Genomic DNA, 144,179 nt, shown 5'->3' with positions numbered 1-144,179 from the left:
AGTAGCTGTTTAGGTCAAGATGGTAGGATGATCATGTGAGTTCATATTCTCTCTTTTCTGAGAGTCCCTCTAATAATAAAATATAAAAACAAATGAATAGAAGGGAGAATAACAACAAATTAATATTTCAATAAAGAGCTCTAAAACTGGAAGCAAATGAAAGTGTATTGATCAATGAAGTATTATAGAAAGGGGAAAAAAAGGTGATTTGCGCAATAGGGTATCCCCCCAAGACTGAATGGGCTAGCTGGAGAACACCAAGCCTCCCTGTGTGTGTGCTGGTTTCTCAGGCATGAGATAAACGGTGGGGAGAGGTTAGAACAGAATAGCAGAGGAATCAAAAACACAGCTTTATGGCCAGAGCACATGGGTGCGAATCCAAGTTCTGCTACTTGTTAGTTGTGAGGTTTTGGACAAGTTATTTAACTTCTTTGGGACTCAGTTGTTCTTACTTGTGTAAACTAAAAATAAAATCATAAGCCTTCTGCTAACCACATGGACCCCTCTCGGCCAAGAGAACCCCAGAAACACCTTAAAACTGAGTTCCCAGCCATGACAAGATGGGAGAGATAAAGCACAATTACATGCATATGATTTCTCTTCATAAATATTCATGCCTCCTCTTATAACTTGTTGAATATGTATATTTGATCACCCTACTCAGTATAAAATCTTCTTGCCTTTTGTCTCTTCTTTGAAGCACGTGTGCCTGGCTTCTTGCCAGGGCTCTACTTCCCAACCTGTTGGAATGGCTGCCCAGCAGGTTGCTACCCTTAACGAGAAATAAAGCTCTCCTTTTTCCAAAGCACAAAACTCATTAGTTTTTCTTTTATTTAATACTTGCAAAATGGGCTGATGATAACAGTAGTACCTTCTCAAAGAGCTGTCATGAGGATTGAGGCCATACATGCAAAGCACTTAGAATGGTGCCTGGTGTGCTGTTAGTGATCAAATAGTGCTGGCTGTTATGGTTTTTATTATAATTCCATAAAAATTTGATTGAAAAAACCTTTACATGTCTCCTTTCCCTATCTCCCCCAGCCCACCAGCCTCTGGTAACCATTACTGTGTTCTCTACTTCCAAATAAAAATAAAACAAAACATTTACAGGTATTACAGTCATGATTTATTATTTCAATCTATTTTTAAAATTGAAAGTCCATTACAGTAGGATAGGCGAGAAAAAAGGAGGGTCTGAGCAAAGCCAACAGCAGAGAACACACAGAAAGCCAGAAAAGCTAACACTCTGGTCATCTCTGTCCCTCTCTCCAGAAGGCACCCACTTGGAATATCCAGGTTCTGGGGTCACTCAGATCTCCCGGGACCTACCAGCCCCTGCAGCTCCTACAGTCTGGGCCAGTGTTGGGAAATGTTGCTGTGGGACTAAGCAAGATGAAAACTGAGAGGGTGAAGCCCCCTGGGGTGGACAAAGACACATGGTGGGTGGAGAAGCAATATGGCATCCGCTGTCTTGGCTCAGGTCTGCAATGATGGGAATTTACCCACCACCTTGGGCATTTGACTGCTTCTCCTGAGGGCAGCCTGGTGCTTTGTCCTCCAGAAGCTCCCAGTTCATTGGTGGTAGCCACTTTGGGGCTTGTGAAGGTAAACAGGCTGTTCAGCAACTCAGGAGCCTGCTGATTGCCAGAGGTATGAGGGAGGGAGAAACAAACCTCTCCACCTACCCTTTTCGCTGGACTCCAAGCCTCCTGGGAGTTGACGTCTGCCAGTATCTTGTGCCTTCTTGTTCTGCTCTGCAACTACTTCCCATGGAATCTCTTGTAGGTTCTGGTACTTTTCCCTGGGAATTACACCCATCTATGTTTGTTTATTCTTTTTCATCTAAAACTTTTCCTTCTTTCTGAGATGATCCAGCAGCTGGTGTCTCTGGGCCACCATCTTTCTCCTCTATCACAAATCTGTTTTGTTTAGCATCAGCATTTGAATAAATGTCTGTTATCACCGCTCAAAATGGGTGTTTTAAATGTATAAATTCTAGGGTATTTCAGAAACCTCAGAGCATTACTTTATAGTCATACCATGATACAGTCGCTAGGTTTGACGATAGGAAATGGTGTTTGCTGTATGTTTAAAAGATTACAGATTTAGGCCAGGTGCGGTGGCTCACGCCTGTAATCCTAGCACTCTGGGAGGCCAAGGCGAGTGGATCGCTTGGGGTCAGGAGTTCGAGACCAGCCTCAGCAAGAGCGAGACCCCGTCTCTACTATAAAAATAGAAAGAAATTATCTGGCCAACTAAAATATATATATATATAGAAAAAATTAGCCGGGCATGGTGGCACATGCCTGTAGTTCCAGCTACTCGGGAGGCTGAGGCAGGAGAATCACTTGAGCCCAGGAGTTTGAGGTTGCTGTGAGCTAGGCTGATGCCACGGCACTCACTCTAGCCTGGGCAACAGAGTGAGACTCTGTCTCAAAAAAAAAAAAAAAAGATTACGGATTTACATTGGGTTCTACATTAAGAGTTCATTGTGTATTTGTGTGCCTGTGAGAGAGAGAGAGAGAGAGAGAGAGAGAGAGAGGAGAGGCCAAGAGAGAGTAGAAAGAGTAGAAAGGGTAAAAGAGATGTCAAGATATTTGCAGAACTTAATTTTAGTTGGTAGGATTATAACTAATCTTGGTCTTTTCCTTTACAATTTTTTCCAGCTTATTAATTTTCTAAAATATGCCTGTATTATATTTTTAAGAGAAAACCACAACAAAAGCCATTAACTTTTTCAAAATTAAAAAAGTACATATTATGACACTTGCTAAAACACATTCCCCTGATGGATAGACTCACATTAGTTTACACACGGTTTTACCTTTAATTGACAAAAACTGTCATGCAAATCTATGAGTTCTTTGACTACGTTGCATGTCTAACATGTCCCAGTGACTCTTCCATTGCAAGCTTACCGAGGACTGTGACTGTTAGCTCAAGTTAGAGGTAAGAATTTCAGTCCTGCAGGGGGCATCCAAACAATTCTTCAGTACAGACAGGTTTGGGAATAGAAACTTGAGATGATAAAGATATGCTGAGGTGTGGTTCCCATTTTTATGAGCTTGGCCCTGAACTTATCTGCCCCTTAGAGTTATTCTTGGAATTGATTTCATGCTCAGGTCAATCATTTCACGATGAAGAATATACAATTTCTCAAACCTCCCTCTTTCCAAGTTTTATGACGAGAGTTCAGCCTGAGTTCACATTATCGGCTGGTGAACATCACTCAATGGAGCATAGTAACCAGGATTGCTGTCTCAGTTTGGTTCTCTTCCAAATGGCTTTTGCCAAATGCTACCAGTGCATCATATATTAGGGAATATTCTATTTCAGCCTCTACTTAAATTACTAATAGAGTGTCTTTGACCCTTCTCAAGGCTCTTTTCTCTTGTGGGTGGTGTTATTTGCAACAGGATACGCTCTGAGGAAAGCTAATAAAGTAAATTTTAGACCTTTGTTAATTCAACTGAATAACACCAAAATTGAGTAATGATTTAAAATATTGCCAACCGTGTGAAAATTATTTCCATTCTCAGCTGAAAGATCTTACCTTTAAATCGAAAGTAATCAGTTTAATGTAAGTCTTACTTAACCTAAGTCAATTAAATTCTTTCTAGGCCTACCAAAGCAGAAAAGTGCTGGCTATTTTAATTTCCTCAGATCAAAATATCTTCATCCCTGGGTATTCTGAAATTAAGAAAACGGAGCACTAAACATTAACCAAAATCATTTATTCTTGCTAAAAAGAATAGAGACTGCATGGAAGACAGTCACAGCCCCATGGCTTCTCTCCCTGTTTCTATTCTTGTCTTGTATGCTCCCTCCATTACAGAGCAATCGGATTCATTTTCCTAATCTATAAATTGGATCAGGCACTTCCCCTATTTAAACTCTCCAATGGGTTTCCTATTGCACCAGAGTAAAATCACTCCTTAGCATACTCTTCAAGGATCTGACCTGTCTACATGCCCCACCTCACCTGGCCCACCTATCTCAACCCTCTCAAACTCCCTCCTGTTCACTAGGCTTCAGTCACTGAGCTTTTCCCCCAAAACTCCAGCATACTAAGCTTGCTTCTTTCTCAGGAACTTTGTTCTAATTTTTTCTCTTTTTTGCTTTAGATCTTTGCTCGACTGACTCCTTCAAATCATTCCTGTCTTGTATCTTCAAATAAGATTTTTGGTGATTATATTTTTAGTCTGCTTTTTGTACTGTTTCTCCCCAGAGTCCAGAATAATGAATGGAATACAGGGAAACTTGGCAAAATTTCGTTGAATGAAATTGGTCTTCCCTGCCTACTCAAGGCAAAGAAGCTTCCCTTCTCTTTCCCATTAATTTCCACCTCATTTCTTTATTTTCTTCATAGCACTCAGCTCCTACGACTGTCTTTTTTATTTGTATGACTGGTTATCAACAAGTTTCAATTCAGTAGGGTAAAAAGCATTAAATTTATTATTCATTAATGCTATATGGAATATACCTTTTCTTTTTTTTTTTTCTTTTCCGCCCCAGTCAAACTCCCCACCTGGCACTGTCCTGGAATATACCTTTTCTATGCCTCATTCCTATTCCTTAGAGACATCTTGATGAGATATTAAACTTTCCAGCCCTTTTTGTTACTAAAATTTTTCCAATTTCAAAATGCTAATCTCATATCCAATTGAAAGTTCTACTGCTACCTTCCTCTTTTTTCCTAGGCTTTAGCTCCTTTGAGATTGGGTTCAGAGGGAAAAAAAAAAAAAAAAAAAAAAAAAAACAGAAAAGACTATCTTTCTACTTCACTGCTCATGGTGTAGTCCTCTGCTTGGTGGCTGCAGCTGCTGAGCTGGCTCACCCAGACTGGCCACTAACAAACTCTGGGAGTCAGAGTCTAAATGCTGGATCTCTCAAAGGCATAGAGAGAATTTCAGAGGGCCCTACTAGGACATGGGAATTCAACTCCAGCTCTGCCTCTTCCATTCTTGCCCAATTCCTATGACCGAGTCCTTATCCCAAGGCACATACTCTTTGGTGTTCCCTTGCCTAGGGGTCAGCCCCCTTAAGTAAGATACCAACAAGATAACTCTTCAGCCACTTTCCATTAGATCTTTTAAAATCTCTGGCATCCTTACACATCCAGTGGATGGAGTTCAGCTGCTCATTGCCTGCCTTTCTCTGAGCCCAGTTGTCCAATCAGAACTCTATCCACCCTACTCATACAGAAATAGGGCATATTGGCATAATGTTGCCTGAATAGCCTGCCAAAAGTAAAAAAAAAAAAAAAAAAAAGAAAAGTCTCTGTCACCTTTTTGAAAGTATCCCCAATCTTTATACACTTTTCTCCCAGATTGTCCCTTTCCCTCTTCCCACACAGATTCTAAGAATAAAGAGCACCTTCTCTTTTCCTCTATTGGGTGAAGTGGAATGGCCCCTTACCATACTGTCCCTACCAGCACTGACAAGAACCCCTGGTGAATCTCTTTCCCTCTGCATTCTTCTCCTTGAACAGACTGGACAAGGAGAAGGTCACGTTCTATAAAACCTAAGCAAGCCCTGCAAGGAGATCTAGCCCCAGCAGTGAGCAAGGACTCAGCGGTTCTCTTTAGAATGAGGTGGTGTCCAGTCCCTCTTGTTTTCAGCTGTGCTGCTAGTGGCCAGTTATGGAAGACTGGGAATAGTCTCACAACTTCCTACCACATTGGCTTACCTGTTTATTATTTGCCACCCACATCCCCAAAGACACCAGGATATAAGTTCCTTGAGGGCAATGACTGTGGGTCTCTCTGTGCGCTGAAATGGTGAGTAGAAGAGAGAAATCATTCAATTAATATTTGTGGAATGACTGTCAGACTGACTGGAAAGGTTCAAACACTTCTTAGGACCTATAAAATCTGCTAGAGCAATTAGCTGAACATCTCTTATAAAAATATCCAGTGCATTCAACAGTGTTTTTCAAAACATTTAACTTGTTCAAAACTCATCCCACCTTCTGACCAATAAATTTCTATTCAACTTTTTATGCATATGCATTTCAAAATTGTATCAATTTATTTTCATCCTCACTAATGTTTTAAAATGTAAATTAAAACAAAAGGAAATTTTTTGGTTATCTATGAAACGTACCAGGCATTATTTTTAATATAATAAGCAATGTGCTGAGGCTGAAGTGCATTCTCTTTGTTATGGTAGTGTAACTTGAAGTGATCTTTTAGATGGAAATTTGGATATATCTCCTAGAACCTCCAAGATACTCATACATTTCCCCCCAAAAAACTCAATAATATTAAATGCTTAGAGGACAGGCATATATTGTTATATAGTGGTTGCTTCTTCCTACATGACACACCCACACACATTCATCTGAACTTCCTTTTTACGTAAGACTGATATATCTTCCCCCGTTACTTACACTCACCGCTACAAGGAAATTGGATCTGCAGATAAGCTGTAAGTAGAGTTACTTTCACAAAATCAAGGAAAACATTTGGACGGGTCAAATGGAGTGGGATGCAATAAATGACTGCTACTGAATTATTTTTAAAAATGGCAAAAATCAAAATGACATTGAAAGATAGCTTCTATAGACAAAAGCAAGACCAGAGCTTTTGCCTGTATCATCCTGACATGTTAAAATTGATTAAACTAATGCATGGGAGATGAAATTTTATGGCAGATGGAAAGTTTCTTAATGGTGCATATATTGGTCCCAGGCAAGAAAACATCATCCCAAGAGATCCATCTTCCTTAGATACCATGAAATGTTTAGTGGTTTTTTCTACAATCTTCAAGTGTAAAAACAAAAAGGGCAATAAGTGTATTTATATATCAAGTACTTGGGACTGCTTGCTAGAGGCAACCATGGTTCTTAAGGAAAAAAGAATTTTTTACATTTTAACCACAAGGAGAGGAATGGCAGTTATTACATTATTCTAGTTGTTTGTTGTAAATACTAAGGAAATTGGTGTGAGGTTGTAAGAGGTCAAAACAATTGCATAAAAGATGAAAAAAATTGCAATGCATCTTGCACCAGTTCCTCATTTATTTCCAACAAAACAGCCCCTTCTAATTTCAAGCTCGCTATTAATATCTCCCACCTAATAAAAAGGATAAAATAATAAATCATTTGGAAACATGAAACAATAGCAGAGCATTTAAAAACAGGTAAATAAAAATAATAATTTGTAGTATTTCTTAATATAGAGTTGAAAATGTCTAGAGAACTTGGCAGTTTAAGAAAACATTTACAAATTCCATCTATTTGAAATCTGCTTAAATGAATAAAAAGAATGAAACTAAGAATAGCATGAAAATTTACCTGCTCTGAAATTAGGAAACAGCCTCAACCTCATGTAAGAAACTCTGTAGAATATGTACTTTGGACCAAATAGAAAGAAGGTTCCGGAGCTGGTGTAACAGCCCCTACATGAGGGCACCAGGAGGAAATATAAGAAGTAAGTAGAGGAAATTGGAAGGATCCCACTACTAGTTTTCATTTATCCAGCCCAAAACATCAATAGTGCCAAGATTGAAAAACCCTGATCTAGAAGAATGAATGTGTATAAATAGGCAGGAAAATTCCAAAAATGAAAAATAATCAATGGGAACCTCTCTAGTCAGGTATTATAATATAAATTAAATATTAATTAAAAGGACACAGAATGGGTAAAGAAATATCCAGATAAATGAAATATAACAGAGAATTCATTTACAAACCCATATATAATAGTTTAGTTGATAAAGACAGTGCCTTTTCAAATCAATAAAAAATACAGATTGTTCACCATATTCAGAAAACTTGTTAAGAAGAAAAAATTAGATCTGTGCTACTCATTCTTTATATCATAGAACATTTCACATGATTAAGGTTAAGGTGTGAAAATAAAAGTGGAAAAGTACTAACTGAAAATATGGATTGAGACTTTTAGTATCGGCAATTAAAGACACCCTCTGCAGGCAAATAAATTCTAAATAAATATAGCAATTCTACTTTTATTAGGGTGAGAATAGGGATGGAGGATGTTACTGATACCCAACGGCTTAGGTTTTAACATAGCAATCAATCAATCAATCAACGTACTGTAACTTTTTTTTTTTTTTTTTGAGACAGAGTCTCACTCTGTTGCCCAGGCTAGAGTGAGTGCCGTGGCGTCAGCCTAGCTCACAGCAACCTCAAACTCCTGAGCTCAAGGGATCCTCCTGTCTCAGCCTCCCGAGTAGCTGGGACTACAGGCATGCACCACCATGCCCGGCTAATTTTTTTTCTATATATATTTTTAGCTGTCCATATAATTTCTTTCTATTTTTAGTAGAGATGGGGTCTCGCTCTTGCTCAGGCTGGTCTCGAACTCCTGAGCTCAAACGATCCGCCCACCTTGGCCTCCCAGAGTGCTAGGATTACAGGCGTGAGCCACCGCGCCCGGCCAACGTACTGTAACTTTACTAAAAGTCACATACTGTTTAAAAGAAAAATCTTGCAAACATAAAAACGCAGAGAAGTTGAAAGTAAGAGGTGGAAAAAGACGTATGAGGAAAACTCGAACTGAAATAAAGCTGGTGACTTCCTAAAAACATTCCCTATCTTGACCTAGGTGGTGGGTATGTGGCTGTGTACATAAGAAAAAAATTCATCAAGCTCTACCCTTAAGATTAGCGTCCTCCATGCTCTCTGTTGTATGTGTATTATACTCAATAAATAGGTAAAGAGGCTGTAAAAAAGGTAGAAAGCTAGTGCAGCTATATTCATATCACACAAAATAAATTTATGGATAAAGCACTTTCAAAGATAAAGAGGACCAATACATGATAAAAAAAATTTTCTAGGAAGCAATCACAATTCAAAAATTGGATGAATTTAATGAATAGCCTACAAAAATATAAAGCAACACAAAGAGAAAACTTTAAAACATTCAATACATGAATTAGAAAGTCTAAAAGGTAATTGACTAAGTACGCACTCAAGAAGTTAGAAAAAGAACAACAGAATCATCAAAAAAGAAGTAGAAGTAAGGAAATAATAAACAGCGGAAATCAATAAAATAGACGGCGAAGCTGGGCTGCCCCGACGAAAACAGCCAGAGAGCAGATGCAGCAACAGAGACCGGATTTTCCCTCCTGCGTGAGACAACGCCAAGCTAGCAAAGTACATGAAGCAATGATTTCCAGACACTGGACATTGGCAGCACGAACAGCGATTGCCAAGAAAGGGGAAACTACCAAAAAGGATGTGAACTAAAAATAAAATCCTAAACCCTCTGCTAACTGAAGGGACCCGTCTTGCCAACAGGGCCCCAGAAACACCTTAAAACTGAGTTCCCAGGCCAGGCGGGGTGGCTCATGCCTGTAATCCTGGCACTTTGGGAGGCCGAGGCAGGAGGATCACTTGAGCCCAGGAGTCTGAGGTTGCAGTGAACTACGATGACGCCACTGCACTCTAGCCTGGGGTGCCAAGAACAAGACCCTGTCTCCAAAAAAAAAGAAAACAACAACTGAATTCCCAGCCATGACTGGATGGGACAGAAAAAGAAAATTGCATGCATACGATTTCCCTTCATAAATATTCATGACCCCTCCTGTAGCTTGTTAAATATGTATATTTGACCAACCTGCTCAGTAAAAAATCCTGTTGCCTTTTGTCTCTTCTGTGAAGCAACTGTGCCTGGCTTCTGGCCTGGGCTCTGCTTCCCAACTTCTTGGAGTGGCCGCCCAGCAGTTTGCTATCCTTAATGAGAAATAAAGCTCTCCTTTTTCCAAAGTATAAACCTTGCTAATTTTTTTTTTCAGTTAACAGGGAGGTGAGCTTCATTGGCCAGTTTACAGCCTGGAAGTTTCCACGCCCGCTGGAGACTCTCCCCGAGAGGGGGCGCCAGCACTGTGTCTAGGCAAAGCCCTGGGAGAATAGAGTCTGCAGGGCTGAGGACCTAAGAGGAAAAGCCTGCACAGAAAGCTCTAGAAATTTGCACAGAATCGCCCTGAAGTCGTCAGCTGAGGACTGATCAGCTCACGTATGTGAAGAAACTATCCATATGTTTCAAAACTTTTCTAACATCATAATGACCGGTGTAAAATCCTGATCTCATTCTGAATCTTAATTTTCTTATTTATATTGTAATATAAGGGCGGGGGAGTGACATTCAGTATCATTTTGCACTAAAATGCTACGTATGACCTTTCTGCAAGCTATTTCTTTCACTGGATCCCTTTTTGTCCTTTTAGGGGCATACAAATGAATATTTTTTGCTCCTAATTCAGACTGAAAAAAAAGGGAACTCAAGATGTCTGGCTCTGGCAAGACATCTTTCACTGTAATGTTGTAGCTCTTCCGCCCTCCATAAACAATTCTGGGTGCCATCAAACGCTTCCAATCATGAGAGAAAAGTAAGCCTCAGCAGAGCATCAGCAAAGATTTTTTTTCCTCCTGGAATCAAAAGTATGTAAAGTTTAGAGCAGAAAGTATAAAGGAAAAGGCGTGGTATATACAGACATCATTTTCAATAACTTAACTTTGTTTTTACCCTAGTTTTCACTTTACAATACTCCCTGAGGTCTCAATGCATACTTTTTTCTAATTAATATTTTTTGGAAATGAAAGAAGATGTAGGAGAAGGGAGAAATTTTAAATAAGATACTAATTCATTTTGTCTTTATTTCATCATTGTCATTAGTGACAGGTGTGAGGATCTCAGGTACGCATGAGAATATAGATGAACCACAACTCAGAGTTTTATTTAATTTACCTCACTCTGATTTTCAGCCTGTTTTAGAAGTGACTATCAAAAAAGAAAAGTTGCAGATATAGATATAATATTTTTATAGACATTTAAAAAATTGCTATGAACATGGAAAACAAAATTTTAGAGGGATCTATATAGCAAGTTGACTTTTAAAAATACACTATAATATTTTCATATTTTAGAAGTCACCCCTGAGTCAAGGGATGTTAAAGGAAATAGGGAAGCCAGTGGTTTTTCCACTTTTCTGATGTCATTTTTTACATGCTGATGTCACTGTTTACATCTGAGTGTTCTTGGAACACTGTTGCAAAAAAGAGTAGAATTGTATTTAAAGATGATGCTTTACAGGCCATCTTGTTTTAGTGAATGGTCCTGTGACATCTTTGCAGCATGAACGGAGCAGGAGAGGGTGAGAGAGATGGATTTCGAGAACTGAAGCGGCTCCTCAGCTCAGGATCTGGGGTGATGGAGGAGGAGTTGTTCTCTCCCCAGCATTGGGTGTCGAGAGCTGGCTGTTTCAGAGATTTCCTTGTCTCCACTCACACCTGCAGCCAGCTCTCATCAGAGACGCCAGCTTCCTCCTTGGGGCAAGCTTTTCCCTTTCTCTCTTTATGCTGTGAGCCCGTCTTTAACAAAGAGAACCTCTCCCATAACTGAGTTACCATAGAACTGTGTTTTCTATGCTGGAGGCTGATTTTTGTAGATCCTCATGGATTGAACTCCACCTGATAACATACGAGGTTACTGAACAAAACTTGGCTTTCCTTTGCAGAGCCAATGACCAAACCTATTTTGCTCACCTCTGTTCTACACACTCCATCCTGCCCCAGTCCAACAAAGCTCCATTTTGACTTTGCTTCACTAATCTGCCCTTGCCCATTTACTCATGCGTCTGGTTTCCTCATTGTTCTGTTCAGTGTTTTCCTTCGGTACCTTCCTTCTCCGGCTCCACAACACCAGATCTCTTTACACTGTCTTTTTAATTGCCTGCTTTGTCTGTCAGTCTCCCCAGTTGAACAGTTTCGAATTCCTCCTTCTCACCATTGTACCCATCGAATCTCGCATTGTAACTGGCATATGGTGGGCACTTATAAATATTCACTGTGTGACTGAATGAATAAATTAATTGACTCATTAGCTAAGTAATGCTCTAGTAAGATCTTATAAAAGATATTTGTATCAGTTTCTAAAACTAAACCTTGCAATTACATGATAAAAATGATATTGTTATTACTATTATTACTAACTATGATAAACATGAGTGGAAAAGCAATAGATGAGCTATTTGGTTTCTCCTTCATGTCCTTCACATGTACTCTCAAAAAAGTTTTGAGAGGTGCTCCCTTGATTACCTTTTAAAAAAGGAATCCCATTTCCCTCCCACACTGAATATACATGCGCACACTCCTGTAAGGAACACAGGGCTACTGGCTGGAAGCTTACAGCCCTTGGCAGAAGAAAGCCACCTTGACAAGGTCACAGCCCCCTCCCCAGGGCACGACTTGCATCCAATTTCTGGTTTTTGCAGTAGTATAAATGCCTGGCCCCCTGAAGGCCCATCCCAGCTTTCCACCTTCCCGGGGTTGGCAGAGGCCCGTTGTGTCTGCTTTGTAGCCCAACTTCTTCCTCTATCCAATCCTGCTTCTGTCCTAACAGCACTTTCAATAAACTTCCTGCACTTTAATCTCCATCTCAGACTCTGCTGCCTGGACATCTGACCTACAGCACCCCTCCCTTATTCTGCTTTATTTTTCTCTATAGCACTTATTACATTTATCGCTCTATCACATATTCATTACTGACCTAGTATATATTTTCTATTGTATTATTGGCCATCTTCCTCCCTCCGTTAGATTATAAGCTTTGTTTTATTTACTGCTGTAACCACAGGACTTGGACTTGGAACACCTTAGGCACTAGATAGGTTTTTATAACAAATACCAAGAGAAAGAAAGTTGGAACTTGCAAAACTATATCCTGTTTAGACTGCTGTTCTTGAACCCCTTGTCTGCCCCAAATCCAAAGTACCTACACTGGTATCCGTTAATTAAGATGAGAGCAGAAATTATTAATAAGAATATGCAAAGAGATGTGCCCTAGCATAATCAGGACTATGGCAGTAAGAGTGAACATTGTCAGAGCAACAACTTCTGTGACATTTCTATAATTTATATAGCTTCAATTATAATAGTCATCTTCAGGATAATGACAGCTAGCATTTGCATAGACGGCTCCGGGTCACAAAGCTTTGCACAAATTATTTCATTTGACTTGATGCTGATGAAAACCATGTAAAGAACATAGAATTGTTATCCCAGTTTTACTAATGAGACGACTAAAGCTCTGAGAGCTTAGGTGACTTTTTCAATGACACAGCTGGTAACTGAGTTGAATGCAGGTCTGCTGACTCCCAATCCCACTGCTTTTTCTCTTAACACATCATTTTAAGAATTCCCTGGAGATGATTCCACAAAATTAAAGTTGTGCTATAATACCTGTCAAAATAGCAAAAAGGGGGCACACCTCAGTCCCCCACCTCAAAGATAACATGTATGCAGCTTATTTAGATTTATTCCAAATGGCATATTTACCAATGCAGCATTTCATGTTATGGAAATTCTGAGTTTTTTTTTGGGGGGGGGGCTTGATATATATATAGAGAGAGAGAGAAAGAGAGAGAGAGAAAGAGAGAATTAATACCATAGGTCATCTGGATAAAGAATACACCCTATCTGTTACTTCTTATATCTCTAAACATTTATTGACAACTGTTTGCTTTTCATTAAAGAAGATATATATTTTCACCTATCTATAATAATATACTGGCTTTAGATTTTGTTAGTGACTTTTATTATCTCTTTTATATATTTCAAAAGTAAAAATATAAAAAAAATTCATATAAGCAAAACTAAAATTATGTATAGCATTCCCCAAAAGAGATCACATTGTATTTGTATATATTCTTCCAATGTTTTCTCTCTATATGTATACATATCATATAATGTATGTTTTATAAATTCTTTCCAAATTATTTTTTAATCCACTGATATAGAAACATTGTCTTGTCATTTGAACATAGAGAAATCAATTAGTATTTAAAAAGCATTTTAAATTTGTGATAAATTCTTATCAACATTAATATATATAATTAATGTGATTGCCCACAGCAAATAAGTAAATAACTACACATTAAAAATGAAAAGAAAGAACACTATATGTTTACTTTTGTTGCACACCTGATTTCTGTTTACCAATGTACCCGAGAATGTCCAAACATCCACACCTTGTGGTGGCTGTCTGTTGTGGATGCCCCGGCTGTGTTGCTTAAACAACAGAAATTTATTTTATCACAGTTCTGGAAACCAGAAAGCCCCACATCAAGGTCTAGAAGGTTTGGTTCTGGTGCGGGTTCTCTTCCTGGTTTGCAGACAGCTGCCTTCTCACTTTGTCCCCACACAATGGAGAAAGAAGGAGTGAGCACTCCGGTTTCCCTTCTTATAAGGACTAATCCTATTGGCTCAGAGCACTACCCTTATCACCTCATTTAACCTAAATGTTTCCTCAGAGGCCCCTTCTCCAAATACAGCCACACTGTGGGGGGTGGGGAGGGCGGTTAGGGATTTCACATATAAATTTGGGGGGAACACAAACATTTAGTTCATAACATGAGCCAAGCCATAAACATATAAACTGATGTTCAACCCTCTGATTATAAGAGGAACACAAATTAAAATAACAATGAGATAACATTTTGCATGCATTTGCTTTGTAAAACTTACAAAGTCTAAAGATATCAAATGTTGGTGAGATTATGGAAAATTAGTTCCCCTCAAGGACTGATGATGGATGAAACAATTATAAATTAAGAAAGTCACTTCAGCAGTATTTAGTAAAGTTGAAAATATGCATATCCTGTGAACCAAAAGTATCAGTTCTAGGTATCAATGCTTAAAAAAAAAGGAAAAAGCCTCACCTGGACTCAGGGTTTAATACACAAAAAACTTCACTTCAAGTTTTTTTGTAACTTCAAAACTTGGGAATGTCTGACAACAGAGGAATAGATAAATATAATGTGGTACACTTATATAATAGAGTACTATGTGCAATTAAGAGAAATAAATTCTATTTTATACATAAATGTATCATATGAATAATATCATATGCATATTGTATACATAACTGAACCACTGGTTGGACAAAACCAATAATGAAGTGATTTACACATATAAAGTATTCCATTAAACTAAGAAATACATAGGATTGCATTGAAATCAGAAGCAGCTGCTATTATATTTGCATTTTAGTGGGGGCCTCAGGTAAGTACGATCTAAAGTTTCAGGTAGGTGGTTACCTACTGAGCAGTATAAGTACAGTACCTGGGCACCCAACATGTTTCATGACATGCTCTAATTGCTATAAGACAAGAACATTTCATTTTTAAAACTGTGGTAGGAGAGAGCTTGAGCTCCCATCTTTCTGGCAATCTCAATACGATGCCTCTACTTCTGAGCAGTAGTACGAGCACTCGGTACGATGCCTCTATTCTGAAAAGTACCACCCGCCTTCTTCCTGCTCTTCTTGCCCCCCAGCTCGACCTTTCCCAGCTGCTTCATCCTTCCCTCTCCCTCAAACACCCAATTTCAGGTGAAGTAGGAAAGGGAAATTGTGTAAGGGATTTGGTGATAAGAAAGCAATTCTTTTTTTGCCCCTCTTCCCATCATAGAATATGTAATGTAAATTATCAACATTTCACAAAGTAACAGAGCATCAAAGCACAGAGTTTTACAAAGTAAGGCCCCTTGCTGCGTTCAAAGCTACATTGAGTGACACTTGCCAATTTTTAGGACCCCACCCCTTCGAGTAAGAGTCCTTTCCCCATTTCCACCTTCTGCCCCAACTAGAATTCCGGAGGACGTCTGAGACACTAAACAGATCTCAAGGTCTTATCCAAATCTAACATTGGCTTGCCCTTCCTAAAGAGTGGATGCATTTCTAGAATTTGGTTTTTGTTTTTACTTGGCATAATTTTGATTTGTCAGATGCAGTTTTTGTTTCCTTTCTTCTCAGGTGAAGTAAAAGAGCCATGATCATATTTCTTACCTAAGTACTAGTTTAAGAGGAAATGAAGAAACAATACACCAAAGATTTCTTAGGAGCGATAAGGAAAAGGTAGGGAGGTTACGTAGAAATGCGATAATATGCAATCACATTTTGACACAAGCTTATGAATCCAGAATCAATACATTTAAAGAAAGCCAGATCGTTAGTTTCATTTGGAGGCTTGAGTTTAACTACGTGATCTGGATGAAATTCAATATCAAATTTGGCTCTGAAACCCCATACTATAAACAACATTTCACAAAGCAACAGAACATCAAAACAGATAATTAAACAAAGCCAGGCCTTTTTCTGTGCTCCAGATGTCTTTGCATTAGTCTCAACATTTCCCACATTCCCACAGAGAAATTAAAATTTGGAAAGGGCATAAAATTCTTCAGTATTACTTGAAATCAAGCCCCATTTTTTCAGTAATTGAAAATTGGATGTGTGGCTATTTGGGAAGATGAGTTCCATTTATGCTGGTGTTTTTGTTATGCAGACCACATGCTGAGTTTTGTCTAATGGTCCAGTTGCTTGTTCTTTGTCAATGTACTTAATCTATTTATACTTTTTTCCTGTCTAAAACTTTATACATATATATAATAACTCCTGTTTACTCAACTGGCTGTGGGGCTGACTCATATCATATATTTGGCAGGCAACCAGCCCTTCTCCCTTTCCTGAGGTCCCTCTATGCTTTCTCCAAAGAGTTGAAACAACTTGAGTTTCCTAGGAACTGGAAGGTAAGAGGGTATCAGAATTACATCTCTAGCAAGGAAATGTTTCTCAATTTATAGGACCCTCCCCCTTCGAGGCAGAGTCCTTCCCCCATTTTTACCTTCTCCGCCTTCCAGAATTGCAGAGAGTCTCTGAGATACTAGACAGTAGGTATGACCCACAGTGAGCACTCAGATTCACATCAGGACTCGGGCTAAGCCAGTCATCCAAGGTTGTTCTAGTTTCATATTCTTTTAGAGTCGTTTTGATTTGATTAAATATATTGTGTAATGCTTAAAAGAAAATGTGATGCTGTTTTTGGAATGTCCCCTGTGAGTAACTTGATCACTGCGTATGATTTTCTCATTGATTATAAGTAACAGCAACTACTAGGAACGGGAAAGCAGAATGATACATGGGGAAAGCAATGGACCAGGCAGTGTGGGTTCTCTCACCATGCCTGCCAGTCATTTGCTCTGTTTCCTAGTTAATCATCTTAACCTCTCTGTGCCTCAATCCCCTCATTGGTAAATGGGGAACGGTGACAATGATCCCACTCACTGCACAGTTCTTGGAAGGGTTAAATGAGGGATTCCAGAGTGATTTGAAAACTATAAAGCACTCTGCAAATTCAGCAAATTACTTTTCATAACCTCAGAGACATAACCTATCAAAAATTTTTACCTAAGAGTAACTAAAGGAAAAACCATGCTATTGAGAAGCTGCCACACATTTCTAGTTTACATTCTTATAGTCTATTTTAAATGTTTTTATATGTGGATTGTATATGTAAAAGAAAGGGCTGTTTCTTCATCAGTCATTCATTTCCTTTGGTTAAAAGCATCACAAACTATTTAAGTAACCTCAAATTTATCTTTGTCTCTTCCTTCTCCCATAGGCTGCATATCTAGCCAAACAAGTCACCAAGTTCTCTTGACTATTCCTGAGATGTCACTTCTTCTGTCTCCTCTCCCTCACACCCACTGGTACTCTACACGTAGTCAGGCCAATTTTAGCTAAGTGGCTTGGGAAGACAAAGAATTTATTTATTTATGTATTTAAAAATTTCAGAAGTCACTCTAGCTTCAAGCATGTTTATCTTCTAAAGATAAAACAATGTTGTCCTGATTGTCGTTCCCATCGGAGGGCCCTGCTTTCTCTGCTCTCTTTCACAGGTCCTACACGTGCAAGGGCAAAAAGGCCATCAGCAGCTCTCAACTTACATCTACCAGCTGAGCACCCTCAGTGGAAATGTACCTCTTTCCCATGCACTTTGGTAAAAGTCCAGTACTGACTTTTGAGGGGCTGACGTGGGTCCCCCATCTTTCCCACCACCAAGCCCTTGATGGGAGAGATGGAACAGACTCCAGAGCCAGTCTGGATCACATGCCTGCCACAGCTGCCCACCCACCTCCAACTATCAGGCCCCCAGGTCTGGGTCAGTCCCACACTAAAGCATATTAACTGAGAGTGTAGCCAGGCCCCTTGAGATTTTAGTACCCCAGCATTTCTAGTGACTGAAACAATGTAAAATTGGACTAGGCCATTCAATGTCGGCACAAGTTAACTGTTTGCTTCCTGCCCCTGCACCCCTTGTTCTCCAAGCAATTATTAGCTGCTGATGCACTGTTTCTCTGTTAAGCAGGAAGAGAAAACTCCAGGGTCACAAGGAGTTTGCAGAAGAAATGAATGCACCTGAAAAAGTTGCAACTAGCTGCTGATGCCTGGAAGTCTGGTTCCTCAAAGTGTTATCCTTGAGACTAAAAGCAACACAGACTGCCCCCATTTTATCCCTCACCCTGCATAAAATCTTGCTGCCACATCTCTGTGATAAGGCAGAGCTGAGAGATCTTCTCTCCTGTCTTCTTGCTTTGGCCAAATCAAATAAACCTTTCTTTATCCCCAAGCACCGGTATCACAGTGTTTGGTTTTAGCTTCACCTCAGGTACACGAGCCTGAATTTGGGGTTTTACAAGAGTATAGAGCAGGTGGCATTCCAGATAATAGTAATAACAAAATAATCAGAGGGAGGAGAGATAGAAGCTGCTCAAGAAAAGCACATGTCCACTATAGTCCTCTAGCCCAGGCTCTCATCATCTACCATCTCCCTCCGAATTTAATAACACTGACCTAAGGCTAAGAAGAAGCCACATGTTATTTTTGCAAGACCCCCCTTACAGCAAGTAGTTACATTTCTGACCCAGGATAGTAAAAAACACTTAATAATAATGATATTTAATATAAAACGGAAAAAATCACAGTGGCAAAAGAAAGCAGGCCGTGTCTTCCGACTCTCAGTCCAGTGCTCCTCCCACTGCTGCCTCATTTGACTGGATGTGCTGAATACTATAATTTCTATTCTAAATAATTTCAAAGTCATCTTTTCCAATATTGAGATCCTATAAATTGTTATTCAAAATATTTTTTTAAATGCATGTTACAAGCAGTATGCAATATGATCTCATATTTGGAGCACATTTTTTTCAAAGTCTAATATAATTGACAATTAAATCCATCATATTCATATTAAGCTGAAGACACTTCATCAATTAGTTGATCAAAAACAAGACCTACACAGAAGGAAAGCCAATATTCCATGATTATCTTTGAAGAATATAGATGAAGGAAAACAATTACTTTTTCACCAAATGTTCTCCACCACCCCATGTCAGACTGGAAACTAAAAAGGGACTGCTGAGTAGAAGTCATCAAATAATATCCCCAAACTGAATGAGTGGGAATATAGTGTAACAAATTGTTATTTAAAATAATATAATCTTTAAGGTAGCCCTATAAGGAACTGAGAAATCCTACAATGCTTGGAATAAATAGATTTTGAAGGGACTTCCAATGTCAGGCAAAACTATACCTAAACCAAGCTAGTAATAAATATTGCTTACTAACATGGGGCAGGACTAAGATTCAAAATATTTAACCACTTTGACCACATAATACTGATCAATTAAAATCAATACTGGCTAACACAACATAGCAGTGCAAGGCAGTTAAATATCAGCCCTGATTCTAGGCAGAATCAGTAAAATGAGTTAAGAATAAGGGACCATATCGTACCTTTTTCCCCCAAACCCTTAATGTAAGTGCTTGAAAGGGTAACAGGGCATAACCGACAACTGAGCATACTGAGAGATGTTCCCATGTTGATGCTGTAAACTTTTAGGGCATTTCTGGTCTGAGGGCTAATTTTACTTGGCCTGCACAGCATTTGTTTAATGTCAATTAAATTGACAATACATTGTAATCAGTAGTCATCATGTAAAATATTTTGGCATCTCTTGAAATATCAAAAGATCTATGAATAATGATCCCGTGATCCCTCATGACAACAATGTCTAGCAGCTGTTTTCTTCAGAAAGGACATTTCTCCTCGTGTTGCTGTAGTTGCCTCCCAACCTTGTTTTACACATTTAAGTAATCTGCCTTGCACCCACGGATGCTGAGTCTGGAACCTGGGTAGGGTTTAACCAGTCAAACGAGAGAGAACCGCATCAAGCTTGCCAGCAGCTGAAGTCATCTACTAAAGCTCCTTTACCCCATGTGCCTGTCGACAAACCGATCGAACTAGCAGCAAAAGTAGGAACAAAACTCACAGGTGAATAAGTCACTTGGAAATGAATATAAACAGTATGTATGGGCTGTCTACAAAAAGCAGGGTAGAGAATATTTTATGATTGCACTAGCAGGAGAGTGTTTTCTGTGTAATTTCCTTACAATTTGTCACAATGCTCCTTTACAAAGAGTCATTATTTCAAACACAGTGCCCCTGAATTGCAGTAGGAATTGGATTTCAGATGAACAATAGCTCCTAAAATTTCAATAAAAATTTCAGACATTTTACTTCTGCTAATTAAGACTTTTAGTTTAGCTGTAGTTAAGTAAAGAAAGACTCAAAGCTATGAATTTGCTGTGAATTTTTTTGTGACTCAGAAACACACATTTGTAAAATCTGCATACTAAAATCTAACCCATTTCATTAGACAATAACAGTATAAAACACTTCCAACTGCAAGTGCTTAATAATAGTTGATTGTTATTGATCAAGGAATGTACAGAAGAGGGATGCAAGGCCCAGCCAATACCCACCCATGTCAAATAAAACTCATTTCCTTTTTCCAATAGGATTGCTATGTTAGTAGATCAGGAGAATGTGGCCACATAGTGTATCTATCAATAATAGGTCTTGACATAACCTTTCCCAGGATATTCTTGTAGACCAAAAGGAGGAATATGGGCTAAATGAAATCTCAGATAGAAGGATTTTATCTTTTTCTTAAAACTGGCTCTTTCTCCGGGATTTTCTTTCTTAGATTATAGTACCATCTTTCTTACCCCGATATCCAAGCTGGAAACCTGGGAGCCTTCCTGATTCTTCTTTTTCTTCACCACCTGCATTCAGTCCTGTACTGTTTCTATAATCCAGTCTCCTTTCCCCATGCCCATTGCTGCCACTCTGATGCAAGTCCTCCTACCACAACAGCTTTCCAACTGTTCTTGGCCTCTGAAATGTCTTCTTTAAATCCATCCCCACAAGCCTACCAAATTGGCTGGGCGCGGTGGCTCACACCTGTAATCCTAGCACTCTGGGAGGCCGAGGCAGGAGGATCGCTCGAGGTCAGGAGTTTGACACCAGCCTGAGCAAGAGCAAGACCCCGTCTCTACTAAAAATAGAAAGAAATGATCTGGACAGCTAAAATATATAGATTAAAAAAATTAGCCAGGCATGGTGGAACATGCCTGTAGTCCCAGCTACTCGGGAGGCTGAGGCAGGAGGATTGCTTAAGCCCAGGAGTTTGAGGTTGCTGTGAGGCAGGTTGATGCCACGGCACTCTAGCCCGGACAACAAAGCGAGACTCTGTCTCACAAAAAAAAAAAAAAAGAAAAGAAAAGAAAAATACAAAGGCCACCAAATCGATCATTTAAAATAAAAGTCTCTCAAAGGCACTACTTTACATAAAGCCTATCAATGATTCCTCATCCAAAGCCCTCCCCTTAGGTTATAATAATAAAACTCTAGCATGTAGGCAGTGGAGGTCCCACCCTGTTCTACATGGACAGGCTGCCCCCGATAGGGGCAAACTGAAAAGAAACCAGAATCACAAAAGAACCATACAACTCTGTCATATGAATCTGGGAATGCTTTGCATGGAAGTAAAAAATTTCAGATGTATAGAGCGATCTGGAAATAATAGTAGGACTGTAGTTAGATTTGTTCTGCAAGGGCCAAGAAATGGAGCTAGAATCTATGTATTTATAGAATCAAATTTTGACTATGACAAGAAAAAACTTTTAATGCTTAGAATTAAACAAGATTATGCAAAGATATGAGTTTCATATCACTAAAGATATTCAAACATAGACTGACAGTTTGTCCAATCATAGTATTATAGAAACAATTCAAATCTTTAATGATTCAATTATATGAATTCTAAAGTCCTTCCAATCTCCATACACTATGATTAATTTTGCAAAATTAAAGATACTCAATACTATTAGCCTTCCTATGATAAGATTTAATGAATCAAAGTACTGGTTTATAATGACACAATTTCTATCTAATCTCTTTTGACCAACTATATCCACCTCCCAATTACCCAGGCCATTAGTTTTAATAATCTTAACTAGAGTAAATGAAACCTTAGTTTTTGTTTGTTTTTTTTTAAAAAAAAAAAAAAAAACTCAGTGATATTCACAATTACTACCATCAATTTCTCACAGCAGTCAGCGGGCAGCTCTACCACCCAGAAAATGTCAATCTCAAAGCCTTTACCACTCAAAGTCCTTTAGAGACATGACTAGGTAGTACCATTTTTAGAAGGTTCTAATTTTAAACTCAAGTCTAACGATCCTGGTGAAATATAGAATACCTGTGTAGATTCTTAACTCTACCATCCAGACTTTATGATACTCAGAGCCAGGGGAAGGAGAAAAAGGCCCTGAGTGTGTGTGTGTGGGGGGGGGGGGGGGGGGTGGACCTAAAAGAGTACTGCAAAGTAACTTAGGTAGTATTATTTTCAGATTATTTTCATTATTTTGAGTGATCAGTTTCATTATTTTTACAGTATGCAACAAGTTTTCAGAACTAGAACTCCCTTCCGGGAAGGAATTATGTCATAAATCACTCATATTCCTCCTTTGAAGGAAAAGTTGGAAAGAATAAATATAACATAAATATGGCAAAAGGGAGTTGCCATATCATTTTTCTGCTCCTACTCAAGCCTCTTCCACCTGCCAAGTACAGAGGGACTGAATGTATATAAAGATGTATCAAACTTTGCAGCACCCTGGCCTCTGCATAGAAAAGATGTTACCAAGCACCGTCTTGAAATTCATAAGTGGGGGCGGGAGAGGGTTAACTGGGAGTCAGGATCCTTCTCTGAGGATCCTCCAAGCATCTAAAGCAGCAGTCCCCAACCTCTTTGGCACCAGAGACCAATTTCATGGAAGACAATTTTTGTACAGATGGAGGCAGGGGAGGATGGGGGGGCAGGATGTGGGGGGTTGGCGGAGCTCAGGCGGTGATGCGAGTGATGGGGGAGCCACTGTAAATACCACTGAAGCTTTGCTGGCTCCCACTGTTCACCTCCTGCTATGTGGCCGGGTTCCTAACAGGCCACAGACTGGTACAGGTCCCAGCCCAAGGGTTGGGGACTGCAGATCAAAAGGAAATAAGTTTGTGGCCAAGTCTTTGTCAAGTTGAGGTTTCTGAAGCCCACAGGGAAGATGACAAGATGGTGGCCAGCCTGCATGCCGGAGATGCAGGAGCCCTGGTGCTCTCTCTGGTACACACATATGGCATTCCAGCTCCTGTTCTGATGTGGCAACTATTAGAGGAAAATTCCAGAAACAGAAGTGCAGGAAGATGAACAGATCTGGGAAGCATGCAGCAAAAGAGACAAAGAGACACTGTAATAGAATGATGTGCCTTCTGAAGGCTTCACTTTAGAAATTGAGATTTCTGAAAAAGAAAGTCTCTTCTCACTACACCTGGGGGTGAAATATCAACAACTCACCTTTAATGTCTTTCCCAAAACACCCAGTGATGTATGGGCTTCAATGGAATATTAATATCAGGTAAAATCAGAAAGGAAAGTTTACTGATTGTCACATGGCATAAAGACATGTAGCCATTAAACTATTCTCCACCCTCTTAGTTCTCTTAATCAGCTTCCCTTGAATCTTTGAAGGATAATAACTCTCATTTGCAGCTCTTCTGAAAATGGCTAAGTATGTTTTGAAATTGTAAGGCTCATTTCATAGTCATTCTAACAGCAATTACAATATTCTGTGGTTAGTACAGCATAATGGTCACTGGAGCTCTGTAATAATTACGCCGGCCAGCCACAAGTGAATCACTCTGGTATAAAAAATACCACCAGCTAACCTTCCCCAGCTAAGACAGCTTCCGCTCTCAGAGCGGAGAATATGCCCAAGTATCTCTCTCAGGGCCTCTGGCAGAGACTGTACATAGCAATCTGAAGAAACAACTTTTGATTGTACCATTTGTTTTTAAATACTGATAACCTGAAGAAGTCTCCAAGCCACAGTTTTCCCTGCAGTAGATCATACCTAGTGTCCTGCAGAGTTTTTTTCTTGCTAATGAATCATTCATTCTCCCCCAGCTCAGCTTGTTGCTGCCATGCCTTTAAGCTGTCTGTGTTTCCATTATAGATGAACTCTTGCGATGATTTAAAATTAAATAGTTTAAATTATGATATGTTTTAAATAGGTTTGTACACACACAGGATTTGATGAATTCTATTTCTGTCTTGTTCCTCTTGACAGAATTGTTCATCCTGAATACGTGCAGGGAAGAAAGAGGCAGAAAGTAGAAGTAGAATCCCAGGTCTTGGGAGCCAAGGCGGCCACAGGTACAAAGAGCATCTGGCTTTGATTCTCCACTAGCACAGGCTGCCTGACCTCATCATTCCTGTTCCTGTTTTCTGCCTGATGACTCTATCCCGTAGTTTCTGTTCTCTCTAGGAAAAACACCACACAAAAGAAATTCCACCGAGCTTTGTGCCCTTTCAACATTCATGGACTTCTGTTTACAAGCTGCAGTTCTGTGCTTAAGGCACCACTGAAGGTTTTCTTTCAGAAGCTCTGTCAGTCCCTCCAAGGACAGGGACTGCACCTGTCCCATTCGTCACCATCTCCCACTTCTTACTTTATTGTGGACACAAATATTTCCAAAATTATAATTGCAATTTCACATATTTTTAACTTTAATTTTCAACGTTTTGATTCTATTCTAATAGAATGGGAACCCAGTGGCCAAAAAAATAAAATAACATACATTTTTTTTAAAATGGAAAGTCCAGGAAAAGAAAGAAAAGAATAAACAATTAACATCAAGTAAAGTTTCTTAAGCACCTCTTTGTGCCAGAATCCTAAAAAGATCATGTGTAAGCAAATGCCTGCCTCGCTAACAAGAAGTCACAAGGGTAAAAAAACCAAGAAAATGACCAGTAAGTGAAATGGTGAGCAGTGGTTGCCTGTTCTGGTCCCATTCACTGAGATTTTTAAGAACTACACTGGGTCCTCTCTCACCCACATGACATACGTCTGTCCTGAAAAGATGGCTACAGCACCAGAAATCTGGCTAAATCTTTCTGAATTCTGAGAACTCTGACATAATGGTGACCAGATAACATTTTGGAGATTCAACCTATGTTTCTTTTTCTCCCTCCTATTCAAACAGGAACTCAGTCTTGCATTTCTTGCTTGCTGCCTCTGAGAAATAACCTAACAGAAAAAAAGCAAAACTTGGGCTCTAAGTCTCTAGAGCCTAGGGATTCTCAATGCTCAAGTTCCAGAGAAGGAGAGAAAGAACATGACATTAACAAAATATTTGTAAGAAGCAAGAGGGAGAGAGCTAAAAGCCCCACCAGAATAATTCTCCACGGTTACAGGAACTGACAAGGTGGGAGGCTGCTGCTTGCTTTCTGTCCCATGCAAACCAGGAAGTGGCAAGATCCCAGAGGAGAAATGGCCCTGTGTGCCACTCAGAAATCAAGACCACAGCACGGTGCAGCAGAGAGCCACTGGCCCTCCAGGGCTGTACTAAATTATAGAATGGGTGTCTCACTGCTAACCTGTACGTGACTCGATGGCCAGGTAAAAGCAACATCCTGAATTCTTAACACTGGACAAATTTTTACTACTATGATAAAAATTCCAGAGAGAAAGGAAAACACTTCAAAAGACTAGAGGTAAAGTTTCCTGGCCTTTCTGAAGGTACAGGGACTCAAAGTACGACTTAGGATGAATTGTAAAAAAAATAAAGAGAGGAGGTACTTCCTCCCCACCTGTGGGGTTCCCCCAAGCAGGGAAGAAGGGGATAATGATTTCATTTTAATCAGCACGTAGCCAGGTAAGGCTGCACCATTGTTCCCGAAGTTTTCAAGAACCACTTTGCTCCCCGTCTGCAAATCCATTCTAGCAGCCAATGTTTCTCCCCCACCTCAGCAAGGAATGCAGGCAATTCTACATTTCTCAGCTATTTAATAGCTCAGGACTTAATAGCTAATGGCACCTATTGCAATCAGGATTTGCAAACACTTACTCTGTTTTAATGAGATCTTTTGGACCCCAGTCCCCTTCTCAGCTACAGAATCTTGATTCTTTCTCAGGATGTGATTCCTGCTAAACAAAGGCAAGCTTCCTTATATTACCCTCTAATTTGTACCCTTCACACTCCTACACACCTCACAAATCAGCCAGAACTGCCTCTGCATCCTTGAATAGGCGAGAAGCAGCCTTCCAGAGCAGCTTCCCCATAGACGTGCCTGTGCAGCAATCAGAGATTAGATCCTGCTCGTGACTCAGCCCCTGCGCGATCGACTTCAACACGGGGGAAATTCATCTCAGTCTGTTTCCGTTGTTTGAGAGCAACGATGGGTCGATAGCAGCTGCGTGGTTTCATACTGTGGGTTCGATCAATGCCTCCCCTTTTTTTTTTTTTCCTTTCTCTCTTACAATAGGACCTGATGCTTCCCTTTATCGATGCCAAGCAAATGCTGGTGACAAGGCATTTTACCCCAAATCACAACTGACAGGCCATTTTAGTTTCTCCGCTTTGAGATTCAGAGACAGTATGGATCATTGTCTTTTTCCTGTGTTGTTGCTTTTTGATGGCATTTTCACAATGGAAAGTGACATACCTGCCTGGTACATAGTATGTGCTCAATATATATTAATTAGTAATAGTCCTTGCTGCTGTGATAGTAATAAAAAGTAGAAGACAATATACACGGGTTGGTCCCAGGACTGGGTCATAAAATGCAGCATCTCCACGACCAGAAGACAGTACAAGGAGGTGCAGATGCTGTAGAAGTAACTGGTAGAGCAAAAAGGAAAAGCTGGAGAGAGAAGGGGAAGACAGTGAGAAGACAAAGAAGAAAGAGCCAGATATAAAAGGAGAGTAGCACCAAGGAAAAGATCCCCTACATACAGAGAAATACATAGAGAGAAATCCAAAAAGAAATGGGAGGGATGAAAGGAAAGGAGAAGCAGGAGAGAAGGGACCTCAGAATGGCTTTAGCTGGTTTGTGAGTCTCAGAGGAAATTACCATCTATTATTTTTGCCCTTAGAAATTCTCATCTGATCATTAACCATTATTCATAATTTTTGTTTTTGTGAAGTCTTAAATGAGTTCACAATGAAGGGGGTAATACTAGCTTCTCATTGACAGAAAGAGAAACAGAAATAATTATTTTCTAATTGTTGGAAATGGCCAAAGCAATACTATCTTAAAGGCCAGATATTATAGTTAAAAATTGCATCTGGTAACCCAATAGTGCCTCACCCTCTGTGTTAATCTTTTGAACATGTTCAACTCAAAGACTCTAGGAGTGTTAAGAAGATTAACAACCTTAATATCTGTAAAGTTCTTTGAAGGTTAAAAAGTACAAGTACTATGTTTTTAAAAGCCAGCATTTAATTTGTGTAACTAAAATATATTGTAATGTTTCATTTAGACAAGTCTTTAAGAAAGAAAGAAGCATGCATGAATTACATTGATTTATGTCCCTGCACTGCCCCTGATTGGGAAAGTGATTTGTTACATGACCTTGAAAAGATACAAGATGCCAGGAAGGGGATGGAGAGGAGAGAAAGGAAAGGAAGGAAAGGAAGCGACCTACTTTGAAATCATAGCTACCACGGGAACACAGCCAGGGACTGTGAGACTTGGAAAATCGAGTCTGCCTTTGCAGACACCTTCACCTCTTCTTAAGGCAACCCCCAAGCAAAGACACCATGACTCCATATCCCTGTCCCTGGCTGCATGGAGGCACCTCATTCCCTGCATCCCAGACCCTGGGTCCACCGTCTGGAATGTTCCAGGTCCAACTTCTCAGATTCAGAAATCTCACTTTCTTAGCAATGCCTCCTTTCTTTCCATTTCTCTCATCCCCTTCCTGCTGCTGTAGTCTGTTCTTCCACCATGGAGATACCTGTTTCTCCTGGATCAGCCCATCCTGTTTTCAATTCCTCCCCCCATGGCGACCTGCCTGGTTAGTCAGTAGCTTCGCCCACCCTCACCCTCTTCCCCCCTCTGCTCCCATCCAGTCAATCCAGTCCTGGACGAGCACCATCAGTCACTTCTCACCTTGTACCTGCAAGATGCCCAGCTTTGCTTCTACCAGTTAAATCAAATAAGATAAAGCAAAATAAAATCAACAAGATAGGATAAGATTAAATAGAATGGAAAGAAGAAAGTAACATAACCTGTTTTAAACTGGCTTCAGCTACGAAATGATGGCTGCAATTGGACCCTTGGTTCGGTTGGTCTCAGCATCCTGCCTGCATTCGGCTTACATCTGTATTTTGGGGGTAGCAGTTCCAACCCTTTACCCCTCTCAAATCCCCTACTCCATTCCCACCTTTAATTTTCCACCAGTGATCTTGCCTCAAACCTCACCCAGAAAAGAGAGACCATCAGAACGACCTCCAACTTCTCTCTCCTTCTCCTCTAGATCTAACATAGCCACATACTTTATTATAGTGTTATCTTTTCTCTTAAAAACAAAGTGGCTCCCCTACTTCCTAGACTATCTATGTGATTAAATATATGTTTATATTTCTTCTTTACTATACCATGAGCTCTTTTCCTGAGTGGTACTGACCCTTCTCTTTCCTGAGGAAAAAATGGCATAGGAACACACCTGAATAAATTATATTACCGAGGAAGGAAAACACATCAGGAAGTAGTTTCCAAAATGTGACAGCTGCTATATATTCTAATAATAACAGTTAAGTGTGTTGAGCAGTTTCTGCGTCCAAGGCAGGCTAGTAAGTGTTTCACATCCATTATCTCACTTGACCCCCACATTAGTGCTTTCAAAAACATTTTATTAATACTGTTACTAAGGATGAATAGTGACAAACAACCACAATGAACCCCTAAGGAAAAAGTGCTACAAAGTACTAAGGACAAGCCAATAGCACTGGCATTATATCCAAAATATACATGATCGTTATTAGTATTATATTTTCATTTGGTCTCTGGCTAAATCTCAAGACCCAAAAGCAAACTTTAGTACATTTAAAATGTTCATTTTAAGTGTTTTGAAGACATTAAGTATATTGCTAACTTTAATATTATCTGTTCAGATCTACAACCGTACACAACAATCCCAAAAATACTAAGAGACCTTAACCAGATTTTTTGGAAGCTACAGTGTCCGTCCTAGGAGCTTGTAATAAGGAAACTTCCTGTCTTTCTGGCTACCATGGGCAGGGTCGCAGAGTCTTGGACCTTCATGGTGTCCTTTTGGAGCATAGCCTGCAAGTCTAAAGGTTATGTGAAATGTCATTTCTTTATGTATCTCAAGTGTTCTGTTGGGCACAGAATGAGGACTGTGGAAGATTTCTGTGGTTCTTCTGTCCTAATAAGACAGAAAAAGTCTAGAAATAATCAGTTTATATGTGGGTATTGCTATGGATTGAATTGTGCCCCCAAAATTCATGTGTTAAAGTCCTAACCCCCAGTATCTCAGAACGTGACCTTACTTGGAAATAGGATCATTGCAGATGTAATTTGTTAAGATGAGGTTATACCAGAGTAGAGTGGGCCCTAATCCAATACAACTGGTGTCTCTATAAAAAGGGGAGATTTTGGCACACTCAGGGAGAATACCAGGTGGAGACAGATGTCAGGGTGATGCAGGAGCCAAGGGATGCCAGATAGCACCAGCGACCCAGCAAGGGTAGGGCAGAGGTCTGGAGCAGCTCCTCCCTCACAGTCCTCAAAGGAACCAACCCTGCAAACACCTCATCTGGGACTTCCAGCCTCCAGAACTGTGAGACTGTAAGTTCTGCTGTTTAAACCACCCCATCTGTGGTGCTTTGCTACGGCAATTCGGGCAAACTCAGACAGATGTCTTCAAAGGGACAAAGATATCTGTTAGTGCATATGGCCCAGGCATCTGGGGGCGGCGGGGATTTCTAATGAACGAAGTATAGAAAGCTATCACATGAACATTTTTTCCTAATGTTCCTTTTTCTATTCTTCTTTCATCTTTTTCCCCCAACATATTTCATTTATAGCCTCTTTCAGATCACTCTATTACCTGCACTTCTTAGAGGGCTTTTTAAAGAGAAATGGTTTGTTGTACTTAATGATTCTTCTTTTTTTTTTTTTTTGGGGGGGGGGTTTTCTTTCTTTCTTTTTTTTTTTTTTTATTTCATCTTATTGTTATGGGGGATACAGAATTGCAGGTTACATACGTTGTCCATGTACCGCCTTTCCCCCCAAATCAGAGCTCCAGGCGTGTCCGTTCCTCAGGTAGTGCACGTTGCACCCATCATGTAGGTATATATCCCTCCTCCCCCACCCCCCCTTCCCGAGTCAGCACCTTCAAATGTTACCACTCCCCAAACGGTGTGCAATGCACTCATTGTGTAGGCATACACCCATCCCCTCCCCCACCCCCACCTCAGTCTGATATCCGATTGGTGTCGTTCCCAGATGTGTATTTAGGTGATGTTCAGGGAAACCAATTTTCTGGTGAGTACATGTGATGCTTGTTTTTCCATTCTTGGGATACTTCACTTAATATAATGGGTTCCAACTCTCTCCAGGAGAACCATAGAGATGTCGTATCTTCATTATTTCTTATAGCTGAGTAATATTCCATGGTATACATATACCACAGCTTACTAATCCAATCATGTATTGATGGGCATTTGGGTTGTTTCCACATCTTTGCTATTGTGAATTGTGCTGCTATAAACATTCGGGTACATATGTCTTTGTTACAGAATGACCTTTTTTCCTTTGGGTATATGCCCAATAATGGGATTGCTGGGTCAAATGGCAGGTCTACTTGAATCTGTTTAAGATACCTCCATAATGCTTTCCACAGGGGTTGCACTAGTTTGCAGTCCCACCAGCAGTGTATGAGTGTTCCTGTCTCTCCACATCCACGCCAACATGTGTTGTTTTGGGTTTTTTTGATAAAGGCCATTCTCACTGGGGTTAAGTGATATCTCATTGTGGTTTTGATTTGCATTTCTCTGATGATTAGGGATGTTGAGCATTTTTTCATATGTTTGTTAGCCATTCTTATATCTTCTTTTGAGAAGTTTCTAGCAACAAAGAAAATAAAATATCTAGGTATATACCTAACTAAAGAGGTAAAGGATCTCTATAAGGAAAACTATGAAACACTGAGAAAAGAAATAGCAGAACTTGCAAATAGATGGAAAAATATACCATGCTCATGGATCAGAAGAATCAACATTGTTAAAATGTCTATACTACCCAAAGTGATCTACAGATTCAATGCAATCCCTGTTAAATTACCAACATCATTCTTCACAGACGTAGAGAAAATAATTATACACTTTGTATGGAACCAGAGAAGACCCCGTATAGCAAAAGCAATTTTAAGCAACAAAAACAAAATGGGAGGTATTAATTTGCCAGACTTCAAACTATACTACAAGGCCGTGGTTCTTAAAACAGCCTGGTATTGGCACAAGCACAGGGACACAGACCAGTGGAACACAACAGAAAATCCAAATATAGAACCATCCTCATATAGTCACCTAATTTTTGACAAAGCGGGAAAGAATATACTCTGGGGACAAGAATCCCTATTCAATAAATGGTGCTGGGAGAATTGGTTAGCCACTTGTAGAAGACTGAAACAGGACCCACAGCTTTCACCTCTCACAAAAATCAAATCACGGTGGATAACAGACTTAAACCTTAGGCGTGATACAATTAGAATTCTAGAAGAAAATGTAGGAAAGACTCTTACGGACATTGGCCTAGGCAAAGAATTTATGAAGAAGACCCCCAAGGCAATCACAGCAGCAACGAAAATAAATGAATGGGACATGATTAAATTAAAAAGCTTCTGCACAGCCAAAGAAACAGTCACGAGAATAAACAGACCACCTACAGAATGGGAAAAAATTTTTGCATACTACACATCAGATAAAGGAATGATTCTTCTTTATGGTGCTTTTTTCCCTGGTCTGGTTTATAACGTTTCATTATGAGTTTATTTCCAGTGAGTTCATATTGCTCTTCAGGTATCCAGCTTGCCCAGAGTTGTGGAAGTTTTCCAACAGAACGTCTCTCCCAGGACCCATCCTGATTTGAGCTCCTTTTATGTTTATTGCACCCAAGGATTTCTCTTTCTTTTTGTGAAGCTTGTCTGTAGGTATTTCTGGTGGTGTGGTTTGCTAGTTTACCCAGCATTTCCAAGTGTTTTCAGCAGGTTAGGTAACCTTCTGCGTCATCAGCTCATGCAGCCAAATTGCCCAGAGTTTCAATTTTATAGACTCTCAAGAACATTTCTATGCACATATAATAATAATAATTGCAGAATTATCACTTACCTATCCTTTTATAGTATCTCAACCATTTCTCTCCTCTTCTTTCACCTACCAAAACTAAGGTGATAGAAGCTCATTGGCTTTTCAACTGGACCACACCTTTTGTAGCTTTTGATACAGAAAACCCTAGAAAATTGTGAACCAGTTTCTGAAAATGATTCTAGAAAAATTCATGCCTCTTTACATTTTCTAAAAGGTAAACTTTTCAAGACCAGTAAAGAGGACTAGAGTAACTCCAGATGCTTTGAAACACTTGTCATACAATTCCAATTCAAAAATTCCAATATTCAATGAAATTATATCTGCCTTTCATTTGTCTTAACAAATGACAGAAATGTTGTAAGCATTACCTCAACACGATCTTCACAAACTGCCTTTAAATGTTCATCCCCTTGACATGTGAGGACTCCAAGATTCAGAGAGGTTAATTAAGGTCTCTGAGCTTATTTAGTACAGCATCTGGGGCTTACAGCAGACACCTGTCCTTCCAGGTTCCTGGGGTTTTTGTTTGCCATGGTACCATGCTATTTTTCATCAGTCAAATACTTTAGCCTTTCAGTTGTAAATACATAATTATCATGAGGGGGTTACTCTATTTCTGATGAAAATGCTTCATTTTTTGTTTCAGAAACCATTTTAGGTAGGAAGATTTAGTCTTGTTTTATCATGAAGAAAATCAATATCCCTATTCTATCACTACCAAGCTATGTCAAATATCATAAAACATTCTTATTTCATGTCATTGCTGTGAATTTTAGCCATGGCAAAATATCTTTGATGAATACGTTGAATTCTTGCAATATGAAGCACAACTAGTAATAGTAATGTATCTTAATACAGATCCTGCAGGTTTTAGGAGCAATAGATGCATTTTTGCTACTATGATGAGTTTAATAAGAATCTAGTTAAGATTAGAGATTGCAATACTGACGACGAAGGCTCATGCTGCAGGAGCCCCAGTGTGAAAGTGGACAGTGATATATGCTAGCAGTACAGGATGTTTTTGGCCTTCAGTCTTGTCTTTGGTTCCATATAACAAACTGGAGAGACAACAGTTTAAAATAAGAAAATTTGCATAGACAGAACAACAGGAAAAGTGGAAGTAAAACTCTGTGGCAAACAGCCCATGGTGACTGTGGCTGGCAGACCACATGCAGACTCGCCCCACGGACGTGGCTGGAGGACTCTCCGTGACACACTGTACTCAAACTACTACATTCCCTCCTTGCAACTTAGGCCTTGCTCTCGGACAGAGCATGTGCCTACAGCTTCCTTTAAGATAAACCCTTTCCCAGGAGACCTCTCATCCTTCATGAGGACAGTAGGTCACCTCCTCTGGATATGTCTGAATCCTGGGACAAGCACAGCTTCAGCCCAAACTGAGACCACGTAATATATATTTAATCTATATCTCCCTATAATTAATGCTCTTCATTTTTCTAGACTCATTCTATTACCAAGGTCATACTCAAGCACTCCCAGGAAAGGGGACCAAAGAACTCAATGATTCAGTCCTGGTAAGGAGTTGGTGGCTCCAACTGTTTCATTTATGACCCAGTAGCGCGTGAGAAAAATCATGGAATTCCCATGTCTTACTTTTCACAGAGAAGAAAGATTTTTCTGACCTTGCTCAAGTCTCCCTTGACTACTTCCACCCCCTACCACTCCAGACATTCCTTCTTTTCCCCCAAATTAACCATTTTCAGAAACACTTTTCCCTAAACCTCCCAGATCAGTCACTCTCCACCCTCAGTGCCCAACCTCAAGCTTATACCTAAAAGACTGGTGGTACCAGCACCTGCATGGTCTGGGTTAGCTTTGCCTACTTCTTTTTTTATTGATATATAACATTTTACATATTTATGGGGTACATGTGAGTGTTTGTTACACGCATAGAATGTGTAAGGATCAAGACAGGGTATTTGAGGTATCTGTCACTTTGAATATTTTATCATTTCTATGCATTAATATCATTTCAGGCTCTCTCTTCTAGTTACTTTGAAATATACAAAATATTGTTGCTATGGCTTTGCCTACTTCTGACGGGCAAGGTGTGTAGGAAAGTACGGGGAATGATTCAGTTAATTTCAGCCTTTTCTTAGTTTCTTTTTCTGAGTCCATCTGTACATAAGAAATCAGAGGAGCCTGGGCTCAAAGGCCTGTGTCACTTATCCAAGATGTGGAGAGATAAGATAAGCACAATGGGGTGAGGTTTCTTGAGGTTCTTACCCACACACAGTCCCCGTCATCCGACTCCCTGTGACTGCACACCTGACAGCCTTTCTTGTGGCTGCAGGTTTAACCCTGGCAGCAGCATTGCAGCCCCTCTCTTAGTGGTTTTGCATTAGCCCTCTGGAAGCATCCTTCCTGAAAATGACAGCTAAGTTTCTTTTTTGTTTGCATTGTTACTAATAGATGTTTGATGTAAGATTAAAGCTTCTGAAAAGCTGGAAGAACTATGCTTTCATAGTCAATACTTTAAAGAAAATACCAAAGAAATTCTTCTTTCTTAATGAAGTGACTTTCACCCAGTGAAGAATGTAGTCTACAAGGTTGTCTTGGGAGTACATGTCATCAGTAGCTGGAACCAGGACACATTTCAACAACCCAGTGAAAGAAATGAAAATTGTTTGTCTCGTATTGCTGCAGGTATTCTTGACTTGTTAGTTTTCAAAGTAAGAGATTGTAAAATAAACCCACAAAAAGCCTCATGACATTAAACCAAACATGACAATTCTATAATAAAAACATCATCAAATCTTAACCCTTATAAAATTAAATAACCTTACAGAAACATCCACCAACCGGAATACAGAAAAATACTCTTTACAGAGAGGGTTTTTAATTTTAGGTAAGAAAATGTAAAGAAGGAATCATGCGTATGAAAACCTGGGTGACTAAAGTATGACTCATTTTTATAATGTTAAAGGTAATTCTGTTTAATACATCAGTGCTATAGTAAAGCACTAATTATCTTTCTTTTAGTATTCAGATTAAATGTCATCATACAGAAATGGAGCAAAACAGCAATCCCTGATGAGTCATAAAATGGTTATTGTGAGTCACTGAAAAATTGTACCTACTAAAATTGCTCAGATAACACAAAACCAGACTTTCTTGCTTAAGGTAAAAAGATGGATTCTGATAAGAATCAGGGATCTTTATGGTTCCTAGTATTTAAACATCCTCCTTTGTCTTTCATAGAAACAAACTGAGAATTCTTGAGTCTGACTGGTCAATAAAAATCCCAACAGAGAATACACAGAGATACCAATACAGTTTCTACTATTTCACAAACATAATAATTTTATATTAAAGATAAAGTATGAAACATATTTTAAAATATGTATTTAAGTACAAAATGCTCTTAGCATATCACTCTTTACCTAATAGAGATTCAGTAAATATGCATCCTTTTCTTCATTTCTTTTTTTTTCCTCAGATGTTTCTGGTACTTAGAAAAATCAAGGACACTATTTTCAATGTGAAGAATTAAGAAAGTCAATAAAGCAGGATAACAAAACGACTTGCATTTTTTTCATTAGGAATAGCTTTGTGCAGACCAATCCTCCCATGAAAATAAATGCAAAACAGGATAATCCAGTGAAAATATCTGCTGAAAGGCATCAGAAAATTAGTAAGGCAGCAACACTGAGGGGCCAAGGTACTGGAAAGAAGGGGTATGCAGAGAGGCAAGCCTAATATTTAGTGCAACGTTTCCTGGAGATATTTGTCAACCCTTAAACAGCAGTCTAAAGATGAAAAAGGTGAGCAAATATTCTAAGAATTTTATGGGCTGAGGGATAAAATTGAAAGTTAAGACCCAAGAAGAAGTAGACAAAATATACCAGTATTTCAGTTGAAATCCCAGATGGGCTTCATTTTAGGAGTAAGGGAGACTCAGAAAAAAGAGCTCTCATGAAGTTTCAAGCTCATCTAATCAACTCAATCCCAGATTGGATTAGTTGATCAGCCTCTACCCTAAATTTCAACCAGAATGAAAACAAATCCTCTAGAAGTAACAGCATCTAGAGCCTAAAATTATTTCTAGAATTTTTCACACGCAATATCCTGAATTCAGTAAGAAATTAACAAAATCAAATGATCAAAAAACAAGAGGAAAAAAATCAGGCAAAAGAAACAAGCTCACAGGAGATCCAGATGTTGAAGGTATCAGACATAGATTTCTAAATTACTATGGCTAATATGTTCCAGAAAGTTGTTGATAAAATGAATAATTTCAAAAAGGGACTGGAAATTTTGGAACAGAATAAGTGGAAATTCTAGAACTAAAAATTAGAATAACTGCAATTAGACATCAAAAGATGGGATTAATAGCATGTATGGGGTATGGTCTGAAAAGGTGTGAAGTATATATAATTGCAGTCCCAGATGAAGAAGCAATAGGGAATGGAGCAGAAGCAATGCCTAAAGAAATAATAGCTGAAAATTTTCCACAATAATAAAAACACCACGGCACAGGTCACAAAGCACTGGAGTGCCCAACTAGGATAAATTCAGAGAAAACCACAACTAAACACTAAAAGAAAAGACACTTAAACAAATAAAGAAAAATCTTAAAGCAGACAGTGGGGGAAAAAAAGCACACATTGCTTTTAAAGGTATAGTAGTCATTCTGACAGTTGATTTCACATGGGAAATGTTAGAGGCCAGATTACAACAAATGACATCTTTAAAATGCTCAAAGAAAATAACTGGCAGCCTAGAATTCTGCATCTAACAAAAATATTCTCCAAAATAAAAGTTAAATAAAAATATTTTTATACAAGTAAAAAACTAAAAAAAAAAAAAAAACAATGTTACCAGCAGGCAGGCACCAAAAAAATTCTAAAGGGAGCCCTTCAAGTAGAAAAAATGATTTCAAATGAAACCATGGGAATACAAAATGAATAAATAAATACATTAATAGCAAAGGAAAGAATAAATAAATATTAGATGTATAAAATGATAATAATCATATATTGAAGAGATTGTGAAATAAAATACATACAGAACTAAATTATATGACTACAATAGAAGAAAATGGAAAAGAAGGTAGAAAACTAAGTTAAATCATTCTAAGTCCTTAACTTATCCAAAAAGTAGTAAAATTACCAATTTATATTAGAATTTAGTAAGCCAGGAATGCATATATGATCACTAGGGTAACAACTAAAGAGTAGTAAAAGAATGGTTAAGAAGTAAAAAAAAAAAAAAATACATAAATTACTTAAGTAAGGAGAGGAAAAGAAGAGGGAAAAAAAGAGAAAACACACACATATTGACACATTTTGAAAAATTAAAATTATATAGGGTATAGCCATTGGAAATGTGTTAGAAATCATTTACATAATTTAATTAGAAATTCCTCAAATATTTGTAAATTAAGCAATACACCTCTAAAAATCCTATAGCTAAAGAGAGAAATCCCAATGAAAGTTAGAATATATGCTGAGCTGAATGATAATTAAAGTACTACATAATAAAACTTGTAAAATGCAGCTATAGATGTGCTTTGAGGAAAATTATGATCTTTAGTGCATCTATACTAGAAAATAAAAGGCTGAAAATCAATGATGGAAGTATTTACCTAAAGAAAATAGAAAAATATTAGTAAATTAGACCCCCTAGAAAGAAAGAATAACAAAGAGGCAAAGAGAAATTGAGTCTCAGGAAAAGGATTTAGAAGATTGATAAAATCCAAAGTTGTTCCTTGCAAAGACAAATAAACTGTATAATCCTTAGCAAAACTAATCAAGAAAAATTAAAAACAGGAAAGGTACAGATTACCAATATAAAGGATAAAAAAGGAACATCACCATAAATCCTACATATATTAAAAAGATAGAGACATTTATGAACTTCGTGTTTATATATTTGAAAATTTAGATTAAATGGATCAATTCCTAGAAAAATACATTTTATAAAAACTGACAAAAAATAGATAATTGGAATAAATGTATGCTATTAATAATTTTGAATCTGTAATTAAAATTTCAAAGAAAATTCCAGGTCCATACATGTTCATTAGTGGATTTCCCCAAAATTTTAAGAAAGAAATAACACCAAACTTGCACACTCTATTCCATAGATTAGAAGAAAGAGCACTTTCTATCTCATTTTACAAAACCAAAAGACCCTGATAAGTATATTATGAAAAAGGAAACTTCTTAATTTAATAAAGTCCCATTTACTTATTTTTGTTGTTGCTGTGATTGCTATTTGGGTCTTCTTCATAAATTCTTTACCTAGGCCAATTTCCAGAAGAGTTTTTCCTACTATATTTTCTTCTACAATTCTTATGGTTGCATGCCTTACATTTAAGTCCTTTATCCATCTTGAATTAATTTTTGTGAGTAATGAGAGGTATGGATCCTGTTTATTCTTCTGCATGTGGCTATCCAATTTTCCCAGCACCATTTATTGAATAGGGCTTCTTTTCTCCAGCGTATATTGTTGTCTGTTTTGATTAAATTAAAAATCTTCTGCACAGCCAAGGAAATAATCAACAGAGCAAATATACATACAACCCACATAATGGGAGAAAATATTCACAAGCTATACATCTGATAAAGGGCTAAAAACCAGAATCTACAAAGAACTCAAGCAAATCAGCAGGAAAAAAAAAAAAATCAAACAACCCCATCAAAAAGTGGGCAAAAGACATGAACAGAGGCTGTTCAGAAGATAGACAAATGGCAAATACACATATGAACAAATGTTCAATGTCACTAATCATCAGGGAAATGCAAATTAAAACCACAATGAGGTATCACCTTACCCCTGTTAGAGTGGCTTTTATTAAAAAGTCCAAAAACAACAGATGCTGGCATGGATGCAGAGAGAAAGGAACACTTATACACTGTTGGTGGGACTTCAAATTAGGAAAACCTTTATGGAAAACAATATGGAGATACTTCAAAGAACTAAAGGTAGACCTACCATTCGATCCAGCAACTCACTGCTGGGTATTTGCCCAAAAGAAAATAAGTTATTCTGTCAAAAACACACCTGCAGTGAATGTTTATTACAGCACACTTCACAATTACAAAGATGTGGAATCAACCCAAGTGTCCATCAATTCATGAGCAGATTAACAACTAATGGCATAGTAAATGTATACAAAATCTCTTAGTTTTCTACTTCACTAAGTTTTTTTGGCATATTCATTAAATGCACCCTCATCTTAGGAGTCCCCTGCAGCTAAAATACATAACGATGTGTGGTCTTTTCAGTTAGTTTGTTGGACATGATTACCAAGCCAACTCTCAGAATTTTTTGTCAACACAAGTCAATTCTATGTCAGAAAAATAAAATATATTTAATTCCTTTCACTATTACAATGGAGGAAAGCTGAACATAGACATGGATGTCTCCCTAACACAAGTGAGAGAAAGTTCTCTTTGTCTTCCTTCTCTAGTCCCCCCTCAAAAAAGCTTTAAGTTTTACACAGAGCTGTAAGAATCAATATTCTAGAAACAGTAATCCCTTCTGGGTTATTTTTTCTTTACAAGGAGTTCAGAAAAGCTGTATTAGTAAAGATGGCAGAATTTCTGCTGTGGGCCCCATCCATCTCTTTACTCTTTGAAAGCTGTGTCCCAAATTTTAATCTAAGGCAGCTCTGTGATAGCATCTGGGCTAGAGGCAGAAGGTCTTCCCCAATTATTTCAAATTTCCTAGATGGAACTTCTATTGAATTTCATGATAACTATAGACGTCACCTTGGAAATAAAGAATTTACTATATTTACACATAAAACCCAGCTTACATAACCTTGGCAGAATTGCTTAACATTCCTATCCTTCAGTTTCCTTCTCTGTAAAATGAGCATAATATTATTACATATTTTATAAGGTTGGAGAATTAAAAGAGATAATACATAAGGAACACTGAGTATAAAGTATAATAGGTACTCAATGTATATATTAGCTCTTATTGTGATTAATGGGGTTCTAATTAGGAAGATTTTTCTCTGTCATGTGTGTGAAGCCCACTCTATTTTATATTTTATAGACAGAGCTATATTGGCTGTTACATCTATTTGTCTCCAATAGTTCAATAAAGTAAATGTTCAAAGACTTGAAAACAGCTTCCCTAAGAGAGCACAGTTCTCACACTTTGGGATTTCTTTTCAATAACTCTTCAGGACGCTGCCTATTAGTATACCCTTTATCACATTACCATTTTGTTTCCAATTCTCTAGAGGTTATTCACACAAAATACTTCAAAAGCTTTAGGAAAATAAGTGTTGAGATGATCAGAGTGATTGTGGAAAGGAGCTACAGGGTCACCAATGAAAAGTTTGAGATAAATAATTATAATTTTTCTTTCCCCTTTTTCTTCCAACCTGAGTTTCTGAACATCTAGACATTCTCTTAAAATTTCCATTCTGTTAATAAAGTGAACTTTTAGACAATGAAAGAGTTTACTTCAACCTATAAAAAATAAGTACAATTTAATAAAATGGCAATTAAACCATTTTGCTGCTGAGAGTAATTTGCATATTAATTGACAATTATTATAGTCAAGTCTTTTGCCATCATTCATGCTACAAAATATTCTTTAACTCAACATGCACAATAATTACACTTTAGCATAATTAGCCTGTTTTAATTGGGAATAAATGATGTGTCAGTTTCTGAACTTATGCCTTTAGAGCAAAGTCGTATCAATAGCCAAGCTATGCAAGAGTTGACACAACTCAGCTTCAAGCCATAAACACCACACTAATGGACTTCGATGGTTTTGCAAAGAGGTTCCAGACAAGTAAACTCATTTCACTCTTCACCTCAGTAACATTTGATTGGTCTCAAAGTTGCCTAATCAACAAGGTAACTCACTAATGAATCCCACCGTTGAGTCAGGCCCTCAAAGTAACTCAATCCCCTCATCAACCTCACCTCCTTTGGTTTTCTCTATATAATTTCTCCATCACCTACTTTCCTAATCCCTCTCCCATTTTGTCGTGTGCTGCCCACTCTCCTTGGCTTCCATTTTTGTTTCATCTGGATCCTCTCCAAAAGGCCCACGTAAACTAGTATTCCCTGCCTCATCATTACAGTTTTGTACAAATCACTGTACAACAGAACTCACAGACCGAAGTATTCGTAATCCAGATTGCTCTTGCAGAGTGACTGAAGAATGTGATATGTGAGGATCAGGGTCCTTCTATTTTACAGAGGGATGTCAGAAGAGACCTTATGGCAATATCCGTACCAAACTGCTGTTTTGGAATTTTATAATTGAAATAACAGTATTTCTGCCATCAGAGACCCAAGTTCCAAAATCCTGACTTGGTTGATGATTATTTTATTTTCCTGATCTTTAGTTGCCTAGGTTGTAAAATAAGGAAATTAGACTATATGATGTTTTTCAGCTTTAAAATACTATGCCCAAAGCTTAGAATTTATGGATCTGCTATAAATCAAAATGATTTAATGTTTTAAATATTATTCAAGCTCGGTTAAATTTCTAAGAGGCTTTATTCTTTTATTAATCCCACCTCCACCTATATCAGTTATGAAAAAGTCATGCCTACACTGAATATACAATTTCATTATGCCTTTTTAGAAGCATAATTTCTCCTACCCAAATCAGCACACAGTACCCAGATGGAATGCTTGGTTCTCAGAGCATATTGGCACATATGAAATGGCACATATTGTAGCCACTTCATAATCTTTTAAAACAACTGTGCTCTAACACAATAAAGCATAGATATTCCAGGATTAATCTAAAATCTTAGAGCAAGAGAGTTTATTTTTTTTGTAAATAAGTCTATTTTTTTGTGGAGCTTGTAGTCAATTAAAACAGGAAAGCATGAAGATTGATTCAGGTGTATCTCAGATCAGTGGTTTGCCAAGTATGGTCAATAATCAACCAGCCCATACTTCTATAGGTTCTTCAAGTAATGGATTGACAAACACAAGGCAGCAGGTAAACTGAGGTTAAATTTTATCTCCTATCAAAGATTTAAACCAAAAGCCTCACAATACAATCAAATTTATAGTCTGCAATCAGTAATACTAGAAAATCATATTTGATATGCAGATGAAATAAGATGCTCGGTTAGAAAAGTTAATTAGGCATACAAAGAGGATAATGTGCATCAAAAATGATACTTACTTTTTGTCTGGAGTGATGAGATCTTGTGGGTCTTAGATAAGATTAAGAATTCATATCTACATTTCTAGCTAAGAATCTTTTTCCTAGGCTGTCATAACATTAACACCATTTCTTGCTCCAAGGAAACAGATTTGTAGTAAGAAAGTATAATTGCTTGATTTATAGACCCAATCTTGAATTACATAAGGGAAACCACTGAACTTCATTATTTCACTTTGTTGAGCGATTAAGTGATTTGATAGCATGAAACAATACTTTAAGCATTAAAAGTATATGGCAGAGTAATCAATAGAGTTATTTAAATAATGAGCTTTATTATTTGGTATGTATTCCTTAATTTGATATTATTGCTAAAAATAAAGGAGTCTTTTGATGTAAATAAAATCTTAATAATTATTAAAATATCAAATATGAAGTGGAAAATAAAATAAATTCTGCTGCAATAAAAATTTCAATTTTAAATTACTATTTTAATTTTTCTCTGTGAGTGATCTAGAATCCTCAAATTAATTTTCAATACATTCAATGCTTGAAGATTATAACATACCTGACAATTTTTCTGAACAAGTTAAGGTCTTGACCTCAAATTTCTTTTATCCATTTACATATGGCCTGAGATGGTCGTTTTAGAGTAAAATGTTGATTAAAAATAACCAAAGCATAAAGATTCAATTCCATCCATTCATATCAAGGCTACAGCTTCTCTCATTTGTAAAATTAAGTCAGACACTCAACAAGACCTATTTGGCCTACATTACATGTACCATCTTGAGCACAATGGAAGATGAATAGAGATGAAAAGGACTTTAAGGCCCCAAGTCTAAATGGTGTCTCCTGGAGATGTCTTTAATTTCTTTTGAGGCCCCACAGCCTTTTCTTAGAAAGCCCTCTCATAAAACTGTCCCTACAGTTTTCAGGACAGAGACCCCAAGGGACCCAATTCCCTGGGCCCCGAGTAGATGCTCAATAAATATTTGTTGACTGTATTAGTTTCCTGTTGTTGCTATTACAAATTACCACAAATTTAGTATATCAAAACAACATAATTTATTACCTTAAATTCCTGGAGGTCAGAAGTCTGAAACGGGTCTCACCAGGCTACAATCAAAGTGTTGGCAGGGCTGGGTTCCTTCTGTAGACTCTAGGGGTGATTCCATTTCCTTGCCTCTTCCAGCTTCTAGAAGCCACCCACATGCCTTGGCTTGTGGCCTCCTTCTCTGTCTTCACGGTCAGCAACACCAGGCTGAGTCCTTTCATGCTGCCCGCTCTCTGATTTTCTCTCTTCTGCCTCCCTTTCCCCCTTAAGGACGCTTGCGATTACACTGGGCCCACCTGGGCAATCCAGGATAATCTCCTCAGTTCAAGGTCAGCTGATTAGCAACCTCAATTTCACCTGCAACTTTATAGCCCCTTTGCTAGGGAACACAACATGCTCACAGGCGCTGGGGACTGAGACATAGATATCTTGGTACGGGCATTATTCTGCCTACCACACTGACCAACTGAATTAACAAAGCAGAAAAAATAAGTTTTTAATCTGATCAGAACCCAGAATTCCAAATCACAATCTGAGAATGGTTTATCAATATAGAGATGTGTCTTAGCATGCTCAGTAGTTTTTAATATTTCACAAATGATTGTGAAGCCATCTCACAATGCAAAAAGACATAAATCTCTCCCTCCACTGTAGGACACTAGTCTTAGTTGTTTTTTTTCCCTGTTAGTCTTCACCTATCTTCTGTTGAATTTTAAAGTAAACGTGTCTTCCAATTTGTGGCGGGAGCACAAACCCAGATTTGATCTCTCGTGGCACTGGGAAGGAATTAAGCTTTTCCCCTTTGCTTAATGCAAAGTGCAGCTCACGTACCAAGCGTAATTCCACTTTGTTTTTCTTGCCTTTCTTCTAGGAAAAATAGGAAATTAAGCTTATCCCACAAAGCAACTGGGTATTGATAAAGTAGCACTTTGTCTCATTAAGAGATAGTTTAGGGCTCATTTCATTGTACTCGATGACCACTGCTGGTGCAAAAGAGGGTAAGTCCTGTCACTTCCCGGGGCTGCTGCTTGGTTCACAGGACCTGGAAATCTCCCTGCTCCTCGGCTGCCTCAAGGGACGTGAACCCAAGGGCATGCAACGCACTTCATCATCCTTGATATCGAGAATGTGTCAAGTCCTGTCCGTAACTGCCAGCTTGTTTTGTTGTTTTAAATCCAATGCTCAGCCTTGGGAAAAACAGCCTTGAAAGACCTGCCTGAAGAATCCTCACTTTTGTTTAAACAGCCAGATAACCTTTATGGTGTGCATTTGGGAAGATGGAGTCTGTGTCTATCCTCAGTTTCTGCTTTCAGAGAAGAAAGAGAAAGGAGCCTCTATTGAAGGAATGAAAAACATAGCTCAATTGAGTGGAAATGCTGTTTTAGGAACAGTCGCCCTTGTAACACAATTCAAAAGCCTCCTGCTCAGACCCTGTTTTCATTCCCAGACAGGAAGCATCTCCCGCTGATCTCTCGTGTACACTGCAGATAAAGGAACTTATCTCAGCTTATGACTTGCACTTAAAAGCTGCCCACGGTTTGCCTGCATGTCCCACTTCAACAACCAGGCTGAGAGCAGAAAGCAGCAACACAAGGCAGTAATATTTTTAAGGAAAATTTGAAACCCGTGGGGGAAATAGAGTAAGTGCAAGGTAAAGACAGAGCCAGAGGAACTGAGGAAAAGTTGCAGCATCGACTATACTGGCCCTGAGCCCTCGGTCCCCTCCTAACTCCAGCCCCTTTCAGAAACAAGTGCTTACACCTATAGTTTTTTTTTTTTTTTTTTTTTTTTTTTTGAGACAGAGTCTCACTCTGTTGCCCAGGCTAGAGTGAGTGCCATGGCGTCAGCCTAGCTCACAGTAACCTCAAACTCCTGGACTCAAGCAATCCTACTGCCTCAGCCTCCCGAGTAGCTGGGACTATAGGCATGCGCCACCCTGCCCGGCTAATTTTTTCTATATATATATTTTAGTTGGCCAGATAATTTCTTTCTATTTTTAGTAGAGACGGGGGTCTCACTCTTGCTCAGGCTGGTCTCGAACTCCTGACCTCGAGTGATCCACCCGCCTCGGCCTCCCAGAGTGCTGGGATTACAGGTGTGAGCCACCGTGGCCAGCCTACACCTATAATTATTCACCCAGTTGCTTTAAACTCTGGTTTCACGGCCCACAGAACTACTGTAGCAATCCTGTGAACTTTGACTTCACTAGAGCAAGGCTCCTGAGCTCTCCCCAACTTCTAACTCCTCTGCTGTGTCTCCTCCTAGATCCCCACCTTCCAGGGCCCCCACCTCCCACCCTGTCACCCCCAACTCCTGCTGGTCAGATGGTCTTAGGAAAATTAAATGTAGGCCCCTGGGGCCACAGAGGCCCCTACTGTTGGAGAGGGGTGACCAGTGGTTGTTATTCATTTATTCACCAAATATTTATTGATTATTTTTGCCAGGGACTGTTAGAGATTCTGGAGATCTAGAAATAAAAAGGTAGTCAAAAATCCTTTTCTCCTGGAGCTTACGTCTAGTGAGATAGAGAATATATACCAAGTTAGATGGTCATGAATGCAACAGAGAAAATACAACTGGGATGTGAGAAAAGTATTGCTGTGGGCTGGCTGCAATTTAAGATAAGTTAGTCGGAGGATGTGTCCTTAAAGGGTATTTGAGTAAAATCTTAAAAGAGGCATGAGCCAAGAAGTTATGTCGGGAAAGAGCATTCCGGAGGGAGCATCAAAGAGCAAGGGTCCCGAGGCCTGACTTGTTTAAGTAGCAGAGAAGAGGACAGAATGAGTGAAAGGGAGAGTTGGCGGAGATGAAGTCAGAGAGATAAGAAGGACTGATCACGTGAGCCCCGTTGGCTGGTTTGCTTAGTAAGATGGAGAGCTATTACGGGTTTCTGAGCAAAGAACTAGTACAACTTAACTTATATTTTTAATAGGTCTGAAATGGAGGCTCATTTTTATTGATGAGTTGCCTATTCCCAGGAAGTGCCTGATGAAGGTAAATGGGCAAATGATCAGGAACTAGACGAGTGGGAGGGGTTCTTAGGTGGAGAGATGCTCTTATGGTTGAGAGAAACGAGGGCTCTGGGAGTCACCCGACACCGAGTCAGTGCTGTTGATGTCCCATTGTTTGAGAAACAAACTTCACATGGGGCATAGTGGCTCATGCCTGTAATGCCAGCACTCCGGGAGGCCGAGTCAGGAAGATCACTTGAGGCCAGGAGTTGGAAACCAGCCTGAGAAACACAGCAAGATCCTGTCTCTATAAAACAATTGAAAAACAAATTAGCCAGGTGTGGTGACACGTGCCTGTGGTACCAGCTCTTGGGAGACAGAGTGGGAGGATTGTTTGAGCCCAGGAGTTCGAGGTTACAGTGAGCTATGATTGCACCACTACACTCCAGCCTGGGTGACAGGGCAAGACAACATCGTAAGCAGGAATCTGAATCTCAAGAGAAGGAAATTCTAGGTTTCAATACCTGGCTGCTCTGACCCCTCTTAAAAGAGCTTCATTGCATGAGAGCCGAGATGAGTCCTTTAGTGTTAAATCCCAAGGAGGATACTTGATCCCTTCCATGTGAGACTGTTGACCTCTCCCTTCTTGAAATTCTTCTTTGTCCTTCTTCATTCACTTTTAGGGACACCACCCTTCTCCAGTGGTCCTCTTCTCTCTAGCACCAGGCCTTCTCTGGACCTTTATGGCCCCTCTTTTTCCTGTGCTTTGTTCAGTTTTCCAGGGTAAACGTCAGCTCTTTCCTCTCACTCTAGCTAAACTCATTCTTTCCCACGGCTTCAATCACCATTGGTATTTGGATGATTATTCCACTTGAATATTCCATACTCCCTCAAAGCCAGCATATCCAAAATTTGGTTGCCATAATTATTCCTTCTCTTCTTCTCTTCTCATTTGTTGATTCTTATCCTTCAAAATTCATATTATATAATCCGGAAAGTCTTCCCTGGATGCTTACCTCCAGCTGTCCACAACCTGGCCTGGGACCCTCTATTCCAACTCTAACAGCTTTTACTCCACACTCACCTCCACCATGGCACTGGTCACACTGATGGGTAATTACCTGAGTAGATGAAAAAATATTGCATTTTTAAAAACCACTTGCTGGGGCTGTAGAATTCATCTGGAGTGCAGAGAGAGCTGATTTTTCATTTAGGAAAAATAAGGCTTTTGCTATGAAAATTTGTCCATAAAGAAACATACTACTCTGCTTAACAAAGTAAGAGGATACTTTCCTGAAGCAGAATTTTTTTTTTTTTTTTTTTTTTTTTTTTTTTGTTGAGACAGAGTCTCACTTTGTTGCCCAGGCTAGAGTGAGTGCCGTGGTGTCAGCCTAGCTCACAGCAACCTCAGACTCCTCGGCTTAAGCGATCCTACTGCCTCAGCCTCCCGAGTAGCTGGGACTACAGGCATGCGCCACTATGCCCGGCTAATTTTTTCTATATAGATTTTTAGTTGTCCATATAATTTCTTTCTATTTTTAGTAGAGATAGGGTCTCGCTCTTGCTCCAGCTGGTCTCGAACTCCTGACCTCGAGCGATCCACCCACCTCGGCCTCCCAGAGTGCTAGGATTACAGGCGTGAGCCACCGCGCCCGGCCCAGAATTTTTTTTTTAATACTAAGGAATTTGTTGCTTTTCCTCAGCAACTTAGAATGCAGGAAAAGCTAGGAATTTGGAGTCCTGGGGAAGTGAGAAAAAATGGGGAGGGAATTCAATTCTGAGGAATGAGCCATAGCAACATGGTGATAGGTCAGGACCCAGAAGAGAAGTGACCAAAAGAGGGGACACCCTATAAGGGTGGCTTGGAGACTTTAGATACAGTGTTTTCTCATCTGTGCTGTAATTCCTCTCTATTATCACTAAACCTTTAATGAAAATATTTTATATACAATGGCCTTGTGCTGGTGGTCTTTGGGAAGAAAGGAGAAGAGGCTTTGATGCCAACTTTGCTAGTCCACAAGATATGCTTGTAGCAAGGGGTTAGAAAACACTGGGTCACCCAAGAATAGCATAATGGTTCACCATCCCACACTGATACTGGGCAGATAACCATCTGGGAGACAGAAGGTGAGATTATGGCAAACTCATAGAGAACTGATGAGTCACAGTACAGAATGCTGTGATCTTTGTGAATATAATGAGATATTAGGACACTATGATTTGACTGCTACAGAACATAGAATATTCGTTGATTTCTCTGCCTTTTTAAATGAGGTTTCCATTTCAAAAAGGTTTGATAGTTGATGCTGAATTGTTGACCTCTCCATCCAGGAGAGAGATTTCCCTGAATTTTGTGCAAAGCTTGTGCTCTGAGACATGGCATTCTATATGAACACATCAAAGGAATGAACATATTAAATTTATTTTAAGACTAACAATATCTTAATCTATCATTTATATAGAAATGAATAAAGAGGTAAGGAAGATAACATATCTTTTAAAATGGATTAAATGTGAATAAACCTATGTTAACTTTATAGGTGCTACCACATAACATACCAATGTAAAAGCTGACTATTACATCCAGCACCCCTCTGCCAGCCATTCTGCATTCCACCCTACCACACCTCACACATACCTTGTCTTCTCTCCTTCTCACGTCCATGCAAGTTGATTTCTCCTAACCTTTTGGGAAATCTAGGAAGCAGCATCTTCACTCATTTATCCACAGTGTAAAGGAACATGTTTAATCTCAGGTAATGTCCTATGTGTTCTGCACATACAGATTCTTCTGTCCTAAATCCAAATATCTTTTTTATTCCCTGATAACCAAAATGTTGACCCTTCAAATCACATTTCTGTTGTTATTCATTTTCTAACTTTTTTTCCAAAGCTGCTGCTCCTTCTTAAAATTTTTTAATTTCACCTCATGAATGCTGAAATAGAATTTCTTTGTTGTCTCTGTGGCATAAATATCAGACAAACTTCGCATGGCCTGGCTGTGCATACTTCCTGATTTACTGGATTATGTGATCAAACCACATTCCAGGAATCTGGTCTATAAAGTATGTTATATTAATATTTCATCATGAGAAGTGACACAGAGATATGAATGGCAAAATATAGTGTGTAGTAAATCATTTTATTACCTCTCCTCTGAGCCTACCTTCTGTAAAGATGTCAATAAATAAAAAGATGTCTCTATCAAGCTGACTCATTATTTAATGAACTATTATGGAGCTTCAGCTTAAATGCCAAGTGTGAAAAGACTGAAAATTGTCATTTTTTTTTCAAGCCAGATCTTGTGATTATAAGACAAGCAAATGGTATTAAATCTTTTTAAGATTTCAGTTCTCCAAATATTATACACTAGCGTCATCACAATTCAGTGAAAATTTCAGTAAAATTTGACACTTTGATTTGTAAATTTATGAATATGCAACAGATCAAAAATAGTCAAAACAGTTTTGATGAACAAACACACTGCCTGATTTAATATTCATTGACATTAATCAATACAGTGTGGTATTGACATAAGGATAGATAAACAGATTAATAGAACAATGAAAGAGAGTCCAGAATTAAACCTACATATATATGGTCACTTGATTTCTTACAATGCAGTTCGCCAAGGAAAGGAAAGTTTTCTCAATAAATTGCTCTGAAGCAACTAGATATCCAATCGGGAAAACAACAAACGTTGACCTTTACTTCCTACATACTCAAAAATTTGAAATGGATCATAGATCTGAATGTGAAAGCTATAACTCTCAAGCTCCTAGAATAAAACATTGGGAAATATCTTCACCACCCTAAGGTAAGCAAAGATTTCTTAGCATACAAAAGGCACTCGCTAAAAGAAAAATCATGATAAATTAGACTTGATCAATTTTTTTAAAGTTCTGACCACTAAAGAGAATTCTAAGAGAGTTAAAAGGCAAGCTGCACAAATATGGAAGTAAATACCATTTGGAATTTGAATAAACTAGCTCAGAGTGGATAGCTTTAAGGAAAAGATCTCAAGGAGGGAAAACCGTGGTAGGAAACAGCTGTTTTTCTAAGTCCTTAAACTATATCTATATATCTATATCTATATCTGTATCTATCAATATATATGCTTTATATATGAATATATATAGTTTGATAAGTAAATTAATATCAAAAATAAAATCTATTAACATGAGTGAATAGATGAAGTAGAAAATATACATAATCTCCATAGGTACCAATATCTTCTGTTTCAAAACTAATCTTAATGTATTAGAGACAAAAACAGATTAACTTTGTTAAAGAGTCTCTATATTACTTCAATCATTAACATTGTGCTTACTGGTAAAATGTTAAAAGCAGTACTATTAAAGCAAAATACTGTGCCACTATAATCATTACTATTTAACATTGTTCTATAAATTTCAACCAATGTACAATGGAAAGAAATACATAAAATAAACATGCATAATTCTCATTATTTTAGTTGATAAATCAGATTGCATATAAAGTTAAAAATCTTAAATAGTAAATTCCAAATTTTGAAGTTTTCTCTGAAGTAGGACTATGGATAATTTTTTTTACTTTTGCTTATCTATATTCTAAACATTTATTATGAAAAATATTCTTTTTATAATTTAAAATATTTTAAAATTATAAATATTAAATATTTACCCAAAGCGCAGAAGTAAGAATATCTATGGGTATACATTTAGAGTTTAAATGTTTCATGTTTTACTCTAAGATAGGTTCTAAAGATCAAAATGTTGGGTTAAAGAAGTATTTATAGAAGGAAGTGTTTTCTCAGTTTTCTGAGGCAAAACAACTGCTACGTACATAAATACTGAATCTTCATAAGTTGACAAATTATTGTAATCTTAGAAAATCTCCCTTGTGATTATAAATCACTAAAATGTAAATTCTTCATGGAAAACAAAAAGTCTTTTAGTCTGTTCAGGCTGCTGTAACAAAATACCAGAAAATGACTAGCTTATAAACAACAGAAATTTATTTCTCAGAGTTCTGGAGGCTGGGAAGTCCAAGATCAAGGTAACAGCAGATTCATTGTCTGGTGGGGGCCCCGTTTCCTGGTTCATAGATGGTGCCTTCTTGCTGTGTCCTCACCTGGTGTGAAGGAGAGGGGGGTCTCTCCCTGGCCTCTTTTATAATGGCACTAATCCCATTCATGAGCAATCCTACTTCCTAATGCCATCACACTGCTAATTATGTTTTGACATTGAATTTGGGGTGTGGGGAAACCACAAACATTCAGACCATAGCAATGAAGTTAACCATCTTACACTTTGAAGTATGCAGTCAGTTTATAAGGATTACAGGGGCAAAATGCACCAAATATATCCTAAATTCAATACATTTTGTCTCTGCAATTGCAAGTCATTCTACGTTTCTTCCAAATTCATCCTCATTTAGATATCTGAATTAATGTGAACAAAAGAGACATTTGTTCATTTCTGACTCCTCCTACTTCCCTTTCAGCCCAAGAAAATAACATAACCATCTTTCATTCCCTTCAGACAAAGTAGTTTGACAAATTAATGATGTGTCCTTAGTGACATCAAATTTCAAGCAGTTGGCTGTACTTGAGAATGTAATTTAGACCCACTGTGGCAAGGCTAATGAATGATGCTTTGCTGGTGCTCAATGACATCTCTTATCCATGATGCTAAGTCTGCCAGGGCACATCATGATCTATATATTTCCGCCCCTTGAAAGTAAATCTGCCTGTTATTCAATTTCAAAAATCTATGAAAAGTTCCATAATATTATAGTATATCTTACCATTGCAATAGTGCTTAATTATATTTTCAAAACAGTATTCAAGAAAAAAATTAAATAAGCTATGTTACAGTTCTTTAGAAACTTGAGATGAACTTTCAAGGCATGAATAGGATATTCTTCAGATCATTTTTTTTTAACATCTTTCATGAGAAAGTCCTTAATGGAACTTTTTTTTGTCTATTATCTCATTTTAAATTCTCTCCATAACTCAAATAATTTTCATGTAGATACTGAGCTACATACTAACTTCTGATACTGGACTACCTCCTTATTCTTTGTAATGCATCTTTCTGCAACAAGTAAAGATCTATAATAGCATTGAATATATTTTTATTGAAGTCCTTTCCTCTATGTATTTATGATCCAATTTCAATTTTTAAAAAATCCTCTAGATAGTGAATGATGCTAACCACATAAAAGAAGTCACATGCAAACCTATTTTATAGCATTTCTGATCAAACCCCATCTCTGCACTCTGTAGATCAAGGGTTCTTTACTGTGGATTCATAGATGGACCTCAGTAGGCTCATAAACACTCTGAAAATTTGGAGCAGTAAGCATATTCTTCAACAGAAGGATTCCATGATTTTCATCAAATTCTAAAAGTATTAGTGACCCAAAATGTGAAGATAATGATTTTTTTGGCCAAAGGAGTGGGCTTTATTTTTATTTATTGTATATTGACTTTTTTCTGACTCCCCAGAATTATAATTTTGAACATTTCTATAAGTCACTATATTCTTTTATTTTTATTACAAGAACAAATTCATTACACACTCAGTAGTTTCCTCTAATACATGCTCTAATGCACGATAGTCTTTTGGATACAATGATAATACGTTTATGACTTTTTTCTTTACAACTGCAAAACTATATACTTACATTTGTCTGCATTTACATGAGGCTTTACAATTAATCAAACCTTTTTGTTATTACCATGTACAATACACATGTATTGAAATCATAACAGCTTACAATGGTAAGAAGTTTTAGCAGGTAGACATTGGTTTCTACTTTTCATCCAGCATGAATTCTGTTCACATCATCCATGAAAGATGATCAATTTTCAACTTCTGTCTAGATGTTTCCTGTGACAAGGCGCTCTCTATACTTTAAGTTGATCCAATATATTGTTAATAACTCTAATTATTAGAAAGAATATTAAGGAGTTTCAATTTTATTCTAAAAGTGAAAAGAAGCCATGAAAAGGTTTTAATCATGGAAATAAGATGATCAGATTTATATTTTAAAATATGCACTCTGAAGTACACAAAATGGAATATGGCTTATAGAAACGAGTTAAGAGGTTGTTACAGATGTTCAGGGAAAAATTTTTGATGGTGGTCTGGACAAGGTTGGCAATAGAGATTGAAACTTTAGAAGTTTTTTAGGAGATAGAAACAACTTCAGTTGTATTTTCTTGGATTGAGAAGTAAAGAGAGGCAAAACAGACAACACTCAAGTTTTAAAGTGAAAAGTAGGACCTTTTAATGAGATAACTCAGAAAGACAAGCAGATTGGGAGGATCATGTTGAATTTGTGGTGGCCATGAGGCATCTATGAAGCTCAGACTAGAAACCTGGACTCGAGGTATTTACTTTCAAAGTCATAGGAATGAAAATGTAATTGAAGCCATAAAGTGGATGAAATTACAACTCAACAAAGACAAATAACCCAATTAAAAAATGGACAAAGATATGAATAGACATTTCTATAAAGATTAAATACAAATGGCCAATAAACATATGAGAAGATGTTCAGCATCGTTAGCCATTAAGAAAATGCAAATCAAAATGACAGAGATACCATCTCATACTCACTAGAATGGGTATAATCAAAACGACATAATACCAAGCTTTGGCAAGAATATGGAGAAACAGGAACCTTCATACACTGCTGGTGAGAATGTAAACTCTTGCAGCCTCTTGGGAAATCAGTTTGTAGTTCCTCAAAAAGTTAAACATAGAATTACCATATGAACTTAGCAATTCCATTTCTGGATATATACTCAAGAATAATGTAAAAACATGTTCACACAAAAGTTTATAGGAGTATTATTCATAGTAGCCAAAAAGTGAAAACAACCCAATGTCTATCAAATGATGAATGGATAAATAAAATGTGATATATAGATACAATGGAATAATATTCAGTGATAAAAAGGAATGAAGTACTAATACATGCTACAATGTAGATGAACCTTGAAAATATTTTGCTACATTAAGGAGGACAATGACAAAGGACCATATATGGTGATTCCACTTAGGTGAAATGTCCAGAATAGGCAAATATAGAGAGACAGAAAATAAATCAATGCCTGATTATGGTGAGGGGAAGAGAGGAAATGGGGATTGATTGCTAATGGGCACAGAGTTTCTTTGGGGATGATAAAAAATGTTTTGAAATGTGGTGATGACTGCACAACTCTTTGAATGTGCTAAAAACCATTAAATTATACGTGTTAAGTAGATGAACTGTATAATATGTAAATTACATATCAAATTTTTTAGGTAAATGAAATTGCTCATAGAAAGCCTACAAAGTGAAACAAGAGGAAAGCCTGGAACAGATCACTAAAGAGTAATGATGTTTAAAAAATGGGCAGAGGAAGAGGAAGCCATAATGGAGACTGAGCAAAGTAGACTAAAAGTCCAAGAGAAAAGCAGCCACCAGTAGTGTGCTGAAGCCAGCTCCTGGGAGAACCAATTGTTAAATATTCACGAGTGATGGGAGTATTTACAGCAAGGAAATTGGCAAACACTACAAATCAAGGTATTTATTTTTCAGAAAGCCAGTTTACCAGCACACCACTAGTTACTACTTAAGTGGTGCTGAAGTTCCAAGCATTGTTTGAAGCATTTTACGTATATTCACTCATTGAATCCTCACCCCTACCTTATGAAATAGAAATTATTTTTATCCCCATTTTAACTATAAGGAAACTGTATCCCAAAGATGCTAAGTTACTTACCCAAGGTCATGCAACTAATAGTGACAGAGCCAAGAGCAGAACCCAGACAGTCTGGCTCCAGACACCTGAAAAACAAGGAGAATGCAGTGCAGTGTCTTGGATGCCAAGGAATGACAATGCTTCCAGAAAGGTGTAATGGTTAGTGCCAAATGCTGAAAGGTCAAATAATTAAATCAAAACTCACAAGTTTCCACTGGATTTAGCAAAAAATGAGTCATTGGTGACCTTGGCAAGAATATTTTCAATGGAATAAAAAGATGAGAGAGGATGAAGGATTAAAAAATCATGTTGCCTCCTCAATTACTTCCTTCAGCAATCCTGGGAATTGTGAGAATTCCCTGATCAGAGCGCATGTGTAGTCAAGAAAGGCTAAAGGAGCTAGAAGCCCACAATAACACTAGGGAAGTCACTATTGTTGTAGAAAAAAAACAAAAACAGGCCGGGCGCCGGTGGCTCACGCCTGTAATCCTAGCACTCTGGGAGGCCGAGGCGGGTGGATCGCTCGAGGTCAGGAGTTCGAGACCAGCCTGAGCAAGAGCGAGACCCCATCTCTACTAAAAATAGAAAGACATTATATGGACAACTAAAAATCTGTATAGAAAAAATTAGCCGGGCATAGTGGCACATGCCTGTAGTCCCAGCTACTCGGGAGGCTGAGGCAGTAGGATCGCTTAAAACGAGGAGTCTGAGGTTGCTGTGAGCTAAGCTGACGCCACGGCACTCACTCTAGCCTGGGCAACAAAGTGAGACTCTGTCTCAACAAAAAAAAAAAAAAAAAAGAAAGAAAAGAAAAAAAACAAAAACAAAAAAACATAAAATGAATAAAGACAAAAAGAGTCCACAAGCTTAGTTTTCATAAAAAATATACTTATAATTTTATAAGGAACCAGAAAGTTTAAAGACACAGCTAAACAATTTAAGCACACATTTGAAATGATAATTGTCATGTATTTAAAGTAGAACTATTTATAATGTTTCTGAAAACAGATTCTATCCACTATCTTTGAAAAAAAATTGTATCAATAGGCAGGTAGATAGAAATGTTCAGTGTACTCATTTTTTTAAAGAAAAAATGTATATGAATTCTTGTTTCTAATATGTGCCTGACCCTTTGCAGCATGCAGTCTTCTTCCCAAATTAAGTTAAGATTTCCATGTGACAATAATAGCAACCACCAATGAAAGAAGAACTTAATACACATGGAAATGTATAAAATTAATTATGTCTTAGATATATATGTGTGTGTGTATATATATATGCCAGCAGTGATGTTGAAACAAAAATAATAAGATTTTAGAATGATGATAGGTAAAATTTTAGATATTATTTATGTGGCATGTACAAGTCTTTCAGCAGCTTTCAATATTTTCATTTACTTTGGTCTGATAATATCATTATTGGAAATATATACAAGGAGAAAATAATCTGAAATGCCAAAAATATGTTTTGCAAAAAGAATAGTGAAAATTCGTAGAAACCCAGATATGCTAGATATTTTCATGTGACCCACAAGATATTGCTGTGTGGGAGGCTGACCTGTTCAGATTGCATCAGTTGATCCCTTCTGCACTGGCTTCTAGTTGTATCAAGCCAACGGGAAGTACAGGCAGGGGGACAATCAGTACGTGGGAAAAGAACAGGGTTGGAATGTTTATTGCCCTGGCTTTCTCCCTTTTGAGGTTACAATGATTTGCTGGTTTTCTGCATCCCTCCAACCAAGACCTTCACTCCAGATAGGCAGCTTACTCTATACAGCTACTCTTTCTGATATCACTTCCCTTCACATCCATTGTTGCTAGTTCCAGGATATTATACCATTCCTTGCTTGTTTCCCTAAACCCTGCTCACATCATTATAAATAATGCCTCTATAAAAATCTTCTGGTGAGGATATGAAGCAACAGAAACTCTATCCATTGCTGGTGTGATACAAAATGGTACAGCCCCTTTGGAAGAAAGTTTGGCAGTTTTCTAGAAAACTAAGCATACTCATACCATGTGATCCAGCATTTATACTCCTAGGTATTTGCTCAATTGATTTGAAAACTTATGTCTAAAAAAAAACTTTCCTGCAATGAGTTTGAAACTGAGTGGAGGCTGTAAGACTAAAGAAAAAAGGAACTGTACATGAGTACTGCTCTCTATTTGATAAAGTTGTTCCTGCAAGGATACTGGTTAACAATTATGATACTACTATGTAGGTATTCTGGAACTGAACAATTAAATAAATGGATGGTGGATTATAGGAGCCAGGTTTCTCACAGTTGGAGTGAAAATTTACAGATAATCAAGGATAGGAGTCTAGGATAATTTATGGGGTAATAGATTATAGTTGAAGACATTAGTATGGATCATGTTTCAGCTTAATATAGATATAGAGTTTATATATATATATTTTTATATATATATATGTTAGTATGTATACATATTTCCTTGCTCTGTCAGCTGAAAGAGTCAAGAAGCAACAATCCCAGCAACAATGAGCACACCTAGTACCTCAATCTTGGTTTCTAATACTATTCTCAAATAAAAAGTAATAGGGCTCCTTGGAGAAATGGCTGATTCTAGGACTGGAGCAGGAAATATACATGATGAGCTAGAGCAGCCATCCCCAACCTTTTTGACACCAGGGACCAATTTCATGGAAGACAATTTTCCCACAGAGGTGGGGGGTGGGGATGGCAGATGATGGGGAGCAGCTGTAAATACAGGTGAAGCTTCACTCACTTGCCTGCCACTCACCTCCTGCTGTGCAACCCGGTTCCTAACAGGCCACGGACCAGAACCAGTCTGCAGCCTGGAGGTTGGGGACCACAGACCTAGAGCATCTTGTAGAGACAGAAAGTAAGAAGGGTTTTTTTAAAATCCTACATTTTTCTAGTGTGGCAGTCAATATGTTAGACTACACTGAAGTACATACATAGTATATTTCTGGAAAGTATACAAGAAATAGTGGTTGCCTCTGGGAAAGTGGAATATGTAGCTTAGGGACTGATATTTTTAAGACACACGCTTCATGGAATATCCTCTTGTCTTCTTTGTGATTTGCATCATATACGTATAGCATCTACTCAAAACAATAAGTGAAATTAATTTTTAAAAGATAAGACAAAAAGCTTTTATTGAAAAAAAAGAAATTATGGAACAATATGTAGTGAGTCCTGTCACTTACATGAATGTTGAGAATACAAAATGGTACCATTGTTCATGAAGACATACAGGTGTGGTATATGTTGCAAAAATGTGTACAGAAAGGATACAAATCAGTGTTACCTTCTTACAGAGGAAGCAGGAAAAGGGCTGAGCAGCAAACCAAAAGGGCCATCTAATTTATCTATAATTCTTTTTTATTTAAACAAATGTTAACATGGTTAATTCTGAGTGGCAGGTACATAAGTGCATGCTAATTTCTCTCTGTATATATTTTTACATTTGAGCATGTGCATGCTCTCCTGCCCCTCCACCTCCCACCGTGGGATGATGCAGCATGAAGTCCCTTGCCAGATATGGGCTTTTCGACTTTGGACTTTCCAGCCTGCAGAACTGTAAGAAATAAATCTCTGTTCTTTATAAATTATCCAGTCTAAGGTGTCCTATTACAGCAAGACAAAACAGACTAAGACACCACCTGCTCTCACATTTCCTCATCACTTGCTTATCTGATGGGGTGACCCTGGCCTTCATCTCTAGCTACTCTTGCCAGAGCATTATACCCCAAATTATTGCAGTGACCCATGTGGATAACATCCTTATGCGGCACTCCATTCTGCCTCCACACCCCAGTCCAGCCCCCTCGAGATCCATTCCCAGGCATGTTCTGCCATGTTTGCCAGGACATTTCAGTCAGGTCTCACAGTTCCCCAGTGGGTCATCTCTTTCTCCCTTAGCATGGCTGGCACTCCCTGGCAGAGCCATGCTGACTTAACCCCAGTTACACAGAAGACAGGAGGATAGGTGGGAAAAATCTTGAGGGGGGGCAAATATTGTCTTATAAGACATCTGCCTCAGTTGAGACTGCTGCATAGTCTCCAGACAAGAGGTTGATTTCTATCCTCTGGTAAGAGGAAGGGACTCCTTCTGTAGCCCAGAGGATTTAGGGAAATCTGCAGATTACTGATCTCCAGCACATCTACCCTGATGTTTCTATCCCAAGCCTCAGAGTCCCATCACTTCCTTATACAGGTCCTACTTGGGCTTAGGAGACTTGTCTAGGCTATAAACTCAGTCTTCTCAATTCTTCTTTTCTAATATTCAGGTCCTAGGCCAAAGTTTACAAGAGACTTAGGCATAACAACCAAATGCAATGAGTAGTCTTTGATTGGATTCTGAACAAAAACAGTTGTAAAAGATAGTCTGGAAAAATTAGAAAAATATAAAACTCTGTGTTAGATGGTATTATAAGGTTGTTGGTTTAGTCTGTTGCTTTTTGGATTTGTTTTGGTTTTTGTTTGTTTTTTGGTGTACTGATGGTGGTGGTGGTGTGATTGTGTAAGAAGGAGTCCTTGTTTCTGGAAATGCAGGCTGGAATATTTGGAGGTAGAGTGTAGTGTGGTCGTGTATGTGGTTTTGTTTGGAATACTTTAGTGAGGAAAACAATGCAGATAGTGTTTTTTATACTAATCTCTCTGTTTTTCTGCATGTTTGAAATTTTTCTTAATGAACAGTAAATACAAGGTATTGGTTAAGGAAGGAAAGGTTTAGATTTAGGTGTGAGTGTTCAATATGAAGGAACAATGGGGCAACTCAAAGTAAAAACCTCCAGGAGGGAATAGTCCCAGAAGTGTCTCAGGGAGGCTGAGTGACTACCTCACAATCTGTCTCACAGGCCCTGCAATACTTCGAGGATGAACAGCCTGCACAGGAATCATTCCACTCGTATTTAAGAGGAAATAAAGACTTTGCATACTTTGCAAGAGTCAATTCTCTGAAATCCTGCTTCAAAAGGAAATAAAGTATACTAAATATATTTGCTTCTAAAATTCAGTACTTCTTCTCTCCTTGCCTCACTATTTTAATTTTTAAATAAGTCACAATAACTCTGCAAATTATCAAGATACCACACCAAATCTTTCTGTCATCTTTTCTCATATCTTAGAATACGTTTAATCCTTGGAATGAAGTCCAAAGCAAAATTGCCTTATATGAAACTCAATTTCAGTATTGAGGTTCTGTTGTACAGAGAAGAAAAATCACCTACACTGCTATTACCAAGCATAGTTTGTTGATCAGATTGAATCAATCAGATAAATTATCTCTCCACAAATTACCTCTTTCTATGAAATTGAGACTTCAGGGACTCAAATTCTACTTATGACTGTATTTTAATTACCTTAAGTGGATTTCCAGGGGCCTAGACCATGCAGTCACAGAATTCCTAAAATATTGACAGGTGTTCTGTCTGATTTGCTTAACATCTTCATCTTGTAGCAATTTGAGCACCAATATGAATATTCTACTCTTTCAATCATTTTTCATCTCATGATGAATACAGTGATTTAAGCATACTTGCCAGCTTTTTAGAAAGTGAGATTTATTTATTAGTTATCTCAGCAAAGTTTTAGAGCCAGAGTTTTATCCACCATTTCAGTCAGTGAAGAAAATTCTGTTGCTCACTCACTACATGCCAGACACTGTACTAGACACTGTACACTAGTCCTGTGTACATAAGGCACACTATGTCCCTGCCCTCATAAAGCTTATAGCGCTGCAGAAAAGAGGAAGATTAAGCAAGACCTGCAAATAATTAAATCATTACCAGTGTTGCAAAGTGTTTTAGGAGAGAACAAGATATAGGGGATCTCCTGGGATTGTAAAATACAGAAATGATATCTTTGTGAATTTTCAAAGTGAATAATACCAGGAAGTCAAACTTGGTTTGGAAGGAAAATAAAATTGCATGTTTTTGGCAAAATATAGGGAGTATTAAGACCACAGAAAATATGCTTTAAAATGCCAGTCCCCAACCTCTTTGGCACCAGGAGCCGGTTTCATGGAAGACAGTTTTTCCACAGACAGGGGTGGGGGGGGGCGTGGTTTCAAGATGATTCAAGCACATTACACTTACTGTGCAGTCAAACCTCTCTGCTAATGATAATCTGTATTTGCAGCCACTCCCCAGTGCTAGCATCACCACCTCAGCTCCACCTCAGATCATCAGGCACTAGATTCTCATGAGGAGCATGCAACCTAGATCCTTCCCATGCACAATTTGGGGTTATTGTTTACATTATGCAGCAGTGGTCCCCAACCTTTTTGGCGCCAGGGATCAGGTTCATGGAAGACAATTTTTCCACTGGCTTGGGGAGTGATGGTTTCAGGATGACTCAAGCACATTGCATTTATTGTGCAGTCAAACCTCTCTGCTAATGATAATCTGTAATTACAGCCGCTCCCCAGTGCTAGCATCACCGCCTCAGCTCCATCTCGGATCATTAGGCATTAGATTCTCATAAGGAGCGCACAACCTAGGTCCCTTGGCAGTTTATATTAGGGTTCATGCCCCTATGAGAATCTAATGTTGTTGCTGATCTTATAGGAGGCAGAGCTCAGGCAGTGATGCAAGCAATGGGGAGTGGCTGTAAATACAGATGAAGCTTCACTCACTCTGCAGCCTGGTTCCTAGCAGGCCACAGACTGGTACTAGTCCACAGCCTGGTAGTTGGGGACTGTAAGCATAGAGGATTTCATGTATTGCAAAGAGCTTTCACATCCATTGCTCTATCCCAACCTCATGAGGGGGAAATAGGTATTGTTAACTACATGTTGCAGACAGGAGGGCAGATTCGCAGAAGGGTCACGTGTGAGTTGTGGCTCTTGGCTAAGGGGACATAACTAATAAGTTAGCCCAGGTCTCCACACCACAATCCAGCGCTCTTCCCAGTACCTCACATTTGGGCTCCACCATCATAACCAGAGGCACCAAATCTTACTGTGGGCAACTATGACAACTTCACATAGCATGTAAACTTTAGAGTATTTCATCCATTCAGGATCTTTATTCTCCTTTGATTGCACAGTATATAGAAAATCTGATTCAAACAGATACACAGCTGTAAATGATAACTGTTTTTTAATTGCTTCACTTGCAGTTTCAGGAAAACTCCAATTAAACAAAGATAGCAGGAAAAGCATTTTTCCAAAAACTGCACAAAAATGAGTTAAGCTGGCAGCACAAATTATAGCACCGACAGTCTCCAATGTGTTAAGTTACAGAATTCAATTCAATGTGCCCGTTGTTTTTATAACACAGTTTAAATAGTGTCTGTGTGAGAGCGTAGATACATATACATATATATATAGTACGTATAAATAGTGTCTCTCCATGTGTATATATATACATATACATATATATATTTATATATTCATAGCACTCAATAAAACTTTCTGTGACTCTACAAAGTAATTAAGCTAGCAAAGAAAAAAAAAAAAAAAAAGAAGTACTGATTGTTCTTTGCCTGAAACTGCAGCACCAAAAAGCTTCAATAGGTGGGAATGCCATCCGGCCACACTTAACACCCAAGCGGGTAAGAGATCACCCTGGCAATGGTGCTACAGACCTCAGATTTCAAAGACCTGTAATTATGCCAAACATGAGATATACCTGCATGCTTTACACTATATCACAAGTACAAAGAAGCGGTGATTAAACTGTTACCCAGTGAGTGCTACTCATGGATTTAGCTATTTTAAGACCAGAAAAAAAAAATATTTCTATTTTAAAAACAGATTATTTAGTTAGAATTATTCTCTCAATTGTTCATCATTTTCTTATTCATACTCCCATGGGCCTTTTTATTTAAAAGGACATTCTCTAGTTCTGCCAAGGCTGAAAATGTTATCCAATTCTTTCTCATAAAGACCACAACTCACAGACTTAGCTTGCAAATTGAAATAACTGTGAAATTTCCAACCACATCTTAATTTAGAGTGTCTGATCTTACAAGGCATACAAGTAAAAGTAATGGTATTGAACATCATAAATGTCTTAATAACAAATAAACCAATAAAAATATTACTCAAGATAATGTGTGCAATAAGAAAACACAGAATGTACACATATGCTTAAAGCCTCGATTCAAAACTTGCTTTTACAATCACTGTAATGAATACTAAGCATGTTACATTACTAAAAATGAGCTCTTTCAATGACAATAACCAAAAAGGAGAGCTAAGGTGGTGCACTCCACTCCCACTGCAGCTCGTGTTATTAAAATTTCACATTTTGCAACTGACACAAAAGCAATCTAGACTTCTTAATATGCTTCTTTGGTTTGGACTACTTTAAAATTTTCTCTCATAAGTCAAACATGTAACTTTTTATACTTAAAAACATGAATTTTTGCCAGGAGATGTGGCTCACGCCTGTAATCCTAGCATTCTGGGAGCCCGGGGGCGGGAGGACTGCTTGAGACCAGGAGTTCGAGACCAGCCTGAGCAACAGTGAGACCTTGCCTCTACAAAACATAGAAAAATTAGCTGGGTGTCATGGCACATGCCTGTGGCCCCAGCTACTCGGGAGGCTGAGGCAGGAGGATCACTGTAGCCTAGGAGTTTGAGGCTGCAGGGAGCTATGGTGACAACACTACACTCTACCCAGGGCAACAGAGCAAGACTCTGCCTTGACATAAATAAATAAATAAATCATGAATTTTAATCTCCATATTGTGAAGGATGCACATGTTCAAATACATAAAATGGAGGGGTCAAAAGCTTCATAAACCTTGTATTCTGCATATTTGCATCTGTTTATAAGACTTGAATTTCAAGAAGTCCTAAAGTGGAAAACAGATACAATCTTCAAAATACAAACTATATTTCTCTACATATTATATGGAAGCTAAGACCAAACCTAGAAAGATATTTACACAAAATACCAGACATTAAATTATGTGAAATATAACAGCTGAACATAAACTCTGGAATGATTCACTTCAAAGAACATTTCATTGGACATCTACTATGTGTTGGGTCCTAGGGAGAACACAGAAATGAAAAATCAATTCTTGCCCCCAAATGAAAGAAACGAACAAAGAAACAACAGATGCTGGGAGGCCTGGCTGCCGAGATGCCAGGCACTTCCACATGTCATTTCATTTAACTCCGGGGGGTTTGTTCCAGTGTCTTTTCATCCTCTCTGTCCCTGTGAGCCTTCTCTTCCCTTTGATTGTATCTTCCCCTCTGATTACCGATCTCTGTTCCCCCTTCCCCTCTCTTTTCCTTCCCCTACAACATCCTAATTTTTCCCCACACGTTCTCTGAAATGGAATAGTGAGGCACTGAGTGGATATTGGTCCAAATGGACGGCCTGAGTACAAAGTTTAAGACCAACCCATGGTGTACCACCCCTGTGGAGCCCACTCATGGCTTCAGCATCCCTGCTGCATCCCAGCCCACCAACAGCAACAACAGGCGCCTGAGTGGCGTCTTTACCCTGCCTACTATGAGCTCAATACACACAGCTCTTTATCAACAGTCATTTCTTATGATCCATATTTAAGATGGAACTGAACATGTATGAAAGTTCTTTCTTCCCTGCCCAAGCTATACTCTACCCCATGGTGTGCTAAATGTTCCCTAGTGCCTAAAAGATGGACGATCTTCCAAGAAATCATATCTTAGCAAGCAAAAGGTACTTTGTGAAATACTGCATCCTTCATATATGAAAACCACGCTTGAGTATAAAGCATGCTCTCTCAGATTACTCAATAGAGACAGAGATGTAGTGCTCTTCCTTTATGTTCTTACGCTCTACGACTTAATTAAAAAGGTAACTTGTCTAATCTTGCAAGGGGCTTTGAAATTGAAGCCCCTTCAAATTTACCAGAGTCTGATCACACCCATTAATCTTGAGAAACTTCCAAATTCCTAATGCCACTTGGCTTTAACAACTCAAAAATGAGTTTCCTTCTTAAGCCAAATTTTGCAAGTGATTCCAAAGTGCCCAGAGCTATCCTTTAGGGGGGGGTAAAGAAGAATGAAAAGTTGTGCTACCTGCCGTGACTCCCAGAAGCCCTGACTACTAGGTCTAAGGTAGGCTGCCCTCACCAAGTCGAAGTCTCTTCCTTGCTGAGAAGAGAGAGTGCACACACATACCCACATGCAAATTTGAACTCATTTGATCATCCTGCTACTCTTAGAATCTTCTTTCAAAAAGATGTTTTATATGCCAATTATAAGTTAGTTTTTTAACAAATGATAAGTCACTTTCCTTTGGAACTCTTAACAGAAAATGTTTAATAAGCCTTGTTCAAGTTTACTGAATGGTATTTTAAATGCCCTTGAAAGTCAAAAATAAATAAATAATTCACCAGTTGTATTAATCAGAATTCTCCAGAGAAACAGAACCAATAGGATATAGGAGAAGATTTATTATAAGGATTGGCTTGTGCAATTATGGAGGCTGAGAAGTCCCATGATGTGATGTATACAAGCAGGAGACCCAGGAAAATCAGTGCTGTAATTCAGTGCAAGACTGAAGGCCTGAGCATCAGGAGTGCCAAGAGCAGGAAAAGATTGATGTCCCAGCTCAAGAAATCAGGCAGGAAGGGAAGGGGATGAATTCTTCCTTCCTCTGCTTTTTTGTTCTATGCAGCCTCCAACAGACTGGACGACGCCATGCCACACTGGGGAGGGCAATCCAGTTTATTGAGTCCTCCCATTCCAATGCTAACCTCGTACCATCCAGAAACACCCTCACAGACACCCAGAAATAATGTTTAATCCTGGTACCTCATGGGGCCGTCACTTTGACACATCACCATCATACTGTTTTAAATATATTCTAAACATCATAGTTAAAACCTCCTTGCAGTTACTCTGGATGGTGTTTAAAAACCAACAGGTCAGTTACTGATGCAACATTTATATGACATCCTCCCCACCTTCATCCCTGGATCAGTTTAAATGGGAAAACTACACTTGTTTTTAGTCTTATCTGAGTACAATACTTATAGCTATCGCCTGAGGATTTCCCATATGTCAGTTTGGTATTGCTTAATAATTTGGTTCTGTGCAAAGAAATCGTAGTGAAAATAACTGTGACTACATGCTATATTATTGATAACTTTATCGTTATTATTTCTGGGAAGAACCTAAAATAAAGTGATAACTTGCGCTCATATATAAAGGCTTCCAGAGTTGATTTCCTACCTAACCCCCCAATATGAATTTACATTGAGCATCACCTTGACTCTGAAGATGAATAAATCAGCCTCTTATTAATCAAGGAGAATTCAAATTATAATAGATGGTTTTTATCCTCTTTCACCTTGCCTGGCAAAAGTTTTCCTACCATGTTAGCATTCTTTATAGGATATAACTAATTCAGAATATTGTCACATACCCATCCAGGGCTAAGGGGCAGAGCTGCCACTCAGGTGCACCTGGAGGATGGAGCAGACAGAGCATCTAGCCAAAGAGGTTTACTTTCAAGCCTTAAAATCTAACGGAATTTGCTCTGCCAGGTTTTGAACTTGCTTGGGACCCATGACCCTTTTTCGTTTCAATTTCAACACTTAGGAATGAAAATATCTATCCTATTCCTGTCCTACCATTGTATTTTGGAAGCAGTTAACTTGTCTGGTTTCACAGGTTTACAGCTGCAGAGGAATCTCCCCCAGGATGAATCATACCCCAGATCTCATCCATAATTGATCTGGATAATATTTGAGACTTAGAGTTGATGCTTAAATGGGTTAAAATTTTAGAAGGTATTGGGATGGGATGAATATACTTTGCATGTGAGGAGGGCATGACTTTTGGGGGGCCAGTACAAGAGTGCTATGGGTTAAACTGTGCCTCCCAAAAATTCATATATTGAAGTGCTAACCCCAAGTACTTCCTCATTTAGGGAAAGGGTCTTTACAAGCTCATCAGGTTAAAATGAGGTCAGTCAAGTGAGCCCCAATCCAGTATGCCTGGTGTCCTTAGAAAAGGGAAATTTGGACACAGAGACACAGATAGAGGGAAGACAATGTGAAGAGACATAGGAGGAGGCCACATCGTCTTAAAGCCAAAGAGGAACTTGGAACAGATCTTTCCCCCACAGCCCTAAGAAGGAGCCAACTCTGTCTACCTTCATTTTGGATTTCCAGCCTTCAGAACTGAGACAACAAATTTCTGTTGTCTTGTTACTGCAGCCCTAGCAAACTAATACAACACCATTTAATACTAGCAGTTTAGTATAAAAATGTTAATATTTTTTTCAGCTTTATTGAGATACAATTGACAAATAAAAATTATATATGTTTAAAGTGTACAATGTGATGTTTTGATATACACAGACATTGTGAAATGATTTCCATAATCCAACTAATTAACTTACCCATCACCCCACATAGTTAACTTTGTAGGTGTGTGGTGAGAATATTTAAGACCTACTCTCTTAGCAAATTTCAAGTTTACTATGCAGTATTATTAACTCTCGTCACTATGCTGTATATTAGCTCTCTAGAACTTATTAATTTTACATAACTGAAACTTTGTACCCTTTGACCAACATCTCCCCAAAAACATGTTAATGTTTAAATCATAACATCTGTATGATATTTGAACATCTGTTAAATAGCTATTGATCATATTTTGCGGGAAGATGCTGCTAAAGACTTTAATTCCCTTAGAAAATATATGTAATGAAGGTAGAATCACAGCTTCATAGTCATGTGTTTCCTACTCATATTCTGCATTTTATCATTGACCAAAAAGGAAAAAGTCAAAATAGAATGCTTGAGAGCATATGCAAAAGAAAAAAATAACTGATAAGCAATTGTAATATACTAATAAGTCATTTCCAGAATTTAGCTAAGCTTTAAATTTCAGAGCTAAAATCATGGTTGTAATATGCAATAGAGCAAATCGTAAGAGAAAGACTGATTTATTAAAAGTACATAATTCCCCATCAGATAAAAGTTGTAGACAAATAAATAGGATTATGCCTGAAAGCCAGATTCCTATTAACTCATTCAAATTGGATTAATGGACACTCTAAGTAACAAGCAAAACAGCGTCATCTTTTATGTCATTCTGAGATCAGATTCAGCTAAGAGTTCTCAAAAAAAAATACCAATTAGATAATTTCCTATTTTTCATCATTAGAGCTTTTGTTTCTTAAATTTGAAACTACTTAAAAAGAAATCTCTGCTTAACTAAGCATTGTACATACATATTGTATAAATAGAACAAAGAATATCTAGTAGATTAGAAAAATACTCAACCTTTTAGCTTTGACTCCTGTTTTACATCTGTTCCTAGTACGTTCCTTTGAAATAAAAAATAGTTACTTCTTTTATATGTTATATGATTTAAAGCAAGAAGGTTAATTATCATGTTGTAAATTAGTACTGAATAATCCCTTTTGTTCTTCCAAGGTCTTATTTTCAACCAGAAATGAGGAAGTTTGAATGAGCTGTCTGTATTGGTGCAGAGCAAGGTAGAGCTTTCTTCACCTACCTCCTACGTGCTGCCCTCCTCTGGATTTCTTGGTGGCCCTCATTTTCTCTGAGCAGTGACAACCTGCACAGGCACTCTGGGAGTCAGGGCTCATGCCCCCAACAGCCAACAGGATGGCTCTCTCTGGCGTGAGAGAGCTAGGGCCACCTGCTCTCCTCCAGATATCAGTGGATATCACAGAACAGGCAAAATATTAATTTCCCTCCTCCCTCTTCTTCTCCATACCACCCGGTTCCCAGATGGTCTCACAGTATCGATGTCTTTTGACATTCAACCACCTTTTTATAGGAGAGCAAATAGGATGACTAGTAGTTTATTGGGAAAGCTTTAGAAGTTAATGAATGCAGCATCATTTCTTTGATATATGCTGAGTGGTTACTCCCATGGGAATCATAAGCTTTTTTTCCCTGCCCCCCTGGATAGAGCCTACCCAAAACACCATCCTGCGGTGCGTAGGGGCGCAGAGACCAATGGTACCCATCCTGCGGGGCATGGAGAACAAAGCCAAGATCTGTGCAAAGAAGACATGGCCCTAAGAAACAGTCATTGAAGTGGAGCTACAGCCACTGCACTCTTTAGCCGGGAGAGACTTATAGGAAATATAGGTGCCCAGCTGGGTCCATACATTATGGGGGCAGAGCTGGCTCCGCCACTGACAGGCTGTGTGACTTAACTTAGTTAACTTCTCTTGAAGTTGCAGTCCTGACAGGTTACAAGTGCTCTGGATGCTATTTTAATGTATGTTTTATTTTTTGTTTTGTTTTGTTACTTATAGCCTCCTTGGAGCATGTTCTTCAATGTCTAAGAGTCCATTGGTGGCTGAAGGCCAATTAAAACCAAGCCTCCAGACAGGCTTTACTGAAATGTATTAATGTTAAACATTTGCAAACAACCTGCTTCAGGCATTCATCTTGCAATATTTAAGGTTTAAGACCTTTTGTTTCTCCAGCTGGTCGAGAAAAAATAATTTCAGCAAAGATAGGTAAGATAGCTGGTCTTGGCTGCATTAGCCTTGGGGGAGTAGGGGCTGCTGTCCTACAGCTTCCCTGTTCATTAGATGAGAACTTGCCCTACCTGTTCTCAGTCACTTCTGAAAGCTCAATAGGACTTTTCAGAAAATGGACTGTCTCTCTGCCAAAGTACATGCAGATTATTTGGACACACAGTGTCCTTTCTATGACCTATTAAATGCCACTTTTTCTGTATACTTCATGGCAGAGCCAGTTATTTGTGGAGTAAGACATAATGAAAAGTCACCCTGAAGTGACAGCAGCATGTGAGAAGTCCTTCTCTATAGGACACATTTTTAGTGACAGCAAAATTAATTCACAAGGTAAAATTGTCCTACTTAATGCCGGTAAATCTCAATTTCCCATCTATAATTATAATAATTACTTACACTTATTGAGTACTTACTGTGTGCCAGGCACTATTCAAAGACTTTTCTGTGTAGCAATCCATTTAATTCTTAAAACAGCTGTATGAGGTGGGACTTATTGTTACATATAAATTAGAAATAAGACACACAACCACCTTGCAGGGTTTTTGCAAGGATCACATGATGTGTGGCTTATGAAAACCTTGGGCAGAGTGCACAGTTTGTATTTCCTTTCCCTCCCACTTAATGATGGACTTGAAATGCAACTCAGGTTTAAAGAATAAATTTGGGGTAATGTGAGATAGAAGTACAATATGGACAAATGAAATTGCCCTGGGTAAAGAAAATTTTAATAATCTAAATATTTGGCTAGAAATCAAATTTGCATTTTCTACTCAGAGCTGTCATCAACCTTTAATGAGTTGGCGTATTCTAAGGAAGGAGAAAAGAAGTTATCCTACACTTGTATTGGTTTCTTCTGCCTGTCACCTACACTTCATAGTATATCAGTTACTACTTCTGATGCTCTTTCACTCTTTTATTCATTCATTTGATTAACAAATATTTATTACATACCTGCTATGTGCCAATCTTTGGCACAGGCATTAGATATCAATGGTGAACATTACATACTCTCTGCTCTCATGAAGCTTAAAGTGTGGTGCGAAAGACGGGCATTAATGAATTTGTGCATGGATGAATAACTCCAAACAGACTTGGCAACATGGTTTGAGGAGCATATGGAAAGGCTTTCTGAAGAAATGGGACTTAAACTGGGAAGTAGGAGGGAAACCAGAAGAGTGTGGGAAATGAGCAATATGAGAGTCATAGGGTTTTGCCACATGGAGGTTACCAATAACCTTAGCAAGAATTTTTTTGGTGTGTCTGAAGTGGAAGAAAGACTGGAGTGTCCTAAAGAGAGACTGAGTAGGAGGTGGGAATAGCACATGAACAAGGTATTTGTCCCAGAGTGAGAGGTCCTTGAACAGGAACCAAAACTGCACTCATACAGGAATATTTGCTTGGTAAAATTTCACATATGTAGACTAATAAAAGTTCTACTATAAAAAAAACATTTTTGGACAAGGCAGTAGCTTTATAAAATATAACGTTTCTTTCATTTACAATAGAACTTTACCTGTGCTTCAATTAAACACATATTTTTAAAATAATACTTTTCAGACACACTGGACTAACATTGCATAAATACATATTGTTTCAAATTTATTACCTCTTAAAATTCTGTTATAGAAACAAATCTGTGCTAATGAGATGTACTAACATCCTATTTTAGTGGATTAAATAGACCCACAGCATTTTACTGGATGATTAAATATTTAGAGAGAAAATTAACTCTTTCAAGCCACTAGCCTATTATTCTTGCTTTGGGAATCAGCTGCTGCTGCAGCCGTGAATAACACAGGCATCTGCAACACTGTCAAAAATTAAAAGAATAATTTGAGGATGACAGTTACAGATTTTTATTCCCCTTGGAGCCATTTCTATCAATATAGTTTCGATGCATCTGTTTTTACTGTTGTCAAAAAGTCTTTAACATTCTCCATTAATTGCATAAGGAAGCACATTAACTACTATTTTATTTATAGAAAACTATTATTCTGCGCTGTGACTTAATGGACTCTTCTAATACTTCAGAAATTGATAGGACTCTATTAAGTGCCTAACACTTCACCGAGGCAAGGGCATCATCTTCATCTGAAAGCAAGGGGAGCCTGATTCCAGATGTGAAATAGATTGAGACATAGAAATTGACCCAAATATCTGTGGTAAATATTTCCTCTGCTACTAGTTCCCTTGACATCCTCCCCTCTGGTTACTGTATATTTTTCTACCAAGAAAGTAATTAAGAAACAGCATGTCTAGTAAACTAACAGGTAAGTCCCTGTTGATTAGATATGGAAACCACATTCTAAGAAAATGGAAAGAAGCCGACCTGCACACCTGATTGTGTTATGTGAAACCCACTGACAAAAACAAACAAATAAACAAACAAAAAACAGATTGCAAGCTATTCACGTTCGCCAGCCTGGAAGCTGATCCTTTTTCCCAAAAGCTGAGCAGAAGAAAAATGTCAAGGTTGTTTTGCAAGTACTGTATTACAAGATCCGGAATCAGCTGCTTTATCAGACTGCCAGCTAGAAAATCCTATTTGCAAAACAGCTCCTGCCAGCTTCTTTTATGTCCGAAGTGAGACTCAATTTGGGCTAGAAAATACACTCCTGTCAGCGGTAAGGAAGAGGAATGTCGTCCCGCCACCCTATCAGAAACACCAAGCCCTGGATGAATGGACAACAGGAGCGCAGGCTCACAAGCACAGAACTGACCGAGTACAGTCTTTTCCAGCCCTGAAGGACAATCCTTTCGTGGCTCCCGGGAAGGGGAAGGAGAGTATCTGGACCAGCTGGTGGGAGGCTGGCAGCGCGGGGCTGCGCGGTGGCCAGTCATCCCACTGGGAGCGCAGGAATGTAGGCAGCCGGGGTAAGGGCATCCGGAGTGGAGGGGAGAGCGCCTGCACCCTCGCTAGGTCCCCCGCGCTGCATCCGGGCGGCCCCTGAAGCCGGCAGGGGAGAGACTTGGGACTGGGGCGGAGCAGGGCATGGGCAGAGCCCCGTCCCCCTGCTATTACCTGCAGCCGCTGAAGTGCAGCCACTGACTCTTGCTAGATCCGCGCATCGGCTACCGACTGGACAGCAGCTACCGCCTCCACCGCCTGCACCTGCGGCTCCGCGGACCTCTCTTTGGACAGAGCACCCTTGGGGCATCCCAACGCCAGGGTCCCATCCGTTGCCATGGCTGGGGCTTCTCGGCACCTCCCGGGGGTGCCCTGGCAGCTCGTTGTGGCGTTCGCCTGCCTGCTTCGGAGTTGCCCCGCGCTGCAGGCACAGGTATCCTCCTCGCTTGGGATCGACCCCCACCCGGAGCTCTACCTGCCCACCTGGGGTGCACTCAACCGCAGTAGCCCCGACCGCTCCAGCGTCCTGATTGCCAACCCCGGGCTCAGGGTGCCCCTGGGCCGCTCGCTTTGGCTGGACCCGCTCCGGGACCTGGTGATTCGAGTGCAGCCCGGGGACCGGTGCGAAGTAACGGTACTGGATGCCCTGCCGCCGCTCCAGGGCGCGATCTCCCCGCGCCGCTTCCCCTGTGCCTTCGGGCCCCGCCAGGTCCAGTACACCCACTTCGGCTCCCGCAGCCCGGGACACGCCCGGGTGCGGCTGCAGCTGCGCCACGACGCCCCGACTTACACGCTGGTGCTGCCCTTCACCGTGGCAGTGGACGTGGTCTTCTCCCAGCCGGAGCTGGTGACGCGCAACAGGCGGTTGGTGGTGGAGAAGCTGCAGGGCTGGAGCCACACTATCGACAGGAGAGTGCTGGACTTCGCCTCCCGGAAGTCCGGGGCCGGGGGCACCCGCAGGTGCAGGCTCACCCCTCTTCCTCAGGAGGGTGGCCCACTGCCCAAGTATGGGCGCTTGGTGGACGCCGTGGGGACCCCTCTCCCCAGGGGCAAGGGTGTAGACTGTGAGGCTTTTGTCCGGGCTGGGGTGCGCTATCAGCACACCGCCACCACCTCCTCGCCCAACCGGGACTACGTTCCCATGATGGTGGAGCTGCTAGGGCCGGACGACGGAGGTGCTGGGTCAGTGGAAGTTCTGATCCGGGAGCACTTCCAACTGCTGGTGAGGATCCGCGAGGGGGCTGAGAACACAGCCCCCAGACCCAGCTTCGTGGCCCTGATGATGATGGAAGTGGATCAGTTGGTACTAACAGCCGTGACACCTGACGCGCTGGCCGCGGAGGACACAGAATCAGATCCTGATGACTTGGTCTTCAACATTCTCAATGCCCCCACAAGCCCACCAGGCCAGCAGGGCTACGTGGTCAGCACTGACGACCCCCTGGGCCTTCCAGTCTCCTTCTTTACCCAGCGGGAGCTGCGAGAGCTGAAAATTGCCTACCAGCCCCCTACAGAGAAGTCCAGTGAGGAGCGCATCCTCCAGCTGGAGTTGGAGGTGGTGGACGGAGACGGTGCCACTTCAGATTCCTTTGCCTTCACGGTGATAGTGAAGTCCACGAACACCCTGACCCCAGTGGCTAGCTATTACCGAGGACTGCTGCTTTTCGAAGGTCAGGCAATGCCCCTCTCCAGTGCCCCTGACCTTCAGATCAGTGATAAAAATAACCTGGAAGAGGTGAAAATGGCTGCAGTCAGGGGCTTGAGACATGGGCAGCTGGTGGTGCTTGGGGCACCTCTAAGGGGCAAGTATTTCACATTAGCAGACTTGGCAGCAGGGCGCGTGGTGTACCAGCATGATGGCACCAACACCTACAGTGACAACATCATCTTCCGCATGGAGGATGGGCACCACCAAGTGGAATTCCTCTTTCCGCTCACCATCATACCTGTGGATGATGAACCGCCAACGGTCAGTGTCAACACAGGACTCTCACTCACTGAAGGGCAGTTGGTTCAGATCTCCCCCTTTGTGCTGAGTGCTACCGATATTGATTCTGAAGATTCAACCATCCACTTTGTGCTGAAGAACCAGCTTCCAGAAGGAAAAGAGGGAGAGAAAGAGTGGGATCTGGCACCTCATTCCTCCCAACCAAGCCACCACCTGGGGGACATGCTGCTGCGGCAGGCTGAACCACCTCTGTCCCCTGCAGATGAAGACTGGTACTACGTGGATAAGGAAGGACTTTATGAGAAGGTGGTGACTGAGTGGCTGCAGAGAGACATAACAGAAGGGAAACTCTTCTACCGCCATCTTGGACCACACAGCCCTCAATCTGTAGTGGCCCAGCTGGCTTTCCACGTGCAGGATGACCATGACCCACCGAATCTATCCAACCAGCACTTCTTCACCATCAAGGTCCAGCCAGTGGATGTGCTGAGTCCAGAGCTGTATCCAGGAACTACCCTAGAAATGACTGTACAAGCATACCAACTCACTCACTTCCAGAAGAAATTCCTCCGATACATTGACCAGGACTCAGATGACCAGAACCTGTGGTACACCCTACTGACACTCCCGACTGACACAGATGACAACTGCCAAGTCCCAGCTGGAGAAATCGTGCTTACTGATTCACCAGACACACTTATCATGCACTTCACCCAAGCCCAGGTAAATCACCACAAAGTTGCCTACCAGCCTCCCCGGAAGCTGGGTATTGTACCGCGGGTTGTGCAGTTCACCTACCAGGTGGAGGATGCTGCAGGCAATGGTGTGCAGGGAACATTCACATTATTTTTACAGCCTGTGAACAACCAGCCTCCTGTAGTCACCAACAGAGGCTTTACTGTCTTAGCAGGAGACAGCTTTATCTTCAGCAGTAATGAGCTGGATGTTATAGACCCTGACACGGACGTTGACCAAATTGTCTTCATATTAGTCTGGGGTCCCCAACATGGACACTTGAAGTACTTTAAAAAACGTATGGTTCCAGGGGATTCTTTCATGCGAGCTGATATTATTAATGGGAGTGTCTCTTACCAGCATGGTAGAGACCAGATCACCACTGACTCCTTCCATCTGGAGGTAAGCGATGGGGTGCATCATGTACCCATCACTGTCCAGATTTCTGTACATCCCACTGTGGCTGACAAAAGTCCCAGAATCTCTATCACAAGAAGTCCATTATTGGATGTTTCCATAGATGTACTAGAGAATAAAGCCACTGAGATCACCATGGGTATCATCCATGGCAAAAAAGACTCAAGTGACTTGATGCTGTCTTTCATAGTGGAGAACAGCCCCAAGTTGGGCACTGTTTTGGTGAATGGTTCACCCACAGAACGATTCACCCAAGAGGATCTCATCAGTGGAGCAGTAGCCTATGTACACACTGGAGGTGAAGTTGGTTTCCAAGAGCAGCATGATGCCTTCAATCTCACCCTCTCTGAGGATTCTTATCAGTTTGTAGTGGGCAACAGCATAGTAGAGAGAGTGCAGGTGCAAGTAACTGTGCTGCCTGTGGACAATGGGAGCCCCAAGGTCTTGGCGGGGGAGTCCTTCATTGTCTTTGAAGGTAGGAAGAGCCTCTTGACTTTACAACATCTCAACATTGAAGATGTAGACACTCCCCAAGATGAAATTCTATGCACAGTGACTGGTCAGCCAGCCTCTGGATACCTGGAAAACACTGCACCAGCTCCTGGTTCAGAAGTATCCCGGGCTGGTAGCCCCATCAGTGCTTTCTCCATCAGAGATGCCCGAATGGGGTATATCAATTATGTACAGAGTATCCACAAGGGTGTAGAGCCACAAAAAGATCAATTCACCTTTTTTTGCTCTGATGGGGTCAACATCTCCCCAGATGTCTTCTTCTATATAATCATCTTACCCACTAATGATGAGCAGCCTGAACTTTTTGCCCATGAGTTTGTGGTATTAGAGGGGATGAGCCTGGTCATAGACACCCCACTGCTCAATGGAGCAGATGCTGACATGCCACCGAATGAGCTCCACTTTCAACTCACAGCCCTCCCTCGGCATGGACGAATCATACAGCAGCTGGCCACAGGCAGCCAGCCCGTCCGCAGCTTCACCTTACAGGAGATCCAGGAGGCCTCCACCATTGTGTATGAGCATGACGACTCAGAGACCACAGAAGACAGTTTTGAGGTCTGGCTGAGTGACGGCAAGCACACCACCCACAGGAAGGTGCCCATCGTGGTGATCCTGGTGGATGATGAAACTCCTCAGCTGACCATCAATGATGGACTGGAAGTAGAGACCAGACACTCTGCAGTCATCACGAATCAGGTCCTCAAGGCCACAGATCTTGACTCAGATGCTAAGAGCCTCAGTTTTGTTCTCCATTCTGAACCTCAACAAGGGCTTCTACAGAGGCTGAGGAAACCTGGAGGAGAAGTGAAGAACAACCTCACTCAGGGAATGAACTTTACCCAGGATGAGATTGACAGAGGCCTCATCTATTATACCCACACAGGCCAAGAAGGGGTTGTTGACTTTATCAAGTTTGATGTGACTGATGGGGTTAACCCTTTGATAGACTGCTACTTCAATGTTACCATTGGCAATTCAGACAGGGTCTTCCCTGAGGTGATCAGCAAAAGGGCCACTTTGACAGAAGGCAGCAGAGTGACCCTCACCACTGATCTGCTTAGCAACAGGTACATCAATAGTCCCAATGAACAACTTCCCTTTAATATCACACGGGCGCCAAGCCTGGGCCACTTGGAAAGCTCTGACCACCCTGGAGAGCCCATTGCCTCTTTCACTCAGTCTCAATTGGTTAGCAACAAAATATCCTATGTTTACACTTCAAATAATGAGGGAAATATGGACAGCTTTGAGTTTCGAGTGACTGATGAACACAACTCTGTGTTCAGAACCTTCAGGATCTTTATCACAGCTGCGGATCATAAGAAACCTCTCTTGACCATCCATAAACTTACACTGCAGGAAGGGAGTAGCAAATTGATAACACCCTTGGAGTTGACAGTGGAAGACAAAGACACTCCAGATAATCTTATTCTGTTTACCATCACCCAGGTCCCCATCCATGGCAAGATTTTGTATAATGGTAGCCATCCTGTGACCACTTTCACCAAGCAAGACCTGAGCAAGAACCTGATTAGCTACTGGCATGATGGCAGTGAGACCACTGAAGACAGTGTGTCCTTGACTGTGACAGATGGCATTCACACTGGTTTCCATGTCTTCCCCGACATTGCCCTGGAGACACAGGAACCTCAGGTAATGAGGATCCATATAAGCTCCCTAGATAGCAGGCTCCCCCAGATTGCCATTAACAGAGGTGCCCCAGCCTTGAAGCACCTTCACAGTGGACACCTGGGCTTCCTGATTACCAATAAGTCTCTGAAGGCAGAAGATCAGGACAGTCCCCACAGGCTCCTGAAGTATAAAGTGACCCGAGGACCAACCCACGGCTTCATTATCAACACTGGCCTTGGAAACCAGAGCACTCGAGTGTTTACACAAGGTGAGTGCACATTCTCCTCTGACTCCTCTGTCTCTCTCCTTCATTGGATCCAATCCCTAATCAGCTCTGTGTAAAATTGTTCTGACTTCAGACCATTTGCAATAGAGTCTGGTTCTAATGAAATACAGTGGAATGTGAAATTATTCTGAAAACAAAAAAAAGCAACAAGTCCTTTTTCAGCTGTTTCATCAGAATGCCCATTTAAGAGGAACCCACAGATATTTTAATAAAGCTCGTAGTTGTAGCTTAAAGCTGTAAACACAGGAGGACAGCTTCTGCTTCTGACATAGTGTAAGATAAGGATATATTCATTTTGATAATATCAGTTTAGTTTTGAAGTTTAAGAATGTCATATCTGGAAATCATTTGCATAGTTAGTAAGTCTATATTTTTGATGATGATATTTGGTATCTAGATTTTGGATATAAGCTATTACATTGCACATTTTTATCATACTATTCAAATGTAATTTCTACATCCAAAAAAGCATAGCACTACTTTTACCTAAAATTATTTTTCTTTTATATTTGGTGTTACTAGTAATGGTGCACTAGAGGCAGGTCCCTCTGCTTTCCCAGGGGATATGACAGCTGTTGGCTTTTGACTGTTCTTCATGTTGTCTTGTGACTTCTTCAGGTGGCTCTGTGCCTGGGAAGTGAAGAGATGCATGAAATTTCCCACATATGATACATGCAAACCTAGATGCAATCTCAGAGGAAAACTTACGGAGGGTGTTTAAAAAATAGTTTGGGTACATTTTCAGAATTGCTTTTAAAGCAAATGAAATCATACGTAGTTCTGTGAGAATTGTTCCTATAAATAAATACCACTCGAAAGCAAACTGTCTTTAAAACACTAATAATTACCAATATAAAAATATAATTATAGATCCAAGTAACAAATTTTTAAAACACCCAAGAGAATAGGCAACGAAAATCATGATTTTATTCTTATTTTCTTTTTTCTAGGGATGCAGCAATTGTTCTTGTTTAAATTCATTTCGACAAATAGTTAATGGGTAGCCACCACTATGCTAAGCTCTGTAATTGTGCAGAAGACTTAAAATCAGATAGACCTGGCTCCCTGTAGAGTGCCAGGATGTTGTAAAGTACACATAACTGGAATGTCCTCCTCGTTGGACATTACCCCAAAGAACATGCACATAGTAGCACTGTAACAAAATTTTAAATTGAAGATTTATTTTTGTCATTGTAACTTTAAGAAAAAAGTAGATACACGTTCACTTAATCAGTATTTTAAAATTTAATAATTGTGGCATTTCCATGCCCTATTAAAACATTGAAATTGTTAACATGCTTATTTTCTATTGTGCCAGTATGACTTATTGTGATGATGGCTTTCTTTAGCTGACATTGACAAGATGAGGATCCACTATGTCTTGAACGAAGGCAGCAAGGCAACAAACGACATCTTCTATTTTTCTGTTGAAGACAATGGTAAGTGCATACCAAAACCTTAAACAGGACTTGTGGTTAATTAAAATCAATATGAAATTGGAAAAAAATTAAATCATTTATATAGCAATCATAATCAGTAATGTCATAATAACAAGAAATGAATTCTTTTTGTTTTATTTATGGTCCTGTGCCAAATGATTCTTAACAAATCACATTTTAGGGAGAGAAAGCAATGAGGAATTTGATGATTTAAATATGAAATCTTTTACTTGACTTGGATTATATGTAACATTGTATAGGCAAGTGAATCTTATCTTCGAGAGAGTCTGAGAATCTAGCTAGGGCTATCATTCTGAAACAAATTAGAAAATTCACCTTCAGACTTTGTGAGGATTTTCAGCTGCAGAACTGAATCGTATGGCTCCCTGGCCTTAGAATTGTAAGCTTTCTGGATGGGGTGAAAAATATATTTCCTGGCTTAGAGGAAAACTTGCTTAAAAACTGCCTGTTTATGCTGCACCTATGTCTGTCTACCAGTGTCTTCAAAGTAACATTAATGGGCAGCAACTAGTTAACAGAAGGCATTTTACAGGGATACGATGATTATGCGGTTAGAAGAAAAATCATTTTGCAGTGTGACAGGATAATAACAGAAATTATGTCTGTGTGCTGCTTGCCACTCAATAACCTCCTTCAGTACAAATCATTATTCATTCCCCGTAAGTAACATGTGTTTTCTGCCTAAGTCATGTGTAATCGGTCAAGGACTGAATTTATTTGAAAGTAGTCCTGTATGAAAGGCTATACGGTGCACTGGGTTTGAATCCCAACTTGCGCTTGAACAAGTTGCCTTTCCCCCTTTGTCATTCACTCCCCATCTATAAAATGATGGTCTTTATACCTATGTCAAAAGGTTGCTAAGAAGACTGAGATAATGTATGTAAAGCACTTGGTACAAAATAGATGTTCATTAATGGTTACCGTCTCCCTTTCTGATGAAACTAACTACAGTGGAAACCACTAATCCCTCCTCTCCTTCTTCTCCCCTAAAGTTTAAAATCAAATCTTTCCTCCCTTTCCCAAGTTCTCAAGAATCAAAGTTACTAAATATAGGCATTTATGCCTTTTAAACAGATTCATAAAGAAATGCAAGAAAAATATTTTATATTGAATACTTCCCTTTCTGGTTTTGAAAAGAACGATACCCTAAAAAGATGTACCTCTGACTGACACTATGTTTTGTGGGTACTTCAGAAACAAAAGTCAGTTTGCAATGAATCTTATATAGTGAATCTTATATAGCCACCATTTTTGAACGTTTTCTATGGGCCAGCCAGTGCTTTATAAACATTATGATTTTTAGTCCTCACTACAAAATAAGAGGTAAATGCTGTGATGCCCATTTTAAAATTAAGACACCACAGTTGAATAATTTGCCTAAAGTCATACAAGTAATAAGGAAGTGAGCCGGAATCAAATCCAGGTCTTGCCAATTCCAAAGCCAAGGCTCTTAGCTGCTAATGCTACACTCACTTTGCTTTGGGAAGCTGAAACCATGGAAAGAAGTCAGAGAACAGGACTAAGACTGCACTTCCTAACCTGACAAAGAAACACCTTATAAATTAAAGTGATGAGAATGACCAAACACAGACTCCGCAACACTTGAGGACACATTTGTTCATAGCTGAACCTTAAAACACAAATGCATAAGCAAATTAAATATTTATGTATTCATTTATCTCGTGGATTTTTAAATTGCCTTCTGAGTGCCACGCACAGAGCTCAGATCCGTGTCTGCCAGGTACAAGCATTCTTGGAACAGCTGATGAAGGATTCACTTTACACACTTTTGGATTTGATACTTTCAAACTTTATGAATCCATCTCCTTACAGTAGCCAACTAAATCTCTTTTCTTTCAAAGTACCCTAACTTTGAAAAGATTTTCCAAAAGGAATATTTAATGAAAATCACAATTTGATCTATTAATATTTTTTTCTTAACAGCATATACCACTAACAAAGGTACTGCACACTTCTAGGGATATGTTTTTTACCACTGGGCTGAAGTAGAATTTGTTGTTGTTTTCAGTACCAATATTCAAACCATTAAAAGAAGGCTGTGCCCTACCTGCAGAACTGTGTGTTAGGCATATGCTGCCAGTGAGCTCAGGCATCTTAAGAATGTAGGTACTGACAAAATGACCCTGGAACTGCAATCTTACTAGAACCCCAAGAGCGATACCAGAAAGGCTTCAAGTTCATAGGTTCTGAAACCAGATCCCAGCTCCATCCCTTATAGTTGTGTATCTTTCAGAATTTCTAGTCTACGGCCATACCACCCTGAATGTGCCAATCTGGTCTGATCTTGGAAGCTAAGCAGGGTTGGTCCTGGTATATACTTGGATGGGAGAAACTCTGCTTTATTTTGCTCATCTATGAATTGAACATAATGATGGCATGTACCCCTTAGGATTATTATGAGGATTTTATTAGTCTACCATTGCTGCTGTAACAAATTACCACAAATTTAGTGGCTTAAAACAACACAAATCTGTCACCGTATAATCCTAGAGGTCAGAAGTCCAAAATGGTTCTTATGGACTAAAATCAAGGTTTTGACAAGACTTCACTTCTTTGTGGAGACTCTGGGGGAGAATCCATTCTCTTGCCTTTCCCAGCTTCTAGAGGCTGCCCCATTTCTCCATCTTCGAAGCCAGAGGTGGAGGAGTCTTTCTCCTGCTGCATTACTCTGACATTTCTGCCTCCCTCTCTCATTTATATGGACGCTTATGATTATGTTGGGACCCCAGATAGTTTAGGATAATCTCCCCATCTCGAGATCCTTCATTTAATCACATCTGCAAAATGCCTTTTGCAATATAATGTAGCATATTCACAGATTCTGGGAATTAAGATGTGGACATCTTTAGGGAACCATTGTCCTTCCCACCACAAGTATTAAAGGAACTGACACACATAAGGCACTTAGAAGAGTGCCTGGCACATGTAAGCATTCAATAAATAATGTCTTTAGGATTGTCAGCTGAGATAACAAATTTTATTTGTTTCTTCTTCTAGCAAAAAGAAGCTTAATAATTTATTCGTCATGATATGGGGTCAACTTTTAAACTACTATGGTGCATTATTTTATTGGGGTACTTCCTGGAAGCCCTGGTTTCTCACCTCTTTTTCTCTGCCCACTTATAAACCAATTTCATATTTATTAGAAGTCCATCAAGTAGGCAAAGGGAAGAGAGGAAGCAACTCAATGCGCAGTTCCAGTCTTTGCTGCTACGTACTGAGTTGATGCATAGTGAATATCTTTCCTGTCTAAATCTTATTTTCTGTAACAATTGTGTCTTTTTGCTCTGCTATAGTTAAATGAAGTAACATATACCAAAAATGTAATGTGATACCTAGCATGTATCAGTTTTTCAGTAAAAATGAGTTTTCTTCACTTGTTTCTCTTATATAGTTATAGACATAATTATACTCATGTACAGAGTTTAACTGATAATTTAAATGGAAATTTCTGATGTGACTGATTTGTATGTTTCATTAATTTCTGCAGTTTTAAGTTTCCAGACTAAGGCTATTGCAGTATAAGATCTCACTGGCGGTAAATTTCATTATGTTCAAGGTTATTATGAAAGCCACTGGTAGGATAGGGAATACATTTTAGATTTCTAAAGCTCTGAACTGTGCCAATTAAGCACACTGTCAAGTTCATTAATCTTCCTTCCCCAGGTCATTATACTCATAGATTCATAGATTTGTATTGAAATTTTTCATATCTCCACTATATATAACACTGAATCTGTCTTTTCCACTTACCATACAATAATATTGCTTTAAACTTGTATAACACTTAACATTTCTATAAAGTGTTTTACTTTAGTTATTCCATTTGATCCTTACCACAACCTGCGAGGTAGGAATTATTACCCCAAATTTTAAGATGATGAAATGGGCTAAAGGAACTAAAATTATCTGTACAAAGGAACCATCTAGAGGGACTAAGCCAATTCTTTCTAATAAGCCACACTGAATAGCTATATGCAAGTGAGGCTATTTTAATTTTGTTAAGTACTATAGATATTTAACTTTCTTTTTAAGACCAGAAAACAGATTAATTTTCTCTTACATTATTCAGCGTCTAAAGCCCATTTGATTAATGCTATGCACTTTGATATTTGAATTTAACCTCATACTTGCCTTGTGGTCCACATGAATACCAATTTTCTGTTTAGGTGAGCTTTTTAAAGAAAATTATGAAAATAAAGAAGTAAAAGATAAAGAAGTTTATCAGGATAGTAGCAATGATAGAACTAATCATAAATCCAGTGAGTCTTCCCAGGCAGTTAAAGTAATACCATATTTACTTAGAACTTTAAACTTTAAAATATAACTGAGAATTCAAAAGCAAGGCAGAAATGTCTCTAAGAAGTCAAATTATCAGATCCATGGCCCAGTATCTTCACACTTGACTCAAAAAAAGCCTTTATGTGCTGCCTATTTGCTCTTATTTCCCCCAAAATTCTAATTTTATTCTAAATAAAAACAGTGGTAAGAAAAGTATATGAGTTAAAAGCAAAGAGAGCTACACAATGCAGAAGAGATTAAAGTGAGCAAAGAATTCAAGAGGCAGTGTAGTGATGGGACAAAATACCTGACATACTGCGATAGCTTCTTATGATATAGGGAAGGCGTAATTGTAGCAAAACTGTAAAACAGTCTATGGGCCTTCCAAGATGATGTCATAATAAGTCTGTATTTGTTAATATGGAAAGAGGTTCAAAACGCATTAAATGAAAAAAACCAAGCAGAAAACTGTGTAAAGATGTAAAGGAGATTACATTTTGATATAGATGCACATATGAAAAGGTCTAAAGTATGTATAGTGAGATGTTAAATTGGTTTACAGTGGCAATGATGGATTATAAATTGTTTATCTTTTTACTTTTCTTTACATTTTCTTGCGTAAATGCTTTACAATGACCACTATTGTTATTAGAAAACAGCAATTTCCATTTAAGAAAAAAAATGCTTGAATACATCACAACCAACTTGGTTCAATAATATTGATTAGTATGACTAACCACATTATTCTGGCTTATACAAACGTCAAAAATATCCCCCTTAATAATGTAATGGGTTCAAAAATCTAAACAAAGGAGCATCACGTCAATTCTTCTCAGGCAGGAAGAAATCAACAACTAGACTTGTTGCCAAATTGTTCCCTTGTGAGTCTCTCTTGCTTGGATCTTTTATGCCTTTATAGATGGTGACCAACAATGCATTGTTAGCCCTTGGACAAGCTATAGCAAGACAGATCAGGAGGAAATGGAGCAGACAGCTAGAAGGACAGAGGAGACTCACCCACAGTGTTCCCAGGGCCAGTAGAGCCAATCTGTGGAAGAATTCAGAGCTGTGAGAGGGAGGAAATAGCAACTGAGGGCTGGATTTCTGATCCTGTGCTCAGTAAAATGTTCTATCATCTACTCTCCCTTATGGGAGATTCCAGACAATCCTCCCTTTGTATCATTTGTTTTATGCTGAAACCAATGACTCTTTATAGAAAGATGGAAAAGGTATTAACTATTTATTTACCTTTTGGTCATCTTACAAGGTATCCAGAGAGTCACCTCAGCCATATTTTCTGATTATGCTGTGGAAGCCAGGCCTGGAATTCAACTGTTGCTTATGGCAGTTTTTAGCTACAGATTAATTCTTTTATAAATGGTAACATCCAAGATTGAGTCAGTTTTAGAAGAGGATTCAATGAACAAGGGAATGGTAAGGAACAATGTTGAAATGTATCTTAATGGCACACTATTAAAACCTTGTTTCGGGGCCGGGCGCAGTGGCTCACGCCTGTAATCCTAGCACTCTGGGAGGCCGAGGCGGGTGGATTGCTCAAGGTCAGGAGTTCGAGACCAGCCTGAGCGAGACCCCGTCTCTACTAAAAATAGAAAGACATTATATGGACAACTAAAAATCTATATAGAAAAAATTAGCCGGGCATAGTGGCGCATGCCTGTAGTCCCAGCTACTCGGGAGGCTGAGGCAGTAGGATCGCTTAAGCCGAGGAGTCTGAGGTTGCTGTGAGCTAAGCTGACGCCACGGCACTCACTCTAGCCTGGGCAACAAAGTGAGACTCTGTCTCAACAAAAAAAAAAAAAAAAAAAAAAAAAAAACCTTGTTTCGGGCATTGTTGATTATACTTCACACTGAAAGCTTTAAGTTTAAAATCATGCACATAAATATCTGAACATAGAGGTATTTTTAACATAAATAGTCTAAAATATTTTAAATAGCCTATAATTTCATCAACAAATAACTGTGATCAACATTTTAAAAAAATAAAATACCCCCATCTACCCAAAGGAAAAAAAGACATTCTATAAAAAAGACATCTGCACTAGAATGTTTACAGCAGCACAATTCACAACTGCAAAGATGTAGAAATAACCCAAGTGCCCATCAACACATGAGTAGATTAACAAAATGTGGTATATGTATACCATGGAGTACTATTCAGCCATAAAAAGAAATGAATTAATGTCTTTTGCAGTAATTTAGATGGAACTGGAGACCATTATCCTAAGTGAAGTATCTCAAAAATGGAAAACCAAACACCACATGTACTTTCTAATAATTTGGAACTAATTGATGAACACACATGGGCACAGAAAGAAGTAAAAGTCATTGGAAATCAAGAAGTGGGGAGGGAGGGGCACAAGCATTATAAAAGCTATCCATCTAACAAAAACATTTGTGCTCCCTTAATATTTTGAAACTAAAAAAGAAAAAGAAAAAAGAAAGAAAGAAAGAGAATGAGAAAGAAAAGAGAGAAAGAGAGAAAGAAGAAAGGAAAAGAAAGAAAGAAAGAGGAAGGAAGGAAGGAAGGAAGGAAGGAATATTCTGAATAGTTTTTTAAGGTATTTTCTACCAGTAAATCAATACCAACTATACCCAGGGACTGTGTCGTCTAGATTGCATTATTATGTATCTCTTGCTTTTCATTTCCCAATTGCTAAATATCCTGATTACCACACACATCAATTTAAGAAATATCTTATTGCTTGAGAAGAAAGTTTATTGCTTGAAATATCAAATATGTTCTTGTCTTGCATTATGTAAACAGGTTCTTAAATAATCACTTCAGGAATAAATATAAAATAAAACTTTACAACCTCTAGATAAGGTCCTAAATTCCATATACACACACATCTACCTAGTAAGTAGATAATTATAAATATGCATGTGTATATTAATATATGAGGCACATATACACAACAGCTCTCTACAAAGAAAAAACATTTGACTCATTTGTCATGGCTAGTTAATATTTATCTATCTTCTTCATAATAATGTAAAATATTTCATTTTCAAATTCAGGCTCAGCATTTACCCACCACTTAACTCATCCCAGGTGTTGTGCTAGACATACCTTACCTCTCATTTAATCTCCACAATACCATCATGAGATAGATATGCTCCTCCATTTTATAGCTAAAGAAAATAAATTTTGATGAGGTTGAGTGAAATGGTTATTATTATCAATGCTATTATCACCAAAACATTCTAGGGAGTCACATGGAAGGATAAGAAAAATCACAAAATTCTAATCCTTCTAAAGTTAGGTAAGTATTAAAAGTGTCTTTAAATATGTTAATCTACTCTTAGTTTAAAAATTACACATTTCTCTGGAGTAAAAAAGATTAAATTTAAAGCAAAAATTATAAGCAAACATCTAGAATCTGATGTTTATATACAATGCATGCATTGAGATAAGTTCTTAGGTGACTTTTTTGAGGTTTTATTTATTTATGTATTTATTGGCAACAAACTGAACTAGAAAGATAATTGGGTACATTCTTTAGTGTTATGTAAAACTTCATATAAAATTAAATAAGAATTAAAAGCACATTTAAGAGTCACGATCTGTGCAAGAGAAGTCACCATCATGCACCGTCTTCCCTAATGCAGTTATTTTTTCTGTTTCATGGGCCTCTCAGTCTTACAGTCATTTTCCTTCTAGAGAAAATAAAGGCATTCCTCTGAATTCTTGCCTCTAAGCAGGCAAGTAGTGCAAGCAACTGAATGAAACCACTGCTACTTTTAGAAACTGAAAATCACTCTGTCTAGAGTCACTGAAGACAGACATTCTCCAGTGCCTGTAGAAGTGAAGACAGTATTTTTAATAGAAAAACTATCTCCAGGCTGCATCCTGACTGAGCTTCAAATAGGTTGGGCTGCTGAGCATTTTGCTTAGAATTCCCTATCAAGGCCGAGACACACTGCGTTGCCTCCATGTATCATAATGATTCAGGCTTTGTCTAAAGTAATTTCCCAAACATTAGGAATAACTATGCATATATCCATTTGCAAACTTTGCTTCAACTTACATTTATGAGAAACTTGCAGAGAAACAAAATATGTGTAAGAATCACAAAGTGGATAGCAAACCCTGGCCTCATTAGCAGGAGTCCATATAGTAAAATACACAAAGCATACCTGGTACTTAACCTGGCCAGGTTTCCAGAGGCCTGTGCCCCAGCACTAGCACAAAAGTGGAAAGTCATTAGCGATGTAATTTCGGCTTCTTGATGAACTGAAGTCTCAAGCCAACATCGAGGGTCAGGGATGGACTGATCAAGTGATCAAGGTTCACAGAGTTTTGATAATTAGGTGTGTTATTAGAAAGAGACATACAAGTAGAATTTTCTGCTTTTACTTTTATTTTATGGCAATTATTTGAGAAAGTGAATACAAGAATGGATGTCCCACAGTGTGGCATAAGCAGAGGGAGGTTGAAGGCTTCCAGATAGATCATTAGTGATGCCATCAGGATTCCAGTTTTTTGCTTTTGCTTTTTTCTTCTTTCTTCAGACTCTACTTCCACCTTCTATTCTCATTTTCTTCTTCATTTGCTTTTTATTACTGTGGCCGAGCTTGTAGAATTAGCTCTGGATGTTCATCATATTATATAAAGTAAAAATTCTTCTTTTAAAGTAATTTCTGCATGGTCTAATACACAGTTTTCATTATCTCTGACCATAGTCCTATCTAATAAATGTGCTGAAGAAGGTGTGGAATTTGTTATTTTTAGCAGTAAAAATTCTCTGAAACAGAATGGTTTGTTATGGTACTTATCCATAAAAGCTAAGAATGTTAGAAAACTCTGCTAAGAAAATAAAGTTCTGCTAAAGAGAGAAATTGAATTTCCTTTGAAATTGGCCATGTAAAATGTTTCATTCACACAATGAGTTTCAAGGAGCTAGACATCCTCTGTTTGATAACCAGGGAGGGCACCAAGCCACGCTGGGGGCAGGCATGTTGCAGCTCTGGCCGTATTTCAGCTGGAAGCATCCTTGTTCGGGAGAGCCAATTGAGTTACTCAACTGAAAAAGTTATGACAGATTGAAAATGGCCTGTGGTCTCTGCTTCCTCTGATGAAAAGAAATTGGAATATGTGCCAGGTGGCAAGGAATTGGGAGAAAAGAAAATGGGTTTCTTGAGATAATGACTTTCTAGTTTTTTTTAAGTGACTGGATATAACTGCTGGAGTTAAATGATTATTTGAGGGGAAGACTTGTAAGAGATTTCTCATTTCCTTTTTTTAAAAGGCGGTTTGATTTAATATGCAATATTAAAGTAATAAATAATGTCCAGCATTAGATTCTTAGTGGCCAAAATTATTTATGCAGATGAATTAAAGAGAGCAAAGGCAAATCAATTTTCCCCTAAGTAGTTTATTTTCAGTAGAATAAATCTATAGCTCTTAATCCAAGAGACTGTAGATAGAATGCAGAGAGATGGTGAACTTGAATTAAAAACAAATCTTTATTTTTACTAACCTCCGCCTAAAACATAATATTGACTCTAATTATAAATAAATATAAGTAACAAACAAAAATACTACTACTGTCACCTGTGACTTTGCACCCAGTAGAAATACCAAATTACAGATAATTTTAATATCAAAACATAGGCATTATAGATATGTCAAAATATCTTTTACAGTCATCATTACTTTGAAATTTTGGTAGTAATTTTATCAGAAATTTCTTTTTTTTTTTAACAGTTTTATTGAGTTATAATTCACATACCATACAATTCACCCATTTAAAGTCTACAATTCAATAGTTTTTAGTATATTACATTATTCATTTTTTTAATTGTAAAATTATATAACATAAAGTTTGTCATTTTAATCATTTTTAGGTGTGTAATTCAGTGACATTAATTACATTCACAGTGTTGTACAACCATCACCACTATTTTCAAAACCTTTCATCACCCCAGGCAGAAACTCTGTAACCATTAAACGGTAACTCCCCACTCCCCTTCTCCTGGCCTCTGGTAACCTCTAATCTACTTTATATCTCTATGAATTTGCTTTTCTAGATATTTCATATAAGTGGAATCATGCATTATTTATCCTTTTGTGTTGGGCTTATCCCACTTAGCATAATGTCTTCAAGGTTCGTCCATGTAGCACGTATCAGTACTTCATTTTTATGGCTGAATAATATTCCATTGTATGTAGACACCACATTTTGTTTATCCACCCATCTGTTGATAGACACCTGGGTTGCTTCCACCTTTTTGTCTATTGTGAATAATGCTGGAATGAACACTGGACACAAGCATCTTTGAGTCCCTGCTTTCAATGCCCTTGGGGTTATACCTAAGAGTAAAATTACTGGATCTCATTTGGTAATTCTATGTTTAGCTTTTTGAGGAACTGCCAAACTGTTTTCCACAGCAGATGCAGACATTTTTTAATATTGTAATAATTGTGTTATGATATAATTGGTTTTTACCTATGCATTTTATTTTATGCATTTAGCAACTTTGTTCTAAGGTAGGGACCACAGGCTTTCCCAGACTGTGAAAGCACAAAAAAGGTCAAGAACCTCTGTACACTGTCTTCTCTTTTATCTAAGGCAAAATAATTTAAATTTGTAAAATTCTTGCAGGTATTTAGAGTCTGTAACTAAAAAGGGCAATCATTATAAAAATAATGACTTTGTATTATATGACCTAGAAGTTTAGTACAAATAAGCTAGACTGATGGCTGAAGTTAAAAACACTTTCAGAAAAAAATGTTTCTGAGTTGATAACATATGAAACATCTTTACCAACAAACATATGTTGAGAAAATGTAATATGCAATCCAATAGGTAATTATAAGTCAGCTCTTTAATGTTCTAGAGCATAAGGGCAGCTCATTGCCAAAGGTCCTTCCAGCCCTAAAATTCTAAGAATGTTTATTGACTATTCTATTGAATATTCAGCATGATCCCAGTAGGTGTAAATGGATCATTCTTATAGGAAGCAGTTCAAGAAAAATTTTCAATCACCATTAACCTACTTCATGAAGAAATGAAGGCTTAGGCTTTCTAAAAAACCATTATTATACAAACAAGTCCATATGTGATTAATATGTTACTTGATAAATGTGAGTGTGTCACAGAAACAGTTTAATTGAGTATGATTAAAGGATGATGAAATGTGATTCATTTGCTGCAATGAACAGTCAGGAAAAGTATGAAATAATTCTAAGCATCTCTTATTCAATTTTATTTTGTGAATGTAAATACATTCACAAGAAAGCTTACTTTTTTTTATCATGCTTTTAATGCAAAGAGCAGAAAGTGTATAAAGCCCTAAACAATTCCTTTCCACATTAGTTTACGTTCTGTATTGTTGAACATAAATAATCAGCCACTTCTGGGGCTTTGCCTTCCCTTTAATTTTTGCTTTGTTTTTTTTTTTTTAATAAAATCTATTTATTTACCTGAAATGGACACTACATGATATTTCTAGCAGCTTTATTGAGGTATAAATCACATACTACACAATGCACCCTTTTAAAGTATACAAGTGAATGGTTTTTAGTTCGTTCACAGGATTATGCAACTATCACCACAATCTAATTTTAGAACATTTCATCCCCCCAAAAAAGAAAGTCCACACCCATTAGCAGTCACTCCCATTTCCCCCACCCATCCTCCCACTCTAGGCCTTAGCAACCACTAATCTACTCCCTGTCTTTATAGATTTGCCAGTTTGGGACCTTTCATATAAATGGAATCTTGCAATATGTGCTCTTTTGTCTGGTTTCTGTCATTTTGCATGTTTTCAGGGTTCATCCATGGTGTGGCATGTATCAGTACTTTTTATGGCCAAATAATATTTCCATTGTGTGGATACACTGTACCACTTTTTATTTATCCATTCATCAGTTGATGGACATTTGGATTGTTTCCACTTTTTGGCTATTACGAATAATGTTGTTATGAACATTCAAGAACAACTTTTTGTGTGCATGTAAGTTTTGCATGGACGTATTTCTCCTGAGTATGTGGCGAGGAGTGGAAGTTTCCCCCTCAGTTTTGAGAACTCAGGACTTCTTGATATCTACTCTCTTTGCTGCCTTGGGAAACCTTTTATTTCGGTAGGAAGAGTAGTAAGTGGCAACTAATAGGAAAGCAATTGGATTTCTTTTGAAAACATATTTAAGCTTGGACATTTTCTAAGTATGCACAAATTACTTGTTTTCAAGGTTATAATTAATATGGGGCAAGAAATTTTTAGTTCAGTGACCTAAGATTGTGATCTGTTTCCTTAAGAGGCCTCATAACTTCAATAACACTTGTTCTAAGTAATACATTGGGGATGATTTCTAATTGATTGTTTTGGCCAATTATACAACTTAATTTTTGACATAAAAGGCAAAGGTGTAACTATGCCAAAAGGGCCCACTGACAGATGTCACAGTTTCAAGGTTCTAGATGTTGAACCTTAAATCAGGTAGTTCCAGATCTTTCATTTAGAGCAAGGGATGAGAGAACTCTCTGGCATCTGAGAAGTTTTAAATTAAGGTAACTATAAATTTGCTAAACCCATTATTTCTCAAACTTATTTAAACACAAGATTTTTTTCCCCTTTAATGCAACACCTTTTAACTGCTAGTTCCATAGGACTCCACTCAGGAAATACCATTTAAATTATTTTGAATTCATATCAAAATCACATGAAAAAAAGTTAATTCCATCAGTGCTTTCAAGCCTTATACCAAAATACCACTAAGGGTATATGAGAGTGAACCTGTCCTTAGGAGGGGCAAGGGCCAGGGACCTGGGGCTGTGCCTTTAGAGCACTGAGAAGAGATTCATGAGAGGATGATTCCTGGGCATAAGACACTTCGATTTTATTAACCACTGAATACAGCTTTGTTCACCTGCAATGTCTTTCTTCTCTCATTTTTTCATACGTAACCGAGTTGGGCTTGGTAATGCTGTTTCCCTGTTTCACCCAGGCTATTTTCTGATAAAATGGCTTCATATTGGCAGACACATTTTCTGTGATTAATTAGGGACGAGAGGGTAATATTTTCCTACAAAATTTCACCTTTCCGGCTTTAAATTGATTTTCCTCTGTAACTTCAATTTTTCTCTCCTATGAATTCATTTGTTAGGAGGGGAAAAAAAAGAATCCTAAGTAGGAGAACGCTGGTGCACAGTGTAATGGAGGTTTTGGGGACAGTCAGATTTCTACACAGGTCCTTTCTGCTTTCTTGCACCCCCACACCCCCACACCTCCACACCCAACGTCTCTGGCTTCACTGACCTGCCTGGACCAGCTGAGGTGGAAATGGAAGGGGCAGCCTCACTGTGAGCACTCCCACCAGCCACTTGCTCCTCTGTACTTACTCTGATTTCTTCAATGGCTGTCTCTCTGTAACTCTAACCTGTTTCCTTGCTAGGTCCTACACGCTCTCACTTGACGGTTCACTGCAAGTAGCAAGGCACAATAGAATGAACACAGGTTTGCAAATACAGTTTAAGAGTCTTTGCATGGCAAGTTCAGGAAAGGTGAGTCTTCCCTCTCCTTGGTCAAGAATTCCAAATGCCAAGGAAAATGGAACCACTCCAGATTAGTAGATGATGTCACTGCTTCATTCACAGTTGTTCAGGAAGAACCTGGTATATGCATCCTATAGCAAAATATATAAACAACATTTATGGGAAAGCAAGTACAGACAGAAGATTGGAAGGAATTGGATTCATCCTAGTTTATCTTTTCCTTTTATTCCTACCAACAATTATTTTCCCCTGAGTGTTTGATGAACCTTTCTTACCAAGGTTCTTTTTTTGAAGTGTACTTTACATGAAAAATTTTTCCTAGCAGGTACTTCTCACTCAATCATTTAAATAACTTTTTTTCATTATACTCCAAGTTATTATGTTAATTTTTAGACAAAAAGATTCTTTAGTTTGTTGTATTAAATATGAATGTAGAACAGTAGTCCTCCTAAAGGTATTAGCTCAACTACTAGACATTGTTCTGCTTGTTCAAGAGTTCTCACTGTATAAACCTCCTACTGAAAGGAGCTTAATTTTTTTTTAATTTTCTGATGTTTCATACTAGTCAAAACAAGAGAGTCCCTCAACAACAACTTTTCCTGCAAGAAGAGAGAAAAAAAGAGTCTCCTATTTCTAGAATTACTTAATAGGCACACATGATCCTTGTCACAATATTTGTTGTATAATTAAATTCCCTGAGAAGTTTTATAAAAAACACAAATCTGTACCCAACCACCTAGATACTCTGATTGAATTTGTCTGATGTAAATCCTGGGCATCAGTATTTTAGGCAACTCTCCCAGGCTATTCTAACGTGCAGCAAGGTTGGAAACTATGGTAGGCAAAATTCTGAGGTAAGCCGCATAAGCACTTCCTGCATAACCTCTTCTCTTGCGTGTAGGTGGGGCCTGTGACTTGCTTCTAATCAACAGAATATGTCAAAGCTGATGGATGCCACTACTGTGATTAGGTTTGCACATATACATATGTGTGCGTGTATCTCCATTTTGCTAGCTCACACTAGAGAGATTCTCCTCTGGCCTTGAAGAAGCAAACAGCCACACTGTGAATTACCTATGGAATGAGCCACATGGCAGGGAATTTCAGGAAGCTTCTAGAAGCTAAGGGTGACCTCCAGCCAACAGCCAGTAAGAAGCTGTTGGGACCGTCAGTTACACATCCACAAGAAAATGAATTCTGCCGAAATATAAATGAACTTGGAAGCAGATTCTTCCCTATTCAAACCTCCACGTGAGAATGCAGTCCTACTAACACCTTGATTTCAGTCTTTCAAGACTCCAAACAGGGGGTACAGCTGAGCTGAGGCTAAATTCCTCACCCACTGAAACCGCGATATAATAAATACATGGTTCTTCCAGCTGCTAAGGTCATGGTGAATTTTAGATGGCAATAGAAAACTAAGTCAAGAACTACTCTGTAATAATTATATCAGAGCCATTTGTGTTTCAGTTTTGGTACTTTAGGCCTTATAGAGTTTGCCCAAAAGAATACAGTTAAGCCCTATTATTTGCTGGACTCTAGGATCAGTTGTACAGCTTTTTTCTCCAAGTTCTTCATGTCCCCATTAAGAAAAGATGAAAAAGTATGCATATACCTCAATTTACCCAATTCACAGGATCCAAAGGGATTGAATGGGATTTATTTCTATATTTCATTTGCCAGTTTGATTTTCTATTGTTCATTATGGCTTTTAAAACTCCTTATGTATTAGTCTTTTCTTTCAAGGCAGGAAAAAGCCCATTTGAATGACTGGTTTAGTTATTTTTAAAGGTATATCTTTAGGGCACACCAGGAAAACCAAATGAACAGGGAGGAAACTGGCAGCATTTAAAACTAAGCACAAAACGGTGAGATGATACACACAGCTAGGGATTTGTGCAGAAATACAAAACACAGGAAAATCTTTTGAACCACTAGTTTTTCAGAGATACAAAAATGTAGCTCCAAGAACAAGTCCATTGAAATGAAAATAGTAATACTGAATTAAAATACACAGTTCCATTCAGCGCACAACTGATTCTTTTGTATGAAAACCACCTATATTATTTTTACCTTCCTCTCCTTCTTTATCTTCTAAGAAGTGTATAACAAAATAGACTTGATTTTAAGTTATTACTTCCTCACAGTTCAAAGGATTTTCTGATGTCCACGTTGGGTGTGGACAATTTGATGTAGGATTTATAGCATTTTAGTTGACCACCTTGCTAATCAGCACCCACTGCAATGAAAGCAAAATTACCGTCTGCTGGGAAGAGAGAAGAGAGTGTAAATGAATTCTAAGGACCTCCAGCCGCCAGCATTTCATTCTGCGTCTCTGCCTTCCCACACCCTCATCAAGGGTATCGCAGTGCTCACCAGAGAAACTCCGAACCGTCTTATCCAAAGCCTTTGAGTAGTTGAGACCTGGGATATAGGTCCTTTGTAAAGTCTTTCCACGCATCCACGTTGAATTCATAGGAAATCAAAAGTCTCTATCTTATTCCATTCTTGTACAGCAAGCCAAATGCTGAAAAGATTTAGCAAATGATAATTAGAGAAACTGTCTCATAGATCAGCATTGACTGTTTTTAGATTCTGCGACAATTACAATAAAATGAGCAATAGTTTTAAAAAGCAGGGAGAGATGTGTTTTTAAAACCACTCAAAGAGTCCTGGTTAACATTCTGGAGACATATTATTTGTCTGGCAAAAACCAGAGAGAATTACTGTCTCCTATTTAAATGGTGAGGAGAATAGGAACATATGAATATTATTAAAAGGAATACTGAGACCAGTACAGTGATCAAGTAAATGAGCACCGATTTTATTTACTTGCCAAGAAGGAAACACACATCAGTGAAGAAATTCAGAGTGGTATGTATCCAGAGAAAGGAGAAGTTCATTGTGATTATGTTAATTAAGGACTGAAGCCTATACACAGGAGAGGATAGAATGAATCCTTATTGCTGATATAATTGATTAAAACAAGTACTGTTGTTCACCGATCACGGAAGACTCTTCCACTAGGCCTGGGTTTAGCATGCCACAGTCATCGATCATCTTTGGCTGTTGGGTTGCTTTAAGTTCATTGTAGCTTATCAGCTATGATTGGTCAGAACTAGCTGTGGGGAAGCACGGCATCCAGTTTTGATATTCCCTAGGCAAGAGCTGCTGCAAGTGGGTTCTTTTACAGTCTCTCCTCTTGGTTTTCATCCATCCAGGCAAAACAAGATGACTATAATGGCATAGGCAAATTATCAGATTTTGAGGTCTATACTACTGTCTTTGTTTGGAGGGCTAATTTCACACACTATTAGTGTCTTTACCAGAGTCACTTCAGATTCATTTTGTTTGTATTATAGAATGATCAGATGTATGAACTGATGGAATCGTGGCTGTGTAATAGCATTTATGATTTTGTTAACAATTGGCATGACAAAAGCAATGATTGGGATCTAAATAGTGTAACTAATGTTTACAGAATGCTCCCCAGCCAGCTTCCTGTTTTGCCAAGCCCAAACCGTGTGTCATGGGTTGGTTTGCTCAATTGGTTTTTTCTTAAATTTCATGCAATGTTTCCCCAGCTGGTCCTCAAACATTCATCCAGAGACAACAGAGGTATTAACCAGTGTGCAAACAGAACCTTGATTTGTCATACATAATCTGGAGCAATTCTGTCATCTAGTACCATTGTGGCAAGTGTGTGGAGGCTCATCTGTCAAGCCTGTAGTGCAGATATAGTTTCACTGGCAATGACAGACACAATGAGAAAAAGATTCGCATGCAGCTTTCCAATGCAGGCACTCCAAGCCAAGCAAGAAAGCCTCATGGAAAGTGATGAGTGTCTTCAACTCTTCTAGAAAGGCTTACCTGTCATCAAAAGTGTTGTCAATATGTGTTATTGATGAATGAAGGGAATGGGCAATTTAAACCTTGTGAAGGATCTTGTTTACACTCCCAGGTTCACATTTCTCCTTCCCTGGGTTGGCATTAGTATGTTTAATTTTCATGAAGGAAAAATGAACAAGAGTTCATGTGGCCAGTGTATGTATCGGGAAGAATGCAGAAGCTTCCAGAAGGCTAAAGTCCTGATCCAAAGTTTGTCTGATGAACAAGGTGAGCAGAGGAAGATGGAAGAACATAAGATGTGGAGCATGGGTGTGATGAAGGAGAACTTAAGTGATGATGAAGAGTTGAAAGTTGCCCCTGGAGCTCAGATACGGTCCTGTGATGATTTCTGCACTGCTGAGGCAGAAATCTGACTGCAATACAATCCATTTCAAACTTTACAGTGAAATTTAACAGATATGGAATCTCATTCTTACAAATTTATTTGGTAAATGATATTCTCTTTTACTATCTTTATTGAAATTAAATTGGCTTTATTTTGTAAAACTAAGATTTGTAAGCCACAGAATTTAAGTTCAAGAATAAAAGCCAAAAATCAGTTGGTTGTAGCTGCAAGAATTTATTTCTGGGCTCTCTAGTCTCATGGGTCTATGTGTCTGTTTTTATGCCAACACCATGCTGTTTTGGTTACTATAGCTTTGTAATATGATTTGAAGTCAGATCCTATGATGCCTCCAGCTTTGTTCTTTTTGCTCAGCATTGCTTTGGCTATTCAGGGTCTGCTGTGGTTCTACATAAATTTTAGGATTTTTTTTTTTCTATTTCTGTGAAGAATGTTATTGGCATTTTGATAGGAATTGCTTTAAATCTGTAGATTGCTTTGGGTAATATGGCCATTTTAACAATATTAATTCCTTCAATTTATGAACATAAGATATCATTCCATTTATTTGTGTCCCCTTTAATTTCTTCACCAGTGTTTTATAGTTTTCAGTGTGGAGATCATTCACTTCTTTGGTTAAGTTTATTCCTAGGTATTTCAAGTGATTTTTAAACTGAATTTCTATTTACCATGACTGCAGGCAGTATCCAGGTTCAATCTTCCACTGAACATGATTCAGCTATGACCTATTCTGTCATTTTTTATCCTGCCACTGTATAGCATCATTCAAAAAGAGCTCCATTGTCCTCAGGGTCTATAAGATTTATGGATTTGACAGTTGATTGCTTTAGTGGAACTCACTGGGACCATTTATATCTTGTGCTATTAAAAAGGCATTTTTATTTCCTGAAAAAATGAATATTTTACCCAAGAGTTTGTAAGTTGAGTGGAAGTTTTTTATTTATCTAGCAGTTGTTGATTTGTGGTCTGGCAGGAAGGAATTCCTGGCAAATGGAACGCTTCCCCTGAAAAGAAAAGCTCAGCTTATATTCTCAGCCTGATCAGTGCTTGCCAAGAACTGGGCTAATGATATCTGTTGAAAATCTGGCTTGATCGTTTTTGTAATGCGTGGACTAACAATGGAGATTATTACGACAGAGCAGTGCTGTGGTTTACTTAGCTTCCAACCTTTCCTCCCTAATTATTGTTTCATTAAATCTCAAAAATAACTCTCAGTCAGAGTTCATTCCCCATTCATTTGGAGATTTGTTGGATGTTTTTAAGGTTTAACCAAACTCACTAACAATAGTCAGTGAATATACTTGGTTCTAAAATCTGCCCTGTGGTCAGTAGGGCTTTATCTTCATGCCGCCACAATCCTTCCTTTTTATGTCCTTTTCTTCATGTGGGTCTTCAGGTGGCCCCCCCTTTTCCTCACATTTATGAATCAAATTGCTGTTGGAATCATTTTATATCTCCCTTGAGTACATTGTATACATAAGCTGAAATGTAGATGTGACATTTATCTATTTATTCTTAGGAAAGTAAGTGATTCTTACTTTTATGCCCATTGTTCAGAGCTATTATCCTAGTCACTGACATCAGCAGGGCTGGCTCCTGTGTTGGGCACCCACAAGGAAGCTTCAGAGCTTGGTTTGATAAGGGACCAGGCCTCCCTAAGGTATATGGTACAGTATGGATTTTCAAGAAGTATTCGTTTTTATTTATTATACTATCACATTTCTAATGCCAATCAAGTGTAAATCAATATGACCAGTGTGATGTGATCAATTTACAGAACATAAGGAGAACCAGACTTTGAGTAAAAAGTTAAAATCATGCAAGAAGGAAATGCAAGGCATTATTTTTATCATTTTTTTGAAAAAGATTTCTTTAGAATAAGACCCTCAAACTTAAATATTTGTTCAAAGCCTGGCTGTACACAAAGTATTTTGTAGAAGAGGAAGCTCTAAGCTAAAAATCTAAAAACTTGACTACAAGTACTGGCTCTGTTGCTAACTAGAAAAATGATGGCTTTATACTATGTTATTACTAGAAATTTTTAACTGATTATGTACAGAGCTGTGAGCAAGGTAACAGAAGCAATACAATTACAAACTCTACATGGGTTAAATTATTAGGAGTGCTCATTCTATTTTTCTTGAAATCTATATTTAGGTCAGTTTTTCTCCCGGAAGCATTCAGTCATTCAACAGCTATTTAATGAGCCCCTGTTAATTGCCAGAAACGGTGCTGCGTGCTAGGGACTCCAAGAATGAAAGACACCAGCAATTAGCTCCAAATCTAGTAAGAGACTGACATGTAGACAATTAACTGCGGTAGTGTGAGGTGCAAGAAAGAAGGTATATGCAAGGGTGGCAGAGATAACCATTGCCAAAGGAAGCTTCATCAAGGGGCAGCCTTAAACTGGGCCTTGTAGGATGAATAAGAGCTTTCAGAGCTGTGGACAGCACCATGAGCTTGGTATAACTGGCCCATGGGCTCCAAAGGCAGTAACAGAAGTAGGAGATGACAGAGAGATAGAAAGGACCCAGATCGTCACTGCGTCCCGGCCTTTGGGCTAAGATCAAGTGCAGAAAGGATCCAGATTATGGAGGCCTTTGCCTATTTCTTAATTTACTTACCAGGCACAGTTACTGAACCACAAGGACTTCATTTGTCAGATGTCAAGTATGTCTGCTCCCGCTCTTCCCAGTTGTTGTAAAGATTGGATTTTCACAAGAGATAATGGATATGGAAGGACTTGATTATAATATTCAGTCAGAGTTAAGATCACACCTCTAGGTCTGCCAGTGAGTTCTGTACCCAGATGGTTCACGTGCCTTCAGGAGAACTCACCCTCCTCACTCAGCTTAACCTCAAAAGAGCTTAAAACTCACATTCAATTTATCACATTACACTGATTTATGCTGAGTAATATTTTTGTTTGCCCAAACTGGGGCATAATAAGTAAATATGTTTTCTCTGTTGCTCTAATGGTGCCATATTCTAAGGGGGCAGAAAGAATCATGGAATGTTCCCACAAAGCAACTCAGAAAGTCTGTAATTCCACTCCCTCATCTGAGAGGTGAGGGGATGAGGCCCTGAGAAGTAAGCAGTTCACCCAGGGCCCCATCTCTAGCTAGTGGTGTCGCCAAGACTCCAGCCCAGGCCTCCTCACTCCGAGTCCAGTTCTCTTCCCACCACGTCCTGATGCCTCTGCGTGCGTCGAGTTGAACTATATGAAACTGCTGGCATCCAGCCATTTTTAACCTGAAGAAAATAACAACTCTTTCTGGTTTGACCTGATAGAAAGACTCACCCTGCTGGCCTGGCCAGCCTCCTGCTCAGATTCTGAGTAGAAGAATTTTTCCTTCCATGACCTCTGTCAGTGGAGAAGTGCTCTCTTCCCACTCAGAACGCTGCAAACTTAGGTTTAGGGAAATTCAAACTTTTCTAAAACTTCCACATCCATCATCGCATTTGATCCTTATAACAATCTCAAGACGGAAGGGAAGAATCTCTGAAAGGAAAAATTTAAAGCACCACCAAATTAATAATTTGGAAATGAATGTAAATTGTTTCACACGGTAATAAAAAGAGTGAGAAATAAGTGATACTAAGGGCAGATGACGCACCTGGGGGTGGCAGTCACGTAGGCAGGTGTGGGGCTCTCTGGGTGGTGCTGACAGCCACCTCCCCCTGCTGCCGCAGCGACCTCATTGGTCCAGTAGACAGCGCTGGGATACGCTGCATCCATGTCTTCTCACCAATGACAAATCAGTACTCTGTCGTAGACAATCTATTTAAATTACTGGATTGCTTAGGATACAGCAAGCCCTGGTGTCCCTGGCCCCACAGCGTAGGAATCAAACATAGTCTTTGCCTCCAATGGGAAAGAAAAGAAAATAGAGTGACATAAAAATGGAGAAAGGGGTTCTCTAGTTCAGTACATGAAAGCACTCAGCCACTTTCTCTGGACCTATCTAGACTGTATTGAAAAAGGAGCAGGATTATTTTGATCTCTAAACAGGAAGTTGCTATATTATATTTTCTCTGGAAGGAAGAGTTTGTTTGAACATCCTCCTTAAATTGCATACACTGCTGAGAAGGAAGAAGGCACAGTGTTTTCCACCTCCCAATTAGCCATCTGAGGCCCCAGCTCCCAAGCAGAGGTGCCATGTGGTCATGAAATCAGTATATTTCTACCTCTCTGGGTGGTTTTATTTCGTGTCAAAAGCAGCATGTGATGCCCCTGTTGAGGCATGCAAAAAAATGTAAGAAAAGCTTGTGGTCTTTGCTTTTTCACTCTGCTTCTACTGTGCTTTATACTGAAGAGCTCTGGGTTTTGTTGTTGTTGTTGTTTTGTGGGTTTTATGGTGGGGAGTGTTGTTCGTCTGTTTGTTTGGGACAGAGTCTCACTCTGTCACCAGAGCTAGAGTGCTGTGGTATCATCATAGCTCACTGCAACGTCCAACTCCAGGGCTCAAGTGATCATCTTCCGGCCTCAGCCTCCAGAGTAGCTAGGACTACAGGCACACACTACCATGGCTGGCCAGTTTGTTTTTGGGGGGTTTTTGTTTGTTTGTTTGTTTGTTTGTTTTGTAGGGCTCGCTATGTTACTCAGGCCAATCTCAAACTCCTGGCCTCAAGTGATCCTCCTGCTTCGGCCTTCCAAAGTGCTGGGATTACAGGAGTGAGCCACTGTGCCCAGCTGAAGAGCTCTATTTTAAGGAGAAAAAGGCACAGAAAAGTTATGTTGTTATACATAGCACTAACATGTTGGGTTTTTATTCTCCAAAATGGAGAGCCAAATATATCATCAAGATGGTTTGAGGACATGTCCAAAAAGAATATACCGAACTCCTCCTTGTGAACTGAATTAGAGCTAGAAGCCTTGATACCTGCCATCCCCTCTGCCCCCACCCACCCACCGTGTGAGTACAAAGGCTTCTCCCTCCACCACCTGCTCCACATTTGCACAAATTGCAGAAGTGGATTTGGGAGCATTGTCTGGGAGGCAGCATCTCTGCCACCCAGGAGCACACAACTAGAGCAAGGACTGCAGATATCTCTTCTCATTGCTATTCTTTAGAATTTTTTATCTCTTCTCTGAAAAGCCTGATGTGTAATGGCCTGTTATTCCTCAAGAAGACAGTGGACATGAGCCTTTGGTGCTGGAAACCAAAAAAAAAAAGGGCCACCTCTCCTTCTCAGCTCCAGAACATGGGTGGTTGCAGCCTGAAGCACTGAGGGGATAATCAGGCAGGATCACGGAACAGCAAATAGAAGTGAATTAAGCAGGCCGGGCGCGGTGGCTCACGCCTGTAATCCTAGCACTCTGGGAGGCCGAGGTGGGAAGATTGCTTGAGGTCAGGAGTTCAAGACCAGCCTGAGCAAGAGCAAGACCCTGTCTCTACTAAAAATGGAAAGAAATTATCTGGACAACTAAAAATATATATAGAAAAAATTAGCCGGGCATGGTGGCACATGCCTGTAGTCCTAGCTACTCGGGAGGCTGAGGCAGAAGGATTGCTTGAGTCCAGGACTTTGAGGTTGCTATGAGCTAGGCTGATGCCACGGCACTCTAGCCCAGGCAACAGAGCGAGACTCTGTCTCAAAAAAATAAATAAAAAAAGAATTATACAGCCCAAAATGTCGATAGTACTGAGGTTGAAAACCATGCACTAGAGCATAACTAGATATGTATAATAGCTATGGCAGTTTGATTTAGCAAATAGCAAAGCATCATTCTTTGACATGAAGGTTATGCTTATGCCTGAAACCGTTCTTTTTTACTTCTGGGTGATAATTTTATACTAGACTTTCACGTTGTGGAAAACTAATTCAAGTGCCTCTTATTTTCTATTCTTTTACTGATTTTTCCTTTACTGGCTTCCAAATGCAACTGTCCCCAAAGTTTAGTTCTTGGTCCTCTTTTTCTATAGTTTCTCCCTCACTGAAGTATAATACATAGTGTCAGTTACACAAAGTCCTTGACTTACATAAACTGGGTATTCATACAATCCAGAATCTGCACTTTTATTTATTAACATTAAACCACCTGTCAGGCATGGAATGCAATTGTTAATGCATTACCTGGCTGACTGCCTCCTGCTGAGTCTGAGGAAGCTGAGTGCTCCCAACTGACCTGCGGGGACACAGCCAAGCCCTGGACAAGGATCTCTCTGGCCTCCATCTGGAGGGACCACTGTCACAGCCCCACACCCCCACACCCCTCAGAATTCTCTGACTTCCGAAGCCAGGGGCTGGGCGCAGTGGCTCATGCCTGTAATCCTAGCACTCTGGGAGGTCGAGGTGGGAGGATTGCTTAAGCTCAGGAGTCCGAGACCAACCTGAGCAAGAGCAAGATCCCATCTCTACTAAAAATAGAAAGAATTTAGCCAAACAACTAAAAATAGAAAAAAAAAATTAGCCGGGCATGGTGACGTGTGCTGATTTGTGCTGATTTTCTCTTGACTTTCCATTAAAATGTGTGCCTTGGTACCCACATAACCTTAATATGCCCAGTTCCTTGAGTGCCTATTGAGAGCTAATTATTTTCAACTTCATTATCCAGTGTATTCCTTTTCCTTTGTGACTTCAACTAAGACAAAAACAAGTTCATTGCTGTATCAATCTTATCAATCAAGTTTCTTAGTTGCAAACCTATTGTAGCTATTTAAGCCAAAAATAAATTCATTATGGCATAGCAGTAAGCTTTAGTAGTATCTCCAGGAGGGCAGAGAGATAGAATGACAGGTTATGTAGTTAGGGAGGAAGCCACAGCACTACGTGGACTGCCATTGCCACTAGGCACAGACACTACAGCTTGCACACCTGTCCCCGGACACCGGACCTCTGCTAACAATACTCATGAAGACCAGATGTCTCCAGGGCAACCCTCACCAAGAGATGGACTCCATATAGTGCCTGAAGCCTCACATTACACACTTCCAAGTCAAAGTCTCAAGCTATTAGCAGAGCCCAGGTGACATGATTATGCCCTAGCTGTAAGAGAGGCTACAAAATGATATTTTTGGGCTTTTTCCTTTAGGTGGTGGGACTCATCAAATGTCAAATTCTTCAAATACGGAAAGGAAGTTAAAAAGCTGCTGAATACTCAAAAAACAAAATCATGTTAACTATTAATAAACAGCTATAATGAATGAACACTACTGTCCTGAAAAAGCTAGTGCACCTTCTTAAATACTGACTGATAGACAAGGAATGCAAAGGGCTTCAGAAGGGACTAGAGCCCAAGTAGGCAATTGGTAATGACAGAATATTGATGAGTTTTTATAGATAGACATTTATTTTGTGTTTATTCTTCCCTCTGCCTGGAATTTTCTTCTCCCTAGTCTCTAATCAACTAACACCCCTTAAAAAGTCTTTGCCAAGCACTCTATATAAAATAGTCACCCCTTGTTATTATCCCAGTTGTGCTTTATCCACCTACTTTAATTATTTTTCTTCATAACACTTTTTACGACCAACCATATTATACATTATTTGCTCTTTTGCCCCCACAGGAAAGTAAGCTCCATGAGAACAGGGATTTTGTTGCTTTCATTGTTCTATTCTCAACACCTAGAAGAATATAGAGCATATAGCAGATGCTCAATAAATATTTGCGGAATAATTGAATGGATAGCTTAATTTGTTAATTGTAATTTTTCATCAGTAATTCTTCAGAAACCTGGACTATAACTTTGATCTGCAAGAGAACTCTAGAATGCATTAACATATTTTTTTATTATAATTATCAAACTTAAGAAACTGAAAGGATACCTGGAATGCTTTTAGGTTATCAGGATGACTCTTCTGGGGTAAATGCATTTAAGTAATTTGACAGTCAGAAAACCTTCCACTTTTAGATAAATATGTTTTCTATGCATGACTTGAAAATTTAGATATATGAAATATGATCTCTAATTCTCCACTCTTCCTGGAACACAGGTTGACATTAAGAATTTCCTTTCCTTAAGTACATGACAATTATATTAATTAAGTCATTTTGGTTAATATCAGTAGGGAAATACTTATTCATTAGTCTGGAAACCTATATTTAATTTACATACATAAGCAGTTTCTTTGCTTAGCATAGAGTTTAAGGAGTCCAAAGGTGGCCTGAAGAGTTTCAATGAATCCCCTGGAATTGTATGTAAAATTTGGTAAATATTAATACCTGCATGTGTATTTGGGGGAGAAGTTTACTACCATGTGCCCAAAGAAATCTGTGACTCTGAAAGTTTTAGACTATTCTGTGTGTAAATGACCACATGTAGCTAAGCAGAAAGTAAAATGTTTAGAGCCAACTGCCAGTAAGAAAGTTCCATTGTGCTTATAAATATCTAGTTCTTACTGGTCTTAGAAGTCTCAAAGGTCTTTGCACAGAATTAGAGAGTTAGTAGAATTATTTGGTGAGAGAAAACAAGAGCATTCAATGGGAATCATAACGTATGAATTTTTATTCACAAAGGCTCTTTGAAGAAGAAATGTAAGTTAATTGTTGTGGGCTTTGACCAATAAGTTATTTTATTTATTTGATGGGGCTAGAAAAGGTTTGAAAACTTTGTTCATACACTTAAAGTAACTTTCCAAAGCACTTAATAAAAAGTACTATCTTCAGGCTGTTATTTGCAGATGATTACTCTAAGACTCTTAGGATTTTACTTGTACTAGGGCTGTACTGCAAATTTCAGTTCTTTCAGGTTACAACTGTTCAATAAAATAATGTTCCAAGAATTTAAATTTTGCTCCTATATCATGCCATACTTGGAGGTGTTACAGAAAAGCAAATGATATGCAACTCTCCAGTAACTGATCTAGTAATGCATAAAATGAGGTACACCTTTAAAACATGTTTGGAAAGGAAACAGCTTATGTTGGAAATCAGGCCAAAAAAAAGGACATGAAGCATAGTTGTGAATCCATTCTGAGGTGGTCTTGTCATGTCTTAGAGACAGCATATTGTACTAAAGAATGCTGTGCTGCAAATTTTTGAGAATGTATCATGCACTTGTCTCCTTAACACTGCTTCCCCGCATCTGCCTTCTTCTCCCTCCATAGTAAAATGGTCTCAAGTCTAGTCCTCCCCAGAAGTCTTCCCTTGTGCTCATTTTGCTCCTTTCATTTCTACGCATAATCATACTGCTCTTGTGTTGTAATTTAACAGTTTCAAATGTGCATGTGGTTTTTTTCTGCTTGGACTGGAGACTCCTAGAGGGCAATGGCCACACTAAGGAAATAAAAATGTATAGATATTATCTCTACTATTTAGAATGACTTTTATTTAAAGATAGCATTACAATAACACAACTTTCCTGAGTGTTTATTTCTGAAACTGCCATTTGTGATGGTAGAGCCTTCAGGATTTAAGCATTATGTACTAGCTCAACCCCTAGTACATATTTAATTGGAATTTAATTGGAATAAAATTACACAGGACAAGGAGTGGGTTTTTGCAATCAATCTGTAGCATATAATCAATATACCAGGGGCCATTAATTTCTGATTTTGGTTGCTTTGTAGAGAAAGGGAAAGAGAAAATACCTTAAAGGAGACTCTTTGCAGCTCTATCATCGCTTATTTTGATTTTCATAATCAATCTTCTTTCTTCTGTTGTACTCTGCCAGTGCATATACTTACTACATTTTAGCCACTTTCAGCCAAAGCCCAATCAAGTTATTTCTCAGATATTTACTTCTCTATTTCTGGGGTTGATTTTATTTTGCAATATCAATACATAGAGTTTTAAAGCATATATAGATGAATTTCACCTTCTTGGATTCTTCTAGAACTAGAAACAATTTTTGCCAGCCTCTTCCTCCTAACATACTTCGTTTAAAGTATCTTTCCTTTAAGTGTTTTGATACATAGAGTAGTTCTTACTTAGCCAGACCATGTTTATCTTCCTCCAGAATTGAACTGATGTGGCACCTAACAGCAAGCATGTGCTTGCAGAAAGCACTGGCTTGGCCTAAGATGTCAGGCTACAGTGACTGAGCAGCTCATGCTTGAAGAGGGTGATGCTTTCACATTTACTTATCTTGCTCAAGGGCTAGGCAGACTCAAAGTATAGCAAAACAAATAACAATAGTGTTGCTGGCTATGGGTGCAGACAAGAAGTAGACAGATTGCAAAGAAATCTGAAATGTGACAGGAAACTACTTTGAAAATCAAAGCATTATAAGAAAAGTGGAGTTCACAGTCCTGAAAAAGGCTGTTCCTATGATACTAGCCACAGGAACTTAAAAAATACACATTAAGCAGTCCGTAGTGAAAGGAAAGTCGTAAGTGCAATATAGCCTAGCATAAATCCAGTCTATGCTCTTTTGAAACCATAATGATAATAACTCACATTTATTGAGCACCTCATTTGAGCCAGGCACTTTGTAGCATTGTTTTCTTTGATTCCCACAACAGTCCTATAGAGCACATAATGCTATAATCATCTTTATGGATAAGGAAACTAAAGCTCCATAATTTGCTCACAATCACATGCCTGGTAGGTGGCAGAGCCAGAATATGGACCGGTATCCATCGGGTTAAGAGTCTATGCTCTTAACCACCAAATTACAGATTAGCTATGTTTGCACTGTGGAAGTGTTTCTATTTCTAATTGTCGAATCTTTTTTTATTATTCATGTTTTGATTCAGAGGGCCTGATCTGCAATGAATTTTGCCTGGTTTCCTTTTGAAGTGTTTGAATTGCATTGGTCCAGGATTTGTAAAAGCAGCAGCTCAGAGTCAAAGACAGAGCCCTGAACTAGGAGTCTGCAAAACTGGGGTTTTGTCTTGCCCTGCCAATAACCTGTGTGGTATCTGATATCGATTTATCAACCCATCAGCTGAAACTGAGTCATAAAGAGTCCTATTTCAACATCCTCTCGCGAGTGATTAATTTGCAGCAACCACTCCCCGACTGAGGAAAACCCGCTCTTTCTTCCAATTCACGCACATCACACAGCCACCATGAGGGGCCACGCTGAGCATCCACAAAGAGGCCAGCGGCCCGGTGTGGACAAGAAGAAATCAGATAGAGCCCTTATATCCTTGTCTTTTGCCCTCTACTTGGGTAGTTTTTAAACATTTAAGCATGTGAGTTCAAGACACTGTACTAGGTCCCGAGAGTGATTAAAATAAGTAAAAATAATGTGAGCACTTCCTTCAAGAAATTTCTAGAGTAATATGAGAGCAAATAATACAAAAGAATAAATCATGGGGCAGAAGAAGAAATAGAGGAGGCAGAGAGAAAGGGAACAAGAGAGGCAGAGAAGAAAGGATGGAGGTGTGAGTATGAGCTGAATTTAAAACGACCAAGCTCTGGCTCTTTGGAATCCCAGTGCATACGGCCCTTTGTGAATAGGAGGCACCTGGCTCCCTCCACATTGATCAGGAGGAATAGGATTTAAGATGATGCTCAGACCATTCTCTAGAAAATAAGGACTGTTCCTCTCTCCACCAAAAAAGAGAGATAGAGAGTATATTTTGAAACCACTGGCTTCAGAAGCAAAATGTACACCCTGATCACTGATTTTTTTCCATCAAATACTCCAGCTGACTCCTCCCTTACCCCTGTCAATCACAGGAGGAAATAAATTAACAAATCAGCCTTTCCACCTAAACTGGGCTTGGATTTCTTTGGAGAAAGAATACTACATCGTGGATGAAGATTCCACGTTCTTAGAAGTGACCCTCACACGCAGAGGATACCTTGGAGAAACATCCTTTATCAGTAAGTAACTTTGGATTGGTTGTTGGTGAAAAGTCATGGAAACATGAAATCTAGGCTTAAAAATAGTTACAAGAAAGATTGAAAGAGAATCAATAACTGGCTTGGGGGTGGTGCTCATGACATTCTCAAAAATGTGACATGACACATGAGAAAAAACTATGTATGAGATGGTGCTATGGTTTTTGCTCCATGAGAGTTATGGGCTGAGATATATATCAATTTTTTATCCTCTCTCCATTGCTTTCCTCTTTCTGGCAAGTTACATTCTTTCTCTCTTTTACAATTCAAAGGACTCCAGAAAAATTAAGATGTTTCATAGCCATCTCATAATTCCTAAGTCAATTACCTTGAAAGTTATTTGTAAGCATATATTAGTAGGCTTAGTTCTAGCTATTTCTTTTGAAAAATTATTTATGAGTACATGATGCCTTATTGTGTTTAGTTCGAGCTATTTCTTTTGATTATGTATAATTGTTTTAGCCCTTCAGTTGGGTTATAAATTCCTTGAGGACACACACAGTGTCAAATTTGTCTATGTTCTACAAGGACCTAGTACAGAAATATGTCTCCTTGGATTAGACACATATGTAATGCCTGCATAATATATCTCATTATCATCATTAATAATTAACAATAATCGTTCTAATAGTGTACTACATTTTCATAACATCTTTAGCTGCCAGAGCATTCAGAGATCGTTTTGCCTTTATTTTCATAACCTATTGAGAAGACAGATAGGGACATATTGCCTTCATTTCACAAATGAGCATTCTGTTTCCCAGACATGCAGGACTCCACTCAGAGTCCAGCCAACATACCAAAACTGTTGGCAAGAAGCCTGGGAAAAACTGGGCTGGAGAGAAAACAAGCAATCAAGCACAGGCAGGCTTTTCCCCGGTCTTCTCTCTGGGCTTGAGGCTTCTACAATAAGACTGTTCTTCGGGGAGAAAAGGTCAGCCAAAGAGCAACCTGACTTCTGGGTGGCCCTCAGCCTCAGTGTACACCCCAGGGAACATCATCAACACATGGCGGGACTCGCTGCCAGGAACTTCAGCTGAAATACGTCTCTTTTCTCTTGTAGGGCTCTGCCTCCACAATTCCTTACCTCGAGGCTTTCTTGTGGGGTTGGGTCAATATGTCAAGAAGTAATTTCATATCCTGGCTTAAGGGAAAAAAGGCCATTTGATGGTCTGCAGACTAACTGAAGCCCTCAGAAGACCTCTGGCCTCCCTGTGTAAACCAGCACCTCTGCCACGCTCTCTATCCTTGCGCCCTGCTTGATGGGTTTTCACAGCTCTTAACCATCCTTGGCATGTAGCATGTGTCTCTTTGTCTGTCGTTCCCTGTAGATTTCCAGCTCCATAAGGCAAAAGACTACATCTTGGGTTATATTCGACCCCAAGAAGAGCATGGGGCGTATAGTAGTCACCAATCTTTGTTGTTAAGTGAACAACAGTCAGCCTTCTATTCTATGCAATACTACTTAAACCCACATCAACACCACAGAATGGAAACTCTAAAATATCTTACTCTGTTGCTCCAGAAAAGTCTCCATAATGCCTTCATCCCATCCCACGGTAACAGCCAAAGCACAGGATCTAGAAGAAAAAGGAAACAAAACTGTGGAGTCTGACTTCTTGCTCTGATTCTTACTCTTTTTTGTAACTTTCAAAAGAACTTCACTTTCCTTATGTGTTAAATTTTCCATCTCAAGGTGTGTTTCTGAATTATTTGTAATAATGATTATAAATCAATCTGGCATGGTCCTTGGCACATATTAGATGATCAATAAATGGCAACTAGCATTATTATTCCATGGCACTCATCAAACAGAATTGAAACCACCTGTTCATCTGTTTATCTCCCCACCAACTGAAAGCCTCTTAAGGGTAGTGGTTGCTGCACCTAATTCTGTGTGACATTACCTCGCACAGAGATGATGCTCACCAAATACTAACTAAACAGTCACATGCCTGCTTCATTCCTTCAGCAGTGACACCTAGGTCTACACAAGCTCCTGCTGAGGACGTCACTCACTCTTCCTTATGTTCTCCTCTTCCAACATGTGGCCAAAGGAGGCTCTTCCTAAATATCGGACGCTCACCCTCAACTAGCAAATTAAAATGAATGCAGGCTTTCTTCAGCAGTTTTGCAAAGACAACACTAGCCATCCTACCTTAGAAATTATTTTCCTGCTTTATGGCTTTGAGTATCTTTTACAAGTTTTCAGATTCTTCGAGAATGAGGCCAGGGAATTACACAAGGGGCTATTAATCTCATTTTATATCAAGTTTTCACCATAGCTGGTGTCAGGTCATAATATTTGATTTTGCACATGACATGACTGCAGAGTCTAACCCTTACAGTGAGACCTACAGTGGTGAGGCATGGGAACTCTTGCTTCATTGACCCTTCATTGATATGTTAAAATCAAAACTAAACAATACTAGAATGTTGCTTGAACATTTTGGGTTGAGGGGAGATCTATTATACTTAGTCTCAATGGGGTAGCACCTTTCACAGTTATATCTCACATTGGGTATTTTTAACACTATTTTTGTTGCCCTTGTAGTCTCTTCAGCATTCCTATTGCCTAACAGAGCTCAAATCTATCCCCACTCTCCATTTCCACCAATGCTGCACTAAATTGTCTGATAAATTACTAAGAATTCTCTCATAATCAAAAATCACTAAACACATGAAACCAGCCACCATGAGTAAGGATCTGCTTGAGAAAACAACCTACAGACTCATTCTTTCAAAGCCTGTGGAAATTGGAATTACAAAATGTTCACTCAAAAATATTTATTGAATACCTACTATGTGCCAGGCAGTGTCCTAATCCCCAGGAATTCACCAGTGAACAAAACAGCCAAAGATCTCTGCCTCCATAGAGTTCATATTCTACTGTCTCTCTCTTTAGACCATAAGCTTTCAAGGGGATGGGATGGTTTCTTACTAATCTCTAAATCTCCAATACCTGGTAGAGTTTGGCACACCAGAGGCCCTCAGTGAACATTTGCTGGAATAAATAAGTTAATGGTTGTTCTCTGTTCTCTTCTTTCTCTCTGTCACCCCTCCTTCCCTACTTTCCTCTCATTTCGCTTCTGCTCACTTACTACACTCTCTTAGCCAAGAAGGTAATTTACAAGGGTCTTTCAGGAGCATTAAAAGAAACAATTTCTATCTACTTTCATCAACAATAGGATCGACTTTGAAAGGAGAATATACCTTTAGTCACTTGGCTTTATGTTTACAGTTTCCTGATTTTTCTTCAGGCATTGGAACCAAAGATGAAACTGCAAAAAAAGATAAAGATTTTAAAGGAAAGGCCAACAAACAGGTCCAATTCAATCCTGGACAGACCACAGCCACATGGAGAGTGAGAATTATATCTGACAGTGAATACGAGACTTCAGAGACCTTCCAGATCATTCTGTCGGAACCTGTCATGGCTGCACTGGAGTTTCCAGAAATGGCAACAGTTGAAATTGTGGACCCTGACGATGGTATGTGACACTGATTGATATGCCTTATTAGCCCTCACAGGCTCGTGGGTCCATTTCAGGTAACCATACTTCCCTCGGGCTTCATAGCCACTAGATGCGTTCAGGTCCATTATGATTCAAAGCGAAGTAAATCACTTCAAGACAGGAATTTTTCATTTTCTCTTAGGATTTTTGAAAAGGAATGTAATAGATTAAAATAGAGAGGATCTTTATCAGCATTCCTTTTACACACAAACAAGTCCTCACTGTAAACCTTCTGCACACCACAGGTGTGAACCAGCTCTGCCCCTACATGGCTAATCCTCAGGGCTCATTCCAGTTCCACCATCTTTTCCATAGGCTTCCGGGAGCCCCTGCAGCCTACATACCAGATCAAAAGGGGACCTAGAGATCATCGTCCTAGATGGCTGCTGGGTACCAGCCAAACCATTAGTTTTAACTCATGTTCCAGGAGGCTCTAGTGTTGTATACATCATATTCTTGAACTCATTGGTTTGTTTTATGCATTCATTCATTCATTCGGCAAATATTTCCCCTGAGAAATTTAAAAGAAAAAAAATTCTAACCAGTAATCATGCTGTTTGCTGCCCCTTTTTGTGAAAGTAGAAGAATATTTCTTAAAAGGGGGGCTTAGTATTCATCTTTGGATTTTAATTAGGCATGCTGAGTATTATGGAAGAGGAATGAATTCACGTAGCATCTGGAAGTGCACAGCTTACAAACATGGTGTAGTCTTAAGCTCCACAGGACTCTGAAGAATGCCCTGTACTGGCATGTCCCAAACTGCAGAAGAGAACATTAGTGTAATCGAATGTCTGCAAGGGGATGGAAAGCTTTTCATGGTCAAATAAGTCTAGAAACCATGTCAACCTTCATCCCTCTTTTGACGCATCGTAATTCACATTAGCACATTAAGGATTATGAGAAACTCTTCTATAAAGAAAACTATTTAACTTTGTTTTATCCAGTTTTCCCAAAGTGAAACGTGGACTTCTTTTTTGTCATACCCAAGGAATATCCTTTAAAAATTTCTGCATTCCAGTTTTCTTGAAGCACAATTTGAGAAACACTCTTCTATATGCTCTGTACTTGGGCAGATACAAAAGAAGTAGAAAACCACCCCCACCAACAAACAAACAAGATATCAGATCAGTTTTGTTGACAGAAACACTGAGATACATGAATCATTTATGAAGTGAATATAAAACACGTGGGACAAACAGCAAAAGTTGTGAGAGAAGAATGTTGAGGGATCTTCATGGTTCCAAGCAAGTAAGGCTTGTGGAGGAGGCAGGGTTCGAGTTGAGTCTTGAAGAGTGAATGGGATTTTGATTAGAAGAGCAGATAGAAGGCAGCTTTCTAGACTGAAAAAATAGAGGACATGCCTAAGTAACAGTCCTATTGTATCAATTTTTTTTCACATGACCTTTGTAACTTCAACTTAGTTTCAGTTTCTTCCATGATGCCAACTTTTTGTCAAGATAGTAGACTGTCAGAGTGGGTAAAGTGGAGGAAAGAAAATTATCACTGGTCCTTTCCCCCTGTAACTCAGAACCAGTGTTTCCAAGGTCTTGATACTAGTATCTGCTGATAGTAATCTGGGCAAGAAAGCAAAGATGAAAAAAGTTAATATATGATAACTATTTAACATCGATTTCTAAATTATCACTTAGTAATAGTTCCTAAAGAAAAAAAAAGACCTCCTACAATATTTTCCCTTCTTGCTTGCATCAATTCCGTCTCAGAATCTATGCTCCTACTTTTTGATATGTCAGTGAGGAAGAATTTATTCTTTTAGTACTTCTTTCTCTCCCAATGTTTTTTTTTTAATACAATGCCCCCACATTATTGTCTGAGAATACCAATGATGGACATTTCAACCAGGCAGCAAGGGCAGGCGATGCCTTGGCAGATGGAAACTGTAATGGTGGGGCCTTGAGAACCCCATCAATGACTAGGGACAACCTCCTTCAAAATTTTATTTTTTTAAGCAAACACACATATTTCAATTATGCAATTCATGCTTAATGGAAAGGCTTAGAAAACATTAAAAATCCCAAAGAAAAACAGTACACATAATTCCATCAACAAGACATGACCAATATTCATATTGACATTTCAGTGAATATATTGATAATGTAGTAGATATGTGCTCACACACACACATATAAACACACACATGCATATATACACAATTCAGTACATTTCAGCGGGAATGTTCTTTTAAAAATTAAAGACAGGACCTGTAGTCTTATTTTTCTCAACATATTAAATGACCAGCACAGTGTCTTACCTACAGTGTTTGCTTAATAAATATTGAATCAGTTGTCTGTTGAATAATGCAAGAAAATATTTCTCTTCATTAATAAATTAGATGACCTAATTGTTAATAGCATTAAAAAAAAAAAAACAGTAAAAGTAAAACAAGTACCAAAATAAGTGATCTCTATTTAGAAGACCTAAAATTTGACCTGGAAAAAAAAAAAGACGCGGAATTGCTGCAAGATTTCTTTCCATTTTAATGCTGGCTATCCCTTTTAACCTTTCAAAAGGGAAACCCAATTCCACTGCCTCTTCAGCCCCACTTAATAATAAATTATATCTCCCATTTTCACTATATTTAATATAGTTAATCATGTTGTAAAATGTAGGGGTCAAAGACTATGTATATTTCTGTTCAGATGTGATAAAATATCACCTATCAAATCTAAATCTTGCTGAAAAGTCTTCTGCCATCTTTTCTAGAATCAACAGTCTATATTCCAGAGGCGGAATACAAAATAGAAGAGGACGTTGGAGAGCTTTTGATTCCAGTAAGACGGTCTGGAGATGTGAGCCAGGAACTGCTGGTCATTTGCTCTACACATCAAGGTATGAGGCTCTCTGGGGTCCTTGCATGCAGGAGTAAAATGACTAGAAAGGGACTATGGTGAGGTTGGGAGTAGCAGGGTGGTGAGCAAAGCCGAGGGGAGGTGCTGAGACACCTTCACCACCCACGCCTGCTGCTGTCCTCTGCTGGCCTGGACAGGTGCCCTAACTCCTCTGAGCCGGGCTCCTCAACCAGGGATAAAATTGTATTCAAAATTGGGATGGAAATATCAGTTCTGACTATCTCACAAGGTTTTGTGAGGATGAAATGAGCCATTTATGTGAAAATAACTTATATACGCTGGTGGGAAATATAAATAAGGGACTCTTATTTTTGATATTCAGCATTGCCTCTGGGCAATATTGCAAAATAGTCTGTATATTTTATTCAGTCTTTCTTCTTCTGCTCCCTTCCCATCTCTCAAATGCACACTCTCCCCAACCATGGGCCCAAGTGTCCTCACACCCCAAAACAAGGTTCTATTCTTTCTGACATTCTCCACTTCTATACAGCCAAAATTCAGCTGTTCTGTGTCCCCCTCCTCAAGGTCATATTTACTAACTCATCTGTAACTATGCATTAAACAAAAATTATGGAAATAAATAAAGAACGACCAAACAAGAACCAAAAAAGGCTATTTATTCAGAGCTTGCTATAGCACAGAAGTGAGCCACCATCACTTCCATTAGGCAGAGACTCAAAGGCAGGCAGAGGAGTGGGCAAGCTTTGTAGTGGGAAAAGGGAAGGTATCGGGTATTCCCTGACAGGAAGTTGCTGGCATGGGGAGCCGCAGGCAGGCTCAGTAGATGCAGGCATCCTATGACATTGGTCAGGAGAGCATATTTGGCTTTCTCTGGTTCTAACTTCCTAAGTGGGAGCAAAAATTAGGGAAGCTGGCAGTTATTAAGTACTGACCATTCGACTGCTGGTTGCTACAGGGGTTTTGTCTTGGCGTCCTGGACTAATTGCTACAGATTATGGGTCAGACTTCTGTTTTTATACACAGTCTGGCCATTGTCCATTCATATATTCAGTCTCTCCAAATCTATGCTCCTACTTTTGATTTGTCAGTGAAGAAGAATTTATTCCTCCAGCTTTTCTTCTCTCCCAAACAATTTTTTTTTAATACAATGCCCCTACATCATTGTCTGAGAATACTGATGATGGACATTTCATCAGGTAGCAAGGCAGGCGATGGCTTGGCAGATGGAAACTTTAATGGTGAAGACTTGAGATCCCCATCAAAGCACGGGACAAAACTAGCCACCTCCTTCATTTATCTGTAACCATGTTTAGTATTTGTTAATTATTAATAGCATACAAAGGATGAATCTGCTTTCCATTCAACTGTTTACACACCTCATGTTCATTTTATACATGAAAATAAGTGTTAAACATTTATCTTAACGAGACTTCCAGAGGTTTAAATAAACAAATTGACCTCTCATCCTCTGAGATATTTAAGTATACATGGAGAGTAGATGAAGACAAATACCACAATGGTGCTGGCTATGAGTATAAGATGTACAATTTTCACTCTCTTATAATTCCACAAAGAGGTATGCAAAGGTCAGAGTGCTACCATGCATATGGTGGTTTAGTGCTCCAGGGAGGAACCCCTGACCCTATTATAATCTTTTTTTTCTTTCTTTCTTTCTTTTTTAAACCGCAAATAGACTTTTATGTGTAGAATCAAGTGTCCAGGCTGAGGTCTGAGCAGTCTGAGTTTTGTGCTCCCTATGCAGGGGGCTGTCTGGGAATGCCAGCTTTACATCTGGAACTGTATAGGAAGTTGGCTCCCACAGGGGGATCCTATGAGAAGCTAAGTTTGGATGTAGCCCTCCCACTTGGGAGGAGGTACCCCCCATTCTAGCTGACTCCCTGAAGACACTCTGAGCTTCCCAGATCATTTGGCTTGTCCTTCCACAGCATGGCTCTTTCCAGAGGCAGAGGAATGCGTGGACCCTTAGCGAACCCTTCCAGCTTAGCAATTACATGTAATCTACAAAACTGGGCTGTTTACTACCTCATTTCTCCCATTCACATCTGGGAAACCCTAGCACAATTGTCTATCAGACACTCTGGTTGTGGACAGAGAATATGCCACTGGTACCAGAAGAAGCCCAGTGTGAATCCCAGAGCAAAGCATGAGTGCACTTTCTACAAGAGCAGGTCTGCCCAGCCTCAGCCACACCCCCTGGCTCCTGGGCTCTTACTCACTGCAAGACCCAAACTAGAGCCCCAGTGTACATGTGGAAGAGAGAACTAGGCACATCCTTCCAGCAATCAGCTGGCAGAGGAGAAAGACCTCAAGGAGTACCTCACCTCACCTCTCTTTTTTCTCCTCTTGACTTTTCATTTCTCAAATGGAATAAAACTAGGTTAAACTCCAGAATTGCTAAAATGACATGGAGCTAGCAGTATCTGGTGCTTTCAAGAGAGAATCTTAAAGAACAGGCTATAGGACTGTGCATCTCTGGACATATAGCTAAACACAGCAAACACGAAGATTTTGAAGATGTGTTACAAGGGTTTGTCTTTGTAGTTGTTTTTGAATATCTCAAAATAAATTCTGCTTACTGCCAAATCCTCTGTCCTCCAGGGCAGAAGAAAATTTATTCTTTTCCTTTTCTCAACCTTAGCTCCATTGATATTTTGGATAAATAATTCTTTATTGTGGAGGCTGCCCTATGCTTTGTAAAATGTTAAGCAGCATCCCTGGCCTTTATATACTAAATAAATGCAAGTAGCATCCCCCAATTCCAGCTGTGACTCTCAAAAATGTCACCAGACATTGCCAAATGTCCCCAGAGGGTAAAACCAGCCCAACTAAAAACTTGCTCTATAGTGAAATGTTGTAAGTTTACGCAAGGACTTACAAATTCGATAGTTCTTGGCCTTATTTTATTCTTCAAATAGATCTCATCCATCTTTTCTCTCTCAGTCACTTTCCTGTTAGAAAACTGCTCTTATTGGAAGAAACAGCCAATGAAGAGCAAACCACAGAACCTAAAACCAAATGAATAGGAATAGCATTGAATCATTCTGTGGTTTTTGGTCAGCCCCAAGTCAAGTATGTTAAGGTTTTTAAATGATTAACTTTATGGAATTGAAAAGGTCAGTGTGGTAAACCAGAAGCAAAGGACCCAGCCCCATCTCTCTGATTGGACTTTCTCTCTGGGTCATGCTAAGAAAAAGGCAGAAGGCAGATTATTCTGAGAAAGTTCCAAGCACGTCCAGGTGAAAGACCTTTTCCTTTCTTTCCTTTAGAAAATATTGTGTTGTTTTATTTGATTATAGTTGTGTGTATAGGTTATAAGTATCTAAGTGTATAAGTTATACCTTACATCTCAAAGGGTTTTGAGAGGGATCAATTTTTCCTCTTCCTGAAGTATAAATTACATTGCTAAAAAGTTCCTTTACTGTAGTTGTGCTGGGGGTAAACTCTCTGTGTTTTTTGTTTATCAGAACACGTCTTTATTTCAACTCCAATCTTGAATTCCAGTTATTTTCTCCCAGCATTTTGAACTTATTCCATTATTCCACTATCTTCCGGCTTCCACTGATGTTAAGTCTGCTATTTAAAGTTCTCTTTGTGGAGATGTCTTTTCTGTGCGTTTAAGACCTTCTCACTTATATTGGATCCGAATCTGTGAAAGATCCGGGGACTTGGCTTGAAGATGTCTTCCACCAGGGAGGATTTGCTTTGCTTCTTCCAGGATCCAGAGGGCACTCCTGCTGCTGTGTCCTCAGGGATGATCAGATTTTCCCTAAATCCAAGACCTGGCTCCCCTGCAGGGGCAGTATTGTACCTGCTCTCTCCGGAGGACACCAGCTTCTGAGTGGGAATCCCTTCTATAGGTTATGGGGTTTCAGGTTTTGAGTTTTGGGGCTTTTTTTCCTTTGGCCTCTGATAATTTTTCGTACTTCCTGTGAGCACAGAAAAGCCAGAGTAATTATTTCTTCTAGTTGTTTTGTAGTATGAGGCCATCCCAGAGTGCCTAGCTGGCCAAACTGCTGGAAACGGAAGCCCCAAAGTCTCCTCCGCCTACAAGGCCCCGTCGGGCTCCCGGCCACGCCCCCTTCTCTCCGCTCACTTCCTCTTACCCAATGGTAGACCCTCTGGGGCAGGAAGTGAACGGGACCTGGGCGCCAACATCTTCCTGCTCCGACCAGGTGTTAGCTGCTGCACTTTTAAACGGGGGCCATTGTTTATCTTGCTGCCCTTTTAAAAAGTATAGATTAAAGGAAATTTGTATGTTTAAAAGAATTTATAATCAAGTAACGTAATAATGAAAGACAATGTGGAGAAGTAAAAAATGCCCCAAGCTGACTACCAGGAGATGGGTCTTTGACTCCTGGACAACATAAAATGCCCTGGCCACCTCCTGAAGTCATCAAATACTGTAAGATGATGATTCAGTTACCCTTGAATGTAGTTTCCTGATGGGACTTTCTCACTAACATTTATGGTTTTTATAAAGCAAGTGTAATATGTAGCCACAGAGACTGAGCCATATATACTCTTTTGTAAAGAAATAATTTTTAAAATAACTTCATGGGCTGGCAGACTGCCAAGTGTGGTGAGGGAGGCCGGGCAGCCCTAATCATCGTGGACGGGGTGGTGTGCTGGTCCGTGCTCCCGAGGGCTGGTGGTGCACATCCCTTTCCGGCTCTGGGTTCAGTGACTTCACATTGATAGCAGAAATTGGCCAGGGTGGGAATAATTATACAACAAAAATCAGCCAAGGTTACAAATCTGGCTTTTTGTGTCCTTCGTGTTGTTTTGTTTTGTTTGGAGAGCTGCTTGTTAAAACATTTCTCATCAGACCACCACGCTGAGGGAGGGAGTTCTTAGGGTAATCCTTTGGTTCTAACCTTAATTTTGGAGAATTAAACCCATACTCAGTAACACTGTTCGTGCATCTTGACTTACAACTCTGCAAACAATGAGGGACATTTTGTGTGAATCTTCTCTAATGCTTCTCAAAAGATGCTATGTACCACTACTGGTCAAGCTGCCCTGACAAAGCTTGAGACCTAATTACTAACATGTCTTTTTCATAACAACCTTAAAACCACACATTCATACTTCTTGGAGACTCTTCACTATTAAATAAGGGGTATGTAGACACCATAGCCAGGAACTTTATCTTCTACCTCAGGTTGTATGTGATGTTTTCCAAACAGAATTTTCCCTCTAAGTCCTGGGATTCTTAACTTGCTGCATATAAAATAGAGATTTTTTAAATCTTTTACTTAATTAATGCCAGTATTCTGTGTTCTTGACTACTAACTATAACTTATCAAATTGTTTCCCAAAGTAAATTTTCTAAAATCCCAAAAGGAATGGGCCATTTAGATAAACCAAAATTTTTATTAAATAACATTTGATTAGAAAATTTTTTTCATCAACTCATTTTAAAAACTTGCTGAAATGTATTTTTTACTTTCTGTTTTGGAAGACTTCCACAGCGAAATGATTTTCAAGAAGAATTCTAGTTCAGTATTTCATTTAACCCAGAAATCTACCAACTTAAATGCCATGTCTATTTCAATAAGTGGATTGGTCAGCTAAAAAAATTAAACAGAAAAGGGGAAAAGCTCAATCACATTTGTTTCCTGAACTATTGGATAAATCACTATTTGACTATTCATTAGGTAAAATATATTGAGAAAGAGATTTAATACAGTTATATTTAATGAAGACAGTATGTGTGTCCAATGTATACAGTATCTGCTTTTGCCATTTATCCTGAGGAAAGAAGCATGCAGTTTCTGACAAGTATCTTTTGTCATTCCACTTGTCACACCAACATTCTACACGCTTGATGACTAGGCAAAATAAAAAAGGTATTCTTCATGGTTTAGTCCTTCGTAGACATCTGGATCTTTAAAAAGGTTGGCTGTTACTTAGTCTGTTATAAGAGCTTTTCTCCTTTTTTCTGAGTGTCCTGTAACGCAGAAAGTATCCTATCCCTGCCAGACAGAGTGTTATCTTATCCTGTGAGCCTTTCTACACCGCTAGCCACTTACCTCCCTTCCCATTTGGTTGGGGAGTGCCTGTTCTTGCATTTAGTGATAATGCTTGTATCTGACATTCCAAGAACCAGCCTCTCCTGGATGACTTGAGCTCAGAGGACTCTTTCATGCTTAGGTTCTCCCAGGGAAAGAACATCATAAAGGAATAAGATTAAAAAGCTTACACCCACACTGAAACCTGGCTAACTTCCCCTCTGAGTGGTAGTTCCCTTGAAATAGATAGTCTGTCCGTTTCTATCCGTTTCTGCTCTCTGCCCCAGCAAACATTTTATTCTCACCAACTCTCCAGCTATGACTTTTTTGTATGTTCCCAGAATAACAAAACAGTCAATTTGTTACTTCCTGATAATTCTAAAATTGGTTCCTTTGAAAAAACATTCTAAAACGCTTTGTGAGGCAGTGCCCTTCTAAGCAAAGCCTCTGAAGTCAGTTGGAGATCACTTTCATTTTCTAACAATCTATAACTACACATGCAGCACAAAGTCCTAGATATAAACTTGCATTTATGTTCAGAAGGCGGTGGGCATTGGTGTTATCATGCATTGGGCACAGACCATAGCTATAAGCAAGAAGGCCCCTCACAAGACTGGAGCATCCAATCCAGAAGCTCACTGTCCTATCCCCACTGCTTCTTATTAAGATGAGGTGTGCTGGGAAATATTTATACTTTTCAAAAATTGCTCACTTTGTATACTGAGTTATTTATAGTCTTTGTTCTGCCTAAATCTGGTCTGCCTAAATCATTTAAGTTTACCGTGACTACTTTTCACCTTTTTTGCTCTAAACCTATGTGTTACTATTCTTAATACTACAAAAATGCACTGAATCCCAGAATTCCTACTCCTAAGTATTCCTCCAGAGAAATAAAATTATATCCCCACTCAAACACCAGGACCAGAATATTCATAGCATTGTTCAGAATAGCTAAGATAGAAAAAAACCAATTGTCAACTGGTAAATGGATAAACAAACTGTGGTGTGGCCACACAATGGGGAATAGTAGTCAACAAAAAAAGGGAACAAAATCATGATACATGGATGAATCTCACAAGCATTGTGCTAAATGAAAGAATCCAGACACAGAAGACTAAGTATTGTATGGTTCCATTTATATGAAATTCTCATAAAGGCAAATATGTGTATAGTGACAGAAAGCAGATCTGTGGTCCCCAGAAGCTGAGAGATAGGGAAGGAATGGATTGCAAGGAGTACAAGTCAACTTTTGTGGATGGACAAAAATCTTCTCTGTTATGATTGTGGTGGAGGTCACATGATTATACACTTTTGCTAAAACTCTTCCAATTGTGCATTTACACTGGTGAATTTTAATGTAAGTAAATTATTATAATAAAATTTTAAATGCACCAAATCTAACCTGAAATCCTCTATTCAAGCCTGCACTCCTTGTACAATAACAGGTAACCTTGTGGCTGTGTTATGGTGTCATATGTGGAACTCCAGTCAGGTGTGAGGATCAGATTACACAGATGCTGCTCACAGCTCTGCCAACATGGGCAGAGCAAGAGCAGGAAAAATTCTACACAATTATCATGCTGTGGATTCTCTAGTTCTAATTTCGCTGCAACTCAGTTTTCCCATTTATAACATGAAAGAATTGGGCTAAGCCAGCCCTGCCATCCTATGGTCCTTCAGTTCATTTAGCCCCTAATCTAAATAAACCTTATTCAATATACCCTATTTAAGCACCACTAAATCTGGATCTGGATCATATTAAAATACTAGAGTCTATTCTGAAAGCCTTTTTATTACAATATTAATATTTGTGATGTAAGAGATAAGTGTGCATTATCATTCAGATAATTATGTAAAAATAGGTTGAAGAACCAGTAGGCGGCAGGCTTCCTGTTTGCAATTCCATTTCTTCTCACCTTCCCTGTTCCTTCTCATATTCCTATAGGTTCTGCTACAGGGACGGTTCCTCCGGCAGTGTTCTCTTTCTCTGATTACATCTCACGTCCAGAAGACCACACCAGCATCCTCCGCTTTGGCAAGGATGAGACTGAGAAGACCTGCCGGGTCCTGATCGTTGACGACTCCCTTTATGAAGAGGAGGAATCCTTCAGGGTTTCGCTGAGCCTGCCAATGGGAGGGCGACTGGGAGCCAAGTTCCCCACCACCAAGGTGACCATCCTGGCTGATCATGCTGACGGTAAGCCCATTTCCTGCTTCAGGACTCTTAGCAATAGCTGCCTCCTTCTTGCACTTTCTCTCAACAGTTAAAAGGCAAATCTAGCTTAAATGATCTTTTGAAAGACTATTTTATGTTCTTCAAAAACTGTGAGTAGCTTTTCACATACATAGACATCACCAAGAGCAATATAGCAATGCAGAAAGATTAAATATTTGTATATGTCTTTACTTATTAAAAAAAAAAAAAAAAGCACAAGGAGGGGACCTAAGACTTGGAAGGAAGCCAAGAAGAGGACCTAAGTCAAGTATTTAAACACCCAACCAGGACTGCCCGAGAGCACCTTCATCTTAGCAGTGTAAGGATCATCGCTCACAATAATAAGTGTGTGAGTCAAGTGGCACAGGGGGCCTCATGTGGAGCATCTGGACCTCCTCCTAGGATTACCTGGCAGGACGTTCGGCCCCAGTCCCTGGGGAGCCCAGCTGAAATTCAGCCAGAGAAGAGAGGTCCTCCTCACTCCTCAACACCAGCCCTGTTCAAAAAAGGCATCAAGCCCAGTATTATTTTTCTAGGTCTCAATTGCCCTTTCTATAAGGAGCACTTTTAAAAGAAAAGGGTTATAAAGACAGGGCCAGGATCAGGCTATTTTATTACTAGGCTCAAGTTAGTTTTACTGCTTCCTCTTCTCACCATGCCTCTGTGAGGATCTGAGTGGCTGTGAGTTGCTGTGCTCAGATCTAAGCAGGGTTAGACTGGGCTGCTATTATAGACCCCAAATTAATGTGACTGCTTTATAGATACAGCACAGAGCTTCCACTAACCAGAGAGCTGTGCCAAGAGATAAACACAGATTGAGTAGAGTTTGAACAGTGCATACTCGCTCCAAGTAGGTATGGTGAATATATCATGTACTATATTATTCTGTTTGAGATTATGTCTTTAAACAATCATAGAACAAGGTAAAACATGAGTGAAATTAGAGGTGGTGTTTTATTTGTTCTTTTGTTTGTTTGTTGTGTGGTCTCCTCAATCACTTTGCTTAGTACTATTGCACCCTATGGAGCAGATCTCAGAAATACGCTATAGACCAATTTTGCTCCATTTAAAAGGAAAAAAAAATTTCAAGGGCTAAGCTCAGTTCCAAAACACAATTTTACAAGTATCAAAAGCTAAGAATAAGGATAGGCCCTGATGTTGATGCTTTCTTCATTGTATGCTTTTCTTCTCAAAAATGTCTTCATTAGAATTAAGATAGTAATTGTTTTTCTTAAAATAATGTGTATGAATTTTTAGTATATTTCTTTTCTTTATGGAAATTTAGTATTATATTTTCTGTTAAACCAAAGAGATATTGGGGAGTGCCTACTAGGAATATTACCCTTGATTATCTAGTTTTATTGGGAATAAATTGTTTTGGAAAGAGAAATATCACTCACACTATCTTATATACAAATTACCTGCTGTTTTCCCTGCCGGGTGTGGTGGCTGTAATCCTAGCACTTTGGGATGCTGAGGCAGAAGGATCACTTGAGGCCAGGAGTTCAAGATCTGCTGTTTTCCCAACAGAAGGGAAGACATTTTCCTATATTCCATCTTTTGGTATCCGTCCTGTTCTGTGTGGTTTCTCCAAGTCTACCAGCAGTATATCTGTCATCTCACCTGCAAGACTTGGCATTAAATTTCTCTGAATATGGACACTGAACTCATTTTAAATGATGATCGTATCTCTTTTGAGAACTTCACTTCCCACCTTGTCATATTTCCTCCCTATTTCCATTTAAAGAACATTCTCTTTTAAAGGCGATAGAAATGCATCTGTGGCTGTGGAATCCATTTAACATGAGCACGATGTCATTGCCTGTCCTTGGAAATCACTGCTAGTATCTCCATTTTTCAGCCAGAGCTAAGGTAGGGACTATTTGGAGACTCTGCCGAGCTTTGCGGAGGAGCCGTTTTCTCTATTACAACAAATCTCCTGATGTGCAACACATAAAGCATCAGGAAAGAATTTCATGATGCTTTTTCCAAGTGACACTTTCCTCTCACGCTTTATATCTTACTGTATTCTTGCATTTTTTTCCTCTGAACAGCAACATAACTAATCCAAATTTTTTTTTTTTATTTTTCTTCTTACCTTTTCCCAATACCACACAGGATAATTTCTTTAATAAACAATCAGGTCACTTTGTCCAAACTTAAAAAAAAAACAAAAAAACTTTGTACTGAGTTAAAAATATGTCAGAACTGAGTTAAAATTATCCATTTGACAAATTCCTGTTGTACTTATACTGGCCACTGTGTCATGAACAGTACAATGACATACAGAATATGGTCCCTGACCTCAAGAAATTTATAGGGCTCTGATATGAAGAATAGCACATTAGAACAGTAGCTTTAACATTTCCACTTTCCAAAGAGGTGCTAAATTAAGAGAAGGGGCTCTAAGGAGACCATTTGGGAAGTGTAATGTGTGTCACCTGCAATGTGAGGACACAGTGAATTGGGGACGGGATCTGCCTGGAAAATCTCAATGTGGGAGATAAGCTGGTTGGTTGCTTTGATGGGTGAGCAAAAGAGAGGGATTGCATTGAGATTAAGCAGTATTCCTAGAGATTATCAAGGCAGAGGATGCAGGAGGGTTACCGTAAGCCACACACGAGTCATGCATGCAAGAGACAGCCAACATAAACTTATCTTGGGTCTTGTCCAAAAGTGCCACCTGGAGGGCTGAACAGTCCTCAACAGAGGTCTCACCAAATGCTAATGGGCTGAGGAAGGATTAAGTGACCAGCCAGAATGCAGACGTTTAATGGGCTGAGGAAGGATTAAGTGACCAGCCAGAATGCAGACGTTTCATCCTTATCAAGGGAACTGCAGATGAGAGATATCCAACTGTGAGAGTGAGAGGTCTTCAAAGAACTCATGAAAGTGCTTGTGAGAAACAGAATCAGTTTTTCTTCCATCTTCCAAGACCAGAGAGTACTGAAAACTATGGAAATATCCATCAAGAAAGAACTTTCCTGCTTGTCCTGCCTCTCCTCCTCCTTTCCTGTCCCAACCTTCAAGGCATCATATCCATTGACCATAATGGGGAGTAAGTTCTTGGTAAGAAAAGAGAGGATGGGGTATGCCAATTACCCTGATTTGATCACTTTATATAATATGTAACAAAATACCATTATGCACCCCAGAAATATGTCCAATTATTATATGTCAACTGAAAAAAGAAAAGAAAAGCAGAGGATGTCCCCACCACCCTTCTCTGAGCACAGGCCTCCCACCTGCCGCATGCCTGAGCTGAGCAAACAGCCAGTGTGATCCATCACTACAGTAATAGAACTATTCCAAATGTTATGGAAGCACGTGGTAAAGAATGATTAATTTCTCAAAGGAATTAAATACAGCTTCCCAGAGCAAGTAACTTTTTATCAAAGTCTTAAAGAATGAGTAGGCATTCACCAAAATGGCATGTTCCAGCTCAGTGAACATCACCTACAAAGATGGAGACTCATATACGCATGCTATGCTGGGTGCATTGTGAGCTGTTTGGTGTAACTGGGACACGGGGCACAGAGTGGCGTGTGGTACCAGATGATTCTAGGGAAAAAAATGGACTCAAAAAAAGAATTTTGAAAAAATGGACTCAAATCAGATTATGAGAGGTCTTATATGCCATGGTAAAACTTCCCTCAGCAGTTAAAAGATCTGCTAAAATATATCTTGAGCAAATAATACTTATTAAATCTGATATCTACCCTTCACATTTTTAGCTTTAATTCAGATATGCTTTAGCATTGCAATATGTTTGCAAAGGTGTCATCTCTAAAACTAATTTTCCATTTTACAGTCTCAGGGGATCATTCATCCATGGTGAAGCTGCTTGTCTTAATGTTTATATTTTTTTGCCTGTAGATATCACAGCCCAAGCAAAAACATTCATTTCAAAATCTTTTTCATAACAGTGTATATCTAGTGTAACAGCTAAACCTTGAATAAGCTTTAAATAGTTAGCCAAGTTCATAAACTACTTTTTAGAAGAGAGTGAACTGTGTGTGGATGGGTATGTTTGCTTTGCCAGATCAACATTCTCGTTGTCAAACTTTTCCCCTTTTAGAAGATGTACATTTCCCTTCCACATGCCCCTGAAGCATGGTGCCTGCGCTGGTCTCCCTCAGCCTCCTCTTTCTCGGGAGCCATTTCTCAGCCTCCCGGAGTGCATTTCTGGCATTGCAGCTAATGGGACGCCTCCCACCCTCCCCCATCTCCCAACCCCATCCCCAGACCTGGGGTTTCTGTCTGTCCCTGTGATCCGGAAATGCCATAGAAAAGGCACAGCACCAGTCTCCAAATTCAGAATCCTGGCTCAGCGATCTCTCCACGCAAAGAGCAATTTTCTCCCAAGAAAAAGCTTTTCTAAACTTCCCCATCATCTTTTTCCAAACAATAGCTGACTTGGCTGAGTTAGAGCTGATCGGCCAATTTTCCACAATAGGGAAATTTCTTCTATGTAATAGCTCTTAAAACAGAAAATGAATAGAATCCAAAACGATTTTATCTCATGGCACTTCCTGGAGTCAAAGTCTTGGCATGTGAGTCTTTGATGTGGCTTTTTGTGTGTTTTTATTTTTTTCTCCTGAGCTATATATAAACAGTACCTGTGTGAGATCTGTCAAGCCTGATAATTGTGACAAATGCCCAGGCTCACACAGGGCCAGAGGAGACAGTATGCCTGGGAGGCTGAAGCATTCTCAGTTTGTCCTTTCGTGCCTCCCTAGAACCTGCCCTGCACTTTCGGGATGCTGAGTATCATGTGGATGAAAGTGCTGGCTACGTGGAGGTTTGTGTCTGGAGAACAGGCACTGATCTTTCCCAAGCATCATCCGTCACCGTGCGCTCCAGGAAGACAGAGCAGGAGTCAGCAGAAGGTGAGAGGGCCCCTTAAAGAATATATCATCATCATACGCGTTTATGATGGGGTCCAGTCTGTCAAGTGTATGCATGCCTAGTCTTTGGTGATGGGCTCTGATTTAAAGTTTCTCCTACCTGAGCACACAGACTGTATATATTACAACTTCTGCTATTTACAAAATAAGTAGAATATTCAAACAGCAGCCCTTATGATTCATTCATTACCTACTTGCTTGTCATGAGCTCAAATTAATTTTCCAAAGTTCACAATATTTGTAGATCCATTAAGCTGCTCTTAAACAATACTTCAGATGAAGATACCCCATAATGGCTGAGCAAGTCCCAACTCCTGGAAGAATCCAGTCACGCATTAGACCTTTGAAGAGAGCAGGTTTTCACTTGTGACTCTTGGGCATTTTCCTTGGCCTATGTCATGTCCCATTCACCTTTGCGTGTCCTGACATGGACGATGAAGACCTCGCTGGCAGTGGGGCTAGGTGACTCTGGATACCACTTCCTCTCGTGAGCCCATCAGTTGCTTTACCAGAAAAAAACAGCAGGACCCAATAGGAAAAGAAAGGAACATTCCCATCTATGCTGATGCCCACATTTTCTCATGTGCAGCTGGGACCTTTGGTCTCCTGGGATAAGGATGGCCAGTGTAGGTCAGGACTAGCATAATACACCTTTAAAACCCATGAGAATATGTTAAGGTAAAAGCAAAAAGCCTGTAAATAAAACGGAGCAATCTAAAAATCTACACTAACTGATGAGGCATAAAGAAAGTAAAACACACATTTATCTATGAAAATGGGAACCCAGTTTCATCATGTACCCAGAAACAGTTAAAGAAAACGAAGACAGCCATTTTGCTTGCATTTGGAAGAATTGACATAACACTTCAGCAAATATATCACAGGATACTGTACATCAAACCAGTAATGATCCTTACTAGTTTTTTTCTTTTTTTAATTTTGAAAGAGGGTCATTTCTCATTCTGTATGTATCCATGGAACCAAAAGTGAATAAACCAATTGGTTCATTGGAAATTTTTTGCATGTGGTTTGGAAAAGAAATTCAAATTCATTTAGATAAATCCTTTTGCATAAAACTAATGATGCTTCTGGTAGTTCTCAGGTAGGGATGGACTAAGAGAAGTAATGTCCATGCTTGGGGTGGTGATTCATGGGTTTAAACAGGAGAGTGCAGAGCAAATAGTTTAGATTTGATAATCTATGGGACCAAGTAAATATTTGACAACTGCTCAGGCTAATTCAACAACTATTAATTTTGCATATATATTTATAATGATTATAATTTGTTAAATTAATAATAATTATAACTTGATGCCTACTATTTGCCAGATACTGTGCTACATCTTTGCTGTATTATCTCTAATCTTCACAATAACCTTGTACGGTAGCTACAATTATCCCCAGTTTGCAACTGAAGAGACTCAAAAAGATTAAATAATTTATACAAGTAAGCAATGAACCAAGATTTGAATCAAAGCGCATGAGATACAAAACTCTCTTTCCCTTCTTTCCCAACTTGGTAATTTTCACCATAATCTTGTTTTGTTTTCTTAATGTCATTATTTGATGTCTTTTTAAATTTTTAAAAATAATCTCAAACTTACAGAAGAGTAACAAGTACGGTGAAATTTCTTTTTCCTCACCCATTCAGAGTTAAGTTGCCAGTGTTTGGAACCACCTCTCTGAAAACTTAGAATGTATTAATAATTCCTACAAAGACGTTCTGCTATATAACCACAAAACAAGCATTTAAAATCAGAAAATTAACTTGATAACATTTCTACAGTCTAATCCTCAGACCTCATTTAATTTCCACCAAGTGTCCCCAAATCATCCTTTATAAGAAAAGAATCCAGTTCAGAATCACACATTATATTTAGTTGTCATGTCTGCTTTCATCTCTTTCAATCCACAACGATTCCTTTGTCCTTTCTTGACTTTCATCACCTTGATTTTTTTAAAGATTACAAGCCAGTTTTTGTAGCTTATACAATGTCCTCCCAGTTTGGGTTTGTCTACGTCATAATTAGATTCAGGTTATGTATCTTTAGCAAGAATATTGCAAAGATAATACTGTGTTCTCATTGCATTCTATCAAATGGCACCCAATTTCAATTTACACCATTACTGGTGGTGTTAGCTTTGATCACTAGGATAAGGTGAAGGTGGTACCTGCCAGGTTTCCCCACGATAATGTTACTTTTTCCCTTTGCAATTAATAGGTATTTTATGGAGAGATAATGTGAGACAATGCACATATTTGTTTTTCGATTTTCTTATGTGTTAGTTTATATCACTCAGAGATTTCCAATTAATTCCATTTCAGATGTTGCTATCCTTACATTTGATGACTTTTCAAATAGTAGCAAAGAAGCTACTATTTGAAAGTAGCTTCAAATAGTGGCCCAGCTTGCAAAAAATGATTCATAACAACCCAGACGATGGAAGAACTTCATGGCTGAGTAAAATTCAGCAGAATATTGCAAGATTCAACCAGATGTCTGGCAAAGGTGAATGAGGGAAACTTAATCAAAATAAAATTCATGATATTTATCTTCAAAGTTAAAAATAAAAAAGGCAAATCCGTCCATTTCAAATTGAAGCTGCCTTCAGTGTAATCAGTGGGGTCTTTGTAGAAATGCTTGGAAGGTGACATGCCTGGTCTAGACATGTGGAGCATTGATGAGGAGGGCACAGGGGCATGGCATGAGGGACTACATGGCATTTGGTAGACTACGGAAGTTTCCCCTTTCCAGGGATCAAGCCCACAAAATATGATTCTGGGAGTGTTGAGTACAAAAGAGAATGTGGCAGGGTTGATGAGACCTCTCATTTTTCTCTGAAGGAAAATTTATGACAATGAATCATACAGTCTCACTAGTGCCTTTTCCTTTCCCACCAGCTGGAATAGATTATGTTGGCATCATCCGAAATCTAGACTTTGCTCCAGGAATGCGCATGCAGACATTCCAAGTGACAATCCTTGATGATGTGGGGCAGCCCATCTTGGAGGGTCCAGAGAGGTTTGAATTACTTCTCCAGATGCCTATGGGTGCAGTACTTGGAGAACCACATAAAACCACCGTTTTCATCAATGACACCATCAGTGACTGTCAGCAGAATGCTTGTACTTCCTTTCATTGAAAGACGAAGGGAGGGAAAAACAGCCAAAACACGTCTCCTAACAGAATGAAACTCTACTCTTTCCAGATCTCAACAACTCTGAGATATCAATGATATTGTACTGTCATTGGTGTTATATTCTGGCGATATGTGCAAATATAATTTATGTGACTGCATGGGGATACACATATACCTATACAGAAGAATGGATTGAGCCCCCAAAGAATTAGCTTGTATTCTTGTTATCCTTTTTCTATTTTCTTTTACTTTCTTTCTGAGGCCAGTGAAACCCATTGTCATCAATTAAATCAACAGTTAAGATCAAAGGGTTGATCTCCCTTTACTGGTTGATGCTGGACTAAAGCACTTTTAAACTATAGAGACACACACACATACATATATATACATGTGTGTGTGTGTATATATATATACACACACACACACATACATATGTATATACACACACATATATACATATATATATATATATCTCCTCCTTTGGTTTTTCAGGTTATTATGATGTGAATGCCCTGACTAAAATTTGCAGATAAGCCTAAAGCTCCTTTTTGCCAATGGTTCAATTTTCCTCCACAAGTCTTTATCAGAGCTGCTAGGTAGGGAAATTTTTCATCGACTCTCCCTTCTTCTGTCCTCTTTTGTAAAAAGAATCATAAACAGTAAAGTGATAAAAATGCAAGTAGCAGAAAGAAGAAAGTGGAAGATTTGCATAATTCCCAAACTGCCCAATTAGTTCTTAACTAATTTTAAATTAATAATATATATAGCCATTAGCATGCCTCCACTAATGCCATATAAATCAAAATTTCCAAATTATTTTGAAAACTACACCTTTGTGCCTCATTATTGTCTTTTAGGTATTTCTGGTGCAAAACTTTTTAAGATTTGTGTTTCAGACATTACTTAACCTATTCTCAAGCCAACATGGTGCATAATAAAACCCATTTCAAGAAGCCTTCCTTCCAAATATCAAGGTGGCAAAAGAAGGCTCTTGGCTGTATGTGATCTGCATTGAGAAGTCCTTGTCTACCATAAGCAAAGGCTTTGTTTCCTTTCTAGACTTTAGTTTTCCCAACCAGAGAAAACATTTGTATAAGCTACCTCAAAACTCTTGGCTTCACTTCTCGCTCTGTAGAATGAGAAATTCAGACTCAATTTCGGTAAAGATCTCTTCCAGTCCTGTCTGATTCCTGTCGAGTACATATCTACCAACAGAAAATTACCCTCCCTCACCTTACAGTTTGCCCAACTACCACAGTCCAAAATTTTTTAAACTCAATTCAACAAATATTTATTGGGCTTCTTCTACAGGTCAGAGAGATATGGATGGTTCGCAAATATCACAAAAAAAGTAATGGAAAAACCACATACGGACCAGAATAACTCACAGATATATCCAACAGGCCCCACACATGCCCTGGTTCAGTCCCCAAATGAAGTAACCACCATGAATTTCCTGCTGAGCACCTGTGTGCCCACTGTCAGCATTATGGAGAATTCTGTCTTGAACCTAAAATTAATCCAATCTTTCAGTGTTTTTCAAAAAATCACTTTCTCTCTCTCTCCTTGTACCTTTTATTAAGGAATTACATTCAGATGAATGCAGTGTCTAGGCATTCATCTTTTTCTCCTGCAGACATTAGACTGTGTTTTATGGAGTCTGTTCCATTTCCAGCTTCCACCCATTAAGATATGACCAGGAAGCCAAACTACATTTTTTCAGGCTTCTAGGATTAAATCTAGTGTATTCTATATACAGCCTATAGTATATTCTGTAGTTGAATAATGAAAGTTAACTAGTGCATGAAAGAGTAAAATATTCCTAATTTCCTACCAAGAATGGAAGTGCATACTGTGCTCATTAGTCATTCCTCATATACTCTTCCCTTATGCTAACATTTTTCTAGAAAAAACAATAAGTTTTTTTTCTCATTTAATACTTTAGTTTTCTTAGAGAGTTGGAATGCATAATGGAGATACACTAGATGTGCCATGATATTGGTGCTGTGTAAACTCTAAATGGAAAGGTGTTGTATATTTTATTCCAGTACCCAGGGCCCAATTTAAGGGGTCCACTTACAGGGTGAATGAGAAAGACAGGCAGCTAAGGGAAGTCATTTACTGGAGTGGAGACACCAGCCATAGGTCCTCTGTGAGCTGCTAGACCTGCCAGGGTTTCCAAAAACTAAACACGTTTGGTCTACAATAGGGTGTCTCCAAGGACTGACCAACCAGAAAGAGGCAGAAAAACCATAAAGTGGAGATACGATCAAGGCCACAAAAGGGGATCTTTGGAGCATGCATATAAGCAAGGTAACAGTGTACTCAAGTGATCTACCCTCATTGACATAGTAAAAATCACACCTACCTGCACTATGGCAGTTTACAAATGCCATGGCAAACCCTGGAAATTGCCTTACAAGGTTAAAAATGGGGAGGAAGGAAATTGCAGAGCATGTAAATAGGTGGAAAACCATACCATGCTCATGGATTGGAAGAATCAACAATGTTAAAATGTCTATACTACCCAAAGTGATCTACAGATTGAAAACAATCCCTATTAAAATTACCAACATCATTTTTCACAGATATAGAAAAAATAATTTTACGCTTTGTATGGAACCAGAGAAGACCCCATTTAGCAAAAGCAATTTTAGGCAACAAGAACAAAATGGGAGGAATTAATTTACCAGACTTCAAACTACACTACAAGGCTGTGGTTATTAAATCAGCTTGGTATTGGCACAAGAACAGGGACAGAGACCAATGGAACAGAACTGAGAATCCAGATATAAAACCATCCTCATATAGCCATCTAATCTTTGACAAAGCAGACAAAAACATACACTGGGGAAAAGAATCCTTATTCAATAAATGGTGCTAAGAAAACTTGATAGCCACATGTAGAAGACTGAAACAGGACCCACACCTTTCACCTCTCACAAAAATGAAATCACAGTGGATAACAGACTTAAATTTAAGGTGCAAAACTGTTAGAATTCTAGAAGAAAACATGGGAAAAACCCTTATAGACATTGGCCTAGGCAAAGAATTTATGAAGAAGACCCCAAAGGCAATCACAGCAACAACAAAAATAAATAAATGGGACCTGATCAAATTAAAAAGCTTCTGCACAGCCAAAGAAACCGTCACGAGAGCAAACAGACAACCTACAGAATGGGAAAAATTTTTCGCAGGCTACACATCCAATAAAGGACTGATAACTAGAATCTATTTAGAACTAAGGAAAATCAGCAAGAAAAAAATCAAAGAACCCTATCAAAAAGTGGGTAAAGGACATGAATAGAAATTTTTCAAAAGAAGGCAGAAGAATGCCCAAGAAACATATGAAAACATGCTCAACGTCTCTAATCATCAGGGAAAAGCAAATCAAAACCATAATGAGATATCACTTAACTCCAGTGAAAATGGCCTTTATCAAAAAGTCCCAAAACAATAAATGTTGGAGTGGATGTGGAGAGACAGGAACACTCATACACTGCCAGTGGGACTGCAAACTAGTGTAACCTCTGTGGAAAGCAATATGGAGATACCTTAAACACATACAAGTAGACCTACCATTTGATCCAGCAATCCCATTATTGGGCATCTATCCAAAAGAACAAAAGACATTCTATAAAAAAGACATCTGCACTCGAATGTTTATAGCAGCACAATTCACAATTGCAAAGATGTGGAAACAACCCAAGTGCCCATCAATACATGAGTGGATTAATAAAATGTGGTATATGTATACTATGGAGTACTACTCAGCTATAAGAAATAATGGTGATATAGCACCTCTTGTATTTTCCTGGATAGAGCTGGAACCCATTCTACTGAGCAAAGTATCCCAAGAATGGAAAAATAAGCACCACATGTACTCACCATCAAATTGGTTTCACTGATCATCACCTAAGAGCATATTTAGGAATAACATTAATCAGGTGTCAGGCAGATGTGGGGGGGGGCGGTAAGGGGATGGGTGTATACATATATAATGAGTGTGATGTGCACGTCTAGGGGATGGACACACTTGAAGCTCTGATTGGGGGGGGCGCAGAGGAGGAACAAGGGCAATATATGTAACCTAAGCTTTTGTACCCCCATAATATGCTGAAATAAAAAAAAAAAATGAAAAAAATTGGAAAAAAAAGGTTAAAAATGGGGAAGACTCGCCATTCCAGAATTCTCCACCCCTTTCCTAGAAAATTCATGAATATTCACCCCCAACTTACTATTAGGGATTAGCATAAAAGGACAGATCCTAACCCTAGGGGTTGCTGTTCCTTATTGGAACAGTTCACTTTCTATCAACTTTGAGAGTGTAATACATTTTCTAAACTCTGTCTTAAAACTAAGGTTTTCACTCACAAGGATAGACCTGTTCCCTCTTTGGAACGTACTATGCTTTAATAAATCTTGGCACTTTGCCCAGTTACATCTGCTTGGCTGCTCATTTATTCCGATGACTCAGTACCAGTAACCATTCTTCGGTACTGAGAACCAAGAACCAGGAAACACGAACCTGACATCTGACCTCCACACCTGACAAGAGGGTGTGCAACGGAAACATACAACTTTGGATTCTGGATAAACTGTTGACAGCACCTGGGTTCGTGGGGATTCTTCCTGAACCTCTTGCATCATAAAGGTCAACTATATCCTCTCATGTCATCTTTATATTGCTAATAGAAAATATTGGCTCGAGTGGACCATGGGTTTGACCTAGACTTAAAATTTTCGTGTGTGAAAACTGTAATTATTTCTTAAAACCAAAAGTCAGCTACCTCTAAATCAGATAAACAGAGTTTCTCAAATATAGTCCCATTGGCAAGCCATATTTTTATGGAAAGTAGAGTACTAAGAAAAGGGGTTTCTTTTCCCTTTTTGTCTTTCCGATGTTACATTTCTGGAAGGAGAGACCGAACATTTGTTGGAGCTGACATCATTTATGATAGAGTGAGGGAAGTCAGAGAAGCCCTGACAGTTAAGTCCAGTACATTGGTTGAGATATAGGTGGTTACAATTTCTGGCACATAACTTTACTTTTTTATTTTTTTATTATTTTGTAATTTAGTGAACTATATCAATATAATAACTCACATACCACACACTTCATCCAAAGTATACAATTCAATGGTTTTTTTTTAGCATATTCAGAGTTAAATAATCTAGTATAATCCGAGTGATGATTTAGCATAATCATTTCATCACAATTTTAGAACATTTTCATCACCCAAAAAAGAAAGCCCATACCCATTGGCAGTCACTCCCCTTTTCTCCCCAGCCTTAGACAGCCACTAATCTACTTTGTATCTCTATAGTTTTGCCTATTCTGGTCATCTCTCATAAATGGAATCACACAATATGTGGTCTGTGACTAACTTCTTTCAGTTAGCATAATGTTCTCAAGGTTTACCCACATTGTTGCATGTATCAGTGCTTTATTCTTCTGTGTGGCTAAATAATATTACACTTTATGGATATACCATATTTTATTTATCCATTCATCACTTGAACAATTGGGCTCTTTCCACTTTGAGGCTATTATGAATAATGCTGCTATGAACACTCACATATAAGTTTTTGTGCGGACATATACTTTCATTTCTCTTGGGATATGTGGAGAGGAATTGTGAGGTCATATGGTAACTCTATGGTTAACCTTTTGAGGAACTGTGTCACAGATAATCTTTTGACTTTTGTGGTTTTAAGTAACCAAGTATGTTCAATAGACATTGACTTCTGAGAGCTTTTCCAAGTCCTGAATCCTCTATCCTGTGCCCTATCTGTAGGAAAAACATAGGCCTGAGCATTCTCTAGTTTCCAGAAACCACATTTGTAATGTTACATTACAATTTAAGTTCAAAATTATAACCAAAAGAAATGTCTACTGTAGTTTTGTGTTAAGAATATTTTATTATATTTGTTTAAAAATTGGTGATTTTCTATTAACCAAAAACTTTAGTTTCGGAACTACTCTTAATCTATCCTTTCTAGAAATTAAGTAGTTTACTATTAGGTATTATTCTTAACTGCTATATGATTTATTTGTTCTGTAAATGTTAAGATGCATGGAAAAAATATTTACTGATGTAAAAAATAAGCACCATGGATGTGACAATGTAAGGGTGCTACTGTTCTGTAAGAAAATGAGATTCTAGTGTTCCCCATTATGCCTTATTCCCTTATGGTATTAATAAGCACCCACAAATATGACTTTAAGCATATTATAGACTATAAATTCCTAAAATATCTTCAGTAAAAGAGAGGATAAGACTTTGTCATGTAACTGTTTTTATGGCTAGTACCTAACACCATACCTGGCACATAGAAAGTGTCCCAAGATTATGAATAGATGAGCAAATAAACTGCTTACTGCAAGTGTAAGATCAAAGTACCATTCTTCCCTCCCAAAATTTCTGTCTGCTAGGGCCTCAGCAATGGCACACTGAAAAGCGTTTAACAGAAGAGTGCTCAGTGAGGGGAATATTGCAGAGGTATGGGCAGGGTTAAGGGAACCAAGAAAGGATGCAGACTTCTAAGGGACCAGTGACGATGAGGAGCCATTACCACCACAAGTCCTTAAGAGCAGGGACGGAGCAGTGTGGCCAGTACCTGGAAAGAACAAGAGCTGGAACCCTGTGGAGAGAGGAGCCATCCAGTAGGAGCTGCAGGTATAGAGGGAGCCTGAGCTCTCTGCTCCTATAACTCTGCTCTCCTGCCAACGCCTCCCATTGGCCAAACCCAACAGGAAGCCAGAGGAAAAGGGAGCCCAGGGGATGTGGTCCCCCAAGGTCACCTCCTGGTGCATCAGACAAGCTGGGACAATGGACCCGAGGTGATGGACAAACAGAAGAACAACTCACAAGTAAACCATACAGATAACCTCTATAAGACTTACAGTTCTGATTATGAAGAATCTCAGGTGATCATCATTACCAGGTGGTCTATATCCACATCTGATGGGCAAAAGGAAAAATTAATGCAATGAAGTGAGGACTACAGGTCCTTTGATTGGTATAGTCACTTTGGGATTGTCAGTAAACATCACAGAGCAGAACACTGATACAATCTATGGCAAAACACTGAAACCACATTTTACTCTGTCTTTGAAATGACATTTGTATTAAATATGTCTCTATTTCAGATGGCTAAAGCCATTGTGTACATTGCAGAAACAGTGTTGCAGATGTCATTTTCCCACCTGTGCCCTAAGTGGTGTCTCTTCTCATGGATGATGACACATCTGCCACCAAAAACAGTGTAAACCCTCCTGCTGATTTCCCACTTGTGTGTGGGATGGTAGCACCCATTTTTCCGTGCTCTGCTCAGCCTCTGGACGTATCAACCCTCCAAATACACTTGCTTTCTCAGCTAACAAATACCAAAGGTATGACACAGATGAAATCTGTATGCCTCCTATTCTAGGTTACTTATTTCCCTATAACCTGAAGTCCTTTAGGACTTGAATTCCTTTCAAACTTTTGAGCTTGGCGTTCTCTGGCGTTTTAGTCTGCGAATAGATACTGAGCCTTCTCAAATTGGAGTATGGGCACTACCCAATAGGTACATGACTGTGTGTCAGGGACATGTCCAACCAGATCAGAATGTGAAATATGACTGACCTTTGTCAAGTATTAGTGATAAGCCTTTGAAACACTTTAATGAAAATATAGGATGGACTAAAATAGAAAATTTGCATTACTAAAACAAGACACTTTAAAAACATTTTGCCACTTCTGCTTCTTGCTCAGGTTCCAGGGTTACATGTATTCAGTCTTTTTTTGCAGTCAGAACTACCATCAGTAGGAACATTTATGTCTACAGACATAAACTAAAAGAATGTATCTCCCACTTTTTGTCTCATCCTAGGCCTGTAATCCTAAATCTTCCAATTATGAGAAGACACAAACCATCTGATTGGCAGAGAGCATTAATGACACCCTGACATTACACTGGTGGCTGGCTGGTGCTCCCAGCAGCAGTTATGAGGTCACCAGCCTGCAGGAAGTAAATGTCGACACTTTCTTCACTGACATGAAATCTATCATACTCAACCTCATCTATTTCCAGGCTGAGTCAAGGACACAGTGTGTAGCTCAAGTTGTCAGCGCTAGTCATGATGTGGGTCTTGAGCTTCTGAGGCATTGTAATTTATCATTTAAACAGATTTATCATTGTAAACAAAAAGGATGGTGAGTGGTGGTGTCCCAAAAGGAAATCCCTCAGCACAGCTCCATAATGAAAAGAGACAATTATAACCACTCAAAACCTATGGAAGCTAGTCTATGTTACATTCATTCTTCACCAATGAAATAATAAAAATAAATAAAAAAAAAATGACTTTCATTTACGTAAAAAAATCTAAGAGCACATTAAACCAGATTTGAAGGTAGGGATTTTGTTTACATATATTTTGCATTTTATTATAATGTAATAAAAAGAAACAAATAGAAGATGAGTGGGTTTAAGTTTGTATAAATTTGAAGTCCAGTCCCTATACCCACAATAACAGTACTGTATGATAATAAATTCTCTCATTTACTTTGAGTTTACCATCGGTAGGAACTGTGTTAAGTATAATACTTTACACATATTTTTCATTTTATTCTCACAACATTCCTATCCAGTATGTATTATTATTTTCAGGCAAAAGAACTATTAATATTTCATAGATAATATATAAGTATCATCTAGATAATAATTTTTAAAGATTGTCAATATTGCTCTTACAAATCAGGATCAATGTATCTCTAATGTATATTTTAATAAATTATATCACATATAATATATAATATGTATATACAAGAAATATTTTGAGTTTAATTAACTTGATGCTATAAAGAATGTATTAACTGAGGAAGAACCTTGAAATTCACAGCTTTTATACACATTCAAAGAATTTTAAATCAAAGCTATAGGCACTTCCAGCCACAGAATGCACATCTAGTGTCAGTGTGTGAAGCGGACAGCAACTTTTTCTAAGACAGGACACCCAATAAAGGGCTGAGTGGGGTATGGCTCCCAGTGAGGAAGAAGCCTATGCAAACTACCTGGACCACAGAATCACATTAGTGCACACCTTGCATGATTTTTAGCCCTAACAAATGTTTTTCTCTGGATCCAGACCCCGTCTCAGCTCTCCCCATGGTAGACACTAAGTATACTTGCTTTTGAGAGGAGTACTGAAGGACAGGGGAAAGGTCTGGAGCAGAGCAGCAATCAATATTCGTTCACTGAGGACAGAACAATCCATTAAACGCTGGTAGCAATCCTAAATGTGAGTGACTCCAGCTAAACCAACTAATTGGAGAGGCAGCCCCGGAAGTGAAATTCCAAATGGAACTTTAGACACCACTGTAGTCACTTTTACCAGTTGCCTTACTTGGAGTTTACAAAATTGCTATCTTATCATTTTCTCATTTAATCCTCTATAGTCCCATGTGAAGTACTTATTAACATCCCATGATAAGACCAAAAACATCCTTGGGTCACTCAGGTAACAAGGGGTAGAGCTAAGATTTGAACCCACATCATCTGACTCCCAATTTTACATTTCTTCTACATGCCACAAAAGCAGAGTATGAATTGAAGTGCCCATGATCTGTTGATATGCATATACTCATAGCTAAGAGGTACACAGTTATATAAAGAATGGAATCTGAGGAAACTGAAGCTTGGGTTGATTCAACTGAAATGTACAAGCAAAAATGCTTTCAAATGGTGAGCTCTCATTCAATTTCAGCAAATTATTTTTCCCAGCATCACACTGGTTTTGTTAGAGCTGAGGCTATGACTCTATTCTCCTGACTGCTAGTCCAGTACTCACCACATCTAATGAAGAATGATTTGAAAAATTTTTCCTAAAACCTTTTTAGACTTCTTATCCTCTTCCTTTAAATGTAAAGCAAAGTATCTTTTTAAAAAATTATCTTGGGTACCTTTTAAAAGTGATTTGACAGTAGTGTTCTGATGGGCTCAAGTGTAAAAGTCAAATGATTAGACACACCCAATCCAGAAGTATTATTGCTGAGATGTATCTATGAGCACTACCATGAGCCCAAAGCTTCCCTATTATATCCTTCTTTGGAGAAAATAGGAAGCAGGTTAGATGGCTGTAGGAGAGGGAATAGATACAAAGTGAGATGTGGAAAACTTTGAAAATTACCTTCAACAATTTAGTTATAATATAGCCAGGAGTCAAATTTCTTAATAGTATTCTTCATTGGTTTTCTGGCCTCTAAAATGGAAAGATGAATTCTGTTAGGAAGTGACCAGGATAAAGATCTATAACAAGTCAGACACCAAGCAGTCAAGCATGCAATAGAAAAATGTGCCTGTATATGCTGTCATTGGGTGCCAACATCAATGCATGACGTGAAATTTAAGTAATGAAAAAAGAAAAATCAAACAAACAAACAAAAAAACCCAGGAAATTTGAACTGAGGGAGCGTTACAAAGAACTGAGGGAGCGTTACAAATACCTGAAGGGATGACTTGTCTCCTTCTATTTAAAAGTCTTGGTGCTAGAAAACCAAGGATGTTTCCAACATGTACTTAGGAAGATTCTAACCTTCTATTCTGACTATTCAGGTGTTTCAACAGCCCAGTCCTACATGACTCTGCGTGTGCCTCTCTGTCTCCTACATCTTTCATTCCCTGGCCGTGGTTGGTGGCTGGTGGCACTCTGATCTACAGTAGGAGCTGCAGCTCACCTCTGTGTACGACACTGCAGCCCACTAGTCAGAGCCTTGGGGAGAACTCTATAGGTGCCCCAAATTTCATTGTAACTACTTAAAACTATTCATTCAAGCACCAGGTCCTAGTACAATCCAGGTACAATGAGAGGGCCAATGTTAATTTTTTATAAAGATTAGTTCCTGCTATGAACAAACTAAGCTCAGTCTACTTTGAAGAAACTCCCCCTAACTTGTTTTATTGCTATTAAGAGTGAGAAGAAAGCACTGTGGTGCCTACAGCATTTAGAACGAGATTAGTGGGATTAGCAGGACTACACTGCAGGACATGTGCCATTAATTTTCTCAAACTGGCTTCAGTCGGTGATTCTAAACCCTGGCTGCACAAATGGGAGCTGGGGGCCCAAGCACTAGTATTTTTAGTACAGATACAGTGAAAGAGAAATTACACATTATTTCACAAAGAGCTGCTCCTTTCTTTAAAATTTTAGTAAAGAACAATTGTGTTCTATGCCTGAAGCAAGTACATTTTGCACTTGATTCAACCACTTCATACTTTTTCAACTCCTACAACTTGAATCCACCCAATGAATTCCCATACAGAAATACTGAAAAGGAAAGTGTCAAGTATTAAGGGCTCTAGGCTTCTCAGAAATGGGAATTATAAATGTTCCTTAAAATTTTATTAAACCTAATCTATCAATTACTCTAAAGACATGGAGATCTTTAAAAGAAAGAAATTAATACAACTGTACTTTTAAATAATATATAATAATGGAGTCAAATAATATTAAAATACTATCAAGTTAGATTCTACTTGAGAAAATAAAAGTTATTTGGAACATATTAACAAATTGGTAAGTTAATTGGTCAAAGTGAAAAGTACTATATATATTGACTGGTTTATTACTTTTTGCTGCCTGTATCTATCTTCTGTCACACTTAACTGGACACTGAGTATCCTGTAAGAAAGACTAACATTTAAGATATCCATAAATACAACTATGCTAAATCAGGACTGTTACTTCAGATTTCCTACGTAAATTAAAACTTTAACATATAATAATGAGCACATGTAAGCACTGCTCTTAAATTAAGCAAACTTTATGAATTAAAATTTTTTTTAAAAGAAAATATTTGCTATTGGAAAATCTTCCATTATTTTTCCTCCTAGGTTTTCACATTAACATTTAAAATACTATTGAAGTTGAAAGTTATGATCCCATTTTATTTAATGGCAGAATATAATCTTCTCAACAGAAATAATAGATAGTGCTTTACTCAAATAGCAAATATTCTGAACAAATTGCTGTCACCCTACTCACCTACATAAACACCCAGCTCTTCTAGGGTGGCTTAGGGCACCATTCTACTAGTTCAGGGCTGCTTCGTCCTCACATGGTTTCCAATTTTGAGTCTATCTTCACCAGCAATTGCTCTTTTAAAATAGATGGATAGTTTGAACTTAGTTA

The 144,179-nt window shown here is 38.9% G+C and overlaps 1 protein-coding gene across 1 annotated transcript; it reads left to right on the top strand.

The window, feature by feature from the left end:
- The first annotated feature begins 72,900 nt into the window (after positions 1-72,900).
- Positions 72,901-132,313, top strand: FREM3 (FRAS1 related extracellular matrix 3). The gene is made up of 8 exons (XM_069493458.1): positions 72,901-78,079; positions 79,447-79,536; positions 109,202-109,348; positions 112,627-112,857; positions 115,603-115,728; positions 123,687-123,938; positions 128,696-128,845; positions 131,766-132,313. Exons 1-8 carry the CDS (start codon positions 72,901-72,903, stop codon positions 132,005-132,007), a joined length of 6,417 nt encoding a protein of 2,138 aa, XP_069349559.1. The 3' UTR covers positions 132,008-132,313.
- Positions 132,314-144,179: the final 11,866 nt, after the last annotated feature.

Source organism: Eulemur rufifrons, chromosome 18 (assembly GCF_041146395.1).
Source record: "Eulemur rufifrons isolate Redbay chromosome 18, OSU_ERuf_1, whole genome shotgun sequence".
Lineage (NCBI taxonomy): Eukaryota > Metazoa > Chordata > Mammalia > Primates > Lemuridae > Eulemur > Eulemur rufifrons.
This window is presented reverse-complemented; position numbering and strand designations above follow the sequence as displayed.

What these genes read in the sequence shown, in the direction of transcription:
- FREM3 (XM_069493458.1), top strand. Translation starts at nt 72,901, where the DNA reads ATGGCTGGGGCTTCTCGGCACCTCCCGGGGGTGCCCTGGCAGCTCGTT. An exon ending in CATTTGCTCTACACATCAAG is followed by an intron (nt 115,729 to 123,686) that starts GTATGAGGCTCT and finishes ATATTCCTATAG; the next exon opens with GTTCTGCTACAGGGACGGTT. An exon ending in AGAGCAGGAGTCAGCAGAAG is followed by an intron (nt 128,846 to 131,765) that starts GTGAGAGGGCCC and finishes CTTTCCCACCAG; the next exon opens with CTGGAATAGATTATGTTGGC.